Source organism: Lepisosteus oculatus, chromosome 1 (genome assembly GCF_040954835.1).
Source record: "Lepisosteus oculatus isolate fLepOcu1 chromosome 1, fLepOcu1.hap2, whole genome shotgun sequence".
Lineage (NCBI taxonomy): Eukaryota > Metazoa > Chordata > Actinopteri > Semionotiformes > Lepisosteidae > Lepisosteus > Lepisosteus oculatus.
This window is the reverse complement of record NC_090696.1, coordinates 4,977,394-5,087,056: the sequence shown is the minus strand read 5'-3', so window position 1 is coordinate 5,087,056 and position 109,663 is coordinate 4,977,394. Positions and strand designations below refer to the sequence as shown.

Sequence of the window (109,663 nt, the reverse complement as noted above, 5' to 3'; positions counted from 1 at the left end):
AGACCTGTGTTTCGCAAGGAGCTCTCCTGTATGACAGTGACAAATTAGGCCTGGCGTTTGGAACGCAACACATGCATCACATCAAAGAGACACTAATGGCAGGATGGGTAAGGTCCTCATGCAGGTTTCGTTTAGGTTAAACAATAATATTCAATCATTTCCTTTCCTATGACATCCCATCGAGAGTGAACCTGAACGAAGGAGGAGAAAATCAGATAAAACAGTTTCATTTTATTTTAAATGCAGCTCCCTTCAGGCTGAAACACACATAGATGGCACCAATCCTTAACGCATAATTACAACTCTGCCGCAGCTTGCTGGGGCAATTATCAATTAAGTGTCTAGTAATCCTTTGCAAGAAAAGGTATGGTAGAAACACAGTCATAAACAGGATTGGACTGACTGCTCTTTCCCGAAACTGACGTGTAAAAAGAGAGCCAGACACAGTTTTGGCAGCAAAGAAGTGATGGAGGACAATACTGAGGTTATACTTAGGTCATTCGCATACTGGTGACAACTTATAACACATGTACAGAAAACAGAACAGCTAATAATAATAATAATAATAATAATAATAATAATAATAATAATAATAATAATAATAATAATTGCTTACACTTATATAGCGCTAGATTTTCTAGACACTCTACTCAAAGCACTTTACAGGTAATGGGGGATCCCCTCCACCACTACCAATGTGCAGCCCCACCTGGATGATGCGACGGCAGCCATAGTGCATAGTATCATAGTGCTAATAGGCTTGGTATGCAACCTATTTTTTTCATGCTTTTGTTGGCACAAGCTTTTTTGACCACTTCATTACTCAAGTCAACTCTGACTCTATTTATTTTGTGAAGACGGAGAATGATCAAGCCCAGAGTTTAAATTTAAAAGTGCCTTATGGGTGGAGTTTGTAAGTTTTCCCTGTATGCATGTGTTTTTTTTTTGTTTTAGTGCTCCAGTTTCTCCCACCCTGCAAAAACATAATGCTGGCTGCTGGCAGCTATATCACACTGCAACTCACGACTGGCAACCCACTAAAGCTCAGCAGATGTGAGCCTGGTCAGTAACTGCTTAGGTTAGTGGGAACAGTAGGGAGCACTCTCCCTGCGGTCTGTGTGGTTCCTAATGCCCCAGTATATTGACGGGGACACTATACTTTAAAAAAGGGTGCTGTCCTCCAGATAAGACATAAAACGGAGGTCCTGACTCTCTGTGGTCATTAAAAATCCCAGGGCGTTTCTCTGAAAGGGTAGGTTTGACCCTGGTGTCCTAGTCAAATTTCCAGCTGGCTTTTACCAATCATGACCTCCTTCTAATCCCCATGAATTGGCTTCATCACTTTGTTCTCCTCCCCACTGACGGCTCATGTGAATCCACCATACTGGCGCAATTTGGCTGCCATCACCAGGTGGGGCTACTGTACACATTGGTGGTGGAGGAGAGTCCTCATTACCTGTAAAGTGCTTTGATTGGAGTGTCCAGAAAAGCGCTATACTGTATAAGTGTAAGAATTATTACTATTATTAATTGGTGTCTCTATGGTTTCTCTGTGTATGTTAGCTCTGCAGTGCTGTCCAGGGTATAGTCCCAGATTCTTATCTACAGTGCCTTGCGAAAGTATTCGGCCCCCTTGAACTTTTCAACCTTTTGCCACATTTCAGGCTTCAAACATAAAGATATACATTTTTTATTTTATGTGAAGAATCACCAACAAGTGGGACACAATTGTGAAGTGGAATGAAATCTATTGGATTTTTGAAACTTTTTTAACTAATAAAAAAATGAAAAGTGGGGCGTGCAAAATTATTCGGCCCCCTTGCGTTAATACTTTGTAGAGCCACCTTTTGCTGTGATTACAGCTGCAAGTCGCTTGGGGTATGTCTCTATCAGTTTTGCACATCGAGAGACTGAAATTCTTGCCCATTCTTCCTTGCAAAACAGCTCGAGCTCAGTGAGGTTGGATGGAGAGCGTTTGTGAACAGCAGTTTTCAGCTCTTTCCACAGATTCTCGATTGGATTCAAGTCTGGACTTTGACTTGGCCATTCAAACACCTGGACACGTTTATTTGTGAACCATTCCTTTGTAGATTTTGCTGTATGTTTGGGATCATTGTCTTGTTGGAAGATAAATCTCCGTCCCAGTTTCAGGTCTTTTGCAGACTCCAACAGGTTTTCATCCAGAATGGTCCTGTATTTGGCTGCATCCATCTTCCCCTCAATTTTAACCATCTTCCCTGTCCCTGCTGAAGAAAAGCAGGCCCAAACCATGATGCTGCCACCACCATGTTTGACAGTGGGGATGGTGTGTTGAGGGTGATGAGCTGTGTTGCTTTTACGCCAAACATATCGTTTTGGATTGTGGCCAAAAAGTTCGATTTTGGTTTCATCTGACCAGAGCACCTTCTTCCACATGTTTGGGGTGTCTCCCAGGTGGCTTGTGGCAAACTTTAGACGAGACTTTTTATGGATATCTTTGAGAAATGGCTTTCTTCTTGCCACTCTTCCATAAAGGCCAGATTTGTTCAGTGTAAGACTGATTGTTGTCCTATGGACAGACTCTCCCACCTCAGCTGTAGTTCTCTGCAGTTCATCCAGAGTGATCATGGGCCTCTTGGCTGCATCTCTGATCAGTCTTCTCCTTGTCTGAGCTGAAAGTTTAGAGGGACGGCCAGGTCTTGGTAGATTTGCAGTGGTCTGATACTCCTTCCATTTCAAGATGATCGCTTGCACAGTGCTCCTTGTGATGTTTGAAGCTTGGGAAATCTTTTTGTATCCAAATCCGGCTTTAAACTTCTCCACAACAGTATTACGGACCTGCCTGGTGTGTTCCTTGGTCTTCATGATGCTCTCTGCGCTTTCAACAGAACCTTGAGACTATCACAGAGCAGGTGCATTTATACAGAGACTTGATTACACACAGGTGGATTCTATTTATCACCATCAGTCATTTAGGACAACATTGGATCATTCAGAGATCCTCGCTGAACTTCTGGAGTGAGTTTGCTGCACTGAAAGTAAAGGGGCCGAATAATTTTGCACGCCCCACTTTTCATTTTTTTATTAGTTAAAAAAGTTTCAAAAATCCAATAGATTTCGTTCCACTTCACACTTGTGTCCCACTTGTTGGTGATTCTTCACATAAAATTAAAAATTTATATCTTTATGTTTGAAGCCTGAAATGTGGCAAAAGGTTGAAAAGTTCAAGGGGGCCGAATACTTTCGCAAGGCACTGTATACCATTTGGATAGGCTCCAAGTTGCTGTGACCCTTAGCAGGAATAAGTGCTTTCTGATAATGGATGGATAGATTAATTGTGCCATGTGGAGGTGCATTATATCTTGTAAAAGAGCTGTCTAATTGCAAAGGTTGATCATGAGGGTGTTTCAATGTTGCCATTCACTTTTGGCCCCAAGCCATACAGTATATCTAATGGGAGATGCTCCTCAAATGACATGTTATAAAGTATGACTCTAATCAAGTATTAGGTGAGAAGAAAATGTGTTTCAGGAAAGTAACATGCAGCCCCCTACATCTTTATTATGCTAAAATGTGTATCACATTTATTGTTTCAGATTTGCTTTAGATATACAGTAAAATTAAAGGACAGCAGTTCCGAATGTCTTGAAAGGGCAATTGGACATATCTGTGAAAAGTTGGTTTGAATTTGCTCATCTATTGCCCTGTTTGTGAGTTAAGAAGAAATTACATTTCTATGACATCTTCTGCTGATCTGCAGTGTCACCCTGGATGACGTGTAGCAGACGTACACTACATTATGGATCAAGCAGAGATCGAATAAATTGTACTACACAAACCGGGCAGATCTCCTGTCTGATGAGCTGCAAGGTTTGACTACGGATGCGTTCAAAACTAAGAACACGAGGCACTTTATTCAAAGGGTAGCGGGGATGTGGAATAAGACAATCAGACATGTCACAGATCAATGCTTGATCCTTGGATCAATTACCAAACTAATTGCCAACCAGGCTGGATGGGCCGAATTGTCTTGTCTTGTTTTTAAGAACTTTATGTTCTTACATTTCACAGTTTTGAGTTGTCAGCTCTTAATCAACCTGGGTTACTGCTAGTACCACTCCCCTTTCACAGCTGCCCTATTCATGTTCATACTGCTCTGCATCTCTCACCGAGAGCACTGCAACCTCAGCTTGGCAAGACCCTTTGACCCCTGTTGCACATAAAGCTGCAGAAGCTCTGACTGCAAGAAGCCCATTGAACCCAGTTAGTGCTCAAACAGTGTCGCTCGGAGTATCATAGTCATAGTTAGCTAGTGACTAATATTTCTATTTTAATATTGTTATTAATATTTTTTGGTATGACTGATATGAACTGGTAATGTCTGTGCCATCATGCTCGGTGTGAACTACTGTATAAGGCCCAAGGTTTTCTCTGGACAGCCTCTTCTGCTCTTGCTGAGACAGTTGGAATTGGTATTGATAAAAATACCTTAAAATGGTGCAGCATATTACCATGAATCACACAGCAATTGTATATGACCACACCAGGTCAAAAAGCAACTTTTTGTATTTACTGTGGCATGTAAAGGTTTATTCTACAGAAGTTAGAGAAGTTGAAGAGATCTATTCCCATCTCTTTTATGAAACAAAACCTTTAATTCAACCACTCACTGGCTAAATCATAAAAAAGATGAACAACAAATCCTGCAGTTAAAACTTCTGAAAGATATGTCATTTTATGCACTGAAACAATATGACGGGGAAATATTTTCAAGGCAGTTTGCATGTATCACAATGCATAGGGTTATAAATCAAGTTTTGTTTTATTTTTTGTTTCTTTTTGAATATATGTAAAACTTAGCATTCCACTTTTACTACATTTTTCCTTTGGTTATGCAAATGCTTGATGTGCTATCTCATGTACGCATCTACTCCTGATTTGTCATACACTGTGATAAAGCTCATAAGAACAAGGGAAGCCTCAGACTGTGAGATCCTGTTGTACTTTGGCAAGCAAGCACTTCTGATAACTGATTAAAGGATTCGAGAACTCCTGTAACCCATAAAGACAGAGCTTTCATTAATCATACCTAACCTAATTTAGTGGGAGCTCCGATTGTCTTGTTCTTTGCTAACGGCCTTGGGCGGGTTAATGCAGATCCATGACAACAGCAGCTATTAGATTAGTAACACTGGATATGCTTGGTCCATTAGCAGTTGAGTAGACAGGTCACCAAACTAAAGCTCATCATCTCATGCGTTTTCTTTTCCACTGTTGACATAAAATCCCAGCCATGGGGCACTGGGTCTAGTGTGCAGAAATAGGCCAGTTATTGTCCTTCCTTTTCTTTTAAAGTATAATTAACAAATATGTGTATTTCTGACTTTTTAATTTTTGTGGTCCTTACATACTAACTGGATGTTTTTGTCAGATCAGATCACTTTGTTGGCCGTATACAATTTCTTGTATTAGGAATTTGTCTTTTCACATACCCCAGCTTGCTCTCCATGAGCACACAGACAGGGAGAGAAGCTGGGGGTCAGAGCGCAGGGTCAGCCGTTTATACAGCACCCCTGGAGCAGTTGGTGTTAAGGGCCTTGCTCAGGGGCCCAGCGGAGTAAGATTCCTCTGCTGGCCACAGGATTTGAACCAGCAACCTTCCAGCCACAGGTACAGATCCCTAGCCACAGAGCCACCACTCCACCATATACTATGTGTGAATATATGCAATATATAGAAAGCATTACATAGTATTTGATTTAGTTTCTCTTTTGTACTTAAATTAATGAATAGTCACTGCAAATGTGCAGTCATATCTAGCTCTTTTGTGCACTGTTGGTGCTTTATTTTTCTTTGTCATGATCAGGCTTTCCCATAACACCGGAGTAGGATTCCTCTGCCGGCCGCGGGATAAAAAACCTACAACCTTCCAGCCACAGCCGCAGATCCTCAGCCATAGAGCCACCACACCACCCTGTTAACATAGGTAATACTGGTGTGGCGTGGTGGTGATTTACTGCCTCTAGCGCTTACTACTAGCACGCCTCTTATGTCCGGGATTTGATTAGAGCGTGGAGTACCTTTGTATGGAGTTTGCATTCTCTTTTCACATTAGGGTGCGCTGGTTTCCTCCCACCTCCCAAAGATGGCTATGTTAACTGATGTTTAATTAATTTGTTCCTGTGTGTGAAAGTGCCCTGCAACGGGCTGCTGTTCTGCCCAGGGTGTAGACGTGTCACACAAGGGGGGCTTCCTGGATAGAGTCTGGGCTACTGTGACACTGAACACTGGCTTTCTGATAATGGATGGGTGGATATGTGACCGTCGCGGCCCCTCCGCCGCTCCGCCCCACCCGTTTCCTCCCGCAACACCTGGGGCGCGAACCCGGGTCTCCGGCGTAACGTGACAGGGCACCAACCGCGTGAGCTAAAGGAGACCTCCCCCAACCCAGGCGGCTGAGGACCCTGCTACGCACAGGGAGCGCGGGGACATCACCGTGTCCAAGCTACGTAGCTCCACTACAGATACCCGATTTGCACATCAGAAATCTACATCAATTAAATCGTGTTGATCCTTGACACAATTCACTCTGTTGGTTACTGGACTATACGAGGACATAATACCATAAGAATCTTTACGGATAAGAGGAGGGCATGCGATCCATCTAGGCCATGTGATAGTGAGTAGCTAATTGATCTGAGGATCTCATCCAGCTGTTTCTTGAAAGAAGCCCGGGGACTGGAAATTTTCTACATCACATAATCTGCTGTTGCTCATTTCTATATATTTTTCATTTTTTAATTGGCTGGGCTTTTTTACTATTTGCTTGCCTTCTTCAAAAGATGACAAACGCTGAAAAGCAATTAACCAACAGACTCAACCTGAAATTGTTCATTTAGATTGTGTAGCATGTTTAGCTCTCGTCAGGAATAAAAAATGAAGCAGAAATCAACACTGAAAAAATCAACACTGTTGATCCCCATTTTAAGGAATATTGATAAAAATCTGGATAAAAAGGAGAAAGCTCAAAATTGAAATGCACTTAAAGAGTGCAAATTATTATTATCTACATATTTGTAGTTTGGCAGATTTTACACATTAACAAATTTAGAATCGCCAAAAAGAGATTTTTCCACCAACAGTACAATGAACCTATTTAGGAGTGTTTTTTCCATTAGGGATGAAATTTGCTGCTGTCACACCTATTTGCTTTTTAAAAGACCCTCAAGTTGCTAATAGCTACTGTCCTATTTCTAATTTCTGTTCTCAATTACAATCTCATTTTGCACCTCAGGTGCTCATTGAATCTTTAATAATTAATAATAATAATGACTAATAAATTATTAACTAATAACTAATTTAATAATAACTACTACTAATAATAATCTTTTTCGCCAGGGTCTAGATGGACACAGTGCTGATAGAGAAGATTGTGGATGACTTCTCACTCTGGCCACTTAGGTGGCCACTTCTTCTGGACATACAGTACGTGCTGCTTTTGATGTTGTTAAACACAGCAACACACTAGAGCAATGGAAAATTACCTAAGGATCACTGGTGCTTATCCTTGTTGGTTTGGGTCCTGGTTGACTAAAGTCTTGGCTGTTTGAAAGCTATTCAGTCTTGCCACAGGGTTCCATGTTGAGACATTTCTAAGTTTGTGTTTTTATGCGTCTTGGTCGTACCATTTGCCATCATTGTAACAGTGCCAGCATCCCGCCCCCAGAGGGCACCTAAACAGCTGGTGCCCACCTCATCTACTCAGGGGAGGCGGAGATCAGCCAGACTTCGTTAACCAATCCTGGTTCTCTTACATCACCACGCCTCCCCTCCCCAGGCTACTTGTAGCCTGTGAGCTACAGTATCTTGTGAGCTACACAGCTTTCCCTCCATGATATTCTCCCCGGACTCTTTCTTGGTTTTTGGATTTTTGGCTTGACTTTGTGATCTTGATTTCTGGATTTTTTCTTGGATTTCTTAGGCTTTGTCTCCTTTTTGGCTTTTCGACCCTTTGCTAGTCTTTAGATTGCGACCTCGGATTCCGCTTCTTATACTGTTAATGGGTCACTTGTGATCTTGTCACCCGCAGAGGGTCCATCTCTTTGCAACTAGCTGGTCACCAGTGGAACAATCATAGACTTTTGATTTACTCAGATTTACTCACAGACCAAATCAGATACTGTTGATTTAGATCCAGTTCCCAGGTGCCTGTCTGATGGCATGCCATCTCGTGGAGCACAATGTTCCAAAGCTAAACTGTGACAAGACCAAGGTTGCGCTCACACACTCCTGGAATCAGTTCAAAGTTGGGGATTTTACCATTTTTGCTGACCATGCTGAAATTAAACCTGTGACAAAAGTTAGGCCGTGTCTTAATATGCACACTTGCGATTTTGCACCTTTCATATGCGCATTCTTGCTCATGTCTGCAAGGCCTTAGGGTGCCCCATGTCTAAATTTGTGTTTCACAAGGGTGCTCAAGAGTGGCCCCAATGCGGCCTTTGTGTGCCCTGAGCAGACTCTGCTGAAGGAAATCTCCCCCAATTCCCCAGTTCAATTGAAGTGGTTCTTACAGTCCCAACATCCTGCCACCAGAGGGCACCTAAACCTCTGGTGCCTACCTCATCCACTCAGAGGAGGTGTAAATCAACCAGACATCATTAACCGTTCTGCCTAATATTTTTACATCACTTCGCCTCCCCTCCTTAAGCCTACTGTACCTTAACCCTGCTCTCAGTCCTAACTTTGCTCAGAATTGGTTTCAACTTTGTGAGCTCCATACTGTATCTCGTCCTCTGCTTATTCTCCCTGGAATGTCTTGTTGGATTTTGGGATTTTGGCCTGTCTTTTGACCTCGATTTCTGGATGTTGTCTTTGGTGTTTTGTGCTTAGGTTCTCTCATTGTTTTTGGACCTTTTGCTAGTTTCTAGACCTCGACCTGGGATTTTCCTAATTTTACGGCTTGCTGATTTATCTTGTCACCCGCATAGGGTCCATTACTTGTCAACTGAGCGTGTCCCCAGCCTAACAATGGTGACGTTTCAAGTTGTAACCTATCAAAGCTGAGAGGAGTTGCCATGGAGAAGAAAATATTTTAGCGTTAGTAAAATTGAACTTTTTTACAGTTTTAAAATTTAAGTGTTTAATGTAAAAACAAAATTCCATTGGGCTACTTAAGATTCATACTGTATTTATTTTAGGTAGGAAGGTTTGACATAAAGCTTTTTTTTTGTCTACTGATGAATATTTATTTACCTGCAGTGTATTATGAACATGGATAAACACGTTATGTTCCCCGCACGTTTTCCTTAGTTTAACCTGACTTTTTTTGAGTCAAGCCTGAATGAATAAACATGATATGGAACTACTTTTGTGCAGGGACAGGCGAGATGAAATTCAATTTAGTCAAACTGCGAATAACTGTTTTAAAAAATATCTTGCACTTATCCAGGGCCGGAGCTATTGGGGGTGCAATGGCCATTGCTAACGTCATTAAAATGACAGCTTTTTTTTTTAGAAAAGACCATCCGTAAAATAAACGAACGAGAGTTCGTTTGTCAGGGGCGGGGAACGCGGTGCAATATCCAATAGCAATATTAGTCTAGCATTTTAAAATAAAACACAACGATCTATTGGAAAACACAGCTGAGCGGGTGATTTGCAATCGGTCATTGGCGCGTTCATTACAAAATATGTAGAACTGGATAACGCGCCCTGTTCCCCTGCAAGACTGAGCAACAGACAAACTTACATTGAGCTAAACTGTGTTCGTTAGTGTGCAACATGAAAGCGATCCAGAAATGTAAGTCGGGTGGCGAGAAACGCAAAGAACAGAAAAGACAATTAGAGAGGAAAAGTTTAAAGTGAACTTTTTCAGTTGCTTACTGGACTCTGTCATTAGTGACACAGAAGAACATTTTTCTTTCTTGAGCGAATACAGCTGCCTTTCTGGCATTTTGTGTGACATACAAAATACCGGAGATAATTCAACTGAGCCTGCAACAAACTTGCTTTATTTTTAGGAGCCATTCATGGCGGAGATTTGGCAACTGAATTAAAGTTTCTGTCTCATCTGCTCCCCAGTGAAATCAACACTCTGTCTGAAGTACTGCAGTATTTGGTCAACAAAGATATGAAATCTACGTTTCCAAACACAGTGATAGCATGTCAAGTGTTTTTAACAATTCCAATTGCTGTCGCCAGTGCTGAACGCTCGTTTAGCAAACTGAAATTGATCAAAACTTTAAGGTCCACCATGTCACAGGAAAGACAGTCAGCTCTGGCTTTGCTGTCTACAGAGCACAGCACTGCGACGCAGGTGGATTTGAGTGATATCATCTCTAATTCTGCTGCGACGAAAGCGCGACGAGTCGAGTTGTTAACTTTTAACATAACTAGTTACTATGTATCAGGTTCAGTATGTTAGCCCATTTTAATTCTGCTCTCTTGCTCTGTGTGCACTGGCAGAGGGAGAAAGAAGGTGGGGGGCTTTTGTATTTACTTGCATGGGGCACCAGTATGGGTTGCGCCAGCCCTGCACTTAGCCTTTGGGAGAAAAAGCAACAGAAAGCATTTTGACCTTGACGTCACGTCACGCACTTTAAGTCCACACCTCAGAAGTGTGGACTTGGAGGAGGGGGATAGGGCAACAGTTGGGGCACAGCCATAGACACCTCTATGTCCCTTTATACCATCATTGTTCTACCCTCAAGCCAACTGTCTTCCACTATAGCAGGCCTCCTATTATATACAGCAGTAGCAAGCGGCCCAGACAGGTCAAAACGTTTACTGTATATTCTGCACACCAAGAAGCTGCGCTATCAATCCTGCCTGTCTCTGTTCGATTCATCTACTCTTGTGTTGTCTCAGTCACATTATCTAAAATAAAAATCCAATGCGTCATTGGATCTGTCATACCAGCTCTCCCACATCCTCCTTTACTGAAAACTCTGCATGCTTTTATATAGGGATAAGTATCGCATTTCCTGACCAAAGTCTTCCACATCTGTCATCCCAAACTTCACTTTTGCTTTGTTGTATCCAATTCGGCATCCCAGACACTGGCTCCACATTTGTAGAAGGCTTGCCTACTTGCTGCCCCATCTGTAAAAGGTGAACTACGTCTTCTACCTGCTGTTGCCTGATACCGAGCTCTGTTACTGCCCATCTGCCAGACTTTCTGGTTTAATTTGCTTAACCTGCAGTTTTGCTCTCATGCATCGCTACAGGGTTCAGTCTCTAAATCTTGCTACATCTGTCTTCCCACACCCTTATCAAAAGGATCCAATACCACCTTTGCAGGAGATGGATAAGTCAGTTACCTCAACCCAATAAAGTATAGTTGCTCCAACTTGCATCTGCAGCTCTTAGAAGTGCTCAAAGTGCTTTATCTGCCCAGATCGCAAAGCCGAGAATCTAACTACCCTTGCAGTTATACCCATCTTCCATTGTGCACTCCACTCCCAGGTGCACATCACATCATTTCGTAAATGACCTGATATGTTGGCGTAATCTTGGGGAATTATTTTCAGCTTCAACCCTTTCTGTGTCTTACATCAACCCCGTTTGTTCTCAGCACAAAGTCCTATCCACCTGTTCGCTCTCGCTCTCCTACGAGCGTGTGCTTTGCCTCTTTTCCATCTAGGTTCTTAAACCAGAATGGTTATTCTTGCCTTCAGTTCCAGGAATCTTGGACCCCGACTCTGGTCTCGAATAAAGCTCCTTTGTTGATTGCCCTTATTCGATATTCATGTTGCCATTTTTTTGCACACTTTATTCATTTCCTTGGAATTCTATTCTCCAAAGCGTCAATATCGTACTCATCTATCATTGCTGTCATGGCACTCTGCATTGCCACTCTGCCATTAAAGTAGAATCGCCTTTTCAATCCAATCTCCACCCATTACCACTGAAATCGTAGGCAACCTTAGCTTTCTACAAAAGCAGCAACCTTTCTCTCTTCACAGGCTGACTTCCTAAGTTTTATTTCTTGCTTTCGTTTTGGTTTCTTGCAGCAGGATGGATTTATGCTGCTAGACATACCTATCGCTCTTGGCTTCATCCCATCTTCAGACATCCCTGTCCGCCTTCAGAATAAACGTGCTGACCACCTTAAAACAAGAAAGACCAGTCAGGTCAGCATCTTTTCATTCATTGTTACGAGATCATCCACCCTTACGAAAGCTTTCTGCATGCTAATATTTTCACTCTTCTCAATCCGCCATTTTATCAAACTCTGTGAATCAAGGAAAATATTTGAATCATAACTCAACACTGCTGCACGTTAACTGAGCTGGCTTCAGTCCTGTTTACTCCAGCTACTTTTACAAATGTTGGTGTGCATCCTTCACAACTCATAGAGGAATGCCGATTTCAATCAAACAAATGCTAGATCAATGGTCTCCTGAAGTGTGTGATGGATACTGCATATACAAATTGATCCAGCCAGTTTAAGATTGTGCATAATTAACTTAGTAGTTAAAGATTCTAAAGATTCTGTATTGGTATATTTTTGGGGGCATTTGGGAGGTTTGGATAGCTTATCACCTCCGATAGGCTTCCATTTCCTCAGCTAGGCAAGTCATGCTAAATACTCTCTACATATTTTCCACCTTGATCGCATTCTTTTGGATCTAACCAATATTGCTTGGTTAAGGTTATTATTCTGTCTATCTCACGCTGACAAAACCTATCTGAGCTTTTGCATGAGACGTACTGAAGTATGTGACAAAGATGTTAATTGAGTAGAGTTAATGGTACTAAGATTCACAGCATCATAATCTCAAATGTATATTATAACACTCTGCATCCTTTATCACGTTTCATGCTGCGTTCAAATTCTTCCCTTATAGCTACATGTGTTGTTTAGGCTAATGGAGATATTTGGATAATTCATTAACTCAAACAGTTAGAAACTGCACTCACAGCCCTTTTGGGTTTCTGAAGATGTAAACAATTAGGCAGCGCGCCGGGGTTTCTGTTGAAGTACACAGGAAGGATAATCTCCAAGCTCGATGTGGGGAAGATTATAATGCGGTACAGACCACGGTCTTTTCTCATTTCAATCCACCATTAAGTTTTCATTGCACACACATGGTCTTTTTCTAGATCACCAGGGAACATAAGAATTTAAGAAAGTTTACAGAAGAGGGGAAGACATTCAGCCTGTCTAGATCTTTGAGTCATCATGTTTACCTGTACTTTGATCTTCTTTATTGACAATTGCATGGAAGAGCCACAATGGTTGCACTTTAGAACATTGTGTGGACATTAGATGTCAGGTCATTGTGTCATGAAAAAACATCTGAATCTGCATTAGCAGTACAAGTCATGGCTTCAAAATTCAATAAAAATGTCTTTATGATTCCCATAATAAGCCCTGTTTCAGAACATCAAAAGTCATGTTTAATACTCTTTCGCCAAATTTCTTGTCACCTATGGAAAAACCAAATACACTAACAAAAGTGATTTCTTTCATTTTCTTTTGCTATTTTGGTCACCCTAAGCAGAACAATAAAATAACCTCATAATCATCCTATTTTTTTTAATCAGGCAGGCAAAAGAACAATGATTAAAACCAGTAGGGCTATTAACTATATATTAAACCTTCTAGTGATGATGTGGGGAATCTGCTCATTATGTTGTAATAATCCAGAAACCATTCTACAAATAATAACTCCACTGATAAAGCATTGAATAATTTATAATCTTCCTCCTTTTACACTGTCAGAACTGGATAACACAAGCAGCCGTAAAAAAATAAGGGAATGCAATAAAATAAACTTAAAAACAATGTACTATTAGTGCATTATTTTGTGCTGAAAAGTTTCATTTGGCCAATTAAAAAATCTGTGGTCATATCATTTAAAGCCCTTATTTCAGTGGAATGCAGTTTCTTGGTTTACAAGAAAATGCCAGGCTCATGGCTCATTTAATTTACCTAAAAGGTTCTGTTGTGCAAGTCTTTAGGTAACTTGAATTTTACAATGGAAGAGACACTTTCTTAACATGTGTGAACACATACAGAGAATTATCATTAAAGGTGTTGTTCAATAGAAGTTCGGATGGTGATCAAAGTCTAATCCTGCACTTTTGCTTCAAAGTGCATAAAATATCCCTGTCTGAACACAGCATTCTGCACATCTTTTCTAGCACTCTGCATTTGGCTTTGCTACAGATGAACGTATTTCCCATTTGGTGTTAATGGGACCTTCATCATGTTCATATAGGACTGGGGGAGCTTTCTTGCCTCTTCAACATCAGCTGTCCACTGAAAACAAGTAGCTCTGTGCCCACCATACAATCTGCACTTTTCTTTGAGGTCCATGATGTCACATACAGTTCATTCCGGGCCCTATGCGGACGACACGATCCAGAATAGTGAAGACACAAGGGGAAAAATGGTCATGCAGTCTGGAGACGGGGGGCATGTCCATGCAGTGCAGGTGTCCAGGGGAAGTGAATCCAGGCGAACAATCCATGTAGGAAATCCAAACGGGAAATCAAAAACAAGGCCTGAAGTCCATAACCAGGCGATCCATCCGGTGGGGGGGCAACAGGAACCGGGTCGGAACCGGCAAGGGAAACTAGGAACTAGGAACTTGGAAGATAAAAGCAAAAACGGACCCAGACGCAGCAAGACCCCGGGCTCTCACAATGTGGAAATCAATGAGGAACCAGGAGTAAGGTCCGCTTCTGGCTTTTAAGTGGGAGCGGGATTAGGGACCAGGTGCAGACAATAGGGCATAAACAAGGAAGGGCTGGAGCGCCCTTAAGAGGATGGGTTAGCGATCGTGACACATGATGTCAGCAAGCTGTCCAGAATCTCCAAACAAATGTGGCAGTTTTCTCTTTCCATTTCTGGTAGAGTGTCCAACCCACCATCTTATAGGTGCTGGTCCCAGCTTATATCTATTATTTCGTCTCTTCCCCTCTCCACAATTCTTTTTTTCACTGTCCACCACAGCAGTCCCAGCTGTGAGTGTATGGTGTTGGTCAGCACCAGATCCTGGCTTCCTCATTCAATGCCATGCTGTTCCAAGCATCCCCCCATCTATAACTCCCTTTTGGTTGGTGTCCAACTGGTCAGTGTTGGCCTTCAACTCTTCCCCTTAATAAAGCTTCCAGCTTCATACATAACTAATATTCCTTCTCTTTGGGAGATTCAGCTTGGAATACATTTTTATCCATTAAGTTTTGCAAACTTCAGCAAGCGGCAGCTCTCTTCCGTTTTCAGTCTACTCTTATAGGCCATGGCAGACTTTACGGCTGCCACCACAGAGTTATAACATCAAACTAGACAACCGCTACAAACTAATATATAGTTCTCTTCCTGCTTTGGTTTCAAACTACTCTTGCTTTATATTTGTCCTTTATGTTTTCGTCATTATTAAAATTTGACTGAGCAACTGAAATGGTGCAAGGTTGAAGCAGATCTCCCTAGCTCATACCACATAAGTGGGGTAAGATATGACAGCTCTGAATTCCCACCAGTACTGTCATTTCCTCAGCCAGTTAAGCCAAAGTACTAAGCTCACAATACCTTTAAACAGGTATTAAGGTACTAAGTACACTATCTTTTTAATGAAATCATTATAAAATGCTAAGATCAGAATGATTAAATATCAAATGTACTGTAGCATACTCTACATACTAGTACATAAAAATGAATCAGAGAGAGAGAACTGAGACACAGATAATATGCTAAATTTCAAAGATAGTGATTATCTTTTTCGACATGGTGAAGTAGAAGGTGTATCTTACCACACAGAGACTGCCTAGGTTAGACTGTCCCTCTAAGCGAAGCAGCTGGAAAAGTAGGAAACTGGTTAGGGATGCCACCATGAAGCCAATAAGATCTGTGAAACAGCAAAGGAATTCTCCTTAAATTAAAACTAGCCTTTACAGCAGAGTGGCAAGAAGGAAATCATTTGAGAAAAAAACATCTGATATCTCTCACGGACTATCCAAAATGTTCTTTCACCCATAAAAGTCTTCATTTTGACCATTCAAGTTGAAAAAATATTCACTTGAAAATACATGTTTACGTTTACATAAAGTCAACAAGATGCGTCATCATTGAAAGAGGGTGAATGCTTTTCTAAGGCACTATATAAAGACATCCAATGGAAATGCCAAAAGTCTGTTTTACATTGACAGCAGATAAAGAACATACTGTACATAATATTATTTACAATAGTGAGCAGGTACAGTAGGTTTTTTGAGTAGTCTTGATCCTCAGAGAACGTGACTTAAGGTGACTTAGTGGTGCAGTGGTTTACATAGGAACCTTGGATTGGATTTGGGGTGCTATTTACAAATGGTTCTTCCTGTGTTTGCATAGGTTTCCTCCGTGTCACAGATGTCGGAAACGGCAGGCCGTGGAATGACTAGGTAAGCAGTAGAGACCCTATGCGTAGCGGTAAAAGGGGCAACACGGAGGTTAACCCAGGCTCAGGGGGTCGGACGATGTCGGTATAGAAACCTGTGCCCTCCGGCCACGGATGTGGGGCGACCTGGTGCTAGGCGGGTCTCAGGACATCCGTACCCTCAATGCTGAGCGAGGAGGAGAGCAGACACAGGAAGTAAATAGGCTCCACAAGAAGACACACCGGAAAGACATGAACAATCACAGGGAACTAGGAACAGGACAGAAGTAGATCGCCCTCTAAGATTACTCCAGGGGCTACTGTTTCCTTCCACAGTTCAAGATATACTGGTAGGTTAATTAGCTTCTGGGAAAACTGTCCCTGGCATGAGTGTGTGTGTGTCCTATGATGATCTAGTGTATCGTTCAGGTTGTATCTCCCTGGGATAGACTCCAACTTCCCTGAGACCCTGAATCGGATGAAGCAGTTTGAAGATGGATGGATGTTCCTTAGGGAAATGCGTTATCAAGCTCCATTGATCTGATTTCACAGGGTGCTCACTGTTTGCTGTTGGACTTGTGTCCAGCTTACTCAAATGAGCAGCTCACGAATCTGTATAAAAAGGTAAAAAATTAACTTTTCACAAAACATTATTTTATTTAAAGCAAGAAAAGTGAAGGATATGACCCTTTCCCTCTTTGGGAATTAAGACCTCCTGGATCACTGTCAGCATGACAGAAGGCTTTGACAGAACCTGTCCAGAGAAAGAGATGTTCTGTATCACTAATGAACAGATTAGTTCAGAACCACCAGGAAACCGACTCTGTGAGCGACAGTCCAAGTCATTGATGGTAGCTAGTCACTGCACGTGTCCTGGACTGTCACACCCACTTGACTGATTGAGTGATTGATTGATTGATTGATTGCAGTGATTACAGCACAAGAAATTCCAGGATGAAATAACCCAGACATGAGCAGAGTGACCTACTGTAGTATGCCAAAATCATGAAAATGATTTGCATGTTTGGAGGACAGTCAGGGATAACACGTTGATAAAAACATCCAGGTAGACAGCAAAGAGAGAGACAGAGAATTATATTCACTAATGTCTCTTTGTCCTTGAAACATCCATCCCATAATGTGAGGAGACAAGGTGAGCATCATTCTAACTGCTGTGTAGTTCAAGCCAGACAGGGGGGCTGTAGAGGGATTCCGATATGAGAAGGAATCTCTAACTGGAAATGTTCTCCCCTTCTTCACATTTTTTAATAATAAGATGTGCATGCTCAGGTTCCAGCTGGTGCTGTTGTAAGTGTTGTGTTTCTCTGCTCATGGCAAAGTCACAAATTACATAAACCCATACATTAGGTTTTTACTTTTTAGACAACACAGACAAATCGGTACAATGTACTAGAAAGAAAAAAAATAAATGACATTTGTCAGTAAAAAAGGAGTGGCTCACTACCACAAAGAATGCCCAGTAACGGTGTGGAGCACATGTTAGACTGTAGAGGCAGGTAAGATAGTTAGGGAAGAAAATTAATATCAGCCTAGCAACACCACTATAACAAAACCACTTTGTTTGGAGCCAATACTTTTTCACCTATGGTTACTTTATATTATTTTAGCAGAGTCTATGATTTCTGAAAATTATCATTAGGTGATACAGCCCTAAATAATAAATGCACACTAATGCATTGTTATAAATAACTATAGTAACTTTATCTGTTTGTTATTTGTTTGAAGAGGCATACAGTATGCACAAACATTCAGGTACCCCACATACAATATTAAATGGAGGGTGAAAAGTCAATAACTTTAATGCACTTGGTATTTGGGGTATTTCTGGTATTTTTTTCTCAGTGGGAGTACAGTAAGTAATACATGGCAGATTTCTGAATATCACCTCCTTTACATGTGGTGGTACTTGTTAAAAATGTGTTTTAAACAATTCATTCTTTGTAACAATGGATGATCGATAATCTTCTGACATGTTCCTACCGATTATACAAACTGTGTGATCATGTGAACTGTGTTATGACCTTCTTCTCTTGAATGAAAACCCAATTATTTACAGTAGGTGTAGGATTCATACTTGACAAGGCAACCATTGTGGTATGGAAAAATGTTCGTACGTTTGCCTTGTAAGGCTGACTAGTGTCTTTACAAGCTGTCACAACCTGTCACTTCACACATCAGACCCACATTTTCCCTTTTACGAATCGAGAGAAACGTCCTGCCCAATAGTGCATTTCCAAGTGTCTGATGTACTCAGTGCAGGATTTGTGGCAGAAATAGTAAAGAAATGTGTTATGCCACACAAAAGGATTGAACAATAACTAGAAAGTAGTAATGCTGCACTAAAACTGTAAGAAGGGCCCCTGAGAAGGTAGTTACTGAATCATTCATTGGAAAGCATGACATAATCATGTTGAAACAGAATTACTGTATAAACAGCATGAGATTCTCAAGGACCAGAATGCTTTTGCATACTAAGACATGAATTAAACTGACTGGCGGCTATTCAGCCTTCTTGTTGGCATCCTGTAGGATAACGTGCATAACTGAAGTCCCACATCTCTCCTGGCCTGTTGTCAAGACAGTTTTTCTCCTCTTCTGCAGCTTCTGAAAGTTACTTTTCTTCTGCTCTCTCTTTCATTGTAAAGGTGTTAAAAAGAACTAGATAGGTCATACACAGTAAATATAATCAAGGAATAAGATGTAGTTTAAATATTGGTTCACTTTGGAGGTCATGGATGTCTTTTGATGCAATATATTAATATAAGTATTAATAGTGACATAAATAATAATATTCAGACTCTTCTGTAAAATAATTGGATGCTGGTAACAAAATAACCATCCCAACCAAACCAATAATCAAAACCTTAGAGGTTATCGACCAACATTGTATAAATGTTCCTTACATAATGAATGCCATGTTAATAGGTTATTTATAGACGGTTGTAACTGAGCTGAAGTGCTACAGTACCTCAAAACTTCCCATACAGACTTCTACAACAATACACAAAATAAATGCATGTGCAATATATCACTTGTTATGTGCATTACATTTCAAAACATTACACTTTGGAAACATACCACAAGTTTAAATTTGAGTGCAGTTTACTAATTAGTGTGTAGGGCCCAGCTGCTTAAAGGTACAATTTATTCATTTATTAGTGATCTACTAATGTTAGTAAAACAGATAGTAGACTAAAAATATTGTACTGGCTACAGATTTAAACAAAAAGTGGCCCCTTTCCAAATAAAAAAAAACAACAACTTACAAAATCACTTTTTACAAGCCTTAAAAATCACGAGAAGAATCAATAAGTTGTCTCAGTGATGCCTCTCAGTGTTGACCCGGCTCGTGCTGAGTAAAAACATTTTCTAATGATCTTTGTTTGAAGCATGTTGAAAGGCAAGACATTAGTGGCACCCCTGCGTCGCACTAATCTTTTAAAAGCATATCAACATCCATCACCCCACGTAACTATACATAATTTCAAGTAAATAATAATACATATGGCACGAGCTTCTCAAAATAAACCATCTGGCAGCTTTAGGACAGATTAGTTTTAAGAAGGGTCCTTCATCCCTTCTCCCGAAAACAATCCTGACCTTTCCCCCCAACTGGCCCTCTCCGCGTCTCCAAAGTTCTGGCATCGATTTGCAACTTTGACGCCCCTGCTCCGGCAAAAGGCCAAAAATACTAACCTCTCAGATGGGACTGGAAGGATAAGTGCTAAATCAATGGGCTCGTCTCTCTGATGTGTATAGCATTACTGGGAAGGCTGTTGCCAAAAGGTGGAGATGATGTTTCCCAGGGGCAGTCTTTAAAGGAGATGCCCAATTCTCCGATCTCCATTTCATGCAAGCAACCTCATAATCAATTACACATCATTAGCGAAGCATTTATATCTTCATACTTCTAAAATGTCTATTAATTGACATTTTTTCTTCCCCTAGCAACACCTATAATTCTCTTCCTACACTGACTTGTTAGTTTGTCATTAATCACAATAGTACCCTCAAATAAAGTTCAGTTAACCAGTTTGCAGCTTTTTCTAAAAAAAAACTGTTACCATGTTTGCTCTAAATCATTACAAGATATTGCACTACCATTATTTAAATATTGCATTAATATAACATTTATTCCCTACTGAAAAGAAACACGACTTTTCGGCTGTGGCGCCTTCTTTGGGTGTGAGAAAGAGAGGAAAGTCTCTTTCCTCCACAGCCGAAATTTTGTGTTTCTTTTCTTCTCTTTTCAGCAGGAATAAACCTTTACTTGTTCCTTTGCAGCCTAAGCATGCTGACGCAGCTCCCTACTTCAACTAGTTTATATAACATTGTTTTAGATGTTTTGACAGATGTAAAATGTCAATGTCAGCCTGGTACTGCTTTTTTGTCCTGTAAATATAAAATAAGTAAATTTTAAAATATAGCTCATAGTGCTAAGTAATAATCAAAAGAGGCTCTGAATGAAATAAAATGCTTTTGTACTAAAATGTGTTAATTCATGTTTACAGTAGTTAAATAGTATATAATATACATACAGTACTGTTTAATAAAGGGTAAAAAGGGTTTAGATAATTTGTCCTTTAAGTTTGGGATTCAATATTGATCGCACTATTTATGCATGTACTGCATACTTTTTAAAAAAATCTAAGAATTTTGAATATTGATTAAACATTTTAAGTGCATCATTTTTATATATCATTCATGGCCCTGATGATCAGTCAGGGTGTGTGACTTTGACTGTGGTATAAGTACTAAATGACATTAGCAAGAGAGTTTATTGGACAAAAGCAATGAAGTGGCTTAACCTGACAAGCTTTGTGAAGATCTACTGTAGATAATAAAGCTTGTGCAGGACCCAGAATGCCTCTCTTATGCTTTTGTTCCATCGGTCTGTTGGGGACTAGACTAAATTGTGTCAAGTGGGCTCTCCAGCAGATGAGCCAAGGTTTGGGGAGACCTCCATGATGTGTGTTTGCAAATGCAGTGCAGGTTTAGAACAATAATCTAACAATAACCATAAGGGGCGGTGCAGTGGGTCTGTGGATCTGCGCCTGTGGCTGGAAGGTTGCCGGCTCGTATCCCGCGGCCGGCAGAGGAATCCTACTCCTTTGGTCCCCTGAGCAAGGCCCTTCACCCCAGCTGCTCCAGGGGCACCTTTTAAATGGCTGACCCTGCGCTCTCACCCCCAGCTTCTCTCTCCCTGAGAGTCTCATGGAGAGCAAGCTGGGGTATGTGAAAAAAGACAAATTCCTAATACAAGAAACTGTATATGGCCAATAAAGTGATCTTATCTTAATTGTTGTGTAGGACAGACCAGTTGATGGGAAGGTCCTTGTGTGATGGTCTGGGCAAGAATGTCTAGTCCGGGAAGTCACGTGCTTCCTGCAGGCTCATCCCGATGTGATAAAATTCCAGCAGGACACACATCCCATCCTGCTTATGTAACAATGGCTTGCTTGAGAGATGACCATGTGACAGTTCTTCCATGGATGCCTACTCATCAAAACCTGAGCACCACCGAAAATCTTCAGATAAACTGGGACGACAGGTGTCCTCTAAGGCTCAAAGCCCAGCAAACAGGCGCACACTTGTCCCGGTTCTGAGAGATGAACGTGACAGAATCCTACAAGCCAGCGTCAACAGCCTGGCGCAAACACTGCATTGCTGATGGACAGCCTGTTGTGGTTCCAAAGACGCCATGTTATTAGCCTATGACTTTTCAACCCCGTTAATGACAATTGTTAATCAGAATAAATAATTTACTTATGTACATTGTCCGTTCAAGGGCAGTATGATGGTGGTTAGCATTTCTGTCTCATGGAACATGTGCTCTGAGCTCCATTCCAGTTTGTATGTTCTCCACATGTTTGTGTGGGTTTCCTCCAGGTGCTCCAGTTTCCTCTCATAGTCCAAGGACATGCTGGAAGATAAGGTTCTGGGAATATTGGCCCTGGTGTGATTGTGTGTAGACTGTGACGGATTCGGAGTGCTGTACCCTCCGTGTGCCCATCGGTGACCAGGATAGACTCTGGCTCCCCCATGACCTTGTATTGGATAAAGCAGTTAGAAAATGAATGAATCGATGTCCATTCAGTAGAATGTCAGAGCACCTGCTATATAAAAATCATTTCTTTCTGGAAATGACTGAAAAAACAGTAATAATAAAACATATTTCATTACATGTATGACCTGTATGTTTCGTTTTGCACTCAGCACATGTATTGTAGTGTCTTGTTTAGTCTGGATTTTACTTTTGCCTTGTTACATTCTTCATGTTTACACATCATGGTGAAGGTGCATAAATTTGCCTCTGTTTCTACTGAAAATGTGATTTGTTAGATCTCAATGCAATACTATGGCTGACTAGAAACCACACACTCCATTCCGCACACAACCGCAAGAGGATATGAAATTATGTTAAACTGAAATGCCTCAAGCCACCCAAAATATGCAATCAAATATGACAATAAATAAATACATAAGTAAATAATAAAATGGCACTAGTGTAGTGATGCAGTTAATATTTCTGAATCATTATCGAAACACCTGGCACATCGTTTTGCATAAGTATCGGCCTAGTGTTAAAGAAAACAACTCTAACTCTTTTGTATTCTTTGTGTTGCCCCAGAGTGTGGTGCTAAAATATTTAATTTCTAGAGTTGTACTCATAGGAGGGTGTTGTTTTTGGTAGGTTATGAGCTTTCCCCATGTAGTATAATTTCACATCAGTCAGTCAGAGAGGAATAAACCGAAGTTCATTTTTCATTCAGAGCTGTAGTTTCAAATTAATCTACCTCGTTTATACAGAAGTTGTGACTTGGGAGTATTTGATTCTGATGGAAGTGGACTTGTACAGGAAGATGATCATTATGGTCAAGTGCTGCTTAGTACAGTAAATTAGTTCTCAATCCCTAATGGCATAATACACTACCTCTTCCTACAGTATTAAACTTGGATGAAGCAATCAGCAAGCACAGATGCTACAGTTATTTAACAGGTCCTCATTTTTCTTAAACAGTATTTAGGCCACTATTTTCAATAGGAATCTAGACATTTTTAAGGAAAAATTAAGTGGTTCTTACTCCAACTTACTTCAAATACCCCCTTAGTATTATTCTATGATAAAAATGTATACTATAACTCTAATAATGAAGTCTATGAGAACTATAATTTGGTTATCAATTAAGGAAAAGTCTTCAATCCTCATCCCTAAAAAAAATAATTTACTAAAACCATTTGACTCCTTTGTATCTGTGACTCATGTTATTTAAAACGCAAAACTGAATAATTGTATACTGTCAGACCTTTTTCTTTATCAGCAGTCTTTCAAGGATGTTTAGGACTGTATTGACTGTCCAGACATCCTACATCCTACAGAGGCTGAAGGAATAGAATCCTTGTAGTCTTAAACAGAGAAGACAATGAGAGGACCTGATACAAGTATTCACAATCCTCAGAGACATTAACTAGGTCAACTCAGTGTATTTCTTCAGAATGAACAGTGAAACACACGTGGATACTAACCAAGAACAGGAGGTGTTTGTTTATGTCTGGAACAACCTACCCACCCATGTTGTTGAAGATGATACTCTGGCTCCTATCAAGTAGTGGCTGGATGAGATCTTCACATCAGTTAGTTACTAAAAAACGGGCCTGATTTTAGCCTCCTCATGTTTGTAACTTTTCTAATGTTCTTATGAAATGGGATGGGTCAATAATACCCCTCATTTAATCAGTTTGGCAAATGGCAAGACGCTGAAGCTGATTGTTTGGTTGTAAGTAGTTCACCACGCCAGGTGAGATCAATACCAGGCTTGGACAAAGGTTCCTGTGATTAAAAAATAAACGTACGTGCCGTTTTCCTCCTTTCTTTTTTATTGCCGAGACAAGCAGGCTTTTCCTTCCAGAAAAACAGCAGACTGCCTCAGCTTCCTTCAAGATCAGTGCCAGGGTATTACATGGACAAGGATGGCTCACCTCACAGTTTGAGTGTTTGTGCTGAGAAACATGATCCCCATTCAAGAGCTTAAAATATCTGCTGTGATCAATATGTTGAGTGTGTATCTATGGAACAGTTGAACGTAGCACAAGTAATCATCAAGCTATACTTAGCTCTCATAAAGAAGAGAGCTCACAGTGAGGAACATGTAGCAAACAGATCTAGTCTATCTGTGATGTTACTAGACAGGTGCAGCAATGGTATACAGAGATCATGATTGGTATATTTATTGCGCTGTACTGACTTTTCAAAATAATTCAATATTAATATTAAATAATTGTTTTCTTCCAAGATACTTGTGCATGAATTTGATTATTTCTGAGCATGTTCATTTATAAGAAAAAAACACAAATTATGTTTATGCCGACCTGTATTGTACTCCAGGAATTACTGAAATTAAATTTCATTTTCCTTAAACCTTTTTTAAATGTGATGACATTCTCTATTATTTTATTTTGCATTAGTGTGGTTTTATTGAGAAGGCTAGTTATTCCAGCACTAGTATCAATTATGTAGCAGTGCCTATTGTAAAAAGCGAAATGTTTTCATACGTCCCATAAAATTCCTGCGGCACATTTTTACAGATTTTAATATTTATTACGTGAACTGCTTTTGTGAAATTAATTTTCAAATGAAATTATGCTGCGAGTGCTTTCATGTTCCCTATTGTTTCTTTGATTGCAATCAAGACACTTACTTTGCTGCTTCAAGGGCAAAAAGACCTTTGTCCCCGGAAGCTATTTTTTGTTCTGAAAGTGAGAAGACAGTAACTTCATAATAAACTGTGATAATACAGCTAGTACTTGCAAATGTAGCACTTGAGTTCTGTAAATTGGAAATGATAGGCCAACTAAGTCATGTTTTAACTTCACTCATTTCTATTTTCTGAAATAATACTTTCCAACCTGTGTGCATTCTACATATCACAATAAAATGTGGAAATTATTTAATTAAGTAGATACTGCATCTGCCACGAAGCATAAATCAGGACCCTATGCAGACGGCAGAACCTGGAACGGAGTGAAGCAGACAGGGGGAGGAGACGACGAGGAACTGGGCAGGATGAATAACAGGGGAGTGTGACGACTGTACTCTGGTGCTTGGGGGGGGGCGTGGTCCAGGCGTACAAGTCCAAGGGAGTCCAAAGGGAAATCCAGGGTGTAGTCCAAGAGTCTAGAGCCCGGTAATCCACCCAGGACAGACAAGACAAAGTTTAAAAACCGGAGCGGGATCCGGTGCAGGGACGAGGAATAAACGAGGGTTAATGGGGCCCGTCTCTCCCATCCCCGGACCCAGATGGTCAGGACGCCGTGGTGAAGCCTATGCCGTTGGGTCTCTCCTGGACGGGCCTCCGGGCGTCCATCTTCCAAAGCTGAGCCCAGAATGGTAGGAGCGTCTGGCTTAAATAGGGAGGGGCTGAATAAGAGGCAGGTGCACTAAATCAACTAAAATGGGAAAGAGCTGGAGCACCCTTAAGAGGAGGGATTTACGATCGTGACAGCATCTTAGTAACGGAAAGCTCCAAGTGCTTAGAACTCTTACTTTTTACAAGTATGCTGTCAGGAGTTTATTCCTACATTTATAGCTTTTTGTCACATCCTTCAGCTCCCTGTTTGAAATTTATAGGGAATGTCCAGGATTAAGTGTTTAATAAATCTAAGAAAGCTTACCAATGAAGGGAGGCTATTTGGCCTATCTAGCCCATTTGACTTCAACCATTTTGACAGCAGCTAATTGATCAATTGATCTCATCCAGCCATTTCTTGAAAGAATAACGGGTATCAGCTTCAACAAAATGGCTGGGTAGCTTGTTTCAGACTCTCACAGCCAACTGCATAAACAAGTGCCTCCTGTCCTCGGTTTTAAATGTGCCTCCAAGTACTTGTGTCCTCTTGTGTACTTGTGTCCTCTCGTGTACTTGTGTCCTCTCGTGTACTTGTGTCCTCTTGTGTACTTGTGTCCTCTCGTGTACTTGTGTCCTCTGCATGTTTCACTGATGAAGGCAATGATGAAGAGATGCCTTGGAGGAGTCTGAAATACTTGCATCAGGTCACCTTATAAGCATCACTCCTCAAGACTAAAAATGTTCAGTTCATTCATCCTGTCAGCGTGGGAAATTCAGACAATTGTGTTGTAATTGAAACAGAACAGGCTATTTGTTCAGTCAGTTTCAGATTAATATTATTAATGCTCTGTGAGATAACTTCTAATATCAAAGTTTATCAAAATATTGAGGAGAACAACTTACCTCTATAGCTGTATAGTACAGTAAGTCATTGATGCAAATGCAAACATCTAGCTTTCATATAATAGATAATTTCAAAAGTTATTAAAAAATAGCTTGATTCAAAAGTTTGACATACCCCTTATTTGCACTGCATAAACTTCTTACTAACTTCTTCTGGCTCTCTGTAACAATAGCTGGGCAGCCAAGCTGCTTACTGTCTTCTCCCAGCATTCTCAGGTCCACAGCCATTCACTCACTCCTTCATCTTTTCAATGGTCAATCACTCAGTCAGTCACTTCCTTCTCTCCTCTTGTGAAACTCCACACAGAGGATCTGCTCTCAGCCTCTAGATCAAACCACCCATGGATGCATTCTTTTCCTGGTTTTTAAACATCTTCTTCTCACAGCTGGTCAGGTGACTGAGACAACAGATCATCCCCACAGCATTCTGGGAATGAGGATCTCCATTGTGTCTGAACCTATTGCCCACTCCCAGACCAAGTTGAAAGTGTATGCAAAAGAAACCTTTGTTTTCATGTGCGTTCAACAGACAAGCTTTTGCCTTTACAGTGGCAGAACATTAAGAGGTTCATTTTTGTTGACTACAAGGATCACATTTGTCCTGAAAGCAAGGATTGACAATTATTGCTAGGAGTAATTCTAAACCTTGAAAAGAAGCATTTCTCACCTCAGTGTTATTGGGAATTTTATGACTATGGTAAAAAAGAGAATGCATTCTGCCATAATTAGTTTTAATTGTTGGAATACACGGAGGCCTTAGGGGCATGTATAGTACCACAGAGTATGCCAACATTGCATGGTTATAATAACCTACAAACATTAGGAGCAAATTACCCCTTCAGATACTGTTCTAATAGCTCATTTAGGTTCCCTTCACTGAGGTAATGATGGCCATGTCATGCCGGCACAATCACCATATTATGTTTTCTTAATGCGTCCTATAACAAAGCTGTTTTCTTTATTATAAACAACTTCTTCCAGGAGTTTATTGAAATGAGCAAATTTGAAATTATGCCTAATTTCTGAACTGAAATGTTTGTTTTTGGGGAGTGAAAGATACATATTTTTTTCTAAAAATGCTTGTCAACAGATATGCATAATATTCTGGAAATGATAAAGATTCAGTTCACAATACATGTTAATTAACTGCTTTCTTTGTTACCTTCTATCTTTTCAGAAGCACTTAGGCTAACGTATTCTCAAATGCAATGAAAATGCAACAGTATAGGTTTTACAGCACATCAATAGCTCAATTAGGAACAGGTAAAGGCAGTTTCCATGCTGTAGGAAGAAGCAGGATGAAGACCTACTTGAATAACACAATTATAAATAGTTTTGCCATTTAATAGTGAGGACATAGGTCTGTTGATTGTTTCATAGTGTCATTCCTTGGGATAACAAATACTGAGCTCAGGTCATGTGGTTTCATAAAAATTCCGCATCCTCAGTGTCCGGTATTTAGTTTGATGTCAAAAAGACAACAGATTTATGAATTCCAGGGAATATGAAAGATGCAATCATACCCTACTTGAGTAACGAAGACTGACAGGCTGCTATCAGTGTGATCGAAGGTGGGCTGTCTGAAAGAGAAGCTGCCAGGAGAATGAGAAATTTCACTTCAACAATCAGCAGACCGCTCTGCAGAATCTAGGGAACCAGCTCTGTGAGGGACAGCTCATGTCCTAGAAGGCAGAGGATCACCACACTGCCCAGGACCATTTCATCTATCTGTGTAATTGTTTTCAGACTGCAGCAGCAGCTGTAACAGTGGCTGCAGACTGTACTGTAGCGGTGGCCACAGCTCATGAAATTCCAGAAGTCACCCTCACATCAGTAGAATGACTGTTGCTCACCATATGCATGAAAATGATCTGCATGCTCAGAGGCCATTCAGGGGTAACATTGACAGCTGAGGAATGAAATCACCATCCTTTGTGCTTCAGTGAGCATCTGAAGTAGTGGCAGAGTGAGTGATGTTTTATTTGACAGTGAAAACCATCGTCTCTTTGAAAGACCTGAGCAACAGTATATGTGGAGAAAACACGATGATCATTATGGTGACTGTCGCATTGTTCAAGACAGCTGGTGAGGTGCTGATACTGGGAGGAGGAATCTCGTTTAACACAGTCTTCTTTGCATGTTGAAATCCTTGAGCTAACAGTTTGTGCATTCTCACTGACCATACTGAAAACCACGATCCTCTGATCTGAACTTTATTTTGTACTTTTTGCTCTTCTCCTAATATAGGTGATCCTACATTTTATTGTTTAAAACATCATACTATTCCATCTAGTGAGTATACCAAAAACATTCTTTTGTAGTTAGCAGACTGTCAATAAAGTACATTTATTTTTTGGCAAGCAGTACAGAACAATTGCAATTTGCCTTGCTGTTTCATTCTTTTTCAGTGGTTTTATGGCTGTGATTCCCTGACCACTTGGCCAGTGATTTTCAAACATACAAGAGATGCTCAAAGGAACAATGAATAAAAGAAACCCATCTTAAAAAAAGCTCTATAGGCAAAACATTGTGTTTCTTTTCTTAACATTTCATCATGGAATGAATTTAGTTCCCATAAAAAATGTTGTAAATCTAAAAATGTATTAACTCATACGTATAGTGACTTCAAAGCAAAAACAATCACATTAAACCTGACAAAAAATGCAAAATTATGTTAATGAATGTTATAATTTGGTAACTTCATTTGTGTACTACTATAAAAAAGTAATTGCGTTTGTCTTGGGGGTAAAGAACTTTATTTGCTTTTCAGGAAACAGTAACAAAGCAGTCAACAGAGGGTAAGCACCATCTTTCCTAAAAAAAATAAGTGAATGGTACTTTATACACTTCAGTACATTCTGTTGTAAGACTCTTTTATGCTGATTTTATCAATTGTAACTGAAGAAAGAAAACAAATATTAAAGAGATGGCTGGTAACGTGTGAAAGGCCATTGTTTACAAATGGCATTCCTAAAGCAGGAGTTGGTGTCCTCCAAGCGGATCTCATTATCACATCTGACAATGAGCCGCAGAGGCAGGGTGTTAAGCCCATCACACATTTTAAATTCACTTTACACATTATTTGAAACCCATTCATATGTGGCTTACAGACAAGTCCCAGGTGCCTGGCAATAGATGCAACTTTGAATTGCAGAAATCCAATTGTTTGCTTCCCCGAAGTTCGAGCAATTTAATTGTTTCCTAAACTGAGCAGTGTTGTTAAATTATGCCTGAAAAAATGGGCTATTTAAAATTGTCCTGATGAACCATAATAGTTAAGACACAGAATCTAAGTATGCATTGACTTTCCAGTATACAGCACTTCCAGCTGTTATTATCATTATTCCGCTTTGTTTAGGTGACACTAATGTCTGTTAGATCGCTGTTTGTGTTTTATTGTATTACTGGGGGAAATGGCAAATCATCCTCTTCAATGGCATGACATCAAAGTGCGACTTTCCTTCTCTTTCATTGTAAATAGACCTCATTTCTTCCACAGTAATTAACTCTGACATACACTGCAGTTACAACATTGAGTGAAATAGATTGCAAATAAAACAATAAGAATTGTATTTGAGCAAGCAGTCCAATATGCAATATGAAAAAATGGAAAGGGCCATTTTCATAAGCTGTGTTTTGTATTAGTCATTAAGAAATGCAGCTCACATCTGAGAAATTGGCACCCAACAAAACAACAATTTGTGCAGCTGTATATGACATACAACAACAAAAAAAAATCATTAATCTTAATTGTCTCTTCCAGGGGAGCATATAGAGAAACAGACAGATTAATGATCATATTTCTGTCAGAAAATGGTGTTCCACTTTTATGTTTTGGATTTTTTCCGGGTACGGTGTCACGACATCACAAAAATGATGAATCGCATTTCTTTGTTCCCCTTCATGATTAAAACCTGTTTAAAGGGTAACAGACTAAACATGTTTAAAAGCCTATGGGGGAGAAAAAAAAACATAGAAAGGAGGACATCATTACTGTGACGTGTGTTTGTTTAAAATAAAATGAAAAGCAAGAACTATAAATAAGAACTATAGAATGACAGTTCCCATAAAAACAGTGATTTAGATAAAAAAAGTGTAATGACAGGTTGTGCCTCTTTGGTAATTTATATACATTGAATGTTGCAAATAGTTTTGGCTGTCATCAGCTTTTGTAAACAGAAACTAAATATATTTGAATGCTGCCTTGGGCAGCACAGTGAGGCAGGGGTTTGCATTGTTGTCTCTCTGTGCTGGATTCAGTTCTTGACCTCAGGTGCTGTCTGTGTGGAGTTTGCATGTTCTCCCTATGTAAGCATGGGTTTCCTCCAGGTGCTCTGGTTTCCTCCCACAGTCCAAAAACATGCTGGTAGGTTAATTGACCTCTGGGAAACTTGGCCCTGGTGTGATTGTGTCTGCCCTGCGATAGACTGGCGTCACCTCCAGGGTGTACCCTGCCACGTGCCCGTTGGTTGCTGGGATAGTCTCGGGCTCCCCCACGACCCTGAATCAAATGAAGTGGTTAGAAAAAGGATGAATGCAGCCTTATTCTATTCTTCTTCTTCTTCTGATATCACATTTGGAAATCAAACATTTTCAACACTGCAATAACAAATGGTATCTTCATCGTGGTATAATAAAGTGCATCATTAGTTTTACATCACGGTAAAAATATTTTGTTGATGTGGGGGATATTAACATGTGCCTGAAATCTAATCAGATATGTTTTTGATATTTTTTGCAAAGCAGAATATCAAACAACACGTACAACGTACACCAAATACAGTTTAACTGTCTCTGTGAGCCCCTTTCCACAGTCCACTAATATTCTTTCCAGTATGTGCATGCATGCATGTCTTTGCATGTATGTGTTATGATCATGTGTCCAATCAATAGGGTTTGAAATGCAGAAAGTTACTGAGTTCCTCTAGATTTATGACACATTGGGCAGAGTAATTTCTTGGTAGGCAACCAACCTATCAAGCCATTGTGACATACTGTATGTATGACCATCACTGCCCTCTGACAAACTTTTGCTTAGTGAAATGTATTTAGATTTTATGGTGGTAGAGAGTTATCATCTTGAAATGGTACAATATACAGAAACAAAATAACACGCCTCTTCACTGTGAAAAACATATTATTGAAAGATCAGGAAACTGGTTATTGTGCTGTTAGTATAATCGTTAAGTGTAGTATGTGTAGAATTGATGACAAGCATTCACTGACCAGTGAAGAAGCTGTTAACACCTCACAGCTCCTCGGTCCTGGGGTCAGTTTCAGACTGGGGTGCCTTCTGTGTGAAGTCTGCATGTTCTAATATGCTTGTGTGAGTTTTCTCTAGGTGTTCCAGATTTCTCCTGCCTTCAAAAGACACATTTGTTAGGTCACCTGTTGTCTTTGTGTGAATGGTGTAGTTTTACCTTCTCATGTTTTGAGGACAGGCTTGTGGTTGTCATGACAATTTCGAGGAAGAAGCAGTCTTCTGAGAATGGATTAGTAAAAACAGAAAACATGGTGCTGTGGTGTTTTTTGCCACATGTCCAAAAATTGTGTGTGGCAAAAATTAACTAACCCTGGTTACACTGTAAATATCTCATTGAAAATTGGTTTTGTGCGGAGTCTTCATTATTAACACAGTAGTTAGCTCTTCTGCCTCCTCAATGATAGTACTTTGGCAACTACTGTACCTTGTAGTTGTTGTTAACTTCCATCTCTTAAGGCAGTTTTACCCTTCAAACACAATGAAAACTGAAGCTCACATCCTTACCCAAAAACTCATTGGGTTAGCCATACCTGCTATGGTTATTGCACATTTTGTTCAATACGTAACAGAATTTATTTTCTCACATGCCAAGTGTATATGACTTGGGAATGTCAGTAGAGGGCTTTAAACATCTGAAGTAGAACAAAAGCACAATTGTTTAATTAAGGTCTATTACTAATAATGTTTCTGCTGCCTTCAAATACAACTGCAGGCACTCATTTGACTGAAAAGTTTAATTCTTGAAAATAAGGATGGACAGATATTTAACATATGTGTAATTCATATACTAAAATGTAACCACATGAGAATATTAATTATTTTGTATGTATTTAAACACATGGTGTAGAAATAGAATACCATAAATATGATTTGTAATAATACGTGCATATAATAGAAACACATGCTTAGAATACACAGGGTACCCTCCACTTAATATACTGTACATAACATTTTTTCTAGAGTCATGGAGATTATAACTATATTATTATTGTGATATACACAACAGTTGGTAAATGAAAGACAGTAAATTCATACATTGAGTTTAGATCAGCTATTTTTCTTTGCTAAGCTTTAAAAAGAATTAAATTATCATATAATTAATTAAATAGAAGGTTACAATATTTAAGCATAGCTACAGAGTGTAAAGTCACATCATATTTAAAAATAATTTAAAAAGAGGCATATACATCATTTATCTCTCAGAAACTGCCTTTTATTTATACTAATTAAAGTGGACCTTTAGGGGACCCTACAGGGGTAGATACAATTAAACAATAAAACAATATTAATAAAATATTGTGCCTTTAATTTAAACTTCTAATTTTACACACTCTAAAATGTATGATATTAGAGCCAATAGGGTAGTAAATGCATTTTCATGTAGTGAAGACCTGCAAAATATTTTCTTTAATTCAATGCTTTATAGAATATAATGTATAGTAAATCTTAAAGTATAATGTTCATATATGAAGTGTAAAGAAATGAAACAAACTGTGATTTTTTTTCTTTCAGATAATTTATGATTATAAGAGAGTAGCAATGCACTACTAAATTTTACTTCAGAAACAAGGAATTACCACTAGTTGTTCAGGAGAATTTTAATTAATTTCTTTCCCACCATTTAGTCTTTTTGCAGAACACAATTGAGAACCATTGTTAAGATTTTGTGGAATCTTGTTTAAGGTTTATGTCAAGGTTTTCCGAAATATAATGCAAGCTGAAACCCTAATATGGCAATGTGTCTCTAGGATCAGGATGAATCACACAGATGTTAAGGTGATTTAAATCAACGCTTCTTCTCAATTGAACGACTTAATGTTCTAAGAGGTCACAGACTGTGGTCCCAAAGGCCAGGACCCTGGTCAGTGCAGGTCAAGTTTAGGTCCTGTTGTAGCAGATGGTGGGCAGTCTGCCCTGTCACTCTAATCTGAAAACAAAACTTTTAGCTTTAAACTGTGGCGATGCAACGTATATCTGACTCCTTATGAACAACTGTTCTGCTGGGCTTCCTCACTCTATCTTCATAATTAACTGTCCAAGTGTTTATTAACAGAAAAATAATTATTTTAATGAAAAGGATCAGACAGTAAAAAATAATAATCTACCCCCTAATGTGATGGGTAGGGTTTTTATTAAACGTTTTATTTATCGCTAAAGTTTAGACCTGCCTTTCTAATTTTGCTCTCGATGGTGTTTTGATTTTTTTTTGCTTTGTACGTAGGTGCTGCAACATTCAAACATAAAAACCACAAACACCCAGAAAGCCAGTTCCCCAACTTTTTTATTTATTTATTAAGAGTGCGATTAGGACTTTTCCCAACATTCTGGATTCTGGAGATCCGCAACAGGAAGTGAGAAAGTTAAATCTTACAGCACCGAAAGTTCCTGGGGAACACAGACTACATGAGTATCTTCACTTGGAAAGTCTGGGCGAGCCTTGTACTGTACATTAGGATTCACCTCCATAACCTGTGCTTTTAGTACTGGAGAGATGGGCTGATATGCCACATTACTAATGACAGTAAATGGAGAGGTTCAGACTTGTCTCCATTTAAAGAGTTGTTAGGCCACAAGCACATTAATCACATCATTTCTTAAAACAATGTTTTTGAGTTCAGAAGTGTAACAGATGTAGATAAGGGTATGGCATCATTCCCATTAATGTTGCCGCAGGGGCGTTTGTAACTACATCACCCCAGTAATTTCTTGGCAGATGGTTTAACCAGTGTATTTTTCTTTGATAAACAAAATATACTAAATATGCAAAATATGTATAGGTATATACCGCAAATCCTGCAATAAGCGTTCAGAATTTTTTTTGTTGTTGTTTTTTTTTATAGGATTTAAATAACACACTTACCTCTGTGGAGACTGGTTGCTCAGTCCGACCTTTTAAGTTTTATTTTGTGATATCATACTGTATATCAAGAGTCCATTTTTTTAAATCACAATAGCAACTCTTATTAGATGAAGTAAAAAAGATTCATAAATAAGCAGGCACTTTTCCAGACATAATTTGCATGGAATAAGAAAGCAGGCAAAAATAATTCCTAAGCAATATACATTTGAATACAGCATTGTGAGACAAATATGAAGAGCTTGATGAAGATACGTGTTTGAAATTAAAACACCTTGTCAATCGCAACACTGTCGAATGCTTGTTTTACATGAAACTTGGATTTTAGTTTCATTACTGCTTGTTTGCACTTCATGTTCACAATCATTATAATTCTAATTAAACCACAAGGGTAATTAACATTTCTAATTGAGATTACTCATACAAACAGCAGGTGAAAACAGTTTTAGATTTAGCAAATAAATCATATGATTTACCAGCAAAAAATACAGTATATCAATGCAACCTAGATTGTTTTATCTGAAGTAACAGTTTACCTATTATTGCTTTTTTTATTGTGTGATAATATTTATTGTGTGCATTAATATATTTTAGCAATCAAGACAAGAAAAAAAATAGAGTACAGCCAGAAAAAATATTTTAAAAATCAGACAGTGGTTCATATTAAAATTACAGCTTCACTCCAACACAAAGTAACTCCAGGCTTACAAGAAAAGATGCAATACTTTGACTGAGGAGCCTTTTTCAGGTGTGTGTTCCAGATTTATACTTAAAAGTGTAGAATTAACCTCTATTTTTTCTTTTGCAGATTGTGTTCTGTTACTGGTCCCCACCCTAACTATTTTTAACAGGTGAGATACATAAGATAATTGAATAACAATGTCCTAAATCTTCCTTTCAATGTATCAAACCATGTGGATTTAGGAGTGGCTGAATTGACTAAGATGCTCACATCAAGCCCTGATATTCTGATAATGCAGGTGTGAGCCAGAGTCTGGCCACTAACCTGACTGTTCAAAGCCATGCTGTCCAGGTTAACTGACATCTCTACACTGAGATGCATACGAGCAATCGCGTGTGTGAGCCCAGTGACGAGCTGGCATGCTCCCTGCTATTGGATTTCAAGACTAGAAAGGTTCCGTTCCTTCAGCCTCTCAGTATAGGACATTCCCTTAAGGGCTGGAATGTATCTAGTTGTGCTTCTCCGGATGAATTCTGCACTTATTTCCAATTTATCTTAACATTTTGTTTGCTTTTTAACTGCTTATTCACATTATCTAGAAGAGACACCTCAATCTTTTTCATAAATAGCCTCAAGCTCATCTTTTCCCATTTTGTTTTTTATAGTTTAAGTTTTCATTATCTGCATGCAAGACTCTGCATTTGTCTGCATTAAACATCACCTGCAAAGTGTTTGTCTAGTCTCCAATTGTGTTAAAAATCTTTTTGAATTTTATCTGCTGCTTCTGTAGTGTTCGTTAAGCTTCTACAAGCTTGAGTGTTTTAGTGGCAATACCAGAATCTAAACCATTGATTTAAACTAAGAAGAGAAGTGATGCTGGTAAGAATCTCTGTGGAACTCCACTAATTGCATCACCCTCAATTTGAGAGTTCACATTTTTGTCCTGATTTAAGAGTTTCTATTGTAACAACACTATTAACAAATGCTCTTTTTAAAGATATAGATTTCCTCAAATGCGACCACCTGTCATTTAACATTTGTTCTTTTATGAGAAACATAATGAAAAGCTTTTTTTTTTCAATTTGAATACCTCATAACATGCTCCGTATGTGTTCTGTTGCTGCTTTTTCAAAAAACATTTTAACAGTAAGTTAATTAAACAAAACCTACCTTTTGGAAATCCATGTTGACTATCCTCTAATTCAATTTATTCACTTTTGTAGCTTGCACTTTTAAGGTGTGTACTTTGAAATGGACAAATCTCTTCTTTATGTTGTAGATTGATTTGTCCTTTGCAATACTATGTAATACAATTTAAAGAATATTTTTTAAATAAAAGTGTTCTCTAGGTCTATAAAAATCCTAAGGGTTGTCAAATACTGGACTTCCCATCCATTCTAGGGCAAGGGTTTTATACAGCTTGATTATTTACCCATGGCTGAATCAATTATTCTGTTAACTCAACTCATTCAAGAACGGACTGTACACAAATATGAATACATTGGAATAAACTGGAAAATTATTGTGTCCTCTCTTTGCATTAATTTTGAAATAAGACCAGACTATTTACACATTAAAATAAGCTTTATTTAAAACCTGATAAAATCCAAACTTACATGAATCTTCTTACAAAGGACACCTTAGTACAGCAAAGCCCCACAAGTATTAAACATGAAAATGATTAGATGTGTCTTCTGTTGCACTTTCAGTACCATTGTGTCTGTAAAGAACCCACTGTGACAGTGCTATAAAACTTTCAAAGATATGTATGTATCATGTTCTTCTTAAATGTTTATGGATAAACGAAGGAACACATTATTGTTTGTTTACATTTCTCCTCCTTTTTATGACTTTTCTTGCAGGCATTAAAAAAACCCCAACAAACACAACAACGAAAGCAAAAAAAACTCACCTTCAGGTGCACTTGCTCATCCATTTCAAATAAAGCTCTATGCCCTTGAGAAACATGGCAGCGCTAAGTTGTGTTTCAACTAAACATTAATGCTACAGACAACTGAAGGCCAACTGGAGCTTTAGAAACAAAACTCTGGGGGCTGAGGCTGAAAGCTATCTTAATTGCTGCTTTCAGCCCTACACACATGCTTACTGAAAATCCAAGCCTGAACAACAAAGGTGATGTATTATTAATACTGGAAACACAGATCTCACTCAGAAAAATAGAAACAGAAGTTGTGAGACTGCAAAAACATTGTGCAGCTGGACACTCAAGGGTTGTCCAGTCTGACAGCAAGAGCGTGGAAATGAGAACTGCTTGGCTGTCATCTATCCTTGATATTTGCTCGCTGCTTTTATCCTCTTTATTGGAAAATTGTGTTAGGTGTACACGGCGGTACCTACCAGATGATTAATTGTGTGCTTTTCCCTCCTCCTGGTTTTTAAAATGAACTTATATTGAATAGGAATTAAGAAACTCGAGCTATTTATATATGTGGAAAACAGGCCTCATACAGTTTTGTGCCACGTCTCTTTTGAGTTCCGATGCATTAGGCGGATGCATTATTGAATTGCTTTGAATTATGCTTGCTTCAGCTGAGACCACATTAATGTTTGTTAAGGAGAAGTCATAACTTCACAAAAAAAAAATGATGCATGCTAACGTTACTGCAGGACTTCAATCTCCACAGTTCTGACAATGTATAATTAGGAAATGATAAAAAACATGTAATTATTGTGCAAATCAAATAAACGTTATAGTCAATTGCCATAATATGTCTGAGGCATTAGTAACAAGTACATCGCCAAAAATGACTAAGCTGCAGGTAAAATGACTGTTCTCTGTGGGTTTGTCCTAGTGTTATGCTAATAAAATAATTTTATTAGATTCACTGGTATTGCTCTTCCACATACTGTTAAGCAGGGTTTTTATTAACTTTGCAATCAGAGAGGGAATGTATCCAAGGTATTGATAGATTGGAGGCTATGATTTAAAGCATTTCTTATTCATGCATGATATTATTTTTTATTTTGTTTTTAGAGTAATACATAATAATGTAATATGGTATGTAGGTATATGCCTCTTTAGCTTCACTCCACTCTCTGGGAACACATTACGACTCTCATTACTTGGTAAAATAATTCACCATAAGGTGTGCAAGAAACAATTCCATTTAGCGGTTATTGTTTTTTCAATACTGCTTTTGTTTTGAAAGTTGAGACATCCTGCATCCAGCAAACACAGGGACTTTATTTCTCACCAGGAGATGAGGAAGCCGCAATAATAATAAATGACTTCTGCATGAATGGTCTTGCCAGAAGGTTAGAATAAACATTGTGTTAATATCCAGTACTTTACTGGCATTAGATTACAAAGAGCAAATGCATTTTAAGCTTTGAAGATGTTTTTGCAACATTTTCTACTAAATGTTATCATCAAAGCATAGGACAGTGTATTTTCTTATTTATATGAGATATACAGTATGTGATACAGTATGTGTCGTTTATATGAAAAACTGAAACTAACTTTCACATGTAAATACCATCTGATGCCATTCTGTACCTCCTGTGTTCCCTTTCCCCCCAAGTGCATAACCCCTCCATTTACACAGTAGTGCACAAAAGGAGAGTTTAATGCCAATTTTTAGTGCTATTACATTTCTCACTTCTTATTCTAATGACTATGTTCTTCACATGTGGCTGTTATTGTCTTGTGCCTGGATTGCAACTTGCAGTTGCCATTACTGGGGGGAAGAACCACGCCAATTCATTAATTAACTATATCGGTAGGAATATTCAAGGCGGTGGAGTTTGGGTATGAAGCAGTGCAGCAGAACACATTAGCGTTGTTAACATCCACACATACTGTATGACACTTCACGTAAAGTATTAGCATAAAATATAAGAGAATGAAAGCATGTATTTCTGCAATATTTGGCCCACACAATATTGTACTTTGCATCAACATAATACTTTAGTGTACACTATGAGTTTTCTTTTTAAAACTCACCTGAATGTGCTTGTTTCAGGGTTATTGGGATAGGTGTTTTACTTAGATTAAGAAATCTTTGATAATCTTTGATAATGGCGTATAAGGGGGTACAGCTGTATTGTTGGAGTGTTACAATCAGGAAGCTCACTTTGTTGATAACATGTTACATCAGTAGCTGAAGGGCCTTCTCACTCCTCCTCTTGATCTGTTGTGTGGGAGGATTGCCTGTGTCCTGGATAACCCAGATGGGCCCAGCACTCCAGTGGTAATGGCCTTCCTCGTAATTGAAAGAACACTACAAAAGTCACCTGAAATGTATAAAATCAAGAAATCATTCCTAAACTGTAGGAGGCCTAGAAGATCATTCTAAGATGCAATGTAATCTGTCATTTTGATGATGCAATATGTCACGTCTTAGAATGATTTGAATTACTTCCCCTCACACATCCCATCCATACGTACGCCTTACATACGCACACTCAGATGGCAGAAGTAAGATTTTTCCAGGGCTGCTCTCAAACAATCAGTTTGCCCTCTAGGCAAAGTCCAGAGCCTAGATACCAGTGGCATCTGTACTAGTGGGCTAAGCCTCTGTTTTGAATGATCACTTGAAAGCCTGCAGGAAATATATCATGTTACATGCCCTACTAATTCATTTGGTCACAAAAGGCATCAAACCTGTTACCAGTTCTTGAGCAATGTGCTTTTCCTAATGGTTTGATGACTGTTTCCTGGAATGCTCTTTTTTTTTCTTATAAAATAGACTTTATTCCGAAAAAAAACACATCTCAAAAGGAAAACATCTCATACAATAACACTCCACAAGTTAAAACAACGGCGGAATGGCGGTGATTGTCCGTTATCAATCCTTGCAAGGGTGGGCGGATTTGCGCTATTATGAGAGTCCCTCCAAACCCTACCGCTTGCTGTAACCCATTAATCCCTGTACAGGGTCCATAGGCCTTTCCAGCGCTCCTTTGCCGTGGGGAAACCCCATTTAGCAACGTCGCGCTTCATCCTCCTCCTGAGGTCTGCCTGGAATGCTCTTACCATAAAGTTAAAATTAGAACATTAATATTATTCATGGTGTGAGTGTGTATCTGTGTCATCTGTGTACCTGTGTCCTGCGATGGGCTGTCCAGGGTGTACCCCACGTTATGTCTGCTGTTTCCCAGGATAGGCTTGGGCTCTCCCGCCACCTGGTCTTGGAAGTTAGAATATGGAGAGAGTTTCTGTTACTTCACATTCCATAGAAGTAAATCTGATACGTCGTAGTTGTCTGTTTCATTTGGACTCCAGTTGATGCGATAGGTATAAAAAAATGAGCAACTTTCTAATCGTTGAAATCAACCTCCTTCTTTTGTTTCGTGTTTGCTTTTCATGCTGCTGCTCACGCCAATGACAGCTTCAATATGCGTTGACCTTTTGAAACTGAAATATAACCTTCTTCAACTTAAGCTGTTCAACACTGTTGTGAGATATTCTCTTAGCACCATTTTCCATCATTTTCCCTTTATCTACTGCATTTAGTTCATCCTAAACACTTGTTTATTTCCCTATGCTGTTGTAGAGGTAAAAACACTATGCAGTTTTATCCCCATTAACTTTCCCATTTTGACTCTCTTTGTAGGGTCTCTTCCTTTCCTTTGTATTGTGTGTGGCTGACTTGCCCCTCTAGCCCAGATGCTTTGTAACCCTGTACGTGTTCGAAGACATGCTTTATTACACCTTTCCTTGTTTCCATCCCCCCTTCTTCTAACCGCTTATCAATTCAGGGTCACCAGGGGACCCAGAGCCTGTCCTGGCAATCACACGAGACAAGGCAGGACACACCCCGGACAGTCCATCAGAGGGCAAACACAGGCACACTCACACCAGGGCCACGTTCCCAGACGTCGAGTGACCTACCTGCATGTCTTTGGACTGTGGGAGGAAACCAGAGCACCCAGAGGAAACCAATGTGAACATGGGGAGACCATACAAACTCCAAACAGGTAGCACCCCAGGTCTGGAATTGAACCTGGGACCCCGGCACTGCAAGAAATGCATTACCCTATTAAAGAAGTTCGTCTAGTCAGAATTATTCATCTGAGAATTAGTGCCTTTTTGAGTAGCAAGAAATACTTGTATGAAAGTCAAGGAAAAACAAACAATATCTTGTTTTTCTCAGCTTACTTTCATAGCTAAATCCTAACAAAGTTGTGCGGCACTGGCATCTTACTGGGGAAGCAGTAGCTATATGATACAAGGCTCCTCAATTGCCTCTGAAGTGATCGTCTTGCTTCAGACGATCAAAGCCAGTCTCTCCCTAGATAGTGCATCTGAAGTAAAAGGCCCTTTGGGACCATTCTGGAGTATGTTCATATTTTAGAGAAACGAATAAAACATGCAGAAGACCTTTTTAGAAATTAGCCTCCCCTGGCATCCTTTCCATTTGTCCAAAGGGACTATGCTTTGTCTAAAACACTGCCAGTGTGCCCTTAATTGCTGAGCTTTTGAAAGGGAGGGCTGATTGAAATTGCCCATACATTACATTTTGGTTAATAAGAAAGAATACTTCAGTCTCCTTCGGTCCTCTTCTCTACCTCCATGGGACACCTATTATTTTAACAAACGATAAAATGTTTCTAATGGAGGAAGATGATGTTCAAAAGGAGAGTTAAAATATGCTGAGGATAATTAACTTCACTGTAAATAATTAAGACTACTATATTAAAAATATGGTCACATTCAACAGTGACCGGGCCATTCCTATTGAAGTCATTAAACTGGCCTCTGTAGGGACGAGACACAACATAAATATAGGAACAGACATGCAAAGAAGAGGGCAAATAGAAGAGAAAAGCAACATCATCATTACTCATCATCAGTATCATCTAAACCTGTGCCTTGGGAGAGCTCGTCTTTCCAGTCAGGCTTGGAACCGGATTCTGCCCAGGTATTCTGAATGCTGAGGAGAATCCAGACTGTGCTTTATCATAGAAGAGAGCTTGCTGTGTTATGTGTTTGTAAATTCTGTGTATTTCTGTTGTGGAATCCTAAGCTAAAGATATCTTTCTTATTACAGTTATGGATTGTTAGAATAGGGAAAATTATTCCCATGAGTTTTTTAGAGAGGGAGGGTTAGTCCTGGATTGGATTAATTTTATTAGCATGCAGATTCTCTCTATTTAACCTGTTAAGATGTTTGTGGTCCTCAGTTTATATATAATTATGCATTTTCCATGTCTTCAGAAAATAGGTCTCCGCAACTCATTGATTGTATCTATCTACCCATGATGTAAGCATTTTGTGTGTTGTGAGGTTGTGTTTTTTATTAGAATACATTTCTGTTTGTCTTGTGTATGTCTGGGCCTGACTATTACTCCGTTATCAAAGCTGTGCTGCAAAGCTCAGTTATTTCCTGACCTGTATTTTTGTGATAATGTGAGTAAAACTTTTTTTCAATCAATCATGGCTCCACTATACATTAAATCAGCAACCTACTGTGCATTTTCTCACCTGTGGACAACTGAGTCCAGCTACAGGTTACATCATAAAAAATGCTCATCCGTTCACCTGGCCTTAGATGGAATTCTAAAACATTCTCTCCGTGAGGCCACAGTTAATTGCAGTGATAGACTTTCCCAAGAAGAAGGATATTGGATTGAAAGAAGTTCATCAAGCCTTGCATTCATGTATGTTAGCCCGCCCAAGCTATCCATAGACCAATATACTGAGAGATTGCAGAATTACAAAACTGCAGTAGTATTCCAGTATTTGAGTTGAGGTGTTTCATGCTACTTACAGTATGGGGAATTGTTGCCAAAATAATCACAAGCTGTGAAAAAAAAAACATTCCTTCAGTGGCTTGCAAAAACACTGTTGACATTTGTGTTTTTATTGTTACACCCCAGGGTAGGGCAAGATCTAAATGATGGAAAATAGACAGCACGTTTTATCATTAGGCAGATCTGTCTTCTCAAGCCTACAATTCACAGATGTGACACACCTACAGTATAATTTAGTAAAGTTATTAGGATTCAGAATGTAGTTCTGCACACAAAGTTAGCAAAAGACAAATAGCTAAAATGTTCACACAAAAAATGCTGAGGAACATCATTTGTAAAATACACATTTATTAAAATACACTTTTTTTTTAAATGGCACCTTTGGGATTTTATAAGATTTTTTTTTCAAGCTGACAGGTTTGGAGGGACTACACGGCTGTCTTGCCAGGGAAAAGCCGGACCTGAGGCGGAGAGGTTTCACGGATGTCTGCTCTTTATTATGCATCTCTCAGAACTGACAGAAAATTCCCAAAAAACCACCGAGGCACCTTAGTGCTGTAACACATTAACCAAAACATACGCGCAACAGCATCGGAAACACAAAGGAGTGCATTAGGACAGGAGTTTACAGAAAAAAAACGTGCAAATGGATAGCTTCGCCTTGAATATGTCTGCTGCACTGTGTGCATGTACAGTTGCAGGCCTCACGATGGCCTAAGATGAGGAAGTTATTGTGACAGAATTCCCAAGGACCACCATCAGTGTTGGAAGTCCACAGTGGCTGGATGTCATAGTAGACTTAATTGCTACTGGTGTGGGCTGTGCTGGTCCTCACTAGGAGATGACTGAGAGACTTTAAATCCGACTTTAAATCCGTATGCTGTTCTCGCTACCAAATTTTGATAATGATGAGCTGTCCTTAAACAACCTAAAGTGGTTGTTTTCAACATAGTTTATATACTGTGGCACCACGACTAGCTCTGTTGCTAGAGCACGAGACTCGGGGTAGCGGGTGCATGTCCTACGTCGGGCAGGTTAGGTTAGGTTAGGTTTCTCTAATAACCCATACTGGGCAGCTGCAGCATGGCGGCGGCCGAGGGTCACGTTTCCATGACAACCGCAACAACACTAGCGCTATCTGCGCGGAAGGAAGGCCTGGCGATCTACTTCCGGATCCTGCCAGAAAACTCTACGGATGGTGACGGGGGAGCTGTCCACAGGGCCGCCATGAGTCGACACCGACTCGACGGCACACCCCTATCCCCATATACACTGTGCCATTTAAGAATCATTTACACGGTGATATTGATTGTTAGTTTATTAAAATATCACATTATTGTTGAGAACACCTATTAAAGGAGATTAACATCTATTAGTAGTGAAAAAGCCACATATTAGATCATTCATGGAGGAAAGGTTAGATATTTCAAAACGTTCCTGAAACAGAATGTGTTGGCCTCCTTAACCATAGGAGTCTCTCGCCACAAGCACTTACTCAGACTAAGCCTGTATGTTGAAAAATAGATGGTAAAGTAAAATTAGTATTTACCAGTAATAATAGCAATTCGATTACAGAAGTCACCATTTCTGTCACTAAAGAATAACAGAAATTCCTTAGACTACAAATGAAGGAATTAGACTCCAGGGATATCTTTTTGCAATAATGTGTAACAGTTGAAAATGTGTTTAACAGAACAAATAATCAAGAATCCCTTTAAATGACACCAGCCTCACTCTATCAGCTGCCACTGAGAACGATAATTATGGTTTTATAATGCTTTAATTTTAATTATTAATTTGGCATTTTGTTTTTAAGCAGTACGTGCATTAGAATCCATGTTTATCTTATGCTGATTACTAATTCATCACCCTAATTTGCAATAGCGCTTGCTGTCAGATCACTGCCACCGATTAGCTGTTTCCTCAGTCTGATCTGCAGAGTCTGAAGCAGCTGCTCACATAACTACTTGCTTTCAGCATTTAGAATCACTTTTTTGCTTCAGGTAAGAGCAACTTCGCTATCTGAAAGCGACCTGGGTGTATTGAGTTGTGTGGTCACCTCAAGGATCTGTTCATTTCATTACTCAAAGTTCATAATGCAAAATGTATACCTTAGGAAAAGCCAAAACCAGATTAGTAAAAATGAATTTGACAAAGTAATAAGAACATAGAATGGTTACAAATGAGAAGGGGGATGTTTTCTCTTTTGGCTGCTTATAGCTTAGTGTTCTGAAGATTCTGTTTCTTTATTTTTTTAAAGTATCACACTGTAACAGCTTTCACCACAGGTCCTGGGAGTTTTTTCTTTATTCCCACAATCCCCTGCATGAAGGAGTACCTCCTGTTTCTGGTCTTAAACTTCCCTGAACATTATTTTCGCTTGTGTCCCTCTGTTTTTCTGTCGCTGTCGGTTGTGAGGTCTCAAATTTTTCTCATTCAAGGCCTTTCGGGTATTTTGAATACCTGAATCAGGTTCCCTCAGAATCTTATCTCTTCCAGTTGTGATTTTCTCCTTCAGGCCAGGAATGAGCCTGATACAGTAGTTCTCTTTCATACTCTTGAACAGCAACATCTGCAGTGTAATATGGTGACCAAAACTGAACATTGTATTCCACTGTATTCCATTTATTTATCCACTGCTTAATATTAACAAGATTTTCCCAGAGATAAATTCTACACTCATAAAATGTCCAAGCATTTAGTTGGCCTTATGTAACTTACCCACACTCTCTAGATGAAGACAGTGATGGGGCTACATTGTTACAGTTATAGGTGACTAGAAAGCATCTCTAAACGTCTAGATAAAGTGTGTGACACCTACTGTAGCAGTGCAAACATTTCCAGCTTCTAAGCAAAGGGGATGTTTGCTGAGATGTAGGAGGTTCAGTGCCCGTGATCAAAGCGATCATAAAGTCTACCTTAGTTAATTAAGTTCTGGGCAAATGATTAAGTGTCAATTCAACTGTCCAGAAAGACACCATATAAGATCAGATCAAGAAAAAAGGAGGAAAAAATAAGAGAACACGAGAGAGGAGACAGGAGGAGAAGGAACTTGAAGCATGTGTGAGGCGAGAGTTCCTTGTTTGACATCATCAGAAAAGACCTGATTGGAGCTAAGTATTTAAACCTTGATAACAGAGCTTGCCAGTCTGTGTTTTTAGGGACATTGGAAGGAGATAGGCTCATCTTTATTTTGTGGCATCCAGGTTAGAAAGAAAGATTTAACTGCAGGTTGTATTCTATTTAGTTTAGGCAGCTTCTCTACTTGGTAGTAGTCTGGGGTTTTCTAGGTGGTCTAGCAACGTGTCTGTAAACTTGTATTGTAAATAGAGAAACTTCTGTGTTATATATTTATGCTGTGTGTACTGTAGGGTGTGTATTGTCATTGTTAATACATTTTTGTTTAACCAAATGTGTCTGAAATATTGTTTTTTTCACTAAAGCTGTGCCAGAGAACAAAAATATTCAAATGCCTCTAACTTAATACACTAAACGCTAAACACTAAATGCTCGTGTATATTCTTGGAGACATCCTTACTAGTTATGATTGCTACGATTGTTTATTTTACAGTAGTTATTGACTAAGCTTCTCAGTCAATTCAATGATCCCATCATTGAATTTGAATTTAACATTTTCTGCATGTATACAGTATCACCTTACTTAAATTTCATTTGTTATACATCTTCCCAGTGCTTAATTGTGTCTGTCTTCATATAATTCTTGTGTTCCATAAACTATTTGCAACTCCACCTATTATTTCTAGTAAGTCATTTGTGAATTTGACAAGGTTATGCCAGAGTATAGCGATTATTGATATACAGTAGATTAGGACGAGCTACAACTGATTCCTGTATCCTGCTCATGACCTCACAGCAGTCTTAGGTAATCCCCTTATCAGTATGACTTATAAACAGTTTTTTTACTTGTGCCAACGTAATAGTAAAACAAATGATTTAATAAACCCCTAATAGCTATCTTGGTGTCCCTCAAAATCCCTTATCCTCAAAATAATATTCAATTTGGCACCCTGACCATTTCCACTTTTCTCGCTGGATATGTTTGGTCTTGTTCCATTGGAAACAACCTGTTGTGTCCACCTGTACTCGCTGGATAAGGGATGTGATGCATTTTCTCCACTTTGGAAAAAATAGTTCTCCTTCGGTGGCTCTACTGCTATTGTTTTCTGCCGGGTGGCCATTTCTAAACTTCTTTAAGAGCTTGTAGTTTGACCCAGACATGTGAAAGACCTTGAAGACTGTGGCATCTCTCTTCTGTCCTTCTTGTTCTCTTTTCCCTTTGCCTTTCTCTTTCACAACTCTGATTTCTTTTTTTTCTTCTCCTTTCTTTCTCTATACACAGTATATTAATGCTTGATTTCTACAGTTTGTTCAGTTACCAAGTCTGCCATACCATGATGACTGCTCACATTTGTTCCTTATTGTATGTGGGTACTTTTTACATTATACTTTTGTCTTCTCTAAAAATATCCAATAAACAAATCAAATACATCTTCTTGAAGAAGAAAGCATTTTACAAAATGATTGAAAAATAACAGGATACAGTTAAAGAAAAGAAGTGCAATTAATAACAAGTATTGATGAAAGGGATATGAGAAAACCCCAGAGAGATGTTGAAAATAATATTGCAATGGAAGTTAAATTACATTTTTTTCATCATTACAAAAGCAAAGGAACAATAAAGAATGTGATTAAAGGGAAATATTTCATTTACAGTAGGTGTTTACCTCAAGAAATAATAACGTGTATCATGCTGAGAAAAGTTCTTTCTCAAGAAGTTATTAGCCTAGAGGAAGTGTTAAATGCATAAAAATATGTTTATATTTCATAAAACCAATTACAATATGATGATATTCTACCAATTGAACTTAAAGAGACAAGAGATATAATTCATAGCCTGTTAACACTTCCAAAGCTGTTCCAGCAACCACAGAACACAGGGGTAATGCTCATTTACAGGAACATACTCTAGCTAATGTAACTCCCATCCATGAAAAGGTATCTATGGACCAACAGGTCTCCTATTATTTGTAAGGGTACCAAAACAATGATTAAAACTAAAATACACAATCATCTGTATAAGAACAGGACATGGATTTAGAAAGGTAAAGCTTGCTTACTGCAACAGCAGTAATACGGTAGATACCGTAGCAGTAATTAGGGCTGCGTGGAGCATCCTACCTTCATATCCTAATACTCTGATGTAATAAGACCACTGCTCTTGCATTTATAGCAGGGATCTAGATTCCAGTATAGCTAGCAAACTAGTCAAGTTGATTCCAAACCAGAACAATGAGTAAATTGTGTAGAACCTGCAAACAATTTAGTCATGTCTGAGTCTATGACATTTAATGGAAAAAGTGCAGGGGTTACTTGCAAGCAGCAGAAGATTCTTAAATTAAATGATAAATATGAGATGAGAAACACTGGGCTTGAAGAAGCTAAACATTTCTGCTGACACAGGCAAAGGTAGACCTGAAGTTATGCCAGATACTTAGGCCAAGAACTTAGAAGTGATACCTCTAAGATACAGTAGCTCTCTTTGAAACAGCAAATGTGCCAGTCACTTCTCGAGGGCCAGGGAAGCAGGCAGACATTAAAAGATTTAACATATGGTTGAAATCATGGTGTAGATAAAGGTTTTAGGTTTATGGGATATTAGGCTTTCCTCTGGAACAGATGTGATCTGTGCAAACTGGGTGGCATACTTCCCAAGTCAAGAGGGATCAAGTAGGAAAGGGTGTGTAAGGCGACTGAAAATGTAAAACTTAGAACTAGTGGAACAGGGAGCCTAATCAAATGGAGAAACACTGATGCTTTGATACAAAACAGGACAAGCCCATATTATTGGGGGATTTCCCATGTAAACTGGGAAGCCAATTGGGAACTCAAAAGACCCACACAGAATCCGAAAAAAAGTAAGAAAAGCATTTGGGAACTGTGACCACAGCACCATTCCATTTTGAGGTGCATGAGTATTTAAGAATAACTTTTAAGCGTAAATGGGTATTTCAAAATTAGATGGGCAGAGTCTACCAGAAGGGTTAAAATAATTTAGAAAGGCAGAGAATGAGACTGAACCTAAGAGAGACCGGGTATTGAAATGTAAATAAATTCTGTTTATTATAAAGACTATTATAAAGATTATAAAGACTGGGGAACCAGATGTCAAAATGTAAAAAATGCACAACTGTCCTTCAACAAACGTTGTACTACAAAAGCAAGGAAATCCATTCTAAAGACTAGTAACAAAGGAGTTTTGTAACCAATTACAGGTTAAATATACAGCAGACTTTCAGATTTAACTTGCTTAACTGGGGAAACAAAGAGAAACATGATTGGGAGGAATGAAAAGTGAAAGCAATAAGATCAGTAGAATGTTTTTAAGGGTTTTTAAATTGTCGACACACCCTTCAAGTCTGTGTTTTTTGCTTGAAGCCTTTCATCATGAATGCATGTCAGCCTTAGAGTGCTTAGACTCACCTGATGTGAAGCTGTTAAAACAACAAGTAGAGAGACTTGGGCAGGAGGTTGACAGCCCGCAGCTGGCACTGCCCAGTCAGGAGGCAATGACACTTGTGTGGTAACTCACATCAGGTGCCAGGAGGATAACAACAACAACCTGCTTGTTGGGGAAACCACATCTGGAGCCTTTTTCCCACATCCCAGCATGCCCTCAGCGCAGACTGCAGCTGGGATGGGGGAAAAAGGTGACTCAGGTTTCAGAAGGGCCTTTTTTTTTTCTCTCGCTTGGATTACATTTCTGATAGAACTGGGCCAAGAGATACGACGGCAACCTAACACAAGTGTTCTGATTGACTGCTTGTCTAAAAGAGACAGCAATATGAGATAAAAGAGAAGAGCAGAAAACCGAGAGATGCTGTTCACAGTTCCTCTCCAACGGTAGTATTGTCACTGATGTGATCCTGTATGTCCAGTACCTGTCTTTGACACTCAGCACGCAGTATTCTGGTGGGTTCTCTCATTGTCTTTTCTGTATCTGGGCTTAGCTTTGCCTGTCATGTTAGATGACAATTTATTTTGACTAACCTAAGGCAATTGACTCTCATTGTCAGGTGTAATGTACCTTAACACTCTCAAAAGCTCAAGATTATACCGGGATCATTTGATACATGTGGAACTTCAAGGGCTGAGCACCAGTGAAATGTGATAATGGCGTTTCACATGTAGCGCCAGTATGCGATCTATGAAGGTACTTCTTACTGATTGAGAATCTCTTCAACCCAAATCTGCACATGCTGTATCACCATGCTGAATGACTAAAATTAAAGGAATACAGTAGGCACAGTGTCTCTACGCTTCACATGCCCAGCTCTGCAGTAAGATAAAAAGAAATTCAATCAGGTTATACATGTGAACTTGTCAAACACAGTTGAAGAGAAAATGTTGGGAGCTGAGGGTTAGTCACATCTTGTAGAAACGTGAATTTAAAAGAGGTTTTCCTGGTGTGTTTGCACTTGCATTCAGGAAACATTTTGGGGTATTTCAGTATATTGAGTTCCAAATGTCTTGTTTATACTTGCAGTTTCCATCCAGGAGAAAAGTGTACAGTGGAAGGCTGTATAGCAAGTCAGGCATCCATTTGTATTGATGTTTTCAGATATTTTGTAGATGAATTTTGATATATATATGATTTATAATCCTTTCCTATAATCTAAATGTGTGCATACAGTATATCACACTAACGATGTGTCAATGCCGGAGTGCAGGATGACTTTATTACACGCAGCACACAAACATAAAGTAGTATAACACTAAAGAATATTTGTACAACAACTCAACTGTATTTATTTTGATGCTATAACGTGATAGCTAAGTCATGTTGACATTGCTTGTTAGAGTGCTGTGCCACCGGGGAATTTTCTGGGGTCATGCTGGAATGTGTGCTGAATTCAGTTACTGCATACCCCACAAAATTCCAGCTGGGTCAGAATATGACCTCACCTTTTTAAGAGCTCTTCATTTGCATAAGAATTTGATTGGAGTTACAGTTTTTCAATTAAAATACTTGCTTTGGACATAGACAACATTTAAAAGAACAAATGAGCATTACCTCTGTTTACAGTCTAACATTTTTAACTCATTCTGTCCAACACAACATATATGAGGCTAATATGAACCAGATTTAAAAATATATGGTCGTTTTAACTCAAGTTGGCAGGATTTCAGCATTACCTTTCTTATTCCTGGAATGAATAATTTGCACAGATAAAAGTGCTAGCTAACCCATTACAAAATGGTCGGAACAGGCTATTCACAATTATAAGTTGAATTCAGTGGTTTCATAACCCACACACAAACAAAACACTCAAAATGTGTTCTCCAAGATTGCTGTCTTCACCTTCCTAGGTTAAAAATGACACATCAGCTTTATCTTGATTTCCAGTTACAGTATACTGTATATTATTGGGTCCAGTCAACAAGTGTTGGTATAGATGGACACCACATACAGTAGATGGTGTGCATGTTGGTACTGAAGTCTGAAATGCTATGAAATGCATGCCATAATTTAAATTCTTAATCATTTCCTCTGAAGTAAATTCATTGAAAATACATTCTAGCATTCTGGCACATTCTAGAAAAATACTCCAGATGTCTATATACTCAGTACTGGTTACTGTATTGTTTTTTCGACTGTTTTTGAAACTAATGCATTCTCCTTCTGGGACAGCTCTGGTCTCTGACAGATGTCTCCAAGTTTCACACAACCTGTTGAAATGGTTGGAGTTTCAGTTATGATAATCTAGATATTTCTTTCTGACACTTTTATGGAACCCTGGGCAGAAGACTATTGAACTTTCATTACAGTGGAACAAAACAATCCTCCAGTTACAGTAACCAGGAATTTGAGCATGTAGAGAGCCCACAGATGTGAAGGATCACATTTCACAAGCTTCGCTGCCGCATATAGTTCTCTTTCTCTGCCCAAACAATCAGCAAGTCCTCACAACAGTTTAGAAAGGACAGCAAACAGTTCATGAGCAAGATTCGAACCTGTCATTCAAGCCGGGCAGTTAGAAACTGTTAGACGAGACTCAGTCACAGAAGTATCAACAAATTTATGAACACAAAATGATTTCGCTTTCTGAAAATGTGAAAGTAAACCTCACTTCATTTTTCCCTGTTCATAATTCGCCTGCAGACAGAGGCTGTTTCAGAATAAAAAACACACCTACTTGATTTTGTTACAATTTTAAAAAGGTTGGATTCTGGAAAAATCAAATAGCGTGTATTGCGTGAGAAGTGTGTAAAGTTTTGACATTAATAGAGAACAAGACTTAAATGTAGTTTCTGAAAAGTTTCCATAAGATATCATTTTTTAAAGTATCCATGATGTAGGAGAACAACTATATCTTAAAAGAAAAGATTTTGTTTCATACTTAAACATCGAAAGACAAATCTAGATTTCTTATAATAATATTTTGATTTAGCATTGATAATATATTTAATTTGACAAAATTGAATTATATTTTCTTGTTTAATTAGTATGTAAAGTTTGACCTGTAAAGTTGAAAATTGTTTTAATGGCATAAATGCTAATGTTATAGTTTATTTATTTTTTGGTACATAAAGTGTCATTCCTCATATAATCCTCATTTTGCAAATGAAAATCAGAAAACTAAGTTTTAATGTTTTTTTAAAGCTAATGATGTTGTCATAATTCAATAGAAAAATGTTACAAAACTGAATGTACAGTACCATGGTATCTCTAACTATAATAAGAAATTATTCTCACATGGGTGAGAAAAGTGAGGCTTGCTACAGTATACATATACTTTGGTGAACATGATATTTCTAGTTCCATTCACCTAGTTAAAACCAAATTAATGTCTAAAACAAAATCATTATGTTTATTTTTTTAACAAATTAATTAATGAACAAGCATATTTTAATATAGCAAAGATTATTCGTAATTATATAATCATACTAAAAGATTATTAGTGTTGTTATTTTTGTTACTACTATTATAAAAACTAAAGTACTTATACATTAAAGGTTTTTAAATTGTTACCCTCTGATTCACCATCTGACATTTAGAGATTTTAAATGTCTTACACCTTGCATAAATCCTAGCAGTAAAATATGAATTTTAAAAATATTAAACATGTGATTGCATAGAATATATACGAAACACTGATTAACAAGTTTAATTATTTCTCTTAAGTGAATTAAAGAATCTACCATTATTCTTAAATGTTACTTAGTATCTTGTTGATGTCCACAGTAGCAAAGGATGATACTGTAATTTTATTTTGATTTAATTTTAATGAAATAGAAATAAAAGCAAGTTTAATTTGCAGAACATGATAAATATTTTTTTTAATGTTTCTATAAATGCATATAATGCAAAAGTTTATTTTTGAAATGGCCAGAAAAGTGTAGCTGGTGGCCTATACATTGAAACAGTATATTGAGAAACTGAACTTTAGAATGGGACCCAGTTGACTTATCGTATCTGTCTGTCCGAAACACTGTCAGTGTTCTGACCAGTAATTTATACATACTGTATAGAGGAATATTGCTGTGATTTGTCTGCAGCTGCACTGCCAATTTTCTCCCAGGTACTGTACTTAGCTGAGTTAAACACCAGTGAAACAAAGGGTTAATATGTGAGGCTGATCACAGGTTGAAGGAGAAAGACTTGAGTGAACTTTGCTATGTGTGGGCAAACACTGTGGTGTTGAAAGACAAGGGATGATGTTGATGTTAGTGTTGTTATAGCTACGGATGATGCAGAGGTCTCATAATGCTGTCAACATAAGCCTGTGCTGTGAGATTATTATCAATGTTAAATGTCAACATAGGGTGATCTTCATTTCTGGATTGACTTTTAAATCTTGTGTGCAAATAATGTGATGACTTTGGGTTTTTTTTTTCTATCTGAGACATGCTGTCAGTGCCAGTAGCTGAGCAGAGGAATCACGTGTTTATTTTATAAGATTGTTTAATGTAACATCCTACTTGCATGAGTCTCTAACACTTAACAAGCTACATAACAATATGTTCAGAACTTGGCATCTAGAATCCTGACTGGGTAGCATGCAATTGATGCCATCACTCCTGTCCTGGATCCCTGCACTGGCTGCCAGTCAGGTTTCACATTGACGTTAAAACTCTTGTGCTGACCTTCAAGGTTCTACAAGGTTTGGCTCTATAGCAAGCAGCTGATGTTTTTTTTTTTACTCCACACAATCTGATCCTTCTTTAATAATCTGAAACTGATTCTGGTTTGCTCTGTCTTCCGTCTGTTCACTTTCACTGTGTGGGTGATGGGGCCTTGTGTTGTGAAGCCCCATACCTCTGAAATACCATCCCAAAAGAAACCAGGGATTCAGCCACATAAGGAGCCTTTAAGTCTACACTAAAAACTAAACTTTTCAGAAAAGCTTTTCTGTGATTGTTTTATAATCTCTGCCATCTTCCTTTCTTTGGCATTGAACTGTACATTTTCTGTTCCATTGTCTTAAATGTTTTTTATATCTTGGGAATACAGTAGTATGAGTGCTTTAAACTGCTATATAAAGTTATTGTTGCTGTGAGCTTTACCATCAGCAAAATGGTGTTTGCAGATAAGCATACAGCTGTACAGACTAGGGACTCTGTACATGAAGCCATGACATTAGCATTGTGGGACATTGGATACCAGCTGCATCTCCTTTGCACTTGCTTGTGCGACGACTTGCCTCGTCGCATCAATATTCAATATTTTACTTTCTCGTTCAGGAAGTAATGCAGTGCAAAAAAAGGGACAAGCATTTTAATAATTTCTGCTGGTTCACCTCGGTCTCTCATTATATCATCATTTCATTTCACTACTAAGGTTTTTGTCAGTAATATTAAAGATAACAAATACATTTAATTTCATTTCAAGTTTCACTGCGTTAAAGAAACCGTACAATGTGTAGACTAGGATAATTTCTTCAGCCACTTTATTTTTTTCTTCTAATAGCTCTCCAGAACCATAGAATAAGTTGTCTCTTTACCAGCAAAGCATGATGTTTTAAGGAATCACAGGGTTTTTTCTGTAATTTTGGATGGGTTTTCTTTACAGCTGGTAAAAGTGGAGAAACAATATAGAGGTGTATTAAAATAAATGCTGCTGAAGTAGGCATATGAGTAATTAGACCTATTCTGTATAACAACTTTATGTTTCTTTCATGCTGTCATTTTCCATTATTGTACTGCAAACGCACTGCATAGACTTTATTCAGTTTCCCATTGTGTTCAAGCAGCTAGGTTTTGCATACCCAATAGATTTCTGTCAGCATAAGTGATTTGACCTCTTGTGTAATGCGAGAACTAGAGTCTCGTGGAATTCACAAACTTTCATCTTCACAGTCAAAACCTTTCTCTGAAATGACCTCAAAGTGTTACACTTACATCACTCATCTCGTGAGAAAAGCAAATCAGCACGTAATGTAGAATACATGCTATTCTAACAGAACAAAGAGAAAATGTAATGGTTAATAAAAAAGCAGAGCCTTAAACATTTTTCTCCAAACTCTGATTCATACACTTCGATCCAAATTACACCACAAAGACAAAAAAACAACTCAGTGCCACTAAAATCTGTTCTCAAAAACTCTGTTCCTACCAGTTTGATTTTTCTGTTTAAATTCTATTTCTTTAATAATCATAAACCTAACAAATTCCAGCAAATCAGAACTGTGTTGTAGCCAAAGATACTGTAACAATTGCAGTTTAATTCTAATATGAATTAGCCACTCAGAAATCAAGCACACAACCAAAGCAACAAATAGCCTGAAGCCTGAAGGAGTTAGAACTAAACAAACTGGGCAGAGTTGAACGTCCTCCCTCTTGTTTGTAAACTGTCGTTAACACATCAATAACTTTTAGATTATAATTGCTTTTTAGTTTAAGTTTAAGTTTAAATGGTTTAGATGCATATTTTAGTGCTTGGAAAAAAGAACACATGAGAGAAGCAATAAATTTGTTGTTATTATTGTTGTTAGCAGTAATAGTTTCGTAATTGGCAGAAACAGAGAAACAATTACTAGTCTCCACAATTTAACTCTTCCTTTCTCTATTTTGATAACAACAAAAAAAACTCACAGAATTATTGATGTTGCCTTTTTTCACATAAGTTCTTATGTGAGCATTGTAAATGATGTGAATGTCAATATGCTCTTTATTTTTAATTCTTTTACCATGAAAAGCTCATTATGTTTTTCAAGAGCATCCTGGACAGAAGGAGCCCAGGCAGGAAGCAAAAACAATCTTTGCTTTCAAGTGCAGCTTTGAGAACATTCATAAATATCTAAATTCTCATCATTGTATATCAAAACTAATTTTAGGTCTCCCAATCTCATTTCCCTCTATGATATTTATGATTGGATAGAGCTGAAGGTGATTATGATTAGATATACTGCAATGTTGAAAGCTCCCAGATGGGCATGGCTTTAGTACCTAAAGGAAATGCTAATATGCTAAGATTCCATTCCCACTGAGAGACAACTTTGGACAGACTCCTATTGAACCATGGAATTTAATTTATTTTCAGCACATGAGAAAATAAAGGATGTCCTATTGTGTTTATTGACACATCACATCAATATCAGTTATTGGTAATGTATTTTTCTATGGGCTACAGATTCTTAATCTTAATTTAGATTATGAATTATTTAGAATTCTGTCTTTTTATAAAAATATTGAACACACACAGCATCTATAGGGGTTTGCACAGAATGCTATTTCAGAGATTTATATAATTTGAATACCAGTGCTCTTATTTATTGCATGACTAAGTAAAAAGTCCTGATTCCAACTTTTTCAGAAATTATATGTCACTGAACCCTTGTCAGCAATGCACACTGTACTGTATATGCATGTGACTGTAGTGTCCCAGAGCTTCTATTGACAACTATGCCATCCTATAAAACACTTAGGCATCAACTGCAAAGTTCAAGTTCAGGTTTATTTGTCTATCCAGCCATATACAAGTATACAGAGGAGCAAGATATCGTTCTCCAGACAAGACAAGACAGACAAGACACTGACAAGACAATGCTATAGACAGTGTAGACATACTGTAGACAAGTGCAATTTACTTTACAGGATTGTGCAAAGAACAGTGCAAGAATCCTCTCAGTAAGTTAAGGTAGCCTAATCTTTCCGCCTGAGTATTCAGCGGAGAGTCTTTGCATCATTTTCCAGTGTCCAGCAGGGTCAGACGATAGTAGGCTCTTGGTAAATTAGGACTAGAGACGATATTTAACACAGGAACAACATTTAGCACCATTTTTACCAGACCCATATTAGCTGTTGTGTCCATGCACGCCGCCATCTTGAGGTGTACAACCTCAAAGTCATTCATTCTTGCTTGTATCTTAGGAAGTCCAAGGCTCATCTTGTCCAGGAGTAGAAATTGATACCCCAGGCATCAGTTCAGAAACATTCACTCAATTAGGCAGCACTCTGCTGCCTGTATTGCCGACAGTGGTTATCACACAAGGTAATGATTTCTGAAATTTCTATGTCATTAATTTTACAACTAAGTAATCTGATTTCAGCAATTACTGCACAATACATTAGGCAAACTTAGCCATGCCCAAAAACATGAAGTGTGTTATTGAAACTGAATGGTAAGCATAATTTTTGAGGGTTTTATTAAACACCCTTTAGTTGTTTAGTTAAAATGAACAAGGTGGTTTTATGAACTACATGAATGACATACCCCAAGAAACTATGCAAAAAACTTTCGGTCATTTGTTTAATCATCTTCATATAAACATATAGCAATGTGTTTATGATGATACAGTATGTCTCAAACTAAAATAGTATCTTTAAAGCTCAGAGAAAAAAAACAATTTCATTTGTAAATGGAGACAAACATCAAAACTTCAGATTTTTAGAATCACCAAAGCACAAGCTCATAGTATTTTATGGTATGTTATTTTTAAAAAAGCTAGCACCCTCTACTATAGATCAGAATGAAGTAAATATGTAGTATGTGTTTCACAGCCATGAGAAAGTAAATTTTCACAGGAGCAGCAGTAACCCTCGTCAGGTGCTCTTGTATTTTCATTATTCACTGCCAACCAGTGGCAGTATTTTACTGAAAAACTTCAGAAGTTTGTGGGAGAGTGGCCAGGTTCATTTGGTCCTATTTCAAGGTCAGCCATCATGTTCTGATAAAGGTTTAAATTGTGTCTCTTTATGGTCTGTGTGCAGTGTGAGCTGCTTTCAGACAGTTTTATTAAAGTGTTAGGAGACTTATTCAGCACCTATTTGTTAGATTAAACTGAGTTTTTGAATTACTACCTTTAGCCTTGAGGATATGAACTGTACTCCTCGAATAAATGACTTCTTAGAGAATTACTCTCTATTACCGAATTTTGTTCCCTTCACTACTCTCTCCAGCCCTATTTTTTATTTGCCATTAGCTCTTGTTACTTTTTGCACAACTGCTTCAGGTAATTGATGTGATAACTCGCCTTTCCTTGTCTCTGTCTAGCACAGAAACTCAAGCAGTTTTCAGCTGCGTGGCCTCCAGGCAAACAGATCAACAGAAACGAGCTCCCTTTTCTGGTAAAAAAAAGCTTTATTTACAATATTTTCAGTTCATAGTAACCCATGATACTTATTTAAATTTGTTTCGGTCTAAACAGACAATCAGTTCCCTTCCAGGAATCAACCACACCATTGGCTACCTAATCTGTACCACTGAACTATTTCAAGAGTCACTGGACACATACTGTACACATACGCCTCGAAACATGTCCATGCCAGGGAAGTTGCTGCTTTTCCACCTTTTTATCTGTTGCTGGAAGTCCAAGATTAAAATATCTGCAAGCGGACAGACTCATCTCTCAATAAATAGAAGTTGATCCTTTAGGGTCTTGGCCCAGTTACACCGCAACCGTACCATTTGAAACACTCTTGGAAAATAAATATCTGGACTAGGTAAGTCGTGTCATAAATGGAAGTTAATTCTTGAAGTTTGGGAGGGATAACAAGTCAGTCTCACATGGCTGTACCTAATCACCATCATTACGTAAATAAGCTCTTTATATCAAACACAAACATCTCCCTTCTCATTTGTCCCAGGTATCCCTCCTCCATCCCAACTCCACCTTGCAGCTGCCCCTGGGTTCACTCACTCTGAATGGGGTTGGAGTATTCTCGACCCATGGCCAGAATGCAACCTGGTAACCAAGTAGGTTGAGCCAAACCAGTCCCACCAAATAAATCCAAACATTCATAAAACATCTAATTCTTGGATGTTGTTGTCCCCAACGGTGAAATGGTGTGATTTAACAGAATTTCAGGAAGAGGACAAGTTCTAATCTCTCACTGCTGTTCCCCTTTAAATACTCCCTGGCTGCAAACAACTCTGTGCTTATCTTTTCTACAGTACCTCCCCTCGCTCTGTCACAACTTCACTGACACAGCTTCCTCCCTGGTTCATTCCTCGTAAGTGAGGAAGGTTGTAACAGTGCTGATCTTCACCCAGCACTGTTATGTAATCATACAGGCGAGTTAATGCAGAAGTATTAAGAATGTTATCCCTTTATAGTAATCAGCTCGTTTTATCATTATTCGAATTTTATTGAACTACTGAAATAACCAATGGAGCCCTAATCTCCTAATTTGTAGGTGTCATTCTACACTTTGGGCAGACAATACAGATACCCATAGCATGTATCCTGGTGACTGCTGAAACTGCTGCTACCTCATTTTATTGCTTGATTCACATGATTCACATTAACATTATTATCCACATGATTAGATGTTAAAATGTTTCATCCCTCTTTTTTTAATTTCAAAGGTAGATTTTCTATCCCAGAACCTGTTATTTTAATGTGCACGGAGGCAATGTACAGGCAATAAATCTATAACAAGTTCGTGATTTATTACTGTTTTGCCTGTGCTGTGTATATCTGCAAGATGTCAACAGCACCCAACCAAAATACAAATTAAAAAGTTGAATTTTGTTTGTTTTCTGTCAAACTAATCCATTTCTCCCCTGCAGCATCTCCTCTCCTTTACACTGTGCTCATGATAAATACAGACAGCGTATTGAGTTATGAATAAAATCTCTTTTGTTGAGGTTTGCTGAAATTTTATTGCTCTCCAATCCCCCATTAGATTACAGAGGACTGCACTGACATTGAAATGATTTCATTTGGTGGGAGAATATAAATTGAAGCATTATGTCAAAGGTCTCTGGAGGAAACTAGAATAAGCAGAAAAAGATTACGCCGATAAGCAAGTTACATACTTCATAGATATGGATTGGCAGAGACAGTTCTGTTTTAGCCTCAGAATATCTTTGAGGCAGAGGTGTCAATGATAATTCACTCATTTTCTGTATCTGCGCATTTTGTTGTGCATGTTTTTATTTAATTGCAATCTTTCTGTATTTTATCCACTGGATTTGAAATATCAAAATACCAAATGACAACAGACCATGTGTCACCAAAACTAGCAGACACCTTAAGAAGGCTCCCCAGCTGAAACATTGTGTTTCTTTTCATCTCTTTTCAGCAGGGAATAAACCTTTACTTGTTCCTTTGCAGCCTATGCATTCTGACACATGTTTTTGTTTCCTAATTTGTGGGACTGGAAAAAAGAAACTTTAATTATTTTGCTTAGTTCTTTATAGTTTCTTGGATCGATTAGCCACTAACTACCACATGAGCCAGATAGGCTGAATGGTCTTCTTCTTAGTTGTCTTTGGACCAGATAGTTCATGTCCTGCTGTGTGCAATAATGGTGAGTGTTAAATTCTGGGCTATCCAACTCCCATTACAGTCAGTTAAATTGATCAATAATTTAGTTAACTGTCCAAATTATCGCTGGTTACAGGTATATAGGCACTAATGAATTTAAGAAAACTCAGAAGGACTCTACAGGACCATGCCTAGCCTTTTCTAATACAAACCATAAAATGTAGTGTCAACAAAACCCAGAACAAGGCAAGCATACTCCCAGGGAGATGGAGAGATGATGAGAGGACATGGTTAGTAAAAAATTTAAGTGAAGGATTCCTCATAATATCCTACTTAATAATGAAGTTGCCATTACAGTGCAATATCCAGACAATATCCTATAAATATCACAAATATTCTGTGTTCTTCTGGAGCACTGGACTGTTCACGTCTGCTGGAGACTTTTTTAGTCACCCTGTAATTTGCTGGTTTGCCGTGAGAAGTGTCATGTATGAGTTTAAAGTTCCTTGTCATCACTCTTTCCAGAGGTTTTCAGAAAATATTTTGGTTTGGTCCCAAAACCTCAAAGGACAAAACTGAAAAATAAAATATGAGCTCACACTGGAGAAGATCACAAGTATGCACACCATGTTGTCCTAACTCTTCTTCACAGTCAACCGACATTGAAATACTGTATTGAAAAGGGCTCTACATGGGTGTCGACTGATTTTTGCGTTTTATCTTTTGTTTCACATGAGGAACAAAAAAATAAGCAGCTCTAGGAATTAAGAGCTGGTTCAAGTTCTTACAAAATGCATTTTCTTTCCCTTGTCTCAAATCTGAAACTTGAGAGGCATGTTTTCATTAAACTAGAGTCTTTTTATCCTCTTATCGTCTTCAATCTCAAGTGATCGATTTTATTTCACATCTGGGCCTGTACAGCAATTGCAATGCAAAAACCAGAGTAATTGCACTAAACTGTTTGTATTTCTTCATGATTGTGACAGGAATTCTAAAGTAATTTAGGAGACTTACAACAGATAGATGCTCTTAAACTGGTTTAAATAATGGAACTTAATAGCATTAGACACAGTAATGACATTATTCTTAAGGCAATATGGTTCAGTGTTTGCTGACTTTTTGGTTTTTCATTAGGTATTCTGTTCTGTGCCTTCAGATTGTCAGAAAGAGAAGCAAACTGCTGTATCTACCCTGCAATTCTATCTATTACTACAATTCTGCTTGGTGCTGCTAAGGGCCGTGGTGCTAGTAATTCACAGCACTCAAATGTCCTGTTGCGTTATACTGGTGGTGTCTTAGAACTGGAATGTCCACAGTCTCAGGTCACGACAGTTTTAGATGTGCTCTTGCAGTTGGCATGGTGGAAAGTATTGATACTGTCTGAAGCGACACTTGCTGAGCGGTGCTGCTTTTAGCCTGTGAGACATTATCCCACATTCTCTCTCTCTGGGCCAAGAACATGCGCACCCATGAGGTGCAGCTGGAGAAAAGTGTTTTGAAGACCAGAAGACAGGAAAATGTTTCTGCTCAGCTTTCTTTATTCTCCTGTAGTATCTTTGTAATTTAGTTCCTTCATTGAAAACGGAAACAAATCAAAGCGAACACGTATCTTTTGAGGTTCACGGGTGTATGACCATCCTGTGACTTGGTCTTGCGAGAGCTCAGAACGTAAGAAAGACTGGGTCTGGTCAGTGTCGGTCCTGAGAGCTAGTTTCCTGCAGTAAGTGGTGATGATAGATCAGTAGGTGGTGCTCTTCCTTCTGGACATAGATTTTCCAACCACTGCCAAGTTATAGAGACTTTATCACTAATTATTTCATGGCCCTGTGGATGCTGCACATTGGTGGTGGTGGAGGGGATCCCCATTACCTGTAAAGTGGTTTGAGTGGAGTGTCCAGAAAAGCGCTATATAAGTGTAAGCTATTATTATTATTATTATTGGAGTAAGGGTTTTAACTCAGGTGTCCTGGCTGAATTCCTCTTTAGATTTGCACAGCCTGGCCTCTTCTCCACTTGATCGCCTGTGTAGTGGGGCTGCGTGCAAATACCAGGTGGGGCTTGCACCTCAGTGGTGGATCAAGGGGGGTCACCTATATGAAAAATGTTTCGGGATGCAAAGCACTCTATGGATGCATTAAAATATAAATTAGGATTAATTTTATTATTAATATTTCATCTGGGAAAAATTAGCATTTAAATTAATTAAAACAAGTTCTAAAATTTTGAATTGTATCATTGTGTATAATGGTTTAATGCACCTACTTATAACAACTTGCAACAGGAATATTCTTACAATACCTTGAATTATTTCATATTTGACATAGATAAATTGTATTATAAGAATGTCGGGCACTGAAAATACAATGGAAATGCTAATTTTCTAACATAATCTTTACAAACTCATAAAACCACTTCAATGCACTTACTGTATTATTCCTTCACCTTCTACTCAGTTTTTGCTAAAAGATGGTAAATGGTAAAAACTAGCTGGCCAGTTATCTGTCAGGATAGGCTGAATGACTTAAATGTAGTATTTGAACCCTGAATACATAAATATGACTTAAAGCCTTTGAAAAGAAGAATATTCTTATCTGTGCAAATCTCACACAGTAAAAAGATGAATGCCAAAGGTATGATCCATGATTGTTTATAACATCCTTTCATTAAGATTAATATTGTGGAGATTGTTCTGCAAACAGGGAAAATATAATTACCTGCCTCGATAGCAGATATTTGAAATAATATGCAAAACAGATTGCATGTGACTGAACAAAACTACAGCAGTTCACAATATGAAGTGAATAAACCGGTAATGCATTCTGCTTCCTGACAAGAAATTGTGTTTATTTCCTATTTCTCCTGCCCTAAAGTTTTATTAAAAGGCCTATTGACTTGATTAATATTATAAAACAGCAGATGTCCTTTCACTGTTAAGAATGATGCCAGATATCAGAAACCTTTTTAGATATTTTACTTGAAGCAGCCATAAGAGCTTCAATGCATTTTCATCCATCATTTTGCTGTGTAGTGCACCTTTGAGATAGATATTACTAATCGCAAATGTTATTACAGCAATAATATCACACCAGCCTGCTCGCCCTCAGCTATTCATCTCTTTAATTCATATTCTTCCATGCTTTTTTAAACCACAACATGGTGACACACATTTAAAGCACAGTCAGTGGTTCGTTTTAATACAAAAATAATGTTCTTTTCAGGAGCTCAGTATATCTTTGGCAAGAAAAGGAAACTATATTTTGAAACATTTGAAATTCTGTCATGGAGAATTGAATTCCATCTGCCGTTCTTTCCTGGTTTATAGAGGACTCAGTAGCCACAAAACAACAAAGAAATGTATTCCACTTTTGTACCATAAATCTAAATTTACTCACTTTTCTTTTCTTTCAATCCGGTCTTATACTATAAGTCACTTATACTGCCACTATGTGCTTTGCCTTTCAGTCATTGTTTAGGACAGTACTTGTTAATCACAAGGCTAAACTGAATTCATTCTGTTAACTATAGCTGTGGCTGAATATTTAACAGCTCTAGCAGAAAAACATAGCAATAAAAATGTGTTAAAAGATGTGTACAGACAATATTTCCAATTAAAGTGGTTAATGAAAGATATCATTGAATCATCCCCCGTGTTACTTATACAAATTGTAAAAGAGGCAAAAAATAAATGGACATAAGTATTTCTGTTCCACTTTAATTGCAGTTCAGTTGCACTGATATTTACATCCTTTTCCAAAAACTGAAATAAGATCTCCACTTAAAAAGGATTTTATAGGATAGAAATAATAAAAGTGGAAAATGTAAACCACTTATGCATTAAAATGTTGTAGTAAAGCCAGATCAAGCAATTCTGTTAATTGTTTTTCCACATTTTTCACACCTTTGTGTGAAATAAGACTAAAACTAAGACTAAGACTAAGAATATCCTTTTCTCCTCTTGTTTAACATCATCCTTCAAAAATTGTTACTTTTGCTTTATAATAAGAGTGGTCTACCTTACCACTCTATAGGAAATAAACTACTGGCCTGAATGGGTTGAGAAAGATAAACACCTAAAGCAAATTAAATGTTACTAGAATTTTTATAGTATTCTGAGATTGGCATTTTTGAAAATACTCTTTTTAATAAAAGCTGATAGTGTAGTTACGCTAAATGGAGAGTAATATGTGCTGTTTGTGCTATGTTGTTCTTACTTCATGATACAACAACACAATAGGCCCTACCTGGGCATGGTGAATACTGCTTTGAGGAGACGGGTTATTTTATTTTCAGGCACTAACTGTTTCTCAGCCTTTCAAGGGAATCAGAGAACACAAAGAGATTGTGGCTTTTTACTTCTTACTCGTAGGGGGGTTTAAAGGTGAAAGTTTTGTGAAATGGAGACTTTATTGTGTGACAGTTTGGGCCTGTGGTCTATTATTCTAGGCAAGGCCTGATAAAAAGCTCTCAACAAACAGTACATATTCTGCTCCACTACCTCCTGCTTCTTACTCTGCAGGACTATCGAAAAACTCAATCCCATTATTTTTCAACCTGCAGAATACAGTTCGAGTAGAACAGTGTTCTGTGTATGAAGGCAGCATTTTAACCTGAGTGTAAGCCTGCCGCGTGGGGCAATTTCCTAATTACTCTCCCGTCCATCTCCTCTGTTGTCTTCTCACTCAAAGGGGCTGGGGAAGCTTTGGAAAAGCCAATCAATTATTAAGTTGGTGCTCTATTTTTTCCCCGTAATCCCCTCATGACGCCTCCTCTGATGTGAGATTGTGCAGAGCAGAGACACTGAAAGAGATGGGAGCTACTTTCTGCAATAATGATGTGTCCTGAGGCAGTGGGGCTGTCCGTCATCGCGCTATGTTCCGCCCACTATCACTCTAGTTCCCTTCGCTTGCTGCTGCCTCAAGCCCCCTCACACCATTAATGTTCACCACACACACACTTGCACACACACATATGCACACACACACGCACACACACGTGCACACACACGTACACACAAGTACACAGATGCGCATACACATACACACTCACACACACGAGCACACACACATGCACACACACACGCACACACACATGCACACACACGTACACGAATGCACACACACACATGTACACACACACGTATGCACACAGACGCGCATACACACACACTTGCACACACACATATGCGCACACACACGTACACGAATGCACACACACACATGTACACACACACACATGCACACACACACACACGCAGACACAGACGCACCAATGCGCACACACACACCCAATACTCCTGCTGTCAGAAACCAAACAGCTAGGGCAACTTCAACTTTGAGCTTTAGCACAAGACAGTTAATTCCAACTAACAACATACTGCAAAATATCTGTCATTCTGTAATCCATTTCCTTAACTCTCTTTCCCCCCATAATTATATCTTTGCTAATGGGAGCTTTGCTTATTTAGTGCTTTTCATTTTCACTAACTGCTTAACTCCTGAGCTTCCCAACATTTCAAATGGAGCTGTGTGTCCACAGTAGAACCACGTTTTACCTAAAAAATGTATGGCAAAGTAATTTTTAAAAATTCCCTCATATGAACTTGGTCATATTTATTTTAGATGCATTTCTAAATCTATCTGATCCTTGGATCAAACAGATTTTCTGGTCATGTGGCTACCTGCAGCCGAATCAGCCCGATGGGCTGAGTGCTTGTCTCCCTTTTGCAACAGTTCTTCTCCATTCTAATGATCACCTCTTTACACAAAGGGTGGTAACAGTCAGGAACAAGCTGCCCAGCCGATACCTTGGTTTCTTTCAGGACACAGCTGGAAGCGATCCTCCAGACAGGACAGCACGTGCGTCTTTACACAAAAGGGTTGTGGGGCTCAGAAAAGTGACTCAGTCATGATGTTGAACCAAGCTTCCTTCACGGGATCTGTGGCTAGTAACCAAAACACCTAATAACTGTCAAACAGGCTGGATGGTCAAAATAACCTCTTCTCAGCTGTAACCTTTCTTATGTTCTTCTTTTACTTTGTGACATAAATGGGACAGATTGGTGAAGCATTAATTTCTTAATTATTTACATTTCAAAATCACAGAATCGCAGAGTTTGATCACCAGTCCAAAACAACCCCAAAAAATACATTTCTCAAACGCTGTATAATCATAACAAAGGAAACAAAATCAAAATGCAGAACAACAGAAAACAGAGGTCAGACAAAATATTTGGCCACATATTCTCGTCAACATCGCAAAACAGCGAGGAAAGTAGCGCCTAGAGAGAGGGATCCATCCTTGACAAGCCTCTAAAGTGAGGTCATCACAGGCTGCATGCACTGCCTCAAGAAGGGTCACTGGTTGGTTCGGGTTCCGATCATATACCTTCCATCGCCAACTGGAAAAAACATTCTTCAACTGGATTGAGGAATAGGGAGTAGTGTGGAAGGAAGATCATCTGTATAAGTGGGTGGGTGTCGAACCATTCTTGAATGGCCCCTGCACGGTGGAAGCTGACATTATCCCACACTACAGCACAGGTAGTGTGGTCCGTGGTCCTATGCTGTCTCACTGGGGGTGGGAATAAAAGATCATACAGCGCAGTGAGGAATTCCGGAAGAAGTGCTGTGTTGTACGGGCCAACTGTGACATGGCGATGGATGACCCCTTGATCACTGATAGCAGCACACATGGTTACGTTCCCACCCACCCCCTTGGCCAGAGACCTCAACTGTTGCTCTGTGTCCTATGATGTTCCTTCCTCCGCATTGAATCCAGTCTCGTCAACATAGACATATTCGACTGGGTCAGCATTTGCGTCAAGCTCAAGTATTCTCTGGATGAAGACGTGAGCATGTAAGAACAGTGACCACAGCATAGTGAATATGTACAGTATTGTAAAATGATATACTCACTCGTACACACGCGTAGCGCATCTCTTTCACACGATCAGAGTTCCTCTCAAATGGAACTCGATATATTTGCTTCATGCTCACCCTGTGTCTTCTCAGCACACGATCAATAGTGGATATGGCAACATTCCTTATGTTATGGAATATACCTTTGTCCTCTGTGATGCGTGCTTGGATTTCTCTAAGCCTGATGCCATTATTTATCAACACGATTTCAGCTTCTTTGTTCTTGATTGAAGAGGCGATTTCTCCCACCATTAGATGGTCTTCTCTGAATTCTGCAAAGGAGAATTTGGGCACACTGTGTCTTCCGGACATAGGAAAGCCAAATATTGTACAGCTTTATATTGTACCTGTTCTCAGTTCGAAATGTCCTCATGATTCCAGCCACGGTGCAACGACACAAATTTGGCTTCACTGGTTGCCCAGCTTCTCGCACACTCAAGCCATGGTTGATAACACCGTCGAACAGAGTCGCTCTTATTTCATTTGAAATGTATCGTTGCCTTCCTTGTCTGCTGCCTCTACCCTTCTGTGCTCTTTGTTCTTCCGTTTTTGTATTTCCCTGAGCCATTGTGTGGCATTTTTATATTTGAGAGAATAAGGAGAACCGGGTGTATAATTTTAGTTAATTGTGTTTCCACAGGTGAGGTATGTTTTTGTGCATTAGCTCATCTAATTTTGATTGGTGACTCGCATGTTTATACAGTACAAATGAGACAGGTGTGGTCACAATGAGAACTGTGCTAGTGCACTGAGAGTTGTGTGTAGAGCTTTGAAAAGGGAGTGCATCAGAATTGAAAGTTGTGTTGAAGCAATGAGAATGTGTTATAGTTTTGAAGAAACTAGATTATTTTAGGATGTTAGCATGAGCTATTGATTACTTGGTGTATTCATTCAGCCACAGTGTATATCCAAACGCAAAAACAGCAAATAAATTTGATTTTTCTGTTATTAAACAAGCATTATTGTGCATCCTGTGGTATCCCTGCCTAGGTGTAGTGTTTTAAATTGCTGTGCTAAAACAACAAAGCCCTAAAAACTATCATTAACACTCCCCAGGAAAACAACAAAAAAACTTGGTTTGGTTATGTCCAGTTTCTTTTTGCACCTTTGTCCTTCAACATTTGATATATGAAAAGCACTTCCAGGCATAATTAGCAAACAATAAATGCCCTAAATTCAGGGGGAAACAAAATAAAATAATCCAAGCAAATCTCAGCACTTTGATTACATTCAGCTCTGTTAAGGCAATTTATAACAACAATTTCTATCCATAAATCTCAACTATGAGATTGTGACTTAAAATAGATTGAGATTTAAAAGATAAACCTTATCATGCTACACAATAAGTCATACAGTCCAAATACAGATTTTGGGACTGAGCAGGTCCACATACTTTCTGTGATACATGCTCCAAAAGACAGAGCAATATTTCAATAGAAACTGACTGTTGATTCTCTCTTTTAACAGCAATTAATCATTCCAACCCACACTACAGCCTAAGGGCTTTGTCTTTCATCCAGGACTCACTAAGGACTTAAGTGTATCTATATTTATATACATATAAATTAATGTAAATGAAAAATTCTGTTTTGTGACTTACTTACATGTTCCAAAGACATTTAACTGTGCAATTTCAATTTCAGCTCCAATCTTTTTTTATTAAGACATTCATGTCAATGATTGAGCTCAATGATTAATAAGGTAGAGTTTGGTGTCATGACACCTTTACAAACATCTCTTGAAACCCAGATAGGTAATTTATCTTATGATATCTTAAAAAAGATATGTGTTAGAGAAGGGGTTTTGACAGCAGTTACTTGGTAAACAAATTAATAAGGAACAGCTTCTTTTGTGTTTCTAAAACTCTACCGCTTGGCTCAACAACATCTGAATGGAAAAACAATATCTTAATGTACAGTACATCATCACTACCTTGCAGATAACGAATATAAAGAAATTTTCATTGAAAATGAAACAGGGAGAGATAGACACTGCAAACCAGATTATTGTTTAGTAATCCATTAAAACCAGAACTTGGTGTTTTTCTTGATGATCAATCTCTGAGGCTTGATTGCACAGACTGAGCAGTAAAATTAAGGTGAAGATGACCTCTGATGGTATATGTTTGGAAGGTCACCTTGAATGTTATAAAACTGCAGTTTTATACTTTTAAACTGCAACGGTAGTCAGACATTAATCTTAAACTGGAAGAAATCAAGAGTATACAGACTATTTCTAAATATTGTCACTCCATAGGTCCTATGGATGTCCCTGAATAAAGAATTAATTAAAAATGAGCATATCCTCTACAAAGAGTTTACTTTTCTGCATTACAGTGATCCATAACACATTGCCATAACAATGCAGACATATTTACCAAATGGACAACATTTTTCATAATCTTTCATAATCTGTCCAAATCAATCTAAATCTACAGGCACCCCAAGAAATGTTTCAGCACAGATAGAAACAAGGACAATCTTTAGAAAGGTCCTTAAGTCATTGCAAACACTATCACAATAATGTAAATTGTTGTTGCTTTTTAATCAATGTCTGCTTGTTATTAATAACAATGATTAACTCTTCCTAATTGTAAAAATGTTTAGTGTTCTGAAATGTTTGAACAATATTGTGTACAATATACACACACATACAATAAACTCTGCATATCAAGATATTTTAAAAATGTGTTCCCTAAGCATAGTCTACTTATCAAACAAAATACTTTTCAATCCATAACAAAAGTCATCATACAAGTTCATAAATTTAGCATTTCCACTTCGAAAACAATTTAAACATTTGAGTTTTTCCTAACTAAGTGATCTTTGTTTTGATGAAACAGGTCATGGTGTAGCCTACTCAATACAAAAACTGTAAAATGACTCAATCTTTTAAAGACATGTTAACAATAAAAATGATATACTGTAGATGAAAAAATGAGAACAAATGTAAATCCCACATGTACAAAAGTAGCATGTATTTAAATTCAAAAGGATAAGTCCATCAAAGTATCTTAGTTAAATTTGTTTCCTTAATGCTTTTAATACTGTAGATGATTTACAGTTTATATTAAGTGATTCGTGTTTTCTAGACATGTCATAATGCAGCATAGGGTACAGTCGAGAGAGACAGTAATATGTTCAAACTTAATCAGTCTATAAGATCTTCCTTTTTGAATATCTTACATGCTAAGTGGGGAAAAAAACAATTCCTTTTTACTCAGAAAGGCCACCGTATCTCCAGTTTTTGAAGTACAATAAAGACTGAAGAAAATCTGTGTTATATTACAGTGTGCCTCGCATTCCCTCGTCCCATCCCAGAGGACTGCTGATCTCCCAACAACAGAGCTCCCAGCTTTCTGATTACAGCACTTTCCTTCACATCATTCGGATGCAGATGATCTCCTACCTGCCTGTTTAGTCATATGAAATTGCTGGCAGAAGGTCCCACTCAGACGATGCCCCCAGGCCTAGCTGCTGAGGCTGCACACATGGTGGTGGGCTGACAGCAGGCTGGTGGCAGTTGAGAGGAGGAAATTTAATTACTGTTCTCAGTGTTCAGTGTGTAAACAGCACAAAGCCAATGATACGGTTAATTAGAGATTAGAATTTCAATGAAGGGGCCTTTACAACTAAAGAGGATTAAAAAAAAAAACAGGCTTAGCAAACAAAAGAGTGTCAAAACCGTAATGAAATAATGGAGTGAACTACTTGGTACAGAGCATTATTAAAATTTCTGCCTAATGTTGTGCGTCACAGGACGATAAAAATGTGCTTCCCCATACGCAGTTGTAGCTTGAATCCAGATGAATTCTGTTTATGCAACATGTCAGAAATTGTGAGAGGAGAGTGGATTTTCTTTTATGTTCTGCATAAAACCAAATTGAGATGGGCTTTTTTTGAGATGTGTGAGGCACAGGTCTTTTTCAGATTGAATGAATGAAATAATTAATTGGCAGCAAGTTAAAAATGAGGATGTTAGTAACACTTCGAGGCAATTCTATTTTCAGAAATTCCAAATCTGTAAGAAACACATTTAAGGATATAAGATTAAAACAGTGTAGCTTTCGTCAGACATATTGGTAACAAAAAGTGAAATTTGTATCTATAAATATAATGTTTCTGTTTAGCTGGCTTTTTCCACTTTCCTTTAATCTCTCTTTTCAAATTTTACTCAATCATCTGAAAATAAAAGAGAAAAGTTGGATATAATATTATTATATTATTCTGAATGTTGCAATTTCTCAGATTAAACAGCACCACAGCTTTTCAAAGAAGAAGTAAGAAGAGTAAGAGTTGCACATTCTTATGTGAGACAAATAAAATGGCACAGGACATAGGACAAGATGACCTGCTGCAGTGTGTTTATGTGGAACATTTTGATCTTCGTTCAATTCAGCACACTGTTAGGGTTTCATCACAGGGTGAAAATTCATGTGTCTGAATGGGACAATCAGAACCAAACAAGGCGGGTATTTGTTTTAAATTTTATGTTTTAATCTTAATTTACACTACAACCGGTGTTGCATACACCGGGTATACTGGATTCTTTCAAATGAATAATCTAACCCCACCTAGAGCCTGGAATTAAAAACAGATTATTCAAGAACTTTCCCACTGATACAGTACAGGACACATGTGCTCTGCTATGCTGCACTGCTATACTATACACCTGGATTCTTACAATAAAAGTACTCATAGAATAGCCACACTTCTTCCAACAATGACATGTAAATCAACTTTACTATAAAATGGAGATAGAGAGTCTAGACTGGACTAAAGAATAGACACCATGAATAAGACTAGAAGTGCCCAAAACAAAGATACATACATAAACATATTGAACAGAAAACAACACCTCAGTCAATGAATGTTTATTAGATTTAGGCTCTGATGACCTAGAAAACAGTGTTAAGAGACATTATACAGAATATGGTCAAAATTAAATACATTCAATTTCCAGTATTAACAACATTTGCAAACTGTTTAAATGTAGTCTGACTCTTCACTGTGAAAAACATAGAAAAAGAAACTGCATAAATATTATTACTACTAATAATATATATTATTTTATATATAAAATACTATAAGTATATATAACAATATATTTTAATGTGAAATAAAACACAAATGCTTTTATTAGGTTATACCTTTAAAAGAAATTCTCATTTTATTCATCAAATTAACTATGGCATTAGTGCATGCTCATTGATAATTAGAGACTATGAAATACACAATACAATTCATTTTGCAGGTCATGTTTCTCTTCTTTTCCCATCATTGCAATTTGGTCATATTTGTCTCCAAGGTTTTTGTTTTGTTTTAAATTATTTCAATACGAGAATGATGTCGTAATCAAACATTCCTGCAAAAATCTGAAGGAACCTAAAGCAGGTGGGAAAATTCACTCCTTAGTGTTCTTGTTTCTAAATCTCCTTTCTGTTATTACTAACTAATGTATGAACAGGTCTTCCTTCCATTATTAAAGCAATATTTAATAAGAAAACATTGAAAACAAATAGATAACAGTATTGATTTAGGTATCATTGTGGTATTGAAGGTAATAATTTAAGAATATAATATGCCTGACCATATACAGTACACATACGTTGTGAATACTTTGCATTAATGTCTTTGCTGAAATTAGTCACTTTGCACTAGAAAAAAAATCTCAAATGTTTTTGTTTTCAGCGAGGCAGGGCTTATAAACATCACTGGACAAAAATGAATTACATTACTTAATGTTGTCGGGTCTGATAGTTATGCTGACTGCAGTGCTGTCTGTAGGCCACAATTTCTGCATTTGGCCAGAACAGAAAGAGACTCTCAGCGTCCGAGAACAATGTCAAACCGAGCCAGGCGGCGGAGCTGGGCGTTGGCCTGGATGTCTTATTCTGACTTGAGACATTACCTGGCCAGTCAAACAGCTTGTTTCCGATGCCTTTGCGCAGTAAACAAATAATGTGCGCCGCGCAAAATTATTAAATGAAAATTTAATAAAATACTTAAATAATGGATGATTCATTTGTGCCGAAAAACTAGAGCATTGTCCTCTGGGATGGATTTAGTGGCATTCACGAAACGACTCAGTCCTCCTCTGCCTCTGGCATCGGCCAATATAATCACCAGTTGCTAAATCACCCTCAGGGACCATAATATTCTGCTGTAATAATAGCCAGCGCGCTACTGACATGATAGATGTCCTCATATGACAAGGCAACACTTGCTGTGACATGATTCACGCCAGGTGTGACACTGTCTGGTGAAATTATGAAAGTCGCAATTCCAAAATAAGAAGCACACGCACGCTCCGTATATAATAGACCAGTGGCTCGGAGATGGTGTTTTATATTAAAACAAATACAAATGTAGGGACAGGTGAGGTCTGCAAAGAAATCTAAAGGAATATATACATCTGTGTAAATAATCATACTGATCCATCTTGTCATCGTCTGTGGATTTTGTCATGGTCGGCAAACTGCAGCGTCATGAGCGTTCAGCTCCGTAGGTGTTATGGAACAGACTCACAGACAGCCCATGCAACACACAGCTCTCCAGTGCAGCTTTGCTGGGCTGCTGTACGTAGTATTGATTTAGTACAGGGAAAGAAAGTTTTTGGCTTTTATTATCATGTTGATTAGGAGTAGCACAAATTTTGATTTGCGGATGCAGTACATACCTGTGCAGAACAACAGTAACACCCAAAAATGAGTAGAATAAGGTATTTTTTTTCACAGTACAAGATTCTGCTAAAGTACCGTTGCCTCCTAATTCTTAGACATTTTGTCCTTTTTATCTGTAATTTGTATAGAAAAAGCTTTTTATGGAAACATTATGAACATAACTCAGCCAGAATGTAACATTTGTTTCCCTCTGTAGATTACTGGCAGAAAGTGTTTTCTTCTTTACATTATTTATTCACTTAGAACTAGAACAGTGAAGCGCTGACTCATCCGTGGTATTCATTTAACACTAAATGCCATTTCTATCTTCCACTTCTGATTCACTGTAATGCTATCTAATAACGTTGATGTAAAATCCATATATTATGCACCTTTGGCTCTAAATGCTTTTTTTTTACGTTTAGTAGAGCATTTAAGACTTGTCAAGCAAGAGCATTAAATAACAATTTAAAAGGCAGTGACATCACGTATGGCTGATTGCAGAGCAAGCCCGCTGATGAAAGAAAGAAAAATGCTCCTGGTGGACTCTGAAGACAAAAGGAAATGAAAAGTCAGTTCATTTCTCATTTCAGGGTAGTTTCTGTAATTTATCTCAGAGTTACCAGCTTCATATTTGTCCAATCTTATCATCAATGAAAAGATAAAGCATTTTTTCCAAAGATGTAGTACGTCTGAATTAAAGACTGGCACCAGTTTGCGACTTCTTCTAAATGAACTGTGTTTGAATATATATATATATTGACTAGCAATAGTAAACCCATGTGGAATTGAAGTATTCATCAAATTTGATTGACAAAAACAAATTAAAGAAAATAAATGATGATTTCAGAGTGGATTTAACATAAAAGGAAATTCGATATTTTCTTTTGCCTTCCCCTCTAGTATGTTTTTCCAACAAAAGTTAATTTTGTGCCGCCAAATAATTTACTAAATCTTGTCTTCTGTCTGTAGAGATCTAATGTAATTTATATTTATACATGCATGTATATGAAGACAATAGCTCATCTTAATTGGCCCTTTACAATAATAGGTATGTCTGTAGTCCTGAGTGAGTGAAGAAACAACGGTTAAGGTTGTCAAACTCTTTATGAAGAGGGGTTCAATGTGGAATCTTACTCACCAGAGCCTGGTGCACTTGCTAACATTGGGCCTACTAAAAATACCACCGCCACTACTTCTACCAGCGACGTCATTATTATTTTTGCCCAGCCGGAGTACTTGGCGTATAAATGGCATGATTTCGAACGATCTGATATTTAGGTTTAGGCCTACACGCTATCTAGGGAGCTTGGGTAAAAAAAAAGTGTGAAAACAAAAAAAAGCGCCTTATTCCTGAGGAGCAGGTGTCGATGATGTTGTTCTCCAGTTTAGATCGACAAATTCCGTGAATCCGTGTTTTATGCGCCCATTCCTGAACCCAGATGACACCGTCTCCTGCCCGGCGAGTGTGCTGCTCAGCGTTTTCCGAGTAGTTTGTCCACTTTCAAGCCGTCTGATCGAGGCAGGAGGCGCCAGGTTATCCCGGGGGATTTGGAAAGTCAAGGACTGTAGCTTGAAATGCAGAATAATGTAATTCTATCTGGGCTGAATTCAACCTAATTACAGCAGAAACAACAACAGACTGAGGGCTTGTGCATGAAAATTGTCAGTACCAACAGGCTCATCAGCTTAATAATGGAATGTCAGAGTGAGGGACATTATATCAGACTTAGCAGAAGGCGAGAAAAACAGCGATTTCTGTCTTTTAGTAATTTATTGAATTAAAGGCTACATCATTAAAGTTCTTTCGTCGATAAATTTTATACTAAACAACATCAATTAAAATGTACAAAATCGGCTATTGCTCGAAAAATATACCATACCATCTACAAATTGAGTTTTGATGTAAATTATTTGACAATTGAAGACAAATGAGCAAAAATACTGTTTATTTAATCTGTCTTTATTATTTAATCGCAAATATGTAACGTACTGTATATTGAAGTTCTAAAAAAGCAGCTATTCTTAAAAATAAAAAAACACTTAAGTGGAACCTAAACTTTCTCTTGAAGCATGTAGATTGTTTACGAATTAATTAAATTCGTGGTCAGCAGGCGTTTATAACAATAATTTGTAAGCGTTTTTCCTTAAACATATTTTATTAAATATCCTTCTTTCCAGTTACCCTAAGGATGCATTATCGTTTTGTAACAATGACAGCAACAACAGCAATAATAATAATAATAATAATAATAATAATAATAATAATAATAATAATAGTGAACACTATGTTATATTAAATATAGCATGTCGAAATCTGTTATTTGCCCAGGCAAGGCATGTTAGAATCGAATGTTGATATATTGAACCGTTCTTGAGATTTATTGTGAACAGTAGCCAACATTTTCCATTTTACTGAATGTGAAATGAACAATTTCCCCGTTATTATGGCGCATTACAACAAATACAAAGCTATACTGCAGGTGCAATATGCGAGCAAATAAGCACAAGAAAATAATAATAAATAATAACGAAACCTGAAGGCGTGAGCGGGTGATCCTTTGAGAACTATTGGGAATGTGGTTGTGGCGAGAATTTCGAGTAAAGCAAAATATCAGAATACAATTTAACTAACCTATGGAGTCATTCATTACGTGATCAAGTAACCACTTTCGGACGACGCTCTCACATCACAGCTTACTTGTAGAAACAAGTCATCTCCGATCACTACAACCATTCTGCTGCTCAAAAACAAAGAGAAATGTTTTTCCATCGAACGCGTCTTTATTGCTATTTTTGGGAAAACATATGGTAAATGGTGTTCTGGTTCTTCCTAAACTCCTCTAAAAATCTCACATGCAAAGGGGCAGCGGATCGCAAAAAAAAAACTGTGACAAATTCTTATTGTCTCTGCTTTGCTGGTACTTTATTACCCAGCGGAGAAGGCCTGCCTTGGGGTACCGATTCATCACAGCCTCCGATGCAGGCTGCAGCCCACCCTAGACACAACCCCCGAGGCAACCAGCTGAGGGGTTTTATATTAAGAATTTAAAGAAAGAGCCGCTTGCAAATCAGGTCTTCGGACGTAAGTGAAGCAGAAAATGGAAGAAAGCGTGAGAATTGTTTTATAACATGAAATTCCAATAAAATAGCGGAAATGGTACTACTGTATACAGTATATGCACGCGTATGACATTGGTTGTACATACAGTACACATTTTTAGCCTGTACAATCAAGAGACAAGTTTATAGATTCCTCAAAATAACTTGTTGCCTTCTGGTACGTATTGGGCAATGAATAAAAATAAGGTATTCTACATTATAAACCACATAACAGCTCAAAAGGCGGTGCGTTCATTATACCGCGATCCGGTAATGTTGAAGGGAAATATTTGACTTATCTGTGAAATACATTACTGACTGTAAGCGTAATCACAAATCACAGATGTTTTCTGTAATGCAGCATAGATATTTTTTAATATAGAGTACTGCTGCTAGGCGTTTTAAAAGTTGTATATGTATTTGCGATTTCAGAGGACGCGTCAATAAACTTTCTTCAGTTTGAAATGTATGGAAAAGAACTCTCCTGCATGGATACAAAATATTAAAATGATTTGAATTAATAAACCCTAAATATTCCCTTGAGCAAAACATTGCAGAAGGTGTTGTATTAAAAAAATATTTTATAACCATACTTAGACTTTATATTAATTAGTTTAATTTTAGCAGGGACCGTTAAATGCATCTAATTAAATGAAACACGAGTTAGGTAGGCGCAAGCTGCCAGGTAGTATTACAGTATTGCTTTTTAGTGCTCAAAATAATTAAAATATAAACTAATTAGGATATAACATTTTGCCTCATTGTTCAATGTGATTAGTATTTAGCATTCGCTGTTGACGAAAATAGCTCGTTAGAAACCGAAACGTCAGAAAGTCCTGTGAAGGATCGTTTTGCTCTTTCGAAATTTAATTCAATAAACCCCAATAACGGCGTACTGCCTGAGAAGAACACAATTAGGAACGGCTTTAAATGATCCAGATTCCGCGCAAAGAATCAGACAGATCATTTATCATAAAAGCAATTATTTCATTATGTCATCAAAGTAAAGAAAAAAACGAATTACCTTAATAAAAAATAAGTCTAAAATTACTGTCAGGGAGATAGAAAAATAAATGAAAAGAAGGTGAGCAAAATAAAATGGTACTGACGAGATTGTTTCCCATAATAAGTACTATGGAAAATAATCCGCGTTATTTACAGTGAGGGATCTTGCAGTGAGGACGCTGCTTATTCTGTCAGTTTGTCGTTGGTTGTAAGTGGGAATTTCATATCTATCCCACATACTTGGATTTTATTCACTTTCTATCATGCGCTGGAGTTGTGTTTGCTCTTATCATTGCTCTGATTTCCAGGCACTGATGATACTGTACGTACTGTGCAGGATGCAATATCTCGTTATGTCCTTTAGCCTGATTTTTGTCTAGTTTTATGTGTATAACCAACACAGGATGCTAAGTTTACATTGACATATAAAAACTAATTATACATATGTAATTTATTGTTCAAACGTCAGATTGTGTTGGTCTCATTTGAAGTTGTTGAAATGCTCACAGGTAAATGGTGCACAGGCTGGATACAGTGCGAGCTGTAGACATGTCAATTGGATATTAAAAGTTAATGACAGCTACTGCGTTCTTCTGCAAGACGTCTTAAAATCCATTTAGAATCCGTTCGGAGTTTTTCTTTATTTTCTTATCATTCTAAAACATGTACAGGCACTTTATCCTTTTACGAGTCTAATATTAATATGCTATATATTCGATCACGTTTAAGTAATGTAGACACGTATTTTGGAAATGTTATACCCGCTTCACATTCCCATCACAACTGAAATATGAATCAACCTTCATTATTAATATAGATTCGAATACACACAATTGATTTTCATACATTCCCCAAGCCACCCCAAGCGTCTGAGAAAACCTTCTATTCGGGCAAAACCTGAAATAAGTGCGTAATAAAACGATGATATATTAAATTCGTTTTCCCTGTGTTGCAGATTTATTATAAGCCATTTTTCATTTTTATTGAATTGAAACTGAGCTCCCGTTCCCTCACGCTTTAGGCGGAGAAAGGTTAAATTACTAGTGCCAATCAGCGCAGCTGTTGGCCAATCGCTTAAATGCAATGAAACTTTTTTTTCTCCGTCTTAATTTTGTAGAAAGCTTCAAGCCAAATGGGCAAATAACTTTTCTGCACATGCTATTTAGGTCAGTTATAAAATTTGGGGGACGAATAGATTGAATCACTTCCAATCAAGGAAGAGGATTAAAAATAACGAGGGGAAACATAACTACACCACTCATTGGTGATTAAAATATTAACTATTGAAAGAAATAGGATTTGACCAACAACTTTGCACCATTTCCATTAAGTCTAATTGTTTAAGTTTTCCAGAATCCACTGAATGTATATTTTAATTCTAATCAATAAGTGCTTGTCCTATCTAAGCCTGGCTAAGCCTAAATGGGTAATGAGACGGTAATCTTTACCCTAAAACTTCAACTTGGCTTGTCTCTTTCGCGCTCAAACTTGATTTTAAAACACTATCCTATTATTAGAAGAGATTGTGATTATTCCATCCATAGATCCATCTATTTTCTAACAGCTTGGAAAAAGCGGTCGCGGGAGAGCTGGGACCTATATAATAGCTATTATAAGTAAATAATCATTTCAAACTTACTGATTCCATTTTAAAAACTCTTACCACACATCACAAGGTCTTGATTCTCTGACTCTCATCGCAATTCATATTTACAAGTAAAATGTCCGTAGATCGATGATGATCATGATGATGACGACGTTGATGACAATTACTGCACTTGACAAAATTACAAATAAGAGCAACTTCTAAGACTCCCCAGTTCTGCCCTAACCACCCACAGGCATCAAAGTAAAACAAGCACTCAGAAATCAACTCAAAATAAGAAACAAACTTAATTAAGACTTTTTAAATTGTTTTCGATCCGTGACAAACGGAACTCGCATAGACTTATTTCTGAAAAGTATAGGACACATAATAGCCACGTAAAATTCTTAGGAGATGCAGCGCTAAATTCCATCTGCCGCAGGTTATTAATCATGTTAGCGCTCTGTCTAACTGTTAGCTTTCAGAGAGGCCAGTATTCACATCCTAGTAGTTTATACAGTTTATAAACCCAGGTAGGACTGGGGTCTTAATCGATTAATTGTAAACTATTTACATTTAAAGCTGCTCCGTTAACCAAACGCTGTATAGATACTAGCTATCCCAGTACTTAATTCAGCTAAAATAGGAAGGGTAATTAGAATAAAAAGAAATATGCTTACTTTTTGTTAATATTGCGTTGAAGAACAATGCACACGTGTATATGTGAAGCAGACGTGAAGGTGAGTTCCTTCGCAGGAGAAGCAGGCCTCTGACGGATGACAGCTTTGCTTGATTCGTGTTGGTTTTTGCTTTGGCATATTTCAGACCAGCCCTTGAGAAAACGGGGTGCTGTTGCTTTAAGGAAAGGGAGACGACTGAGAAACCCAGCCCATCCCGGAACCCAGCAGCCAATGAATGAGTCAATCCTGGGGTTTTGGGAGAAAGAGCTTCTCACCTGCTCAAAATCAGTTTGAGGAGCGGTGCGCTAGCGCAGTCGCCGCTGTCCCAATTAATATTCATGGGAGAAAGATGAGCTGTTTATTTTGTGTCTTCATTTGGCATGATGGAGTTCCACAGAACCAGTAAATATCTCCCACGTTTAGTGGAGCTCAGCTGATCGTTGAATTCTCGCAAACGCTGCAGTGCAGGAGAAGCTATCTCTCGGCAAACTGGCGCTCGTTTTCGGATTTGTTTTTTTTTTTCCTCTCAAAAACGTTGCGTTGAATTCTATTCAACTTTATATTTTTGTTAGTCTTTTCAAGTATATGTCTATTTTTATCGGTTTTGAAAATGCTGAATCTGAATACTACGCGTTCTGAGGTTCATATTCAGAGTGGATTTTGGTGTTCTGTGATGGACACGACTAAATAGTTCGTCACGATGGATTATTTACAGTGAGTTTTGCATCAGTTAACATAATTCGGTACAGTACTTCATGGCCACACGACAGAAATCGCAGAAGCAGAGTGGCTTAATACTATAAAAGGAAACACCTTGCCTAACTTTTCTGAGCCTTTCGTCTTGGAATGTTTTATAATTTTCCGGGGAATTCTGAGAGCATCGAGAAAAATAATTATATGTCTTGATCATTCCTAGAGTCATCCACATATATTTATAAAAATATACATCATCATAAAAAAATGGAACACACGGGGATCGAAGAGGTCAATCAAACCCATCAGCAGCACGAGCCTATCAGTTTTGGGATCGATCAGATCCTGAACAACACGGACCAGCCCAGCAGCTGCATGCTGCCGAACCGAACCGCCGAACCGGATTACCAACTGGCCTCTAACGTCTACGCCAACGGCTACAACAGCGTCTACAACCCGGCCTGCTCCATGGCGGCAGGGCTTGCGGGCTCCTACAATGTGAACATGAACATGAATGTCAGCATGAACATGAACGTTAACGTCAACCCCGGCGGCGCTGGTGGGGTAATCCGGGTGCCAGCCCACAGACCCATACCGCCAACGCCCCATCCACCCCCGCCGACCCATCCGCCTGGCATCTCGGCCGGCGTGCCCACCGTCCCGACAGTGCCCAGCATGGGCAACGTGCCGAATTTCACCTTCCCCTGGATGGAGAGCAGCAGGCGATTTGCAAAAGACAGGCTGACAGGTGAGTTGGTTTTGGCTCGGCTTTTCTGCGGTAAGCCTGAAGACACATTCATGTTGTTCTGGTGGGCGAACTGGACTCTTTTTTTTTGTTGTTGTCAGGAAGCACCAGCCCTGTGTTTTTGCGTGTAAATGACATCTCGGAGTCGCCTTCTCTGTTCCACAAGCTACGTTATCGATGATAGTTACTCATAACTATCGGCACAACTATAACACAGGCTGTTTAACAAATGCAAAATATTTCGAATCAAAGCAATCTAAATTGGAAATATAATAAAAATAACACTCAACGGAAATCAGTTACTAATATATGATTTAAAGCTAAGGAAATTATACTATAAACCTATATTTGACCGATGCTGCTGTTGGTGATGAAGAAGATGAAAATATTAAACTTCTGTAAATTTATTCAGTCCTCCGGTTACTTCGTTATTTTGAAAGAGAGTGAACCTAAAATAATGGAATTAAAAACGTTTAAAGTTTCCGCATCAGTTTTAAGATCTTGTTAACACGTAAAAAATGGCTATATTATTTTAAGAATGTATACCAAAACATCATAATACACTTATAAGTTCTATAAATTAAACTTTATTAAAAACACTACGCACTCCAATTCACTCTTGAAGTGTTCTCAGTGTTAATGCACTGTACCTGTTTAACAAGAGTGCAGATGTTGATTTCAGTGGGCCGCTCAAGATGATGAATGCGGCCATTGTTTTGTGCGATTTGTAACCAATTTAATTTGAGCTACATTGGTATACTACATATATATCTATTGCTCAGGGATCACGGACGAGTTTTATTTACCGTAAAGTGATACAAGGCACACGATCTGGGTACAGTACTTCAAATTTGTTACAAAGAAATTGAAAAATTCTTCAAATAAAACAGCTAACCTTTTTTTTCTGGAACACCGGCTTGCAGAGATTAGACATAATATGTAGAGGTCTCTTCATTGTACATGTTAGCTTTAAACTTTTTCCTCGGTTTCCAACAATTATGAATATAGTCCATTTTGTTCAGTGTGTAAAACGATCTAAAGAATCTGAAACTTAGACCGTCATAAAAGTATTGGTATGATTTGTAGCGAACTAATTAGTTTTATGTGTATATGTACAAGTGCTGTTAATGTACATAATGTTTATATGTAAATGTATGTATATAATCTAGTTATAGGCATTATAATCTACGTGTTTGAATATTTTTATTTTATTTCAGGTGGCCTGTTCTATTGGTGGTTACGTCGTTTGCAGTTTGATTTCTGAAAAATCTCTTAACCATAGATTAAGACTGCGTTTAAAAAGTTACTTCTATCCATACGTCTTAATGTATTTAAATTTTGCATTAATCAGTAACAGGTATAGTTGGATTGTTGAGATTCATATTTATCCAGTGTGTAGAAAAATCCTAGCAGTCTAGTAATAACCTGTTTAAGAGTGATTTCTACGTAAAATTCTTTAAAATTGTTTTCTGATGACATTCGGGTATTTGTATTTGTATTCCCTTTCAGGTAGTTCATTTTTTGTTTTTCATTTTGCATCTAATATTAAAATAGGTGAACGTCCGTTTTTAGGTTTAGTATTTTTAAAAACCCGGCAACAGAACTCATTAACGTTGCAATAACAGCAAGTGTAGAACTGTTCCAATTAGATTCACACCACAATTAGATATAGAGGTTCTGTCCAGTTCAACGGACATTATTATTATTATTATTATTATTATTATTATTAAATAATAATAATAATAATAATAATAATAATAATAATAATAATAATAAGAAGAAGAAGAAGAAGAAGGAGAAGAAGAAGAATAAATTCAACCTTTTGTTTAAAATAAAGAAGTACCCCAGGGTTGAATATCAAATAAAATAATACATTTGTTGTTTACAGTAATGCTCTTTGAAGCCAATATTGTACATTTAGTCTAGTGAAATGTAAAAAAATAATATTATATATAAATGGTATTGGGGTGAAATTTGAGATTTAGTTTAACTTCAGTAATTCATCGAAAATTTGTACAGTTCTAATTTTAGAAAGTATCTATGACAAAGATAACATTTTTACAATTCAAATCAAAAGCGAAGAGAAATCCAAATGCACCATACAGTACGTGTTACATGGCCATTCAACACATTTTAAATTCGCTCTTCGGTACAGGACGTGAAGCTTATAGATGTGCTTGGCTGAGACGTTTGTTCGCCGTTGTCAATTCAATTAGGATAAACTGCAGAATGTGTTCGGAGCAAAGACGCGCGCTTCCCAGCTGGAGACTGAATGTGTAACGTTACTACACGGGGTTAGGAATAATAGTGATCTCTAAGAGAACATTCCGAAATTCCGAAAATTGCGACTTGAGGTTTATACAGTCCTCTTTCAGTTCGGTCGCCCACATTACCACAAATATTCTTTCAATACCGCCAAAGCATTCTAGGAAATCAGAGCCCGCTGCTCTTTGCCTATTCCGATATGTTTTGTGAGAAACCGTTTTTAAAAAGTTGCGGCGACAATGATACATTTCATTTCCATTAAAATATTTGAGTCCAGTGATAAATAAGGTAATTTTGATAGCAGTGATAAAAAAACAGCCTAATATCCTGGGAAGTCATTGACAGTAAGTAGTGCCAGGTAATTCCTCTTATTATCTCACTGTCGGGCTGCCTGAGGTGCGGACGCCATCTGCTCCAGTGGCTGCAGATGACTGTGGCAGTAGGGCCATCAGCGAAACTCCTGCATCGGGTCGGGAAAGGAGACGCGCACCTGAGTTATATTTATTAAAAATAATATTAAATGCTAATTAGAGTGTGAGCGCTCCAGCTAAACTAGGAGTTTAATTTAGGCCCGTGAAGCATTATTAAGTGCCCTTAGGGAACCCTGCATAATTAATTTTTTTTTGGGGGGGGAACGGAAAAGTACTTCTAGTTGGGCGCTCGTACTGTACATATCTGTCGTTAGAGAGCGATCGGTGTGATTTTTGTCACTTTAGCTAATCGTCCACAATTTAGTCGTCGGCCTGAGAAGGACAGAGATGGTCTGTTCTCTCCCCTGTATCCACTGTATCTGTTAGAATGAGTGTTAGCATACGGAGGCCTAGAATTCAGTAGCAGTTAAGAATAAGGCTCATGAAGGTTTCTTTACTCTTTAATCGAAAAAAGCCTACTGAATATAATATAACACTACTGTAGGTTGCAGACACGCATTTCCCCCTGCTTCTAAAGCAGAGTAAATATCAAAATATGACTAGAACAAAAACAACAGTAGTAATAATCAGAGGAAAATAATCATCGTCATCATGCCAAAAATATAATACACAGTATTTCAATTTAGTATCTCACTTTATTTGAATTTATAGATGACGACCAAAACCTTTCCAGTTTTCGCTTTCAGGATAAAGTCTTTTCGCTTGTTGTACAAGAGCTGAGGCAATTGCGCAGTCAGAAATGCAAAACAACAAGTATGAACGTTTGTTTCTTTGCCTATAGGGAGTATTGTGGGAAAGACTAGTTGCACCATGACAAATAAGCAATCAACACAAATCCAAACCACTAGGTGCTTTTAATGCAATGTTGATTTTACAAACCTTCACAGAATTGTGAATGTACAGTAAGTGCCAAGGATAATATCAGTCTGGCAGCCTTTTAACCTTTAAAGGGGTGTTCATAAAGATGTCTGAAGACGTGGAGCAGCTCCTATATCTACTTGTGTGATTTCAGGAACTGATTCTGACAGTAAAAAAAAAAGTAAGATTAACAGGAACTTTTCAAAGCAAAAATACCCATTTTTGCTTTGAAAAGTTCCTGTTAATCTTACTTTTTTTTTAACTGTCAGCTGCCACTGACAGCTAATCAAAGGAAGTGAATGACCAAAATCTAGGCTTTCTTAGCACCTTTGTTTTGCAAAATCAATTTGGCTCCAACTCGTAATCTTGTTTTGGACATGCCAGTTATTTTGCTTTCTAGAAAAGTAGCAAAAATGTTCAATGCCAAAGTCTTTATTTATATGAATTTTAAGATGAAGTGTTTGTTGCAAGTGCTTTTATAAAAATGGAATGATAGAAGCACCAATGATCAAATAGCCTGTTGTCTCCATATTCATTATTTCCCTAAAATAAAAAAAAGATACAATGGATAAAGTACTTCCTCACAGATCTTTATTTTATATTAAATTAACCTTTTTTCATATACTACTGAGGGCTGGTATAAACAAACAACAGACTGATATTCCAACAGTCTGTTCCACTGGCGTGACAAGCACATATTTACAATTTCAATTTCAAGTAAGAACTGATATGAACTAAAGGATGGCTCAGTGTAAACAGCTGGGCAAGATGGAGGTGGTTTGCAGCTAATGGATTTCAAGGGATTATAAAGTGAGCCAATGAGAGTTTGGAAGAAAGCTGCAAGCAGCATTCAAGGCTCTGCATACGTTTCCGTTGGTTATTGCCAAATGTTTAATAGTGTGATTGCTGTATACGGTACTTGTCAGTTTGCCTTTGTCTTTAAACGCATTCTGTCAGTTTAGGTAATGGGTATCCAAAACTGAAAAAAACACAGTGATCATCTGCTCAACATGAACAGGTGTGCGTAAGAGCCAACAGTCATGATTCCACAGGAAACCGAGGCACTTTCTCCAGCTCAGTGATGCAGATGATTTCAGCCACTGAAGGGTCACTGTTGCCCTGCAAAGAAACACGATTTTTTGCCTCACACGGCAAGATATCGCCAGGTCAGCCTCTGCCAGCTTATGCCAACTTATGCCAATATTCCTCAAGGAGGGCACATTTGGTTTTTGCCAAGAAGAGCCCCTGCTCACAGCGTGCGTGGAAAGCAAAGAGGGAAGGGGAGTGAGGCCAGGCCATATCTCTGATGTCATTCTCCAAAGATGAAAATCAGAAATGAGAGCCATCCTGGAGTGACTGGACCTAAAGAGTCCCGCCTGTCTAAAGAAGTCTAGCGCCTGGGACAGCCGGTCATGCCTCAGACCAGATTGCTCTCGTCTTTTACACGAAGTGTACATTCATGGTAAAGGGCAACTCTATACATTATTCACACCTTCTCTCTGGTTCCAGTTCTATTCTCAAATGGAGGCTTCTGCTCACTTGCAGCAGGATTCTGGTGCTTTCTGTAAAAGTGGGTAAGGCATATACATATTTACTGTACATGTTAATGACTGCCACAACTTAACACATACAAAAGTGGAATTAACTGCACTTGCATGTTTTCCCTGGGTTTAAGGGTTGTGTCACTGAATGGCCCCCTCTTATTAAATGATTAAATATCAAAAGCATTATGCAGTCTAAGAGAGAAATGTACATTACAGTATGTATTATGGCAGGCCACTGGCGCAAGTGTCTGCTCTTTAAACCTTGCTAATATACAGCATGTTTTAAAGGCTAAGAGTTACAGTACAAGCAACAGACATTGTTTGAATGTGATGAAGAATCATTACAGTTCACCTTGTACATGTCCAGTATAAATCACACCAATTTCCTACAGACCTGTAGTAAGTTTTATTTTTTGTAAGTAAAAATACAAATGAAAATACAATAAGATATCATGTGAAATTAAAGAAAAAAAATGGATCAGCAGTGACAAATGTGTCATTTCTAGCAGAGTGTTTAACATATTTAGCATGCTAATGCATTGTCTCAATAGATTTTGCATAAAGTTAAACATTCTGCTTTTCAAGCAATAGTAGATCTTTTGCAACCATTCTGCTTTACGATTATTGTAATTCAGTTCCTTGTATGGTAATTGCATTATTGTCAAAAGAACATAACATAGTTACAAATGAGAGGAGGCATTTTGTTTGGCAGTTATTAGTTATTCGATCCAAGAATCTCATCTATTCATTTCATGGAAGAGTATCGGCTTCAATAACCTGGCTCAATAGCTTGTCCCACTCTCCCACAACCCTTTGGGTAAATCTGCGCCTGTTCCACATAGTTTCCACTTGTGCCCAGTGGTTTGTGCTTCTCTGTTCATTCTGAAGTCCGCTAGGTTGATTGTGAACGTCTTCGAGGATTTTGAATGCTTGTATCTGGTCCCCTCATCATCATCTCGTTTCAAGACTAAAAAGGTTCAGTTCTTTCAGGCTGTCTGTGTAGGACGCTCCTGCCCCCGAATGTATCTGCTTGCCTTTCTCTGAAGTGATTCCAGAGCAGCAGTGTCTTTCTTCTAACATGGTGACGAAATGGTAGACAACAATCTAAACGTGGTCTAACTTCACATCCTATTTTAACATAACATCCTTGGATTTCATTTCTAGGTTTTAAGTATTTCCCCTATATAAGCATTTTGTCTGCCTTTCTGTTGCTTCCCCACATTGTCTAGGAGATGTAAATGATGTGTCAACATAAACACCTAAGTTTTATAAGTAGCCTCTTCTGTCTCCCTATCTCCAATTTTGTATTTATAGTCTATGTTTTTGTCATCTGCATGCAAAACCCTGCACTTGTTTACATCAAACATAGTCTGCCAGGTTAGATCCTGGCCTGCCAAGTCTTGAATTTTATCAAAATATTTTTGAATTTCATTTACTGCTTCTACTGCGTTTGCTAATCGTCCTGGTTTGGAATAAGCTACAATCCTGCCTAGTTTACTTACTATGCTAGTATGTATATTTTTAATACCAAATTGGAATAGTAGTGGTCCTAGGATAGACCCCTGTGGTACTCCACTAATTACATTGCCCATTTGAGCGTTCACCATTTGAGCATTTTTTGAACAATAATTATGATCCCTTAGAGCATTTTTCTTCAAGACTGTTCTTCTTTTGTCTTTTCATTCTCAAACAATTTGCAAGACAGCATGCTCACTTGATTGTAGTTCCAAAAGGAAAATGGATTTAAATGAAAGTTGTATGTAAAAGAAACATTGTTTTCTCCACTGTTCTAGAATTTCATGAATTGAATTTCTCTCCTAGTATTTGTTTTAAATAATGATCACATTTAAACACTTCAAACAAAATGATAAATGAACTCTTGAAGTACAATTAAGAAATAGTAATATTGCAGTTTTAAAAAAGCAATCTTGTTGTGAAATGTATATCAAAACATTATTATTCAAGAAAAATTAATCTAAAGCTAAAAACTGCATAAAATGCGTAAGTACATATTGACATCATAAGGTGCTACTCTCAACTTACAGAAAACATATAAGTGTATATTTTCAATGTACAATCATTAATTTTGATCTATTTTAGTATAATGACTGTGAGTTAACCTTTTTCACATTACACATTTACAGAGATGAAAATGAAGAGCCATATAGATTTTTCACCATTAAATATTCAAAATGCTGGACGTTTTCTTATTAATTATTCATTAGAGGATTTACCATATCAACTGATGCACACGGAAAATATGTTTAAAAGTTAATACACTTATCAACTATATTTACTGTCACCTGTAAAATGTGTTGGGTTTAGTTCCTGAAACTGGCTGTATTATATTAATATCAGAAGACAGAGATAAGAATTAGGAAATGTGTACAAATTAAATTCCTGTGACACTTTTCAGTATTAGAAACAGAATGTCTGAAGAGTCTTTTAATTCTGCTTCATGTTATTTAGTCAAGGTAAGCAGTCAAAGAGAGCTCATCAATGTGGAATGGACAGAGAGAAGAGAGAAAGACAAAGGAAATAGAGTAGATTGTGGAATTTGTGATGAACAATGTAAAGAGGTTCTAAGTATCCAAACTGCTTCTGCTCGTATAAAATTCCATTTGTGAAGTACACCACAAATGTCACAGCAAGAACAGCACAGGGAGCATAAACTGGGAGCGAATTAGCGATTCCAGCATAACCGCAGCGCAGACATAGCCGAACAGAAATAATGGTGCTGAAAACTGCACATTAATTGATTATTCAGCAGTTTGCAAAGTTGAAATATAGATGTAAGTGAGCCTCACTCCTCAAATAACATGGTGTGGATGTGCATGATAAAAAGCTCAGGTGGACTAGCGAGTGTCTCAAAAAACAGAATCATGCTATGATTTCGAGAGATTCCCAAAAGTCCCAAATGTTGATCGATGAAGACAGTAGGTACTTGTTGCCGCTGGATTGTAATGATCCCTTTAATAAAAGATGTTATGAAATGACCATTTTTATTTGAGAGGAAGAGTGTCTAAATATCGTATGGGTAGGACAAAGACAGAACAAAATGTAATCAACTCTACCTCTGCGACAGTGGAAGGAATCGAAAGGTGGATTCTTTATTATTAAAAAATAAAGTTTGACGAAGAGTCAAGTTGTAACAGTGGGAAAGGTGGCAAATATTTCAAATGCACATCGTTTAGGACTTGTCACCTCCCAGTAGTGTGAATGGTGCAAGAGACTTTTCAGTCATTGTCACATTTTCGGTGCTTATCAAAAGGTCATGGCGTACTTTTGAGGAGCAGTTGAGATCGGTTAAACTGAAAGTTGGGAATATCATACATGTATATTACCTCTTGCTTTGATTAGGTGGAGGCTGTTGCGTATTGTACTGTACTTAACTGGCTCAGTGACTGACCCATGCTGATGGCTCAGTGTTTATCTCTGAATTGGTTAAGGATATCGTTGAGTCAGACCCACTGAAGATTGTTTTTCACTGCCATGTCCATCACCTGAGCCCACAGTGTTTCTTCCGCGGGCGGCAGGGAGTCATCCAGAATGTTCCTGCTCGGCAGCTGGTTCTTCATGAGATTACAAGGCACCAGTCTCCACTCACAGCGTCATGCCTCAGTGCACATGAGATGAAAACACGACTCGGTCCGCATTCCTGCAAAATACATCCCAAAGACTAAATACGTCAAGTCTGTACCACAGAGTAAGTCAGATAAATAAGTACTTCTTAAAAGTTGAATTTCATCATTTAAATTGTTCAATTTGCAAGTTTCTTCTGTTTCGTGAAGCTCTTTGTTTAATTCTAGCTTGATTTCAGATGGATGGCAGAGTGACGGTTTCATAAAGCTGGGATCCTTCTGACTGTATAATAAATAGCAATAGATGTTGCTGGTATTATTCAATATCCCCTTTTGAATCTTTTACAGATATATTTATTAGATTGCACCAAAGGTAATATTCGCAATGGGGGAAGCAGGTCCTGTCGCAGAAAAGTGTTATTAAGTATAAATGATTTTGTTATAGGCTGAAATTTCTCTGAGGCAGCATTTATTTTTTGATATGCTGATACTAAATTTTATTACTTATAAGGATCGTTTAGTATTCTCTGTGTGAAGTCCCAAAGTGATTTGGAGATAGGAGCTTTATTTCCTGTTAAACACAGTACTGTGGTGTTAATGCTCGTTTGGGCTTGTGATAATGGCATACTAATAAGTGATTCATGTCTAAGTATGCATTTCTTCCCCTTGTGAGCAACAGGACTCAAATATCACATGCAGTTCAAAGGAAAACAGATTCCTAGTGAAATAAGGTTTTATGTGAGAATATGGATATGGTTCTTATCTGGCTCTTGTTTTATCATTTTGACATTGCTTAATTTATCCCATTAGCAGAGAGATTGTTTCCTTTCCTCTTTAATTTGGCTGTTTATATATTTGCAGAAACAACCCACATAAGAAAGCCATTTTTAAATTTTAATACTGGCATCATGGATGAACAAGGTTTTCATAGAGTGGCACTCTAAAATGTCCATAAATGGCAATTCAGAGGGAAGTATCAAATTTTCTAAATATTAAATCTGAAATGTAAACTACCACTGAATATCATACAAAGATTTGGTTATATGCTGGAGATAAAAAAACAAAAAATATTTTTATTGTCAATTAAAATGCTATTTTGAGATGCAGTACAATATGACTATCAATCTAGTTATCTTTTTATGTGTTTGTTATTTAATGTTTTGTTAAATTTGGTTGATTATTTTGAGCTTAACTACACAGTAGTAAAACCCATCAAGAATCCTGTTGTTGTTTTGGATTGTGTGACTGTCCTTTCTCTTTTCTGGTTCTAGTTATTTTTGTAAGGTTTTTGTTCTCAAATGTAATTCCACTTGGGTTTTAATAACTTGCTTTGATGATGGGAGCAGAGGACTGCATGAAATGAAAACAAGATCAGTAACAGTAACAAGAAACAGTAACAGATGTGAAAAAATAATATTTAATGCTGAATGCTGATCCTTCTTTTAGGACTACACAATGTTGTACTTGCAGCAATCTTGCTTAACCTCTGAGGTAGTCGTCCGTGTTTGAGATTTTACTGTGTTTCCCACTAAATTAACAAATTATGTCCTGTTATTTTTGTCAGAGTAAAATAGCCACGTAAACAATGCAGGCTAATCACGGGTTCATTATCTGTGGGACAATAAAATTGTCAAAGCAATTGAAATTCAAAAAGAAATGAGATACAATTCAAGAACGATATTTTTTTAATTGAAGATGATGTTCAATATAGAATAGCACAGGATTTTGCATGCAGGTAGTAAAAACAAATTAGAAATACAAAATGGGAAACACTGATCTAGATGTGGATACTTCTGAAAAAGACTTAGGTGTTCATGTCGACATGTCATTTCCATTTTGTAGATAACGTGTAGAAGCAATTATAAAAGGCAAACAAAATGCTAGGATGCATAGTTAAAATCAAGGGATATTATGTTAAAACTAATGCACCAGTAGAGCCTCAGTGTATTGTGTACAATTTTGGTCACCACATTATACATGAGATATCACTATTCTGGAATCAGTCTAGAGCTGAGCAACCAGATACACTGGGAGGCTTCAGAGAATGTTCTACACTGAGAAGCTGAAGGACCTCAACCTTTCTAGTCTGGAACAAAGCAAACTAAGAGGGGACCTAAAACCAGTATTCAAAATCCACAAAGGCACTTTGTCAACCCACTGGACTTCTTCAGTATCAACAGTGAAACATGAATCTGAGGGCACAAAGGGAAACTATGTGGAAATGGATTTATAACAGAGGACAAGAGGGGCTTCTTTGCCTTAAGGGTTGTGGAGTCTGGAACAAGCTACCCAGCCATTTTGTAAAAGCCAATACCCCGTTTTTTCATGAAATGACTGAAAATGGGCCAAATGGCTTGGTCTAACTTGTGACCCTTCTTAATGAAGAGTTTTGTCTTCGTTAGAATGCGGAAGCTACGCAGCAATTGTTGAATAAGATTTAAATGGAGATGGAGGAATGGCCAATTGGATTGCATGCCACATTACTAATCCTGCTGTTTTACTTGAGGCTTTAGTCTGCTCATTTATAGCCTTTGCAAAACTGAGCCGTGAAAATGGCAGTGGTACCTTTGCAACAGCTTACCAAGGTGATCTGTGAGATTGTCTCACTGTTTATCCTGCATCTGCAAAGCAGTTATTTCGCTGGCCTGTGGTACACAGCACAGTCTGTCTTAGCTCTCTGTGCTTTGCAGTGATATCACTGCTTTCACAGATGTTCACGAGGACAGTCAGAGAAAAAAAAAACATTGCAACAGCACTGCCTTTGCTACCATAACATCAAAGAAACTGAGGATCACATGAAAAGCTCAAGGTACCCCTCTTCCTTACTCTAGCAGATTAACAGAATGCACTGTCCTTATCTGTAGTCAGCACAGTCAACCACAACCCAAGCACAAAATGCAAAGCAGTCTTGAAGGCAGATCTTCTTTGGGGACTAAACTGATTTACAAAGCAGTGATAAACACAGTGGGACATGATTAACACAGCTGCAAGAGCATATTCATATTTTTAAAAACAAAACGCTCAAGGTGTAAGCGTGGTAAATTATTTACAAATAGGATTTGCTGGTTGACATTGTTTTGCATATTGCCTCTGGTGTTTAAGATTAAACATTAATATTTTACTTCACGTATTGTCACACACTTCTCTTTATTTTGTGTGCGTTCACAATTCCACGTATTCATCTCCATCTTAATTAACTTTTAACAGAAAATAGTTCCTTTTAAAATCAAGTTCTGAATTACCAGGTTTCTATAAATGTCCTTATACTCGCATGGAAAGGATTAAAACTTGTTTTAAAGTTCATGGAGCCTTTATTCCTTTATTTATTTGCCCTTTTTTGTCCCATCATACACGCCGGTATTGCTCTCTATTCATAGATCATTAGACTTAAAACTAAATTACTGAGATGAAAGAAATTAATATATTTTAGTTTGTCATGTTAAGGGTGGATTATCTGAATTGCACAAACACATGATTATATCTTATTGAAGCTGATATGTTGTATACCCATATGCTCTAGAATTAGAAGTTTCATATGATGTAATCTCAGCTTGGAAGTGAAAATCCAAGCCAGCAGATCCTGCAACCCAAAGCAGTAATGACAATTTCTCAATTCTTGTAACCTAACAAGCAGACAATTTTTTATTAGAACTGTTTGAGATTCCTCTCTGTCTCTCCGTATTTTTGTCTGTCTGTCTAAAGGGAATCATCAGTAAGGATTATGGCTTTTTAAGAATATGCACTCTATGAATTCATATTCACATCCATCATTCATTGTATCTAATTTCTTTGTTTTATTGATAGGACTCTTAAGTGTATGCTTGCAAGACAACATGGTTTTCGGCAGTATCTTTTTTATAATGTGAGTCACCAAATATGTCTGTTCTAGGCACAGGATAATGTTGCATATCATCTGGTGTCACAGAATACTTTTAATAATGTTGATTTAAGTGCCAAAAGAGTTGCTTATTTTGTATCAACCCCTAAAGCCTCTTTAGTGCAGATAAACTTGTAGTGCTTTCATTGAATGTGATGGAACAGCATTCAAACTCACAAAGCATCAATTTGTCATTACAATGCAGATGTTCCTTAGGGGCACAATCACAGATGTTTTTCCATGCCTTGTAGCTCCTGGTGCTCTACTTAAACAGCAGATACATTGTTCATCGTCTCATGCACTCATCTCCCATTGCTCCTTGTGGCTTCATATCAGCAGAAGAACACAACACAACAGATTAGGAGCCTTATTTTCCCTTGAACGCAATTTTAACACAGAGAGGACCAGAGCCAGAGCAGCTGTAGCAGAAGAATATTCTTTTTTAGATTCGTTTGGAAGACTACAGGCATTGCAGTGAATGTAACTTATTTTGGATTTCACATTTACAGTATATTTCTCTACAAACAAATTGCTCATTTGAACCTTGCATAAAGAAAAAACAAACAAACAAACAAACAAACAAAAAAAGGAAGTTGCATTTTTAGTTGCTTAGAGGCCAGAATTGCTGCCTTGAAGCACTGAGGTCCTGGGTTCAGTTCCTGGGGTGCTGTCTGTGTGGAGTTTGCATGTTCTCTCTGTGTCTGTGTGGGTTTCCTCCAGGTGCTCTGGTTTCCTTCCACAGCCCAAAAACATAATGGTAGATGATTTGGCTTCTGGAAAAAATGATCCCAGGTGTGAGCCCTGCGACTGGTGTCCTGTCCAGGCCATGTGCCCATTGCTTGCTGGGATAGGCTGTGGCTCCCCTGCCATTTCCCTTGAATTGGATAAAGTGGTTAGAAAATGGATGGACTGGAGTGTTATACTATAGTGTTCTTCAAAGTGTTTAATGTTTTCAGTACACTAATGCACAAAGGTCTAATGCAGAGAAATGTATAAAAACATGCTTTCTCTGTATAATTATGCAGTTATTGGAAAACATATCAATTAATATCTCTGAGTTATGTGTTCCTAAAAAGGAAAATTACAGAATGTGTTGACCCTTTTTACTGTAAGTCTGCTGTTTAGAATTTGAGCTGGGCATCGTTAAAAATACGATTATCTGTCTAGAGAGAAAGAAAGAGGGAAGATGAGAGAGAAAGGCTTAGGGATTCATTAAAGGACACGTTCTCTTTCTTTGGATTCCTTTTCTTTTTTCATTGAACAGTCATAACGTGCAATAACACAAACGCAGGTCATATCCTCACATCTTACAAAAAAGGTAAAAAAAAAAGTGCATTTAAAACCAGCGCATTGTTTCACAGATCAGCGTCACCTCATTCCATACAGTCAGTCGGGTCAATAGGAACCATTACCCAGGCCACAGACCTCCCAGTGGGTGGCTGACTGTATCTCCCTCTGTTATTCCTTAGCGGATCAGACTGTGGAAGGACCAGTCGGAGGCCACTCTGCAAGAACAGTGGCTACGTCCCTGGCTAGCCTCCACTCTGTTCCAGAAGGGGAGATCGGCAGGGCATCCACCTGGGGTTCTGTGGACATTTTAACCAAACACTATTACCCAGATCTTGCTTTTGGAGACAGTCCGCTATTGGACTTTCCATTTCTCAAGGGTGGCTGCCCAGGTGAGTTTAAATTTCCCCTGGATGGCTGTGTCTCCTCCCAGAGAATACAAGTGGGGAGACTCAGTTGTGTGCGGAAACGGGAGCTGCACACATTTGTCCTCTGAGGCCCCTGTCTGTGAGAAATCGCAGTTAGGGAAAGCATACATTTTTTGTAACACAGCCCGAAGCAATGGGTTACTTCCCGTCCATTACAAAAAATCTGCAAAAAAAGTGCTTCCTTCCATCGAAAAAGTAATGGCGGATGTCTTTATGGGTCACCATCACTGTGAGTTTTCTATGTCACACTGTGAGGACTGCTTTTGAATCCTCTTGATTCCATCTACAATTTCCTCTTTGAAAATCCATATTAAGTCCATTTAAAGAGTCCATTTTAAACCTCAACATTATGTTCAAACAAAAAAAAAATATAGCATTAATTTATTACCCGTTTTCCATACCTACTGTATTTTGACTTTCACTGACCTATTCATACTTTTTGAAACTATTCAACAAATTCTAATCTGGAGTAAAAGCTTGGAAGGTTTTCCTGTAACATTTAAGTTGTCTTCCTGTTCTCTTCTTTTATTTTATTCTTATTCTAGTTTAATTTATTTGTAATAATTACCCTGCTCCTGAAGTGACTGGAGGTGAATTTACTCTTCTGCCCTTTTCTCTTCTTTATGCTCCTGGGAGCTTTGCTCTGTGGCATTGAAGCAGAAGCTGGAATGGTGTGTTAGCCGTGTTTTTTCTTCCTCTGTCCTAATGATGACCTGAACGAATTCCTCCTGCAGACAGCTATCTATGTTTCCCTCTTTTAATGTTGAAAACATTCATGTTCAGATACAGTACACCATGTGGAGTGCTTCCCAGAATGTGTGTGGAATGATTCTCTTTCTAATTTTATGCATATGTAATGCAGAACATTACTGGGAAAATACTCACAAAATGTAACATTATGAATCAGGGGAAAAAAATAATTTCTTCTTCTTTGACGCATTGTTCCCCCACCCCACGCTGGCACCATGTCATAATCAGCCCTTAAGGATATGTGTTCATTTTCGGCAGCTGCCCTGTCACCGTTTTCAGTGACCCGGAGGATTGGTCACCCTTATCAAAACCGGACGCCCCCAAAGAGGAAAAAGCCCAGGACATCTTTCAGCCGGGTGCAGATCTGTGAGCTCGAGAAACGCTTTCACCGGCAGAAATATCTGGCTTCTGCTGAGCGAGCTACTCTGGCCAAGGCCCTGAAGATGACAGACGCACAAGTCAAGACCTGGTTCCAGAACAGGAGGACAAAGTGGCGGTAAGACTCCTTGAGGGGCGATCCCTTCGCTGCGTGCCTGCAGTGCCTAGCGTGTTCTTTGCATGGTACCCTGCTATTTCTTCAGTAACACCCAATAAGAAAGTCTTAAACGCATAAACTGTTTGATTGCAAAGATTGCATATTCTGTTCTTCTTAATGAATCAGGCAGAATTTGGAAACGTTTTTCAAAACTTTAGAATAATCTAATAAAATGAAGTCATGGGCAGAGTTTTTCCTGGAATCTTTTTCAACCTGTGGTTATGTGCCTGCTACCTAAATTAAGGTCTGTTGCCTATCCTTGAAATAGGTTGCTCATTTTTGATTTGAGTATTAAACTTTTGAGAACAGAAAGGCTATTTCCCATATATTTTTATGTGTAATTGTCTAAAACAATCTCAATAAAGAGAAGTACCAGTACTGTCAGTTTTAGTTACTTTGTGACAAATACAGACAGAAGTATAAATATATAATAATAATTTAGCTAATAAATTATTAATAATAAGAATAATTAGCTAAAAACAAGCTATATTTGTTTCTTGGACACAAACACTTATTTCTGTTAAATGCATATTTAGAACTTATTGATGCTCTTTAAAGAATTATTTTCACCATTACATAATCCCCACACACTCAAAACCACAATTTACGAAATCATCTTTTCTTTCTTTTCCTGTCTTTGTTGAATGAAATAATTCATACTTCTTTAACATGACTTCTTGCATTACATTGCACCATTCCAAAATATATCTGCTTTTTTATTTTCTATTACTGAGGAAAATACAGCTTTTTGGTTTGAAAATATTGGCAAGACACTGAGAAATGTTGTAAGCGCAGAGACCACCCAAACATTGCTCACAGCATCAAGAAGATTAAATTATTCCCCCTGCAAATTCACCTAGTCCCTCTTGAAAATAAAAACAATAATGTGGTTTTGCTTAGCTCTGCTCATTTTCTTTTTGAAGGACACAATTTTACTTGACAAAGCAAAAATACAGTGGCTATTAAAAGGTTTCCTGGGCCATTCTGTCCAAAAAATATTGACCCAGGATTCTAAATAATGGAATATCATTCGCTTAGGAAAGGTTACACTAAGCTACTCAATTTATCGGTCTTTGACCGGTATAGTAACTTGTTAAAAGGGGTGCATACCTGAGTTCAGATGTAGCTTTTTACTTTGAACTTTATAAGCAAGGCAGAGTGTGGGGTCATATTCTAACAATAAAAGTTGTCTTTGTAGTAAGTTGTAACACTCCACTAAGGATTTAGGAACAGTACTTTTAAGGCAATCTGAGGTTCTCATGACTGTTCAAGCCAAGAGCAACAGATTATTTAGCTCAGGGTGGATTTCTTTTCATATTTAACCCTACGTTATGTTACTGGGATTGATTTCACATTGCCAATAAAAATTACTCACAGTAATTTGATCTGTCTAGCAAGTATGCAGCCGGAATCTGATGGGAGAGTTTGAGGCACATGAGTGATGGAAAATATTGGACCTTAGACGTCTGTGTCACAATGAGCAGACATGTATTTATTTCGGCTGGATGTATTTAATCAAATTATTTTCATGAGGCAGTGCCGTGGTGTGTTTTTTTCAATGATATCATTAAAGCTTTGGATGCGTGTTGCAAATAACCAGAAAAGGTTGATTTAAAAACAAAACAGGAAATCAAACCGAAATGATTTTTGCTTTTTTAGAATTGAAGAAGTGAAATGATGTGAAGTGAAGATACAGTACAACCCATTTTTTATTTAATTGTTGTTCGGATCTGTCAGTTAAAAAGCCCTGCATACGAACACATTTCCAACAACACCAATACCAACAACAGTGATTTTTATTATTATTATTATGATGATAATGATGATTATGATGATTATTAACATTAACTAGAAGCAGTGAAAGATCCTTTCATTATTTAATAAAACCACAATGTACATGTTTAGTGTTCAAGTTTTTAATAGTCTTGACTTCTTTTCACGTTGTATGTGAGAACCTGTCATAACTGTCTTTTCACAGGAAGAGCATGTAAAAGCTCATTTTGCCATGATGCAGTTTAAGTGTTAAAATTGTAGTGTCTTTTTCATTATTTAATTGGAATTATGATAAACAATTTTAAACACAGACTTTTTCATAGGGAGCCCAATGGAAAAAACACACCGCCAAACAATTTTCATAAACTTAATTATTAAACAAATAAAATAATAATATGAGCAGGTTGTTAGTTACACTACAACCTGGACTACAACACAAGATTTCCCAATAGTGTGTTTTGCCTTTCTGGTATGTAAAGAAATCAACATGATTCACTGAAAACTTTCAGCCCCTTTATTTTAAATAAAATCTGACATTCTGGATTTAACATGATTTACCTGAGATAACTTAGTTTACTCAGCTGTAAATTTTAAACTATTTTACTCAGTACTGATTTGGATTGACATGTTATGGTCTGAACTTGTCAGATCGCTGATACCGATCAAGGCTGGGTCTGGTCAGTCCTGGGATGGGAGACCTCCTAGGAAAAACAGATTGTTGCCATGAGTGAATTTAGTGTACCTGTAGGTGACACTCTTCCCTCTAGACTGGATTTCCAAACCAATGCCCCAGTATAGTGTATAGTACTTGTCACGGACGTCCAAAGGGACTAACCGTGGGGAGCAGGACCATATGCGTAGACCCATATGCGTAGCGGCCCATATGCGTAGCGGCGAGACGGGAAAAAGGCCTGGGCTCATTAGTGCAAAGAGTTCAGGAATGCCGTATAGAAACCTATGCCCTCAGGGAGCGGACGTGGGGCGCCCTGGTGCTAGGCGGGTCTCAGGACATCCGAACATCAATGCTGAGCGAGGACAGAGTGCAAGACCCGGAAATATATAGCCCAAGGGAAAGAGAGGAACAGGAAGGACAGCAGACCGGAAACTAGGGACAGGACAGAGAAGGAGCGCCCTCTGGCTACAGAGGGCATGACAGTACTGTGGACACTAAACTGTATGAGGCGTTGTCCTTCAGATGAGACATTCAACTCATCCTGAAAACTTGGCCGTTGTAAAGTTTAGTTCTTGGCCTACCTACAGTTCTGAAATAGGTGAATGAATTTCTTGCTTCTCCACCTGATCTGCTGTGCAACAGGGCATCTAGCACCTAACGGCTAAAAAACCTGCAACCCAGATGGGGCTGCACTTGAGTGGTGGATGAAGTGGGACCCTTCTTATTTTGTAAAGTGCCTCCCGTGTAAAGAGCCAATGGTGAAAATCACTGTGTGAGGAGGATTAGTAGGATTCCTTGCGCACTCAAACCTTCTGTGACCAGTTCCCTTATCTTAAGTTTGATCTTTATGTTATCAGAGTTTACACTTTTTGTGTTTTCAAGCACGGCAGCAGATTTTGACTCGGGGTTGCAAATGAAAGGGCACAAAAGGAATCATCTTTCACCCACGGTTTCCGCTATTTTTTTCTCCCGTCCCATTTCACAACACACTCCCCAGCACGGCCGCTTGCTGGATGGGCCCTGTGCCGATTTGGGAACTGCAGATTACAATACGTCATTTTTGAAAGAACATGTTTACAGGAACATTTCAGCCGCTGCTGTAGTAATTGGTGTTTTTTTAAAGACGTCCCCCCTAAAGGCTGTTACAGAGGTTTATCAGGGAACTGTTAACTGATGGTGGCTTTCTCAAAGTGCATTTTACAACAACAACAACAACAACAACAACAACAAGAATCATCAGTATTATCACAAAACTTTTATTTACCAGGCACCATTCCAAACCCAAGGACACTGTACATCATTAATAAAGAAAAAGACAAAAAAATAAAAGTAAATGAGGAAAAAAGACAAGAGTATACAGGTTTTTACAGGTTGACTGTAGGCAAACGGATGTAGACCTTGGTAAAAAGTTAGGTTTGTAGCTTAGATTTGAAGAGAATTAAAAAAGTTGTCTCTCGTAAAGTCTGAGGAAGAAGCGACGGTCAGTAGTTCCTTGTACTATTGCTTCATGCACTGCATTAAAAAAAACACTGATAATGACGTTTACTTCATGTGTCCACATTTCCTATCTGGTAAGTCTGAAGGTGAAATAAGATAATCAGAAAATTAAAAAATATTGCTTTAAGAGCCAAAGGCTTCCTCTCATTTGTAACCAGTCTTCTATTCTTGTGAACACAGATGTAATAATTCTGTCATTTGAATTCAACAGTAGCCTGTTCTTGCAACTTCATTGCTCTATGTTTTTATTTTTAATAATAAGAGAGTAACTCTTTTCCATTCATGTTATTTTGGAACACACTTGTCAGGACACATTTTGTCCTTTGCTTTGTGTAGTTTTGATTTAGACCATTACATTTTCACTTGTTGGAGTTATATCTTGACCATCAGCTGATGAGTCACATTTTTTATAACATTGTGCAGGTCCCTACATCTTAATACCTCTGCAATCAGGAAACATGCGGCTATGGGTTTTGTTCACAAATCTCTGACTTTATTGTGTTTGCTTTCTGATTTCTTTTAAAGGGCTGGCTAATTCTAAAGGCAAACAGGTCTTCACTAGCAAGTCTTCTTTTTCAAAGGAGGAAGGAAACAGTTTTCATGCCTTTTGCAAATAAGGAGAAAATAAGGGTTGCGAATAATTTGAACAGCACGTATAAATGGAGACACTGAAAAATGAAATGATTACTCACGTTAAACTGACAAAACACACTGCAAGGTTCAATGCTTTTAAAAGATATTGATGTTGAAGTTGGAGAGCTGTTTGCAAGCATGTTACAGTCTGCCTTATGCTTCATTTGGAAGAAATGGAATCAAGAACCTTTTCTTTTTTAAAGAACACAAATTGATTGACAAACTGTAGTGTGTCTCTTTTAGTGTTGTATTTTTTATGTTCTATATCACATTGCCACATTACCATTTTCTATATTTAAACACTTGATGAATGTGATATATATCATCTGAATGTTCATTCAGCAATAGGAATATATATATAAAAGTATATATATTCACGTTCATTATTATTTATTAACATTGGACTGATTAACAATTGGTACAATTAACAACAAAAGAAAATCCTTGATGTTTCAACACAGATATACATTATTTCAATTCAGTCAAATAACTTGGTACAGTGTATTGCGTTAATACTGTTACATGTGTTACAGTGTGCAGCTACACATGGTTAAAAATAAACTAAAAAACAATTTTGTATATTTGTAAATCATTTTCATTCTCACCTCCTTCATGCCCATTTCCTCCCTGCTCCCTGCCTCTTCATACCTACTGTACTCTGTCTTTTGTTCTCCTGCCTTACTGATCTGATGGACTCCCTCTCTCCCTCACACCTGAAGAAGGCTCCACAGCCGAAACATTGTGTTTCTTTTCTTTTCCTTTCAGCTTGGAAAAAACCTTTACTTGTTCCTTTAAAGTCTACGCATGCTGAAGCAGCTACCCACCTGAACTTCTTTTGTACATAATGACATAGACAAATGAGTAGTTCAGATCATTACCTACACAGAGTAAGGAAACCGGTTTGGCCCCCTAAGGGTCTTCCCAGGTTTCAAAACTTTTCACATTTCAAGTTTCATTTCCATGTTTTTTTTAACGCAATTCCCAGCACATCTCTTTTCCAAGGAACACTTTCAGAGCAATCGTTATGTAAAACATCATGCGAGAGAATGTGTGTTGTTAACTAAAAAAGAAAATACAAAGCTTTTCCTTTTCTAGTGTTTTAATATCTTTCACCTATATCTTTCAGGAGAGCAAGATTTTGAAGGGACCTGTGGAGGCATAGTAATAACTATGTTATAACTAAGACATAAGTATGTAATAAACACAGATAGTAATTTAATATATTAAACTGTAATGAAACTGCCTAAATGAATGAAGCTCATTCCTTTTCCTTTTTTTCTGGCACTAAAGGAGGCAGACCGCTGAGGAGAGAGAGGCCGAGAGGCAGCAGGCTAACCGCTTAATGCTACAACTGCAGCAGGAGGCCTTCCAGAAGACTCTGACTCAGCCCCTGCAGCAGGACCCCCTCTGCCTACACAACTCCTCCCTCTATGCCCTGCAGAACCTCCAGCCCTGGGCTGATGACAACAAAGTCACCTCCGTCACATCTGTTGCTTCTGTGGTCTGATGAACAAATGCAACCTACTGTAGGGCAAAATAACATGAGACAGGCCAGAAACTGAAAAACACCCTACCTCCCAGCACTCGCATGGGAGATTATGGGTTGGAGTGGGCTTGCATTTGGACAGAACTGTTACCAGGCCTTCGTCATTGTAATTTCCTCCTCCTCAGAGCTTCGGCAACTCAACAGACCGAAGCAAGCTAAACACTTTGTACATTTTTTGTATGTTAAAACAGTCTTTTTTTTCCACCTTGACACTGAAATGTTAGGACTGCTGTGATCAAGAGAATGACCAGGACTTGATTTTACTACACTACCCTCTGTGTTTTTTATGATGCAAAATAATTCAGTTCACACAAGCTGTATGCAACAATTCAGGCCAGGAAATTACTTGGTGTCAAATTGCTGTTAAACTAGGAGGCCTAGTTGAAAAAGAAAAACCAAGTCTCAGAATATTGCAGTGCTTGAGATGTATTGCTGAATATTAGCCCATTTCTGACCCCAGCATTTTCATATTACCTTTGAGTAGCCCTTGTGTTCTGCAGAGTCAGTGAGAAGATAGCCCCAACCAATGTGGAATCCTTGAGTCTTTAATATGTGTCCACAAAGCCTGAATTAACACCTCGTAATGTTGGTCAGCAAGTAACACCAAAGTTCTGCATCTGTCACACTTCAGTGCTCTTCTGTCTGCTTTTTTGTAGAAATATGCAGTGTGCAGTATGATCCCCATTCCATTTTTCTGTGGCCTCAGGGTTGCTTCTGAGGAAGTGCATGCCGTTGAAAGTCCTTTTCTTGGGAAAGAGTTTTCCTATGACAGACAGTCTTGCAAGTGGTTGTCCTTCTCTTTAAAATCAGAAAATATTTGTTTTTAATCTTTTCCAGATGTACTATGGTACACCAGACAAGGTATGTGAGGCTAAAGCTAATTGAATCACATGAAAAATGAAAAAGAAAATACTCAAAAGAAGCATTTCAGAGTAGAAATAAACCCAAAACATTGTTCATCTACAGCACATCTGGTGCTTTCTTTGCAACACCATCCACCACACCTGCAGTCTTTAAGTCCTCCAGTGCTACACTCTCCAGTGACTTGAGTCACGTACACCTATGAGCAAGGACGTCTTGATAGTTCTTTAACTGGAATTGAAACAGAAGCTTTGGTACTAATTTAGAAAACATCTTCTTAAATACTTAGACTATTTGAACAAATGTATGGTAACAAAAACAAATGTGTTGCTTCACATGCCAGCTCTGGTAGAAATTGCATCTTAAAGTCCATTTTCACAAGATCATCCATCGATTTCCTAATTGCTTTTCCAATTCAGAGTCAAGGGGAGCTGCAGCCTATCCCACCAGACAAAGGGCACAAGACAGGATATACACCCCGGACTAGACACCAGTCCACCGCAGAGCGTGCACAGACTCAGACACTGACTTACACCAGGGCCAATTTTCCCACAAGCTAATTAACCTACCAGAATGTTTTTGGACTGTGGGAGGAAACCAGAGCACCTGGAGGAAACCCGCATGAACATGGGGTGACCATACAAACTCAATGCAGATAGGCCACCAGGTCCGAAATTGAACCCAGGGCCCCAGCACTGTGAGGCAGCAATGCTCACCACTGTGTCAACATAATCCCTGTTTTTGAGAGATTATCTTTTACATTTTGATACACATTTGTAAAAATATGGTCCCTGTCCATCTTAGGAATAAAAAAAAACAATAAGCTGTCTAAATAAACTTGATCATGCGGCATCAGGGGTTTCTAAATTTCCAGTGAACCACATTGCAACATGTTATCATGTCCATAAATACAAGAACTGGGGTAATTTAAAATCAGTCTTTCATACCCACAGTCCAGCAGGTTTTACAGAACCTAAGAACCAGGCAATTTCACTTCTTATATAGATCAGTGGTTCAATTAAGTAATTGTGCTCTTAAGTCCCTGAGTTGCTCGATTCCTACACTCCTGGAGAAGCATACCTTTTGAATAGAGACATGCTCTGTACTGTTGTGAACAATTAAGTGACTTTTCATCCATCAGTCTTCAGAACCAATCATAAAAGCCCCTGACTACTGGTCTTAATCAGTGACCATAGCTCCTGGTCTTGTGTTTTATTCCACCTGAACTTTAAATAATATAATTGAATACATTTTTGTACAAGTGGCCTGCCCTGCTCCTAACCCCAAATCCAGCTATTGAAGGCCAAACCCTGCTTCATTCAAGAAACAGCCTGATATGATCTTTGGATCGATTAGCTAACTACCAAACAGCCATGATGGTCCAAACATCCTCTCATTTGTAACCTTCTTTATGTTCTTATGTTTCTGAATGTTTAGCAATTTATGTGCGACTACGTAAGCAGGGGATTTATGCAAGTATGCATTAGAGATTAATTGAAATGGAAATATCACTCTTTAGCTGTGAATAACCATGAGGAGTTGCTCATGCCTTCATTCAAATCAGTTTGGGGAAGTGTATTTAAAACTGGGAGACATATTTATAAATACAAGGTTGTGGGAAGACATCTGAAACTTTCATTCAAGAAACAGCTGAATGGGTTCCTCTTGTCTACAAAATATATGTTCTTACTTAATTAGCTGCATTGAGTGAATATTGAGTGTTATAAATGTGAGGTTCTCAGTCCAGCTGACCTCTCAGTTACACAATTTGATCTTTATTGACTTGATTTTTGGATTTGACTGTTTTAAGGTTTTAAAGGTGTTGGAGTTTGCCTTATAACTACTTACTTCATAAGTAAAATACATTCCCAAAATGTCTGCCCACCCCCTTAAAAAAACTTGAAGTATTCCAATCAAGAATCTTGTTAGTTCAATTAAGGCTCCAGTTAGGTAATTAATCATAGCTGGAATGACAACCCACTGGTTCAAGGTCCTCCAGAACTAGGATTGTAACCTGTGTTCTCAGTCTTCACAAACTTTCAGGGTGAGTTACCTGATTGATTCTGGTTCTCCAGGTCCAGGGTTAGCCACCAGTGTTATTGGTTTAATAAGTGTGAATGACCACTGCTCGTCCAGGTCTTCAGCCACTCAGGACTCTATATTCCTAATAGCCACAGGGCTGCAGCTCTCCTGGACCAGGACTGATGACCCGTGGTCCAACACTTGCTCTGACTTCATTGCTTTTCAAATCTAATTGTATCGTTCCAATTAATCGTACGGCATGCGTCTCCTCCCAGTCTTTGCAGTTACTTAATCAAAATCCAATCAAAATAATCAAATCAAAAGCTAATTTGTTTAGCGGAAGCATTTTAAATCATTTTCAGCTGGTGAAACTTGCAGTTCCCAGTTTGAAAGAAATAAGAGTTCTTCCTTCATATGCCACATGTGATCCAGTTCAGTCCTCTTATGTGGATCAGGGAATAATTCTATAGGGTAATCTAGAACATCCATCCAAATACTTACAAGCCCAGGAGAGAACATTCACACAGACACACCCAAGGCCAGAATGAACTAAGCCCCCTACTTCTGTCATTAGCACAAACCGCCATGCCTCTTATAAGAAATTAGAAATTAAATGAGTTCACTTAAGAAATTGAGAGGTCTGCTAGACTAAACGTCACAAGAGTCATGAAAACCAGAATTGGTAGTCCTTCCCCTACAAAAAGATTCAAGCCTCTACTAAGTCATAAAAATACCTATTAATTAATGCCTCTTTGGAGAACTTTAAATGTGTCATTTTAGCACTTGCTTTATGATGTACTTAATTGTCCTGGTTAAGGAAGAACAATCTTTTTACTTAGGACATATCCATCTCACTATTATTGTTGATTTGTTTTTTCTTGCCTAGATACAATGATCAAGTTATATCAGATCGAAGAATTTAACAGAAACCACAAATTAGGTAGATTACCCGCAAGGAAGGCTGTCAGTACAGTTCATTTAAAGGATTGTGGGTTTGTCAAGAAAATTAACATTTGTCTTCACTGAGAAAAGTGTCAATCTGCAAACCATTCTTCATGATGAAAAAATGTTTTTGAAGAATTCTTTTTTCTGAGCATTGAAATAAGCAGAAAACAAATTACTCTAAAATAAAGTTTAATATTTCAAAAGCTTGAAGTTATATATTTTAAAAACAATTGATTTCTTTGCATTCTATTTGTATGGCTGAAGGTCGTGGGTTATTGTCTGGTATATTACCTGGCATTACCTGGTATATTATTATTGGTTACATCATTGATTACATTATTTCCTGATATAATCAAACTGGCTCTCAGAATATTTAAAGGAAGTAAATTGAACAATATTTAAAAGGTATCTGAGGCAAGCCCCTGCTGGTTTTGCCATTTCAAACATGCAAATGGACTTGGTTTAGTTTCTTGTACAGGTCACATTAAAAAAAAGTGAAGACATGGATGTAATTAACTTAGGAACCTCTCAGAGGGTTATTACCCAGATAAAATGATCAAAGCAATGGAGATGAGTACCCAAGGACTGATATACTGTATGTGGAGAACAAAGTGTCCTTCAGACTCCTCTGTGTTTGGTTTATTAATAACAGTGTAAAAGCTTGTTAGGAGAGAAGTGTGACACTTTTGCTGAGCTGATTTCATTATTTAAGGAACTTGAGATATTATTTTTGAACCCAAACTCCATCTCCACACACACACACTCATTTTCCATGACCATTCTTCAGTTGGAGATTATTTCAGCTTTGTAAATAACATGGGAATATTTGTTTTAATTTTTTTTGCCCTTTTCTGAACTTTCACCCAGATTCCATGCAGAGAACACTACAATATTATTCATTTCCATTTATTAAGTGCATGTGAGTTTTACGTTGCACATGACTTTAATGGAACTGGCTGATAATTTTGAAATTGTTTGTTTTTCTGAACTTCGTGTTCCAGAGCCTACAAGAGTTTGCTCCATGCAATAAAAATGGTCTAATGGAAATTTGGTCACTTTCATTCCTGAATGGTTCCGTAAGATTGAGAGGCATAAGTAAATTATACATAGTTAACATTTGTTAAGAAGAAAAAAAATGTTTTTATCATGCAAACTTAAAATGTAAGTAAATTTGAACTGTAAAAATATCTGTCCCAAATAACCTGTTCTCTACTCAAAATCAAAATTACAACAGAAAATAGAGATACCTGATGGGTATCTGCTCTTGTGCACTTCTGGTTCAACTGTGACCAGTTAGAAGTTCCTTTATAAGAATTCGCTATTGTAGTACTCAAGTGACATGATTTGTACTCAAAATTATGACCTTTTATGAATATATGTATTGTATGATAAGAATAAAAAAATGCATAATCACTTCCTATGTAGATAAGCTGTTATTTAGGAATATGTTAAAATGTGCTTCTTTTGTTTTTTCTGCCATTATGTACATATATTTATATAATGGAAAATTACTTTACCTAAATTATTATGTGTTCTCCCTTTTTTTTTCCTCCTGAAGGGCTGGAGCAATAGGACAATCCGTTACTAATTTTGTACCTTCATCCAAGTTTTGAAATTGAGTGAGCGTCTGAGAAATGTTTTCACCAGCAAAACCGTAAAGCCACGAGACTGAACGTACTGTGTTGATGTGCTTCAAGTATCCTGTTGTTTGGCAGCCAGTGAAATTATCCTTCAGTATCTCTGCCTCTGCAAGTGTAGTTTGCAGGGCACTTTTTTCATTCACTGTGATCATCTGTAACAGAGTAGAGAACCATCGACTGTTGTTCTGTCTGTCGACTAACTAACCATTGACTGTTAAAAGGTGGACATGTGGCTCATCTGCTTATTCAATTGCTTGTAGAA

General features: G+C 38.1%; 1 protein-coding gene and 1 long non-coding RNA gene across 4 annotated transcripts; one reads left to right on the top strand and one right to left on the bottom strand.

Moving 5' to 3' along the window:
• Positions 1–36,984: 36,984 nt before the first annotated feature.
• Positions 36,985–80,951, bottom strand: LOC138241239 (uncharacterized). The gene is made up of 5 exons (XR_011190427.1): positions 80,818–80,951; positions 71,193–71,296; positions 41,274–41,399; positions 40,483–40,569; positions 36,985–39,673 (listed from the first exon to the last, which is right to left on the bottom strand). It is a non-coding gene; the product is annotated as an uncharacterized lncRNA (long non-coding RNA).
• Positions 80,952–81,126: 175 nt separating this feature from the next.
• On the top strand, positions 81,127–109,179 carry tlx2 (T cell leukemia homeobox 2). Of its 3 annotated transcripts, none has more exons than XM_015343813.2 (4): positions 81,127–82,258; positions 96,281–96,490; positions 97,535–97,772; positions 103,678–109,179. In XM_015343813.2, exons 1-4 carry the CDS (start codon positions 81,778–81,780, stop codon positions 103,892–103,894), a joined length of 1,146 nt encoding a protein of 381 aa, XP_015199299.1. In that variant the 5' UTR covers positions 81,127–81,777; the 3' UTR covers positions 103,895–109,179. The 3 variants fall into 3 exon arrangements, with proteins under 3 accessions (XP_015199299.1, XP_069044616.1, XP_006629166.1); XM_069188515.1 differs by lacking the exon at positions 103,678–109,179 and adding an exon at positions 103,514–103,603; XM_006629103.3 differs by lacking the exon at positions 96,281–96,490.
• The last annotated feature ends 484 nt before the right edge of the window (positions 109,180–109,663 follow it).

Bases quoted from the DNA above. Each gene is read 5' to 3' on its own strand.
- tlx2 (XM_015343813.2), top strand. From the start codon at position 81,778: ATGGAACACACGGGGATCGAAGAGGTCAATCAAACCCATCAGCAGCAC. The intron at 96,491-97,534 runs GTGAGTTTAAAT...CATTTTCGGCAG, and splicing joins TCTCAAGGGTGGCTGCCCAG to CTGCCCTGTCACCGTTTTCA. The intron at 97,773-103,677 runs GTAAGACTCCTT...CTGGCACTAAAG, and splicing joins AACAGGAGGACAAAGTGGCG to GAGGCAGACCGCTGAGGAGA.